Source organism: Phascolarctos cinereus, unplaced genomic scaffold (genome assembly GCF_003287225.1).
Source record: "Phascolarctos cinereus isolate Bilbo 61053 unplaced genomic scaffold, phaCin_HiC Scaffold_1;HRSCAF=81, whole genome shotgun sequence".
Classification (NCBI taxonomy): Eukaryota; Metazoa; Chordata; class Mammalia; order Diprotodontia; family Phascolarctidae; genus Phascolarctos; species Phascolarctos cinereus.
Genome location: NW_027555514.1, coordinates 34,634,113 through 34,778,291, shown reverse-complemented (window position 1 = coordinate 34,778,291; position 144,179 = coordinate 34,634,113).

Genomic DNA, 144,179 nt, shown 5'->3' with positions numbered 1-144,179 from the left:
TAATTAAGTAAGTTGTAGAAGTCCTGACTATTGTTTTCTAAGAACACAAATAGTATGCTTTTTACTGCTGATCATCTTTAAATTCATTGGTGAATTTATTCTGAATAACTCATTTATTATTATTCTAGAGTGATTACTCTGGTCATATGTTTTTTTCCCCCATATATTTATGTAGACTAGTTGCTTTAAGAAAGAAAAAATTCTGGGGAATGCATCAGGATGCTGAATGTCCAACATGTTCTCACTCATGAGTCTTTCTTGGAAGCCAATGTGAGTTTCCTTAATCTGATAATTTTCATAGAAGATCTGGGAGAAATTGAAGATGGTGGACTGGAAAAGAAGAGGTTAGTAGTAGCCGGTCTTTTGGGGGGGAAAAATAACTACTTGGAGAAGCTGGGAGGAAAGTAACAATGATTAACAGACATTAGCTTTGAGTTTTCTCCCGGAACATGTATACTGGACTAATGGATCAGAGAGATGGGTTATATGGGCCAAGTGTACTTTCCAATGGGCACATACACTCATTGTATTGTAGAACAATATGGTGAAACTTGCTCTTCATCATTATAGAAACTTAAGAAGACTTGGAAAGATGAAAGTAAGAGAAAAAACAAAACAAAACAAAACAAAACAAAAAAACAAACAACCCTTCCAAGATAGGCCATATCAGAGGTAAAATCCAGTACAGTATTTTCAGATAGCTATATATGATAATTAGGGACAAGCATACCTCCAGGTTACCCACAAGAATTTGTGTACATTCGGCATGAATATGTATTTATGACTGAACCAAAATAAATGACTTTGAATAGGTTGTAAATGGAAATGCAGATGGAAATGTATAGATCTAAAGATCAGGTAAATTTAACATATCTTAAGAGAAATTCAGATAAAAAGTCAATATTCCAACCCTCTGGTTATAATTGTTGGAAAGAAAATATGATCTTTGAGAATAAGAAATTCTGTGGTTCTAGCAAAAGGTAGGAAGACTTATCACCCCAAATGGATTAAGTTGAAATTATCCATTTTAGACAACAAAACTTTGCATACCATAAATTCTGGGAATCCTGGTAGAATGTTTTATGCTCTAAGGCATTTTTTAAACCTATTTCACAGATAAGATTAATCAGATCCATGGTAACAGAGTGTGTGTAGGAGTGGAAAAAACCATGTTTATTGGCTGAATTCCATTCAGCTCCAGTGACCCATTTCTGCATCAGAGTAAGTTACCTTAAGTGGATGGTGCTGCAGGGGATGGAGGAATAGGGGTGGCTCATGCCTCATACACGACATTCTATTGGAAAATAAATGAGGGAAAAATGAATGGTGCCTCATCCAAATTCAAGTGTTTCAAGACATAGTGAGCAAAGACAAGGAAACCCCCAAATTTTACAGTCAGCATTTACCAAAATAATCCCAGGCAAGATGCTTCTGTTTGTATTTGCTTTTGATAATGTCTTTGGTGGTGTTCTGTTATTTAAAAGGATTTGACCTTGGCTAACATCCTCCTTCAATGGCTCTTTATGGCATGGAGGAAACCTTAATTATTCAAAGGCTACACCAGTAAGAAGTGCAGGGCCTTGCTGGGTCTGCCAAGATGGATAGCATTGAAATAGAATAGGCTATTTATCAGCTGTCTGTATACCAGCCTAGCTCAGTTTGGCGCCATGTTGGCCACAAGGGGACAGATTTTTTTTTCATCCTCAGCAACATTTAATGGCTGTCTTCTAAATCAAAAAGAGACGGAAATCTGTGTTAGTGGAGTAAATACCCACACCAAAATAAAGAAATAAATTACTAACCTTTGAAGTTTTAAAGCTAACGTGTAAAGTGTCTCTAGTATTTGTCAGGTGAATGAAGGAACTCTTTAACTTTCCCTGTTGGTGAACTGGGTATTCTTCCCATATTCCTTCCTGAATAAATATCTGATTTGACTGATTGCTTTTCTCAAGTTAAATCTTGGCTGGATATGAATCACAGCTCTAGCACTTACTGAAACTTGGTCAAACCCCTTAATCTCTATAGACCTCCATTTCCTCATCTGTAAAATGAGTAGAGGGACAGACTAGGTAGTATCTAAGGTTTCTTCTAGTTCTAAAACCTTTGATCCTTTGATCCCATGAATGGTTGATTTAAACCTTTTAATGTAGCAAAACCACCACTGGGGGCTTTACGAAGTCAGCTCTTTCATGGATCAGCTTGGAATAACCCATGTAGCCATCTGCCAATGTTCAAGCTCTTGTTCTTTCATGGACAGTGGTCATATCAGCATGTTTCTACTGTGTAAGCTATAGATTTTAATTTGGGTACAGGCATCTATAAATGCCACTGGTATTCAGTCTTTGCTCTCAGACAGCACAATATCCTTCAGTTGAACATCTTTTCTGGATCACCCAAAGCAACATGACCCAGTGACCATGACTTTAGCCCTTTCGCTTGCCTCCATTGCAGCGTATGACCACTCCATCGCTTTCCATCATCTTAGCCTTTGTAATAGTGCTGACACTTCACATTTTCCTCTTCTACTTTTTGAGTATTAAGGTTTTTTTTTTACAGTAGCCTATAAACCACCTCATTAATCAGATAGTGTAAAACCCAATTAGAGACATTAGAATCCAGAAATACAAGTGTTAAGGAATGTATTTCTTGATTGACAAGAAAGCCAAATAGACTCATCTATTTAAAATCTTAGCAACAATTAGCTGCCTTAGTTTCATTTATTGTGACATAAAAAATCTGGTTTATTGAGAGTGCTATTGAAGAAGATTTCTATGATATGCACCAGGAGAAAAGATCTTCAAACTAAAATGATTGTTTTGCTGTAATAAATTGAACCATATGTACACTACGTTATTCAATCTTTTTTTCTTCAAGGCATAAATTGATATTAAAGAACATTTAAGTCATAACACATGGTTATCCAGGCATGAACGAGGCAATAACCCATATAAGTTGTCAAGGTGAAGCCAAAGCATTTATTAGAGGTTTGTGTTGTTTTTGAAAAGTGCACGGTTGGATAAACATGGATTAGCGCTATTATGCCGCCACGATGACTCAAGTGTGTTTTTACGGTGTCAGTAATTTTTATGTTTAAAAATCACTGGTGCAGTATATTAGCTATAATTTATGTTTATCATCTTGTGTACTCTAATAGGTTTCAACAAACCATTTAACACTTCAGCTTGTGCATATACATTACTTAATAGGTATTTATCTTAAAAAAGAGATACTTAACGGGACTTTCCAAGCTTGCAACTGCATAGTAAGAGAAAATGCTGCAGTGGGTCACATTAACTTTTTTTTCCCACTGCCCCCTCCACCCCTCTCCATGGTTGGTTGTTAACTTTGAACAGCCTGACCACCCCAATTCGTTGTGCCATTGGTCCCTGGGTGGTGCAAGAAGAGACTCGGCCCTTCAGAATCCTCACCCACCTAGAAGGACAGAGACATCCCCTAAGCAGGCCTAGAGTGTCCGTCACACTGACTAAATAGGGTGGCCTCCTGATAAAACCAACACAGCTGAAACTGCCAATGGAAGGTGTTATGAACAGTGGATGTATTGGGGGTGCCCTTTCTGGAGAGTTGAGAACTGGGTATTCTGTAGAAAGCCCTACCCTATCTCTGCCTATAGTTTTATTCCTGGACATTTTCATTGCTCCAGTGACTTGGTATATTCCTTTTCACAGAATGGCTGAAAATACTCTTAGGTGGGTGGGGATCCTAAAGAGAGATATAGGTTGAGAGGGGATCAAAGGGGATCAGATGAGACACTGTCATTGTTTTAGGCTTTCTGCAGCAATATTTGAGCAGGACTCATTTATCAAGACACTATTGATTCTCCCAAATGGTGTTTTGCTTATTGTTTTTGCTGCATTGATGACCTATTTCTCTTTTCGATGGGCTTGGTAGATGAATTACCAGTGTTTAGTACTTTCATAAAGGAGATTGATGCTCATTTAGAATTCCCTGTGTTGGTCTTGCAGTGGGGTTTTCTTTGATTTTTTTTTTTAAGTTTACATCTCTGAGTTGCTGAAAGGTCTATAGGAACCGTGGAAGCAAATATTCACGTAATTCCATTTAGTAATCAAATAAGGTAGAATGTTCATTTGCCTCGGAAGTCAGTTCAGTGAAGGGAGGGATATTTTCTTTGGAATCTTGAAATTATGGACATACTGATCCACTTGGTAATAGATTTTTAGAAAGAGACTATAAATCCTCTTGACTCGATCAAGCATATCAGTTGGCTGAGTTAGCAAATAGGCAGGATTTATTACTCACTGGAAACAAATCGACCAAGATGGACTGTTTAGTATTGCAAACTACTGGGCATTTTTTTTTCTTGTAAATCCAATTTATAAGTGTTATTAGAAACTGCCACCTATAGAGATGATTATTTCTTTGTCCATTGACTAGTCTTAAACTGCTCCCTAGATTTTTCTCAAACTTTACTGTTTGTATGAAATAGCTGAAATCAGATTAAAAAAAAACCACAATTTTATAGGGGGAATATACTTTCTTTTCGACAGGTGAATGGGATGTCTAGTTTCTTCTACATAGGGAGAATTAGATGATAAATGCTCATTAAAATACTAAATAGAAGAAATCTTTTTTTTTTCTCACTGGTCAAATTTCTCATGGCACTTTGCCTAATCTCTGTTTTGCACTTAGAATAATAACTCTAGGACTTCCAGGGATCTCAGAGACAATATATCTAGTTTATCCCTTTTACTTTCCAGAAGAGGAAACTGAGAAAAGTTAAGTGATATGCTCAATGAGAGATAGGTAGTTAAAATCAGAGGGAAGCCTTATTTCACTGTCCCTTTTATCATAGTTATTTGTGTACCTGTCCTTCCATCTCTTTGATTGATTAAGCCCCTTAGAGTTCCACAATTTTTTATCTTTAGTCTTTGTGTTTCTATCCCTTAGCCCCAAAATAAAAGTTTATTGAGTTGAATTGTAAGCTCATTTAAAGCAGCATCTGTAGGTTACCTATCTTTCAGCCAGAGAAGGGGCTTTGGATTTAATAAACATTTCTTGAAATGATTGTTTGGAGCCCCAATAGAAATCTTAGTATTATTATCATTCCACTCTCCTCATGTCTTAAGAAATCCACAAGACATTATTGATTCTTAAGATTTAGAGCTAGAAGAAACCTTAGAAATGATGGAGATAAAACCCCTCTTCCCTTCCACACTCATTTTACAGATTAAAACATGGAGTTTTCAAGAGGGTGATTGATTTAGCCAATATCATATGGTAACTAAGTGGCAGAAATGGTATTTGAACACGTTTATGTCCTATAGTTTCAAATCTGTTGCACTTTTCTACCAGTCAATGCTATCTGTTTTCACCTACAAGTTCCTGATAGTTCCCAGAAGAATATGGAGAGAATGAGCATTGGGTCAAACAAGTGCTGCTGTTTTGATGTTGTATCTCAGTTTCTTCTCCAAATGAATTTACAGGCTATATACTGATGTTTTCAGTAATAGCCCAAGTGTTGGTATCTGGAGATCAACCCTTATTAATTCTTATATTCATTGATTATGGAGCTTGTTCAAGCCTCTAACTTCACACATGAGGAAATAACTTGCACAGGGTCACTCTGGGAAAAAAAAATTACAGGTAGGATTTGAATTCAGATCCTTTGACTCCTAAGTCAGTGTTTTTCCCATGAGCTACACTGACTGACTTGTGTTACTGACCAATTGAACCCTATGAGTGGGCTTCTTAGCTGGACCCAGATTGAGGCTCAAGACTACAAGGCCATCTTCAAGTCTCCATGGGAGAAACTTCAGTTCAAATTCAGTCCCTCATACTGGCTAGGTAAGTGACTATGGGCAAGACCCTTGACTTCTCTGAGCTATAGTTCACTTATGTGGAAGAGATACTGATTCAGGCAGGGTTACTATGGGGTTCTAGTGAGATCATGCTTTTGAAGTACTTCAGTAATCATAAACAACTACCTAAATGTTGTTGGGTTTAGTTTGATTGGTTTTATTTGGATGGAGAGCCTTTATGGTGACTAACTGCCTTAAAAGAGAAATGAACTTTTGACAGAGAGGTCTGTAATCCCAAACACATTACTTTGAAAAGAAAAGGGATAATGTTATTGAATCACCTGGTATGGTCCTCCTTTTTGAGAAATTACATTTATATTAAATTTTTTTCAATCACAATATTTGTGAAGAGTTCTCTTTAGCTCTTTAAATTATGTTTACACAGTGATTTTGCCTTCATTCCCTTTCAAAAAAAGTCGGATCTCCCTCAATGAATAAAAAAAAGAAAAAAAGAGATCTTTTATGAAAGCCAGAGCAAGATGAAGCTCATATGTCCTGAAAGGATGAGGTAGACTGACTTGTCCAGGCAACAGTCAGGCAAAAAGGCATTTTTCCATGCTGATTCTGCTCCATAGACACCTTCAACTCTGGTTTCCCATGATTCCTAAAACCTAGTCAGTTAACAACAGCCCAAGCCTGGTTCTGGTTCTCTCTCTCTCTCTCTCTCTCTCTCTCTCTCTCTCTCTCTCTCTCTCTCTCTCTCTCTCTCTCTCTCTCTCTCTCTCTCTCTCTCTCCCCCTCTCTCTCTCTCTCTCTGTCTCTGTCTCTTTCTCTCTCTCTCTGTCTCTCTCTGTCTATCTGTCTCTTGTAAATTCAGTTTGCCAGTATTCTCCTGGCTATACTATTGTCTAAATCCTAACAAAATATCTTGGTAATACTTTGGCTCTGCTCTCTTCTAGGTATTTCTCACCTTTAAAAAAAATCCTATCTCCTTCGCCTTGTTGATAGATTTCATGGCAGGACAGAGACTTGGAACTGATAACTATTCCTTAGCTTAGAATCACAACTAGTCTGTGCTTAGAGCTCTAGAAGATAACTAGGAGAATTTAAGTTTGGGGAAACTGAGTTTTAGATTACTTAATACCTGATATGAGTAGGAAAGTTGCATTGAAGAGTAATTAACATATAATCGTCTCCCAGCTGCACTCCTAACTCTTCCTGGTCTTTGTTTATAAGGTCCCATAAGCCTCCTTACCTTCGAAGTTCATTGTACCTTTACACTTGCCATATTGAAATACCCTGTGCCCCTACATCCTCTCCCAATGGTTCCTTCCAGAACCATCATTTTTAAGGAAGAGGCCCAGGTCACTCATGTGAATATATTTCTCCAGATTATGCTTCTTATTATCCTGGACTTTCTCTACAACTCCTGTCCATCACCCCTATTCAGCTCCTTCTTTATGTGTTATCTTCCTTTATTAGAATGTTAGCTCCTTGAAGGCAGGGACTGTCTTTTTGCTTGTATTTGTATACCTACAGCTTAGCCCAATGTGTGGTACATAGTAAGTGCTTAATAAATGCTTGTCATCCCTAGGGGGTAAGAAAAAAGAGGAAAGTAGCAATAACTTTATTGTATATTTAAAGGAAATGTCAAGTTGTACATAGTGGATTTGTAGTTTTCATGTGCCATCATATTTGTTTTATATTCTACTGTGTTATGGAAGTGTTGTTTCATTTCTTGAGTTCATAATAAAATAAATATTTTTTTTAAATACATGCTTGTTGATTTTATTTGATTGACTTGAAATAAGAGCTGAGATAGGTAGGGGCAGAGGCTATGACGATGAAGTGCAGTCATCATGTAAGAGAATTATAAGCCAATATTTAGAGGGTAGAGTATAAACAGCTGTTAGCAACAAAATGTTTAATTGCACTTAAGACATTTTTTCCCTTTGAAACCTGTCTACCTGCCCTTATGTGGTTAGAAGTGGTCCAAATTAACTACAATGATTTATGTCCTATTGCCAAGATATGAACTTTTAAAAAACACTCTTAAGAATACACACACACACACACGCACACACACACACACACACACACACACACACAAATCCAACTGTTTTGGACCATATTCATGTAATATTAATGACCTAACGTCAGCTACCTAATGTGAAGATCTTACAAGAATTGAATTTAATATAGTACTTTCTCAGTCACCTCAAATGTTATATTAAATAGAAGTTGAGCAAGAGAGGGAGAGAGAGGGGGAGAATAAGGAGAAAGAGGAGGAGGAGGAGGAAGAAGAAGAGGTGGAGAAAGAGGAGGGGAGAAGAGGGATGGAATGAACTTGAGACATAATTTAACCTCTACTTTTGATAATAGAAATAAAAACATGCATCTTGAACACGAATCTTATTAACAATCATCCTTTGGTTGTTTAACTATATTACAGAGAGAAATAAAAAAGGTTAGAAAATAGTATCTTTTTAACATCTATGAAATTCTTGGAGTGTGTGGCCTTGTTTCAAGGACTATTATATTGATGCTGAGCAAATTGTCATAGAAATAACTATTAGAAACAAAGAAAAGAAATAAACATTTCAGTGTCTGGGCCTGAAGGTGTCCTGGGGTAACAAAAACTAGAAACAATTAAACTAGTGAAGAGGTACTCAATTGCACTTGAAGTACAGATGTCACGTCCTAAGCCTTTGTTGTAAAGGCTCAGCCCTTTCTCTTGACCTCTATGCTTCATAGAATCAAGGATCTTCTCCAGGTACACAGCTCACTGGTGTAGCTCACATCCCATCCGTGTCTTCTTGGCCTATGCCATTCATGTCCTTGTCCTCCCCTAAACAAAGAACATCCACTTTCCAGGCTGTAGACCTTGTTCTAGGTCCTGTAACATTCTTTAGACACCAGGGCTGGGATTCCAAGTTGTCTGTCTGTTATCCCTTACCCTCCCTATTTTACTGGACACCTCTTTTTGTGATTATTAATTTCTGGGATGATATCCTTTATACCATTTCAAGCCATTGTGGATAATATGTTATAGATCCCAAACTTTAAGCATATGTTTATCCTTTTCCTTTTTAATTTCTTATGCTTTTGAATCTTTGGAAATTGTATTTTCCGCAATTTGTAAGCCATAATATCAAAATAATAAAAATTGCATTTATTTTTTTCTGATAATCATTTTCTCTAACTTTTTCATTTTTTTCTAGTAATAATTTTTCTAGTAATAACCATAACTCCAAACTCTACCTTTTTTTAATGGACCTTAAATATACCTGAATTTGAGAAAATTTAAGGCATGTCGAAGATCAGTGAAAAATGTGGGATTTACCAATTTTGTCATCTCTTTATGTCATATAGTACATGTTTTCCCTGCCTGGCAGCCAATGAATGACAGACAAGAAAAAATAAGTTGCTATAAAAACAACATACTTTACTATGGCAATATCGTCTGTATTCCTGTCTTCACTTAGTGATGATAAGGTATTAATGGGTCTGAAGCAGGGGTGGGGAACCTGAGGCCTCAAGGCCATATGTGGCCATCTAGATCCTCAAGTAAGGCTCTTTGACTGAACCCAAATTTCACAGAACTTAGTTTGAAGTAATAGGTTTGGTCCCCCATACCTGGAACACTCACCCCCTTCATCTCTACCTTCCGGCTTCCCGGACTTCTTTCAGGTCTCACACAAAGTCCCACATTGTGTAAGAAGACTTTCCAGTCCTTCTCAACCTTAGTGCCTTCCCTCTGAGATCATCTTCAACTCCATCCTGTATATATCTTGTTCACACATCATTGTTCGCATATTGTTTCCCACATTAGACTGAGCTCCCCCAGAGTGGGGATTGTTTTTGTTGTTGTTGTAGTCATCGAGATCTTTGTGTGTGTGTGTGTGTGTGTGTGTGTGTGTGTGTGTGTCTGCCATTTACACTCTGCCTGTAGGTAACCTAACATAAAATCACAGAATTTGTGGTGTAATCATAGGTGGTTGACTTGGAATGGACACCCGGGTTTTGTCAGCTAGTCAGTCAATAAACATTTATTAAAAGCATGTGGGGCAGGCACCATACTAAACACTGAGGATTAAAAAAAACAGAGGCAAAAGACAGTTATGCTTCCCTCAAGGAGATCACACTCTAATAGAGGAGACAAGAAGCCAACAGATATATAGAAAAAAAATGCTATCTACAGGATAATAAGGAATAATTAACAGAGGGAAGGCATTAAAATCAAGAGAGGGTGTGGAAAGCTTCCTGCAGAAGGTTGAATTTTATTTTGAACTTGAAGGTTTCCAGGGAAGGCAATGGGTAGAGATCAGGAGGAAGAGCTTTCCAGGCATGGGAGGCAGCCTGAGAAAATTCCTGAAGCAGAGAGATGGACTGTCATGTTTATGGAACAGCAAGGAGGCCAGTGTTGCTGGATGGAAGGGTATGTGAGGTGGAGTATGAGGTGTAAGTAAACTGGAAAGATGGGGGGGGCTGGGCTATAAAGGGCTTTGAGTGCCAAACAGAGGATTTGGGATTCAATCTTGAAGGTGATAGGGAGCCACTGGAGTTTGTTCAGTAGGGGACAAGTGGTAAGGGCATGAATAGACCTTTAGGAAGATAACTTTGGTGGCTGAGCAGAGCATGGAGTGTGGAGTGACTTGTAGCAGGCAGACTCCCCTACAGGCTATTAGTGCAAGATGAGGTAATGAGGGCTTGCACAAGAGTGGTGCTGGTATAAGAGGAGAGAAGGGGTCTATTTGAGAGATATGCAAAGGTAAGACCAATAGGTCTTGGCCACAGATTGGACATGAAGGGGTTGTGGGTTGAACAGTAAGAAGATGAGTATGACCCCTAGGTTGTGAGCCTGGGGAAATGGGGGGGATGAGGGTGTTCTTTACAGCAATAGGGACATTGAGGTTATAGGGCAAAGATGATGAGTTCAGTTTAAATACTGCATCAGATTTTAATTCCCTGCCTTCTCAAGGTGAACTCACTTAAAATTTCAGAACTTCAGTTAGCTTATCTGTAAAAAGCAAATAATACACTTCATGAGTAGATGGCCTTCACACTTCATTCATTTTTCGCAGTGCAGGTAGAATCCAGTCAGACTAACACAAGTGAAGTAAATTTCTGCCTATGAGGTACAACTTTGGGGGTATCAAGAAGGCTCAAAACTCAAAACAAAGAAAATAAAACAAAACAAAATAGCCAACCCTGAAAATCCCAAAATACTCCCCCACCTGAGAGGGAGTACACTCAATTTCATAATTTTTACCCCTTTGATTTAAGGCTCTATATGGGTCTTTCACATTGTAAACACCCTTGGCAGAAGTAACACTAAGAGTGTTAGATCCTTTTGAAAGAATAAGTTTGAATAAAGGGGAGAATAGATCCATCAGTGCAGTCATTGATTGAATGAGGTGGGAAAGAGGCATTATTGATGTGGGGAGAAAGTGCAAAAGAGGGACAGTTAAACAGTCATCCCATATTTGTGGTCTCCAAACTTAAGTCCTCCATCCCATCAAAAATAGTGGAGCATGCACCCTTGATACAAGCTTGTTGATTTATAGATTATTTAAATGTATTGCTGTATTAATATATTGCATAATTTTTGAAAATACAAAATGCAATTTTAAAAGAATTAGATGAGGTTGAAATATTTTAAAACTGTATTGATTAATGGCAAAAATGTTTTTTTTTTGCTTAAACCAAGATGTAATTAATAACACTTTTTTACTGAGAACAATGTGATTGAATATGCCTCGTTATCTTAAAAAAAAACAACCTGTGTGTACTCTTGGGGGTAGGGCAGATTTGTAAAGAATACTTGTTAGTTAGAAATTAACGCAACAAGGTATATTTCTTTTTTAGATATCTCAAAAAATAGATGAATACAGCACACAACAATCAGATAGTCCTAATGGACAGTTAATAATTATAAGCTAACAATAATAATAATAAATCAGATGATAATAAACCCTAAGAGCTTTTGAACAGCATTTTCTCTGTGTAGAGATATTCTCTGTACACAAAGTAAAACCTTTACAACCTGGCTCCAAGCTGTCTTTTCATGTTCAGTGGATGTTATTCTGTGCCCCCCCCATCCACTCTTTGACTCAGCCAAACTTGGTCTTCTCTCTCTGCTTCTCATGTATGACAACCCACCCACCATTTCTGTGCCTTTGCACTGGCCGTAATCCATACCTGGAAAAAGAGAATTGTCTCAGATTTCAACTCAACAAAAAAACTCTGGTATAAATAACTTTCCCTTTCCTTACATAATTCCTTTGAATGGATAGTACCTTATTTCCTCTTCATGTTTGAATATTTTCATTGTGTTTTTGCATGAGTGTGAAGAACATTTAGAAAGCCAGTTTGGCTGGGTTGTAGAAATGTAAGAAGGGGAATGATTTATATTAAGGTTAGAAAGGTAGTTTTGGGCCAGATTGTGAAGGGCCTTAAGTATCAGAAATGTTTCTACTTGCTCCTATGGTCAAGAGTGAGCCATTGGGGCTTACTGAGTAGAGAAGAGACACAGTGAGATGTGTACTTTGGTGATTTGTCATCATAAGGTGGATGGATATGTTAAGAGGGACAAAACAAGGACACCAGTTAGGAGCACAATATAATAGTTTATCCAGGCCAGTAGTCATGAAGACATGAACACTATGATGGTGGTTCTATGAGGAAAAAGAAATGAGTGGATGCCAAGAGATGTGGAAATAAAAAATAATAAAAACAACATCTAGTAACCGCTTATACAAGTAGGGTAAGTGTGATCAGTGAGTCAGGCTCAGTTAGCAGTCAACAAACATTTATTAAATTTAGAGGTACTTTTCTGGGTACTAGGGATACAAATACAATGAATAAAACAGTCCCTACTCATAGGACTTAGACATCAGCTGCAGTTCAGAAACTCTAACTCCAACTTGATACCAATAACCTAATACCTCTTGACTCCAAATCACATCTCAGACACAACTCCTCAAGCCTAACATTTGATGGGTGAATCATAAATATAGAGATTAAGTTTCCTCTGTAAACTTGGTTGGAAAATCAAAGATGAAAGCATTTGTCAAAATGCTGATGTGAACAATCCTTTAAATAAGACGTCTGCTATTTTGCTGAATTCAAGGCGTCTCCAGGCTTTGCCAACCTGTGTTATTATCTACAGAAGGGTGTGGAACATAGATGTTGCTGGAAGATTTCAGAGAGAGCACCTTTGGTTGATTACATTCCATGGTATGTCCAATTTAGGAGCAGTATGTTATAGGCAAAAGTGCACTGACTGTGGAGTATAAGGATCTGGGTTCAAATCTCACCTATGTGTGACTTTGGGAAAGTCACTGAACCTCCTTAGGCCTCACTTTTCCCACTTGCTAAATGAAGGGGGTTGAACTAGATGCCCATTTCTATATCTAGGTCTTTGTCCCGATCAACTAATGACTCAACCAGCAAACATTTATTAAGTACCTTCTTGGTGCCAAGCACTGACCAATACCTGGGAATACAAAAACAAAAAGTAAGACAGGCTCGGTCCTTAAAGGACTTATTATCTTCTTGGAGGAGACAATGTGGATATAGGCATGTAAGAAATATATATGACAGTTTTGGGAAGGGAAAAGGTCCTAGCAACAGAGGTTTCTAGGAAAGACTTTATGTAGAAGGTTGTACTTGATTTGAACTTTGGCTGAAACTAGGAATTCTGAGGCAAATATAAGGAACTAGTGCATTCCAGGCCTGGCATACAAAGACATAGAAATGGGAGATAGATTGTCACAGGTGACCAAGAAGGCCAGAGAGGCCAGAGTAAACATATAAAGGTATAAAGGGAAATGTGTGTGTGTGTATACACACACACACATACATATATATGTATGTATATGTATATTATGTATGTGTGTGTGTGTGTGTGTGTATGTAGGTGTATATATACAAACTTCCCTTTCTGCATATATACTATACATATATACAATATAAACTTCCTTTTATACATATATACATGTATACACACACACGTGTGTGTGTGTGTGTGTGTGTGTAAAACCCAAAAGGTAGACTGGAGCTAGGTAGGTCATAAAGACCAATGCCAAGCAGAATTTCATATTTGACCCCCCAAAGGTGGGGTTTGCAGGGTAGTGGCATGGTCAGACTTTTGTTTTAGGAGAATCTCTTTGTCACCAGAGGACAGGATAGATTGAAGAGAACATAGGTTCGAGGCAGGGAGATCAATTAGGAGGCCATTGCAATCATCTAGGTGAAAGGTGAGAAGGACCCAAGCTAAGCGCACTGGGTACTGGCAATTGTAATGGTGTACTTTCCAGAGGAAGACGGCTTAGCTGGAAGGCCTTTCAGTTTCAATTCTTAGTTATTTAACTGCGAGCTTCCATGATGTACCAATACTTCCATTCAATTCATTTTAAGTGAATAATTCTCTTTAATTTAACAAACCTTGATTAAGGCAGGACTATAGAAGATGAAATAGTCAGAGAAGCCACAGTCCCTGCCTTAACAGAGTTCACAGCCTTGTTCAGGGGAACCCAAACTTTTTGAAAATTAGAACACTTTTTCATGTAATTTTTTTGATACCTCTAACCTCACATGATAATAGTTATTGACCGACTAAATGCTTGAAAGATATTTGATGTAGTTACCACCGAGCTCTATTCAAAACAAAGCTGAACCCTTCTATGATTCAGGAGACAAATTTTAGAAAGTTGTCTGAGCTACACATTGAATTAATGACTTGCTAGTGTTATGCATTGAATGTCAGAGGGGGATTTGGACACAGGTTATCCTGACCCCCAAGCCAGCAATCTATCCACTATACTCACCTACCACAATGATCAAGCCAATACATTATGAGAAAATACAGGCTGACCAAAAACTGCTAAGAATTCAGTAATGCTTTTAAATTAGTTCTGTTGTATTAATCACCACATCTTCTTTTTTGGTTGTTTTTTTTCCACATTTTCTTGCATTTGAAAAATAATAATGCATCTAAATTCAAAATATTTCCTCTGTCTCTGAAAGGTATATTTACTTGCTTTATTATATTGAGTCATGTTTTCTTATTTAACTTGTGTTAAGGTGAATGTGGAAATCCTTTTTGCATGAATGGATTCATTGAACCTTTTAAAATAATTTGTCAAATTTTCAAAGGTCCATGGGTCAATATTCAGCATCCACTGGGCTACTCATGAGTCCATCTATAGAGTCTGACTTCCAGAAAGACAAGTTTGGCAGGAATTCTTCTGCTTTCTTCCTGACTCAAACCAAAGTTAGTGTCATTACTCTTCTATCTTACCCCACCCTTCTCTGCCATGTCCATACTCTTAACTTTGTAGAGGACCTTAAAGCTATATTTCTGTTCTTCCTTGGAATAATGGAAGTTTGGCAAAAATCAAGCTGGGGGGCTAGATGAGAAAGAAAGCATCGTTGAGGGAATACTGTCTTGAATATCTGAATTGAAGATGGACAAAGAAAAGCGGGTTCATTCTTAAAGATACTAAAATAATTCTTGGGTCAGGAAAGATGTACTACAAATGAGACAGAGACATCTTTCAACCCAAGACAGTTATTGAAGAAAATTCATTCAAATGAAACTGTTAAAAGAGTGGAAACAAATGAATATAATATAAATATAGAATAACATCTTGGGAAAATTTAAAATCTCTCCATTTAACATCTGTCTTATATAACTGTAGATGCTAGATTGATCATTTAAAGAAAGCTGGAGATTTCAAATTGAAGCAGCTGAGTTTATTTACATCCACTGCAAAGGGACTACTTTCTCTGGCAGATTGATATTTCACAAATGTGTTGTATTTGATATTTCATTGAAAACAATGGAACCGTAGGAATTCTTGGGTAATGCCCTATGCCATTCCTTGTTATTGGCCTTCCAAAGGCATCACATTATCATAGTAAGGCATCACCACTTACTTAAATGACACTTTTTATAAGAAGGCTCTATATAAAATTTGTGGGATGCCTGGAGCAACCACATATTTAGGGCAGCTAATTCGTGAAGTGGATAGAGTGCAGGTCCTGGAATACAAAATCCTGAGTTCAAATGCAACCTCAGACACTTGCTGTGTGATCCCGGGTAAGTCACTTAACCTGTTTGCCTTGATTTCTTCATCTATAAAATGAGGATAATAGCACCCACCTCCCAGGATTTGTGGTAAGGATCAAATGAGATAATAATTGTAAAGTGTGTGGCACATAATAAGTGCTATATGAATGTTTACTATTGTTATTATTTTAAAATGGTGTGCAGGTTCCTTTGAATGGTAGAGGTTGTTCATGGTACAAAGTAGTTTGATAGTTTTCTTCCAAAAGTTAAAATTCTGTTTTGAATTTCTCAAAAGACTCTTGTTCAGTAAAGCCTTGATCTGGGAAGCAGAAGAATAAAGTAATGTAAATGCTGCCAAATTATAATCAAATTCAAAAGTAACAGATTTCAAGGAAACATACAAGCCATTCTTTCTTCTGTGGTCTCAAGACTCCTCAATGAAACAAAACCAAACGAAAATCAAGTCAGCTTAAAAAGAGTTAAACAGTTGAATGAGGTTGGCAGGTTTTATTTTTTTAATTAGTTTTGTGTTCTCTTAATAATTGTTTCATTATATTTTGTATATCCACGTAGAAGTCTGATGATCACACTTGGTAAATTTCCAAAACAGCAATAAAGGGGGGGAATACCAGTTAAACAATAGTCCTGCATAGAAACACCTGTGGGTTAAAAGAAGCTGAATCCAATAGCTCTGAGGGGGAGAAATTCCTTAGACAAAGAGTTGATTCTGCCCTGCTGGGGAATGGTAAGCCTTCAAGTGAGTATGACATAAAATTGGGGACACAGCATTTAAAAAAAGAAGATAGATTGAAAGCAGCTCAGAGGAGAGTAACAAAAATGATAGAAGGTTTGGAAAATAAGGCCTATGAGGAAAGGTTAAGAGAATAGGGAATATTCAGTCAAGTGAAAGGAGACGGAGGGGAGTTATAACTGTCTACCAGTAAGTCAAATGATGTTATAAGGAGGCCAAGGATAAATGATCACTTGTAGTCAGTGAGGACAACTAGAAGTAATGGATTTCAGCAAGAGTAGAGAGAACTTAGCTTAAATATTAGGGACAATGATGCAAAACTAAAAATACATGAAATGGAAGCATCCAGCACAGGGGATCTTGGAGATAGCATTCTAGGAATCCAGACTAAATTTGGTGCTTATCTCCCAGAGATGATCTGAAGGACAGAGCAATCAGTCTTACCACCTAAAGAGATGGGCATAGTCACTAAGTCAAAAAATCATAGAATATAAAAAAACAACCCTTGGTGGCCACCTTGTCCAAGGCACTCTTGAGAAAAAAATGTCCTCTACAACATACCTGTTAAACAGTCAGCTATCTACTTTTGGTTGGTAACCTTCCAATGAGGAAGAACTCTCTCCTCCTAAGGCAGCCCATTCCAATTTCAAACAGCTCAAATTATTGGGAAAGTTTTCCTTATATCTGGCCTACATTTTCCCCTTGTCAACACTTTTCCACAACTCCCCTATCTATCTTTGGGGTGAAAGAGAACAAGTCTGTACATATTTTGAGTTATTCTTCTTTGTAGAGGGTGCTTTCTTTTCACTGAAATGTATGCTCCTAGAGAGTGGGGGCTTTCATTTTTGTCTTTGTATGTGCAATGCTGAGCACAGTATACAAGCTTATACTAGGCACTCAGTGAATGCTGGTTGGATAAATGAAGTCAAGTCCCCTCTTAGGGGATAGCTTTTCATGTACTCACAGAAATCTAACATGCTCCTTTCCTCACCTCCCAATCAACTCTTTTTCAGATCGAACAACCACAGTTCTTTGGAATAACCATCATATGGCATGAATTGATGGCCTTGACCATCCTGTATGCTCTTCTTTGGGCATTCCCCACTTTATCAGTCCCTTTTAAAATGCAGGGTTCAAAACTGAGAGCTGTGGCACTCCCATATGGTCTGATAAGTGTAAGCCTAGTGGAGTCTCACTTAACACAACCTAAGATTTCCTAGAATTACCAGGCCCTTTGCTAAGTGCTGAGGATATATTGTTGTATGTGATTTTGATGGAATACCATTGTGTTCTAAGAAATTATGAGCTCAATGATCTTAGAAAAATATAGGTATACTTGAATAAAATAATGAAGAGCAAAGTGAGTAGAACCAAGAGAACATTGTATACAGTAACAGCAATATTTTTTTAAGAAGACTGAGTGAATAAGTCATTTTGACTATTATAAATACCCAAATTAACTACAAAGAACATACTAAGGAAGATGCTATCTGCAGCCAGGGAAAGAACTGATAAACAGAAGTATGTATGGAATGATTTTACACATACATACATATTCGTGTCTAATGGTAGACATCTGTGTGTGTGTGTGAGGGGGGAATTTGCATGATAACTTTATTACATATTTAAAAGGAATAGCAAGTTGCACATAATAGATTTATAATTTCATGTGCAATCATCTTTTTTCTTTAAATTATACTATGTTATAGAAATGCTTGTTTTATTCCATGAATTAAAAATAAAATAAGTAAAACTAAAAAAATGTCACGAAAATACATACACACCCCAGTCCTGGTTTCCAAGGAACTTACTTTCTAATGGTGCAGGGGGCAGCAAACACAAATCAGTAAATGAAAGATCACTGAAGAATAGATGGAGGGTAGCTTTAGAGCCTGGTATGCTGAAGCCAGCTCAGATTTGCTCATTAGAGCCAATTCTTGAATTTTCAGGGACAACATTAATGTCAATAACACTGTATACATTCCCCCTCAACCCCCACAGAGCCAGTGGTTAACCTTTCACCAGTGTTCTTCTCCTTAAAGAGGAAAGTAGGAGCTGTGTGGATTAGGAAAGATCTCAAGGAGGTGGCAGTTAAATCGCATAAAAAAAAAAGCCAGGGGATCTAAGGATCTGAGGGGTTGGTGGGCTGGGTAGAACATTCCAGGCACAGGGACTTGGGAATAACCAGGGCAAAAGTTCAGAGACAGGAGATGGTAAATTGTGTTCCAGCAACGGTGAGTAGGTCAGTATAGTGAGATCAGAGTTCATGAAGTAGTGGGGTTTTTTTCCTACGATACTATTCTTAGCCAGTAAAATATGTTATAATGGAGAAATGAAAGAAAAGGATAAAAGAAACCTTTCCCCTTTCTAGAAGGAAGGTTCTGACTAGACAACAAAATGATGCTAAAAACTAAAGGTTAAAAGATAAATATTGCAAAAAAAAATCCTTCTAGAATTATAGGTTAAAGAATTAGAAGATACCTTAAAGGTTGTCCATTCTAGGAATTCTAATCTGGGGCCTATGAATGTGAGGTTATTTTTAATACAAATGATTGGTTTCCTTTGTAATATTCTCTATTTTATGTTTTGGATTAAAAAAACCACATTATTCTGAATAGGAATACATACATTTCACCAGACTGCCAAAATGGTATAACATACAAAAAAGTTGGACATCATGATTCCAATCCTCTCATTTTACAGATGACAAAGGACCAGGGAGGGGAAATGATTTGCCCAACATTGTACAGGGAATAAAAGTCAAAGCCAGGAGTCAAGCTCAAGCCTGCAGACAAAAAGACTCCAGATCTATCATTTTCCCCATTGTACCACATTGTCTTTCATAAATGTAGTCTTCCTTTACAATGTGTGCTGATGAAGACTGTACTTAGAATTTTTTGATTTTGAAAAGTAGCAAGAAAAGTGTCTTGGGGGAGAAGGGAAAGTTTTCTTTACTAAACAATTGTTAAGTTTAGTTCTGTCTCTTTTGCTAAAGGAGGATAAGGGCCATAAAGGAGATTCTAAATCTCAGCCCCTTGGGCAAAGCCCTTTTCATCTCACCCTCCCATTATGGCTTGGACGAAGGGGAAGGGAATTGCCTTTATGGCAAAAAGTCAGTTTATGTGTTAGTTTCCTTTCCTCCTAAACCACATAGAAATTAATCATGAGCTTTATGAGCTCTGGGCTTCAGGATATTTGGCCCTAACATCCTGAGTAAGTATAGCATTTTGCTTTTTAAGTAATAAAATTATTTTTCTATTTCTTTCCATGATAATTACTTTAATAATGTTTGACTAGATGATATTATACAGTGCAAATCAAGAGAGAATGTGTAAACTTTACAGCACTCGCCTTTGCCTATTAAGACTGTCATTTTTTACAAGTGTTGATTAACCCTTTCTTGATGCTGCCATGGTATGGAGAGTTTGTAAATATGCAGTGACAACTTTAATAGCTGGCTAAATTCTACTGCTAAGGGCCCTTGACTTGTCTAATAAACACCACAGATCAGGTAAATATTTATGTAATCAGTTATCTCCACACGAAACAGACATGATGGTATATATGCCTGGAGAAGCCATGAAAAGAATGCACACTGCATCTGCAGTCAGAGCACCAAGGTGTGAATTCCCACCCTGACTTTGGAAAAGTCATTTAAATTACCATGCCTCAGTTTCCTCAGCTGTAAAGTAAGATGGTTGGACTATGAGATACTTTCCAATTCCAGCTTTATGATCCTATGAAAGAGTGTTTCAGTGGAGAGAGCTTCCAATACCGAGCCAGGAGAGAAGACCTGCCTTTAAATCCTGCCTATAATTAGGGGTAAGTCCCTAAACATTTCTGAGCCTCCATTTCCCTCATCTGTATGATGAAGAGTTAGTACTAGATAACCTCTGATATCCCCTTCTATCTCTAGATTTATTATCTATGGAGAAATCTTATGTACGGTGCCTGTTTCACTGAGTTATCAAATGAGGGAATGTGTCAATGCATTGCAAACTTTAAAACTAAATAAATGGTAGCTATTCTTGTTACAAGCACCAATTAGATTACCCATGTAAAGTTCTTCATAAACCTTAAAGTAAATAATGGCAGCTAATTTTTTATAAAAGAAGGTTTGATGAACTCACACTATAGTTCTGTGCACTATAATAATTGAAGTAGAATAAAGTGCTTTTTTGTCTCTGTTTTTCTTTCCTTGACCAAAATCAGACGGACTCGTAATTAACTGCCTTAAGGCAATATTCAAGACACAGTTTTCTGATAAGGAACAGAAATTGAGACTTTTTGAGAACTCTAGGAAATTCTGCTTGGCATTCAGAGTCCTTTATGATCTAGCACCATGCCCCCATCCTACATGTCCAACAGAACAGTAAGTTCCTTATTCTTTCTAGAACAAAACAATCCATCTCTGAGCTCTGCACATTTTCATTGTCTGTAGCCTGTGCCTGAAATTCTCTTTCTCCTCATCTCTGCCTACTGTCTTCCTTGGTTTCATTTAAGATCCAGCTAAAATCCCACCCTCTACAAGGAAGCCTGTCCCACACTTCTTAATGTTAGTGATTTCCCTCTGTTGGTTACTTCCTCCTTATTCAGTATATAGCTGAATGTATGTATGTATGCAGTGTTTAGGGAAGACTAGCCCTTCTGGCGTGAGGGGTTGCTGAGCCTTTTTCAGGGCTGCTCATGCACCTTTCACCCAACGCTTACCTATGACTCCAAGAAGCTATAGCATGTGCAGTGACCACACCATAGTAAAACCATGTTGGTAGACAGGTTAAACCAGATGGAGGGTAACCAACAGGCCTCGAACCCATTGGTGAGGTAGGAGGATATCTAATCCAAACATGTGAAGACTTCCTCTGGTAGAATGGGTAGATGAAAACAAGTTGTTCCAACAGACATGAAGGAGACCAAATCAGGCACTGTGGAGTGCTTAGAGCTTGGTCAGACATTGAAGAAACCAAGATCATCCAGTGTGCCCTAGGTCACTGCAGCCATCTTAATTTTTGTCTTGCCAATCTATTTTGAGGACTCTGGAAGAGAGAGCGAGGCTGATGGCTTTGTGCAGCTCTGCCTCACAAATCCAATTCATGCACAAGTCAAGACATCACTCCACGATGTTACCGGGCCTCTTAAAAAATGAATGATGAATAACAATTGCTTGTTTGTACATTTGCATGTTGTTTTCCTGGTTAGATTGCTAGCTCCTTGAGGGGCAATGATTGTCATTTTCCCTTTCTTTTTCTTCCTAGCTCTGAGCACAGTGCCTGGCATATATAGGAGATACTTCATAAATGATTATTGACTGGAATGATAGCTAAGCTAGAACCTGCTCAGGAGACTTGATTATTAAATTTTCCTTGTGAGCATTTACACCTTGAAAAATGCCAAATACAACAAATCAGGGCTTGGTTTATTGTGTTATTGATTATCTAGATTTAAGAAAGTAAAGGAGATTAAACTTAAAAGTGTGTTGCAGATACATTTTTTTTCACGGAGAGCTTGTTGTTAAACATTTACCAGCACTTTGCTGGTTTTAGGCATTCCAGAGTCATGATGACTGCAATCTTACACAATTTATTTTTAAACTCTTAATAACGACACCTGCTTAGGCATAAAGAGTTAGGAAAGGTGAAACTTTCCCTGTAGTTTACTTTGGAATTTTTTTGCCTATGTACAATGATTCCACAATCAGAGTTTAGAATATTTTCCAAACAAACACTTAGAACAAGCTATCCTAAGTAAAGAACTATCATCTTTAACAGAAGCAATTCTAACAAACAAGTATTTTCATTTCAGCACTGACAATTATGTAAATGTGTTTGGAACAGCAATGGGCACCTAATTATGACACCTAATTATATCAATTTATTTATACACCTCTTGAACAACATTTTATTTATAACTCTCCACTTATTCCAAGAGAAGACAAAGGAAGGAAGCACTTCCGGGGTGATTACCTCATCATCTAAGCATTAGTCTTGTCACAGAATCATTTGAACCCCAGCATTCAATGTATCCCACAATCCCCCTGAATTCCCATCCTGATTTGTGATCTCAGGTCAGTAAGGAATATGAATGAGTGCCTGTATCAGCAGCTTGTTAGCCTTGGATGAGTGGAGTGATGGAGTGAGTTCTACTTTATCCACCTCCAAGAACAAATCATCAGTTTCTTCCCCACAGTGTAAAAAACACAAAAATGTCTATCATGAAAATAATGCAACAATTTCCTCATAGGCATGTTTTTGTTTGTTTGTGAAATATAAACATTTGAGAACAGAGACCTTTTAATGTTGGTCTTTTATGAATGTTTGGCATAGTGCCTGGCACCTACAAGGTCTTTAATAAGTGAGTGTTGATACAGTTGTTTGATTGACTGACTGACTGACTGACTGATTGCATCATTTATTTGGGGATGAGTTTATAAAACCCAGATTACATAATTCACATGGGATTTTATTTTGAGAGGATTTTTTTGTTTGCTAGACTATATATATCTATATATCTATAGATATATGCATGCACATATATATGCACATATATCATATATGTACATATTATACAATGCATACCTGCATATATATTTGCATGTGTGTGTATGTATGTATGGATGTATGTGTGGATGTTTATAACCGGGCTATATCAGAGGTGGTAGAGAATAACATGACATGGGACCTTAGTGAATAGATTTAGATTTACAATGTGGTGACATTGGCATTAACCTTTTTTTTTTAAAGGTTCGATATTTCTGCAACATTCTTCAGATGGGAATCAGATTGGTAAATATGAGCTTAGAGTCTTAGAAAAGATTTCCTAACAAATTATTAAAAAAAAACCCACTGACACAATGTGGGGGTAAGCTTTTTTATATTAATTTTTTTGAAATTCTGCTCACTTTTCATTATGCCAAATTGTTGAATTTAATTTGCAAATCTCAAAGTTGACAGAATTTTGATTGACGGTTAAAGATACCTATTTGAAATCAGCCAGATGTCCATGAGCTTTCAGGTTTCACTGAATAGGAAAGAAAAGAATAAATCACATTTTAGCCTTTATGCATGCCTTCTTATAGTATTATGAATGATAACTATTTCTCTTCTGCCTGCACAAATTTTGACAAATAAGTATAATAGGGGTTCAAGTACTGATTTTCATGGTGATGCTTGTAGTTCACAGGGACAAGAATTCCTGCTCAGTCCTGAGAGTGATTTGGGATTATTGATATCTTTGGGTCAAATCACATTTGTATTATACCCAGGAGTTCTTAAAGGGACATAGCACACAAGACATGGACTGAGAGAAAAGAATGGAGGAGTTAAGTTGTGCTTTGGTGGCAGAGGGAAAGGCAGAATTCCCAGCCCCACCTTGGACCTAAGTAAAGGAACTGGGAAGAAAGAGAAGCAAAGAGATGGGGTCAAGAGCAGAGACTGAAAGGAAAGTTGGAAGGAGGACAAAGCTATTGCAGAGAAAAGAGTGGGATCAAGTGAGGCACATTGAGCCTCAACAGATATCTCAGAACAAAAGATTTGGGTTCAAGCTACCAGTTGTGCACACTTCCAAGGACTGAGTCAAGTTCCAAAAAAAGATCTGCTCCTTCACCAACTTTCCCTCCCCAGCCCTGTCCAGTAAGGGACATTGTGATGAATGCTTTTTTACCTAAATATTTCCTTTATCCAGACTTTTGCCCCAAACATAAAGAAATCAAGAGAAAGCTGTGCAGGAAGAAAAGGGAGGTAAATAGAGAAGGGATCCCAACTGAAACCATTCCTAAAAAAGGAAATAGGAAAGTACTGAGAAGGATATAGCTCTGCTTTTATAGAGAAGAGTGGGGAGTAAAAAAATCCAATAATAGCCACCGATTTTATAATCCATAGTGACACGTGAACATTATATAAGCAATAATTGAAATGGTTTAATCATGTAGATTTTGGTGGACAAATGAGATTGAAGCATAATAGGAAGTGGTGCTGATTTCCTTTTTCTGTGCATGAATTGAAATCTTGAAACAAGAAACTGAGTATCATGTTAGAAACAGAGGAGGGCCAAGGAAATCATATAGTTTAACTGCATCATTTTACAGCTGAGCAAAATGAAGATGAGAGAGGTTATCTCATTGCAAACTGAAGATGAAGATTATGTTTCTTGCTCAAGGAATTGCCCACAATGAATGAGGGCCAGCAATACAGTACCCAAACCTCTTAGCCTGTAGCCTGGTCCATTTTCCACTAGGAACACCGGTTCTCTTAATTCCTTTGTCATTCTGTTTTCAAATTCTCTTTTAAGTATTATTTGTTATATTCCCTTTTCCTTCTTTTTGGTCCTTCCTCAAAGTCTGAGACTCCTTAGATCCCAATCTACTTCTTAAATTCTTCTCGCCAAGATGAATCACCTCCTTCATCTACTTAAAGAATAATTTTTTTCAAAGAATGCTTTTGTAATAGTCATTTTTTGTTCTCTTGCAAGACTGGTATAGGAAAGCCTTCCTGCAAATGTATAACAACAGCAACAACATAACAAGAAACATCACCAAATAGGCAACATACTCTAACCCAATCAATATATGTTGAAAAAGGAAAGTCAAAAGATAGTTTTAAGGTTCATTTCTAGAGATATAACACACCATGACAGTGATACAGGATAAAGTCACTATAACCAGAAAATGCAAAAAGTTCATTTTAAGGAGCCCAGACTTTTTTTCTTTCTTTCCTTCCTTCCTTCCTTCCTTCCTTCCTTCCTTCCTTGGAAATTGGGGTTAAGTGGCTTGCCCAGGGTCACACAGCTAGTAAGTGTCAAGTGTTTGGTCTGAGGCCAGATTTGAACTCAGGTCCTCCTGACCTTAGGGCCGATGCTTTATCCATGGTGCCACCTAGTTGCCCCTTAAAGGGTACAAATTTAGGAACTAGATTTCTGTTTACATTTTTTTTAAACAATTTTTTTTTCTTTCTGTCTTTTTTTTGGGGGGGGCAATGGGGGTTAAGTGACTTGCCCAGGGTCACACAGCTAGTAAATATTATGTGTCTGAGGTCAGATTTGAACTCAGGTACTCCTGAATCCAGGGCTGGTGCTGTATCTACTGCGCCACCTAGCTGCCCCCTAGGAGCCCAGATTTTTTCATATGTGAGGATGGAAGTGTCCACCTTCCACTCCAATTAATGTAATTATAGAAGGCACAGACACCTTAACTGACTCAATCAGTTGAATTATTGAATAATTGGCATATAATGTCATCACAATGTGTAGACAATCTAATTTAAAGTGAAAGATTCATGGGATTTTTGACCTTTGGATGAAAGGTATATAACAAGGCTCTTGTAATTGATTGAGAAGATGGAATCATATTACAAAATGGCCGAGTGAAGTAGTGACCCAAGTGGGGATGTACTCCAGGTTAAGGGTTTTGGCAAACATAGTCAGGTGAGGGAATCAGAAGGAAGGAGAGAGAGGATGTTGATTCCCATTTCTTTCTCCTCTCCACTTCGCTACCCCCATTGACCATGTCACTAGAGATAAAGAATTAGTTGGAAACAAGATGCCCTGTGTTGAATACATTTGTCAAAGTGTAAACTCAGAAGCCCTATTACTGGAACTGTTCTACCTTCTTAGTATCCTCTTGAAGTTCCCTTTAGGTAGAGCTCTCTGCTAGATTCTGAGGACTGGAGCTTTTCTGTAGTTCACAGCCAGCATTATTCTCCAGTATAAAGGATCACACTCTTTGAAGTTGCTTCGACCTCAGGCAGCTATCCTTCATTTGTGTCTGTGTTTGTCTAGGTTTGACCTCTTTTTGTTCCCAATTATAGATTCTCCTTTCTTAGGTGACCACTGATTAGCCTTCTGTATACCTTTTTGCTCTAATTCAGATGCCTTGTCTCTGCACCTTCTTTCCATTGACACATTAAACAGAGGGCAAGAGAAGGGAGAGAGTAATTCTTCCTCCCCACATGTTGAAAAGCAACCCCTTCGCAGGCTTTTGAACCCAGAGTCCTGCCCCTCTTACTGGACTATTTTTACATGCAGCCCAAGAGATGTGACATGATCTCAATTGCAAGATAGCTCCTGTGTGGTGTTCCCTAGTTTATCCAACAACCAAAGTCCTATGAGCTTTAAACTTTATTAAAAGCTTGTACACAATATGTGATGAGGATATAGGAAAATTCTTTAATATCTAGTTTACACTGGTGATTGACTTACTTAAAATATTCATGCTTTCTATAAGTACATTATTTCTGGAAGATGCTTTCTAGAAGAACATTGTTTCTAGAAGCAAGAAAATATAAGCTATGTAATATATGGAGGAAGGCTGCAAAAAATAAGCACCTACTGAATACTTAGAAAAAACATGATCAAGTAACCAGGAGTATAGACTAGAAGCTTCTTCATAAACTAATAGATGATGCCATGAATTTTTACTCTCTACCATGAATTTTTACTCTCACTGAACATTCAACATAAAAGACAAATAGAATAGCAATGTGTACCAGTTCTACCTCTGCCTAAAATTCATCAAAAATGAGAACAATAACAATAATTAAAGCAATAACAATAAAAAAAGATGAACAAGAATTGATCTAGAAAGTGTCCAAATAAGTAGTTATACAATGTTCATAAAACATAGGGTTCATCATCCTAATCTGGAAAGAATATATTGATTAAGAGGCAACTTACCCCTTCATGGAATGGAATGTCCATGGATATTATATGTTGCCCAAGTTTTTGAACTTTTTCATGAATCAATTGTTTTGCTGATTTTTTTTTCTCTCTAAAAAATATGATTTATCATATGGAATAGCTTTCTGGGAGGCGGTAGGGAAAGGTATAGTTAGGATAACTGTCATGATCTAAAAAACAGAACAATATCAATAAAAAAATTAAAGACCTCTCAGAGCACATGATATGAGGCTAACATTTTACAGAAATATTTTTGAAACAAATATACTTGATTTAATAAAGGAATAATAAAGACAGTGGGTACATGCCACTGAAGATGTCATATGTTTCTGAAAGTTTCTGGATGGAGCCTATGAAACAGCTAAGATACAAGAGTGGAATCAAAAGTTCCTCAAAAGGTGACTTCCATATGCACTCAACCAATGATAGGGTGACGAAGAAGCATTAAACAAATGACTGACTCACGTGGAGTTATTTACAGAAATAGACGGGTTTGTGATAGTGATTCCCAATAAGGCAATGGTTGCTAGAAATTACAGAAAGGCTAAGATTGTCCTTAAAGAGCCTAGATCTATTATTTGATATAATAAAATAATGAAAACTGTATTACGTACCATTTCCAGTTGACAAAGTTGAGAATCTGAAAGACATGATCAAGTGGCCAATGCTATAAACCAGAAGCTTGTTATCTTATACAAACTAACAAGATGATGAATTCCCATTCTACAAATACAAACCCCCAAATATCCTTGAGAATTCAACAAATGAATTATTCTACAATTAGAGCATTTTTCACAGACAACACCATTGCCCACAGCTGCTCAGATATAACATTGATTCATAAAAAATTAAGAACAATATTTTAAATAAATTTCATCATACCAAATAATCATAATCTCAAAACTACATGGAATTAAAAGCTTTAAAAATGCAGAGACCTGGTAGGAGAAATTAAAACTATGTGGGAACAGATTGAGGTATAAAATCTATGTGTCAAAGTTGAATGGAGGAAAATCATTTATTGCATGCTTACTATCTGCCAGGAGCCATGTTAAGCAGAAGGAATATAAATACGAAATAGTGACAGTCCCTATCACCAAAGAACTTACATTCTGATAGGGACAGATGACTCATACAGCAAAGTGACAGGGATGGTGAGTGGAGTAGCAGGGCAATCAATTGTCACACCCTTTCTAAAAGCAATTGATTAGATTACTGATCCCAGAGAAAGAGGTCTGTCTGTCTGTTCTCGTTCTCTCTCTCTCGCTCTCTCTCTCTGTCTCTCTGTCTCTCTGTCTCTCTGTCTCTCTCTCTCTCTGTCTCTGTCTCTGTCTCTCTCTGTCTCTCTCTCTCTGTCTCTGTCTCTGTCTCTCCCTCCCTCTCTCTCTCTCTCTCCCTCCCTCTCTCTCTCTCTCTCTCTCTCCCTCCCTCTCTCTCTCTCTCTCCCTCCCTCTCTCTCTCTCTCTCCCTCCCTCTCTCTCTCTCTCTCTCTCTCTCTCTCCCTCCCTCTCTCTCTCTCTCTCTCTCTCTCTCTCCCTCCCTCTCTCTCTCTCTTTCTCTCTATCTCTCTCATTGTAGGTGGGGGAGGGGAACAGGGGCAAGTAGTACATGAAGTGACATGGAAGGAAGATCTTCAAGTAAAATAAAGTATGGTGTGTCTGGAAATGGCCAGATATAGTCAGTTTTCACCAATTGTTGTGCCCTGAAGACAAGAGCTGCAGGTACAATAGCAGCATTGGAAGAATGACTTGGCAGGAAGATGAGGAGGGTACAAGGTCTGGTGGATGGATATGGCTAGATGTAACAGACTCTGAGATATGAATGCAAATTCCTTGTATGGTTTTTTCCTTTTGTATGACAAATATATACATACATATACGTATATGTGTGCATGGATATGTATATACGTGTAACTGCATGAACAAAATTTTATATGAATGAATACATATGTATACATATTTATGTGTATGTATGTGTATATGACTGTGTTACATAGGAATTTGGGGGCTTTCCATCACCCACTCTCAGGTTGTTTCCAGACTTTGCAGAGTTCCTGGGGCCATACCATGGTTATAGATTGGAGGAAGATAATTCAGAGCGGGGGATGGTTTATTTCAAAGCTTCCTTGAAGCATTCATGTTGATCTCTGATTGGTTGCTAAAATAAAAAGATAGTTGTGAGGCACTTCAAAATTTAGATAATATTGTTGAGGAAATAGGGAAGGATTTTGAGTCTGCAATGGATTTAATTTAAACTTTCTTTTTTAAATTGCTCAGTGTTTTCTTTTTTAAAATTTTAAGTGTTTATTTTCAGCACTAAATTTTCTCCCTCTGTCCACCCCTCCACCCACTAAGAAGGCAAGAAATAGGATCTCCATTATACATATGAATTCATGCAACACATATTTCCATGTTAGCCATGTTGAAAAAAATAAGAAAAATAAAGTGAAAAATACACTTCAATCTGTACTCAGAGTTCATCAGTTCTTTATCTGGAAGTGGATAGCATTTTTCATCATGAGTCCTTTAAAATTTCCATACATCATTGTATTGATCAGAGTAGTGTCTTTTACAGTTGATTCATGTTACAATATTACTGTTACAATGTGCTGCTAGTTCTATACACTTCACTTTGCATCAATTCATATGAGTCTTCCCGGGTTTTTCTGAAACCATTACCTTCATCATTTCTTAAAGCACAATAGCATTCTATCACAATCTTAAACTACAAATTATTCAACCATTTCCCAATTAATGGACATCCCCTCAGTTTTCAACTCTTTGCCACCACAAAAAAAGCTATTATAAATATTTTTACAACTATGGGTCCTTCTCTTTTTTTCTCGATCTTTTTTGAGTACAGACCTAGTAGAAGTATTGCTGAGTTAAAGGGAATGCAGAGATTTATAGCCTTTTGGGCAGAGTTCCAAATTGTGCTCCAAAACGGTTGAAGCAGTTCACAGCTCTATGTGCATCGGTGCATCTATTTTCCCACATCTTCTCCATCATTTGTCGTTTTCTAGTTCTGTCGTTTTTGCCAATCTGATAGGTATGAGGTTGTACCTCAGAGTTGTTTAGATTTGTGCTTCTCTAATTATTAGTGAGTTAGAGCATTTTTTCATATGTTTCTTGACAGCTTTGATTTGTTCATCTGAAAACTGCCTGTTGATATCTTTTGACCATTTATCAACTTCAGAATAAATTCAAACTTTTAAAGGTCTCTTAAGCTGATGTTTTTACTTTGACAGTTCTTTAAGAAACAAGTGATGACATGAAGTGAGAGGGAAGGGAAGAGAAGGGAAGGGTATAAACATTTATATAGTACCTACTATGTGCTAGGCACTGTACAAAGGATTTTTTTTACACATATTTCATTTGGTCTTTACAATAACCCTGCAGTAAATGCTATTATTGTCCCAACTTTGCAGTTGAGGAAACTGAAGCAGAGTTTAAGTGACTTGCCCAAGTCTTTACCTGGTAGAGGTGGCCAGTACTGAGCAACCAATTTCTTCTTGCCTTAGAGAGGAAGCTAGGGAGCACAGTGGATAGAGTATTGGCCTTGGAATCAGGAAGATCCCTGTGTCCAAATCTTGCCTCAGACATTTACCAACTGGACAAGTTTCTTAATCTCTGCTGTTTTGGTTTCTTTATATTAAATGGGGATAATAATAACATCTAACTTCTGGGGTTTTGTGAAGATAGAGATATTTGTAAAATACTTTGCAAACCTTAAAGTGCCATACAAATACTAGTCATTATTACTGGTTGAAACTTGGGAGATGATTTTGTCTGAAGTATCAGACCTGGATTTATTTCTGGCCAGGTCATCTGGAGATTTTCATTCTAACATTCACTGGGACTTTTGGTGTGGATGCTTAACTTATTAGCCACCCTGGGTTTTACTCTTCCCCTTCTTACAAATCCAGGCTAGTTTGTGAAGGGGGACAAAAGAATAAAGTCCCCCAGTGTAAACCCTTGGAGACATTTACCTTGGTGGGCTGCTGGAAGCAGGATCCCAAACTTAGTCTTAACTGCCAAGGAAGAAAGGAATGAGTCATCCCCATTTGGAGGCTGCCAAATCATCAATCACTTTAAATTAATTCCCATTCTCTCTGACACTGGGGAAGTACCAAGACACTTGAGAAAATGTCCTGGAGACAGTTTAGGATACAAGAGTTGTTATTTGAATCTCTGATGGGCAGCACCTTAAGAAATGAAAAGTCCACACCCAATTCACTGAGGTTAGGATTGCTTCTCAAGTTGAAGATCGGTACACTCTGTGATATTTGGCAAGATTCGTTGGGACTCTATGGCCCTAGGGGCTCTGAGAAATCTCACACAATCCCTTTCAAAAATCTTATCACAGTTCTTTCCCCCCCCCAAGATGCAAATAGTATGCGAGAGCTATAAATTCTTCCATTTTAAATATCATTCTGTCCCTTTGGGAGAATCTCATGGGCATAGATAATTACTTCTATATGGGGAATAATGAATCACAAAAGTTTTTGATTCATATCGACACTCTTCTGGCAGATCTCTGGCATGAATCACATACAAATGAATGAATTTTATCCTCATAGATTCACTATATCTCCAGATCCAGAGGAATATGTGAAGTCAAAGGACTCTGTTTCCCTATTCCATCCCCCTCCACTGAATGAGAGACTACAAGAGCACAAATCAACTCAACGTAGCAAAATGGCTTTGGAAGGACATAGGTTTTCTACTGGACAGAAATCATTTCTAGGTAAAAATTATTGCCATTTAATTCAATTCTCTGAACCTCCTTATATTTATTAGTTACAGAGGAAACCACCAATTACTTTCTCCAAGTTCTCTTGGTTTCCCAAAGCTATGTGGCATGTGAAATGATCCCATGAGCTTCCACCTGAATCATGTCACAGTGAAAGATCAATTCTCCTTTTTCAAAAGAGTCAGATGAGGTACTGTGATCCAGGTGGGCCCAACTCCTCCTTTATCACAGCTCTTCATGGCATTCCCAAGGAAAAATGATGACTGTCCTCTACCCTCCTTCCTTGGAAATCCAACATCCGTAAAAAGGCAGAGTGTACTATTCATTTTTTTCTCACACATTTTAATTTGCTGTATACTGTTTGCCAAGGTAAATGGAAAAAATTCATTTTCACTTGGTGGCTGAAATTAAGTGAATTCACAAGGGTTCATTAGTCAAATCTATAGCATGACTTAATTTGGTACATATCATGATCATGCTGCCTTTTTTTTTTTTGATGGAGAATCCATTTCACATGTATCATTTTCTTAGCATATCATGCATTTTCTTGAAGCCTTCATTTTAATGTTGCCCTTTTTAGAACAAAGGCAAATCTCTCCTGATCCCCAAATAAAGTCCAAAGTGTTTACCCATAGTTAAATTTGTCATGTTTGTTTCCTCCACTGGTATCCTTCTCGAGGGGAATGGAGGCCACTTCATGGAATAGACATGACTTCGGGCTATGCTTTTTGAGCATAAGCTCTAGCACATTCTACCAAGATGGGAGGGTTCTAAGAATGGGCCAATGTTCAACCTCATGATCATCTATGGAGGACTAGCCTAGCAAAGTTCGCAGATGCAAATAATCAAATGCTCAGCCAATAGGGGACATAATCTTCTGGTTATCACAATTTATCAAGCCTGAATACTAAGAAATGATGGGATTGTGATCCAAAATCAGTAGAAAACGTGCTTGATATTGATGAAATCGTGAATTTTTGAAGGTGTTGTTTAGAAATAGAGGTGCATTACTCTAAAGCTGGCATGGCTCACTCCAACAGATGGTCATGCATTAACCAAGTATCTGGAGCTTCCTCCAGCATCTTCAATAGATTTTTTTTTTCTCCTCCTCCTTTGTCACAGGCTTGAAATCTGAACCAATACCTGCAGTGATTTCATTGGTCGAGATGCAGTGAGATGACGCAGTGGTTAGAGCACTCAACTCAAAGTCAGGAAGAATTGAGTTTAAATTCTAACCAACACACTTGCCAGCTGGATGACCCTGGGCAAATCATTTAACTTCTGCCAGCCTCCCTTTTCCTATCTCTAAAATGGGAACAATAACACCTATCTCACAGAGTTGTAAAGATTCAGTGAGGTGACATAGGTAAAATGCTTTGCAAATTTTAAAGCATTATACAGATGCTAGTTATCATAGGCATAGATATTATAGTATTACTATTCACTAAGTTCTGTTTTTGGCTTGTTGGGGGCATCTGTTTTTATTTCTTTAGGTTTTTATCTCAACTGTGATTATTATACTGATGATGGCAGGGGGAGCATGGTGCAAAACTGTGCAGCATTCTGCAATGGAAAGTATGCCAGATTTGGAATCAGAAGATCGAAGTGTGAATCCTAGCTCTTCTACTTACTGTGTGTGACCTCAGGCAAATTGCCTCTTTGGGCTCAAGTTTCCTCATCTGACAAATGAGGGTTGACCTAATTTGTCCTTAAAATCCCTTTAAGCTCTATATCTCTGATCCCAGAGTCTACAAAAGCCCTTTTCTGATGTTCATTTTGGTCAGTAGTCAGTCTTGGGTTCTTAAGAGCAGAGGGTCAAGCCAAGAGCAAACTCTGACAAGTCAGACCAAGCTAGAAAGGCTTTGAGCATCTGCCCACCAATGAATCCAGCCTGGCTAATTTTTGCATGACTCATCACCAGAAGGTTGGCCACAAGATAATGAGATTTTTCATTCTACAGTGCTTAACCTGTGGGTACTGTCTTCTAGGGTACAGAGAGGAAATGATTCACATCAATGGATCAAGCAGTCACATTGATAAAATCATGGGGATCATACATTTAGAACTGGCCAAGACTTTAAAGGCCATCTAATACCAAATATCTCATTTGTGTCCCAGGGAGGTCAAGTGACTTAAACTTCACACAGACAGTATCAGAGCCAAGATTCAAATCCAGATTTTCTCTCTCCTAATCCACTGCTCTTTCCACTGTGCCACACCTGAATCTAGGTCTTTTGAACAACTATTGATGATTTATCCACAAGTATTTATTAAGCACCTGTTATGTGTAAGGCACTGTGCCAGGCCCTGGATATACATACAAAGAATGAAACAATTCCTACTATTACAACACAGAGACTCAATACAAATAAATAAAAGATAGTGAAAAGAAAACAAAGATGGCCCATCAGTTATTATGAATATATAATATTGTTATGCCATTAATTATTGATGTGATATTGATACATTATCAATTATTAATATATTATTATATTATATGTAATGTTTTTCTATTGTATCACTCTTGCTAGATGACATGACTAGCTTCTTTTCAAATCACACATCTGTCTGATTGTCACCTTGTCCCATGGGCAGCTAGGCAGAACGGTGGATAGAATACAGGGCCTGAAGTCAAGAAGACTCATCTTCCTGAGTTCAAATCTGCTCTCAGACACCTCCTGGCTGTGTAACCCTGAGCAAGTCACTTAAGCCTTTTTGTCTCAGTTTCGTCATCAATAAAATGAACTGGAGAAGTGAATGGCAAGCCCCTCCAGTGTCTTTGCTAAGAAAACCCCAAATGGGATTATGAAGAGTTGGATGACACTGAAAAATGACTGAATAACAACAACACCTTGCCCCACTCCTTCAATGTGATTCTTCATTTGTAATGTGTCATGACTTATTCACACCCACCACACACACACCTCTCTGTTGCTCTTTGGCTGACCCTCAATTTTAGTTATTAAGGGACAGATATTTCATGAGTCATAGCTGTATAGCATTACCAGAAGAACACTGCTGCCAAATGGTTGGGTCTTTGTTTAAGGGTGAAGTTTATGGTCATTAAATGTGTCATATAGTTTCCCAAAGGCAATCCAACCTATTTTTGTCTTCCTATTTAATTCTGGGTGCAACTCATTGTCCATATGTAGCATATGTCCAATGTATATGTGGTAGTAGACTAGCCCTATAGACTATCTATTCAATTTCATATAATAATCTGGACAATGGGCATTCTTTATTCTCTTTTTTAAAATGTGTGAAATTGGGCTAAATTCTTTTGATTTACTGTAAATCTCATATAGAAGATTCTGCACTAGTTTGGGGTTTGGTGAAATCATCACAATATCTCTGACAAATAGGAACTTCTGGAAATAGGAGTCTATTTCTATTTGATAAAATAGAAGCTCCTTGAGGGAAGGGCCTAGTTAAATTTCTTCTTTGTATCCCCAGTGCTTAGCACATACTAGGCATTTTATAACTTCTTGCTGAATGATTCACTGACTGTCTCTAAGCTGGACAGTCTATATATCAGTGGCAAATGCCATTGGAGATGATGCGGCTCACTTTTATATGCCTCATTTGATAGTAACCATCAGAGAATCATTGAATATTCTTATCTCTGATATGAAAAAAAAATTTAAGATGATAGATTTGTGTACGGAAGGGATTTTCAAGGTCACCTAATCCAACCCTTTCATTTTGTAGTTCAGCAAATGGAGAGGACTTGCCCAAGGTCACACAACTAACACAGCTAGTATTGGAACCTGGCTTTTCTGATTCTAAATCCACCAATCTCTCTGTTCTGCCCTTCAAATTGTTTATGATTTAGAGGTCTACACAGTGCAATGTAAAGAATACTATATTTGAAATTCAAATACCACTACCTATGTAGCTCCCAAGTTTCTTAACATCACTGGGAGAATTCATAAAATAAAGTTGGTTCTACCAACCTTTTTACTGCTTCCCAGACCTCCTCCTCTACTTTATTGACTCCCCATCTCATTCCCCACAATGGGTGTTCCAAAGTGTATCTTTCTTTTCAATATCCCAATCATACCCCCAACTCCCACATTTATAGCATGACTTAGATTCTAACTTTACTGAGATCATCTGATGTGTGTTTTCTCATTCCCCTTTCTGTACTCCTCAAGACTCCTCCATCATTCCCTATTCTATGTATTAACTGAACGCAAAGAAAGAGGGCATTTCAGAATGAATGCTTTATCTTTCTGTCTTTCCCCCCCTCTCAGGAAATCATCTTAGCTATGGCCAAATGGTAGGAAATCTGAAAATAATTAGAGTAAAGGAACAAGTAAGAGTAGAAAGATTCTAGGAGAGCAATTGCAACAGCAGTTTTAGAAGGGAAATCAACAAATGGTGTTTCAATCAAAGCCAAAAATCTTGCCTTAATCCTCCTCTAAGCACCTTTCAGAAAAATCTTAAGTCACCTAAATTTTGACAGAAGAACATAGATGTTATTAAGTGTTATCTGTAAATATAATGGTATCATAAGGTCTCCAGACATCATGTTACATGCCTGTTGTTTTTGTTGCTCTTGTTGTCATGGGCCAGCTAGCTACAAGGGAAGCTGAAGTTGGTAGATCTTTTGAGTTCAAGAGTACTAAACTGTAATGAGTTAAGCTCCTTGGCTGTCCGTACTAAATTAGACTTTAATATGATGAGCCCCCAGAAATAAGGGGGTACCAGCCCATCTAAGGAAGGATAAACCAGTCCACACTGGAACTGCAGCAGGTCCAGTGCCAGTTGGAATGAAGCTGATGTGAATAGCCTCTGTATTTCCAGCCTGATAGAGACAAAAAGATCCAGTCTTACACACACACACACACACACACACACACACACACACACACACACACCAAAATACAAAACTTACAAACAAAACAACAACAACATTTGTTCATAGATTTAGTAAAAGGAAAGGACCTTAAAGACCATTTTGTAGATGAAAAAACTGAGGTTAGAAGAAGTTCGATGTCTTTCCCAGAGTGACCCAGCTGTTAAGTTTCTTAGGTGGAATTTGAATGTAGGCTTTCCTGGATTTAAGTCCAAAACTCTGTCCCCAACTACATGCCATCTCAGAATTCAACAAAAATATGGAAAAATTACAGAGAAAGAAAAGGATCTATTCAGGTGATTAAAGAAGTGTTTCTATTATTCTTTTCAGGAAAATAATATTAAACTTTGTTCAGGTAGAAAAAAATTTTGATTTTATACAACATCCATGTTTCACTGCTTCCAGACCATATTTTAACATTAGGCAATTTGCATTAAATCAAGGACTTGGTATCTTATCAGCATCTGTGAGAGGCTCATTTGGTATGGATTTCCATCTTGAGCTCTGCCAAATCCTTGTTGTCTAAGGTAATGGGCAACTCCTCTCCTGGGATTCTCCAACGAGGTATTATCTGAAGATTCCATGGGATTCTTCACTGACTGGCATGTCACCCCTTGGTCTCCAAACCTGGGATGTTTACCTAAAGAATGTCCTTTGATGGGCAGTTCATTGTAGCTTATGGCAGCCTATACTGGGAATTCTGCCAGGGGCAATTGTACAGGAAAGGAAAAGCATATGGGAGGCATCGCCTTCTTCTCTAGCTTTGTTTCAGGTAATCTGCCCAGAATCTGTTGGCCCAGCTTGGAAATTGATGAAGCCAGGCCATTCTCTGAATCTCTGGCAGCACGGCTCTTTCCTCACAGAGTTGAGGAATTTAGTAGGAAAAAGTCACTTTCCCATCCAAGCCACAGTCGCGGTGGGTGTGGTTGCAAGGTAGCATGTTGGGTCTGGGCAGTCCATCTTTCTTAAATGGAGGTTAAATGACTGTAACCCTACTTGACTTGAGCTACAGAAGCCTCCATTATGCCCTTCATTGATCCAGAGAGGCAGACACAAATAAGAGCCAGAAGATCTTCCTCCAACAACAAGGAATCTTTAAATGTGCGCTCATTTGGCAGTGGCATTATCTTAAGACGATTATCCAGTGTGGGAATGTTTATTGCCTTGTTTCGAGATGCACAATGAAAAATTAACAATCATAGTGTTTTTTCGTATAAATGCAATATTTCTGCTATTGTGTTTGTGGAATTCAGCTAGATAATAATTGATTCTGTGACAGGGATTGGCTAATTTGCCAACAGTATAGCATAAAACACATTTATACAGTCAATTACACCCAAGTGCATGGCCTATTTGCTTTATAATTTCATAAACTTGCCAGCAATTTAAATAAAAAAGTTCCATTAAATTATCATATCATGTGATGGAATGATATTGCCAAGTATATTAAACCATGTGTGTTCAGCCAGAATTAATTAAATATTATTACTTTTTTCTTATTAACACATTGAACTTACCCTTCCTACTCTCTACTCGAAATAGAAGCCTATTAGTGAACAAAGTAAACTTAAGGGCAAAGTTTAAACATTTTCCTGAGGGTGTTTCATTAAGAACCCTGGTTCCTTTGTTTAAACATTTGCTCTTGGTAAATGTACTTGTATTGTGAAAATATTTTATGTTCTTAGATATGAATACTGGAAAAGTTTAAGAAATGCCTTTACTGGAATTATTCTGGTTTTCTAAGTGGGACTAACTGTTGTTTTCAGATTTAAAAAAAGTCACAAGGAAAGAAACTTCAACATTGTTTTTCATTCCAGCTTTATTAGTGCCCCATCTATCCTCCTAAGCTCCCTAAGAAAGGAGAAATCTAAGATTTGAATAGTTTCAGAATGGGAAAACCAATAACACGCACCAGACCCTGAATGCAGTATAGATTCCTGGTTAATCTGAAGCAAATTAACAAGCCATCTCCAAGGAGTTGCTTACTCCAATAAATCTGCCCCACACAATAAGAATTAATCCCTTAATATGACAATTGCTTCATTTTCTGAAAGGCAGGACATAAAGAGGTCAATTTTTACTTGACACTAGCCTACCTGAGTGAATTATAACCCAGGCAGCGACTGACACATAAATACTCCCAGCTTTCTCTCTTACTGTCTCTTTCTTACATGGAAATACTCCCCACATTGTCTGGATTCTCCCTGTCTGGAATCACAAGCATTCACTTCAAGAAAAGTTTTATCATCATTCTCATTATCATACCATCATCACATTCTTTATTCTCCTCCTCCTCCTCCTTCATCTCCTTCTTCTACTTCACTAAAGAGACTTTATGAAAGCCCACATTTTAAACATACAGATTTATAATTACCAGCATTTACTTGAACAAGATAGTGTTTAACAGTGGATAAGCATATCTTTAACAGAAGTCTGCCCAGACTCAGCAGAAAAAAAAAAATTACCATTGAGATTTAATTATGACAGACAGAAGTCTCTCCTGGATAACAGTGTAGACAGTTGGAATTGGCGCGGCTGTGTCTTCTTCCAGCTTCCTCCCTATGTACTTCTGTTAAACACAGTTTTTGCTGCTCTGTGACTACTGTAAATGGATATAATTGAGCACTTCAAAGTTCTGTCTGATTTGGGTAAGGAGAAAATAGACAGACCAGACCTTGGCAAAGGAGACATGGATCAGGACGGTCATCTTGCTCATTCTTCAAGGCAGAAGAGTATAGTAAAAAGAGAGCTAGGCCAGGAGTTGGGAAAGATCTGGGCTCAAATCCCTTTTCTGATACTCACTAGTTGTGTGACCTTGGGAAAGTCACTTAAGCTCTCTCAGTCTGAGCTTCATGTCTAAATGAGTAAATGAGTGATAATTATACCCATCATACCTAATGCTTCAGGGTTGTTGTGAGACCCATGAAATATAAGTGTGGAAAGTGTTTTGCAAATATTGTATATACAGACATAGATTTTATATATACACATAAATCTCTATATAGTATGTGTGTATATGAAATATGTAATATTATATATATATGTATATATATGTACATATTGAACTTACTTTCCTCCTCTCTATTCAAAATAGAAACCTGTTAAGTGAACAAAGTAAATTTAAAGGTCAATTTCTCTTTGCTGCAAACCTTAAACATGGATGGATAGATAGATAGATGGATGGATGGATGGAAAGGTAGATAGAAAAATAGCTAGAGATGCTAGATGGGTGGGTAGATAGATAGAAGATAGAAAAAAAATAGACAGATAGGTAGATACATAGATGATAGAAGATCGGTGATAGACAATAGTTGGATAAACAGATGGATGGATGGGATAGATGTGGATATCTCCACTACTTCATATAAGTGAATATAAAAGGGATTATGACCTAATGAATAGAGAAGAACTGACCTTTTAGTCAGGAAGTTATGTTCAACTCTCACCTCTGACACACACAGGTTGTGCGACCCTGAGAAAGCCACTTAACCTTTCCGAGGCCAAGGCAAGTCTAAGATTATAAATTGCAAAGTGATCAGCTTTTAGAGAGGGAGTTTTCTCATCCTGAATGCCTCATTTTAATAAGCCTTGAGTCTAATATGATACCCCAAATCACTCTGTAATTGAGATAATATTATTTATTTTCCCTAAAAACATGAATTATTTCTAACATTCTTCAGAAAAATATTTGTGCTCAGACCATCCTCAGCCCAAAAGCTTTGCTGCTGCTGATCTCTACAATTTTCAGGCATGTCTAAAGCATCTCTGGACTCAGGCAGACACTCTAGGACAACAGGAGATTGTGTTAATGCCAAGCCTAAAAATGTGGAGATTTTGATGATTCAAATGAATGGTGTTTTTGAATAAGGCAAAATCTATAATCTTTGTAAATATTACACACTATTATTAAAGAAGCAAAAACGAATTGTGCTAGAGTTAATTAAGGCTTTAAGAAATGCCTGCTTTTATTGGCAAAAAAATTTTTTTTGTTGCAACAAGAAAACTAAAAATTAAGAGGATGGTTGGCAGCAATATTGATATGCTAATGGATAAACATGCTAATTTAGAAAAAACTAATCAGCAAAGACATTACTAATGGAAATGTACTGGAAAATGACTAATGCTGTATGCAAACCTGGTATGTACAAAATTAAGAAGAAACTCATTTTTTTTGGATAATTGGAAATTGAGAGGAGAATCTTGATGCTCTTGAAACTTTCCTTACCTAAAGTGTGGACAACCTGGACTGTTGTTAGAGAAACCTATTGATCCCTTCATCCTAGACTTAATAAGTATTTGTTCAATGAAAGAATGAATTCAACAGGCATTTGTTAAATGCCTACTATGTGCCAGGCACTATGCTAAGCACTTCTTATAAATATTATCTCATTTGGTCCTCATAACAGTTCTGAGAGGTAGGAGCCATTGTTTATTCTTACTTTACATATGAGGAAACTGAGGCAGGCAGCAGTTCAGTGACTTATCCAAGGTCACACAGCTAATAAGTGGCTGAGATTTGATTTGAATGCAATTCTTCCTGACCATAGGTTAAGAGCTCTATCCTCTGTGTCGCCATCTGCTTCTGAAAAAGTCCCTGTCCTCAAAGAGCTTACATTCTTCCGGGGTTGGGGTTGGAGGAGATAATATATACATGTACAGGAAAATATGATTTAAAAAAAATACAAAGTAATTAGGGACGAAGGATGGGGGGACACTTATGATTGGAGGAATCAGGAAAGACCTCTTGAGGAAGATGGGGGCATTGAAAGAAGTGGTGATTTCAAGAGGAGGAATTCCAAGAAGGAGGAACTTCCAGCTATAGATAAGCTGAGCACATGGCAAGGATGATGCAATGTCCTATGGGGGAATGGTAAGAAAGATGATAGTGTCTTATAAAGACAGTAAAACACTCAGCTCTTGCCCTCAAAGTTCTTAGAGTCTGGTAGAGACAGGATGCATACACATATTTATAAGAACCAATAGAAATCAGAGAAACATGCTGGCTCTGGAATCAGAGGATCTGGGTTTGAATCCTTCCTTTGACTCTACATGTGTGACTTTTGACTGTGCTTGGCACAATGCCTGGTTACAGTGACTTCACCTTCCTTGGACTCCTCAATTTACTCATCTTTAAAATGAAGGACATTGGCTTGGATGGCCTTTGAGATCTCTTTAACTCTGGATCTATGAACTCTTTGAAAGAATATATGCACATACTGGCAGCATCACCCTGTCTCTTCTTTCTTCTAGTCGTAGTAGAGATATTTCTACTCCTCATTAGAGTTGAGATCCCTGTCTCTGCCTTTAATCTCATTCCCTCCAACTTTCTCCAAGACCCTACTCCCAGCAGTCACCAGTTCTCTCTCTTGCATGTTGAAGTTGCCCTTCCTCCCTGCTCCTTTTTGCATATCCAATCTTTTTCTTAAAGCCTCTTCCCTTCTTTTCTGAGAAGTCACACACTCGTGGTTCTCTTCTTCCCTATCTGACTATTCTTCAGTCTATTTTTTTGATCCAATATCCATCCTTCTCCTCTTTTCACTTTCTCTTTTAGACTTCACTTTCCTCCTATTCCCTCCCTTCCTTCCCCTTCCCTTCCTCTCTAGGTCCTCCCTTCCACTTTCCATTAGTAATCAATAATTAGTAAATTCAATAATCTCAAAATTATGTTTTTTTGTTAAGTTGTTTTTCAGGCGTGCCTGATTCTTTGTGACCCCATTTGGGGTTTTCTTGACAGAGATACAGTAGTTTGCCATTTCCTTCTCCAGTTCATTTTTACTGAGCTGAGGATATGAGGCAAAGAGGGTTAAGTGACCTGCCCAGGGTCACACAGCTGGTACATTTCTAAAGCCAGATTTGAGTCAGGAAGATGAGGTCCAGCATTATCCACTGTGCCACCTAGCTGCCATGAATTTCCTCTCAGAATTTCAACCTCAGATCTCTAACTACTAGGGATCAAAACCTCAAATTCAACATGTCCAAAATTCAACTCTCCCCTCCTTTAAACTGAGACACATACATACATACATACACACATATATACATATATATACATACATATGTATATACATATGTACATACATACAAACATATATATACGTACACACATGCACACACACATATATATGTACATATATGTGTGTGTATGTGTGTGTGTGTGTGTGAGTGTGTGTGTATATATATATATAGTCTAGGCAAAGGGGTTAAGTGACTTTGCCCAGGGTCACACAGCTAGTAAGTGTTGTGTGTCTGAGGCCAGATTTGAACTCAGGTCCTCCTGAATCCAGGGCTGGTGCTCTATCCACTGTGCCACCTAGCTGCCCTCAAAGTGATGCATTTTTGCTGAAGGCTTTACTATTCTTCTGATCAGCCAGCTTCATAACCTTGGAGTCATCCTTGACTTGGCTCTTGGCCTCATCCCTCTTATCCAATCAGCTGCTAAATCCTGTCAGTTCTTCTTCCAAAGTCTATCATATATGTACCCTTCTCTCCCCTCACAGAGCCACCATCTTCATCCAGGCCCTTGTCTCCTCTCACCTGGACTATTGCAATTGCCTCCTATCTGATCTGCCTCTTGATACTGCCCTTCTATAACCCACACTTCATTCAGATACCACATTAATCCTCCTGAGGTAGAGGTTTGACCATGTTACTCCTCCCCTCAAAAACCTTCAGTGGCTCCCAATTGTCTATCAAAATAAACACATCCTCCTCAACTGGCATTTAAGACTCTATCAAAGTTGTCTCCCATTAATTTTTATATCCTTATTTCAAATCACCTTCCCTTTATGCTTGATGCATTCTAGTGAAACTAGATTATGAGCAGTTTCACAAACCTGATATTCTAGTTCTGTTTCAACGTATTCATATAAGCTGTTTTCCATGACTGGAACGAACTCCATCTCCTTTCAGAAGCTTTATTTTCCGTCAAGACTCAGCTCAGTTACCACTGCCATGAAACTTCCCTTGATTCCCCACTCCAATTGTTACTGTTTTTTCTCCACTCAAATTACCTGCTTTGTACTCATCTATGCAGTTTTAAATGCTCCCTGAGGTCAATCAGTCTTTCTCATTTCTGTCTTTGCATCCACAGTGTCTGGGAGAGTATTTTATATATAACAGGTGCATAATAAATGCTCACTGAGCTGAATTTCCCCCTTAAATTATTCTCTTCCTGACTTCACTCTTTCTGGAGCACTACTATTCAACCTCTCTCTCTTGTCTGGTATCTGATCCCCTAGACTAGTGACACCCAGATACTTTTAACTGTGTATATCTATCACTAAAAGAGCACATATTTCCAAAATACATGTATTCATTTGTAAATTATATATACTCATTATATTATATTATATATTATATATAAATTATATATACTTACTACTGCAATAATATATCAAACATTATAAAACACAATAGAAATAAAAATATGAGATAAAGGTAAAATAAGTCATTTTTTTTTACATTTTCTCTTTTAATGGTAGAAAAATAACTTTTTACTCTCACTAAAATGAAAGCAAATATATTTCAAAATCATCATTAATTTCAAAAGCCCCCTCTGTCTGTGCTGGGGGAGAGGGTTGACTTACAAATAAGAATTGTTTTTAATGGATTAATTAATTCTTCAGGTAATTTGATCAATATAACTGGCCAAGTAGATGAATTTTTAGATACATTTTATTGAAATGCATAAAATCCAACAATGAAATAGGAAGTTATGTCAGTGAATATAACAGTTTTTCAGCAGAAATAATGTTCTCCTGTTATGTATTCACCAAACTCAATGCAAAATCAACATACAAAAATGTATTGTTTCCAATTTCAACTAAGCAGAGAATTTCCTTTATAATTTGTCCCTCTTTTTTAAAGTTCTGCTTAATGTATGATCTCATGCCTTAATTGCCTATTTGTGCTTGGATAGTTGAGTTTTTGCATGAGTGTGAAGAACAGCAGGAGGGCCAATTTGGCTGGGTGTGGAGTGCATGAAGGGGAGAAATGTACAATAAGCTGCAAAGGTAGAGAGAGCCCCGTCTGTGAAGGACATTAGATGTCAAACATAGGAGGTTATATCTGATCCTGGAGCCAGTGGTCAGCCACTGGAGGTTACTGAGTGGGGGGGGGCGAAATAGAGAAACATCGATTTTAGGGAAATCACTTCAGCCAGGTGTGGTGGCTCACACTTGAAACCGCAACTACTGGGAATGTTGAGGTTGTTAGATCTCGAGCTCAGGAGTTCTGAACTACAGGAACATATGCCAATAGAGCATCTGCACTAAGTTTGGCATTACTATGGTAGACTCCCAGGAGTGGTGGGATTGGGCCAAGAGTAGTTCCTGAATTACTGACCTAAGCAAAATAGGAAGACACAGTCTTTAAAAGACAGGAAGAGAAGGAAGAAAGGAAAGAAAGAGAGGTAGACAAAGACAGAGACAGAGAGACAGAGAGAGAGAAGGAAGGAAGGAAGGAAGGAAGGAAGGAAGGAAGGAAGGAAGGAAGGAAGGAAGGAAGGAAGAAAGAAAAGGAAAAGGAGAAGAAAATCACTTTACTGGATGGATGGACATTGGTTTTGGAGTGGGGAAAGACTTGAAGCAAGGAAACCAGCTAGAAGGTTATTCTAAGGGTCCATATGAGAGGTGATATAAGATACATAGAAATGTTAAGATTTTGAAACAGGTTAGTTGCGTGGGATGAATGAGAATGAGTAAGCCAGGATGGCACCGAGCTGGTGAACCATAGTGGATAATCAGAAGAATCATGGTATCCTCAATAGAAAAAAAAAGAACATTTGGGAAAGAGTAGTTTGGGGGAATGGGTAGAAGGGAGGATGATGTAATGAGATCTGCAAAGCTGATAGCAATCCATCCATGAGTTATCCCATGTAAATATTGCACCAAAAGGGGGTGGGGACAAACTGACCTAGAGTGTACTTTCTTTGGCCAGAATGTCATCTAAAGTACAGGGGACAGGCATAGAATGTATACTGGGGAGGTGTGGGGAGGGTGGTAGAATGGCAAGAGATTGGGGAGTTTCCCAGAGATAACTAGGTAGCTGCTGCTTAGGTATCTGGGTCATGGTTAGATTATAACTGCTCTGAGAGGTTGAATCCCAGGGCAGAAAGGGAGACCAGAGGAGATTTGGAGCTTGCACAATAGGGAGCAGGGCCAGAGGGGAGCAAAACCCACAATTCAATATGGCAAGGTTGTGGTCCATTGTCTTATCCTCTGGTTGACCACATACCCCTTGGGTCATACCACAGTGGTCCTCCACACCATCCCTCCTTCCCCCGAGCCAGTACCCCATTTTGGAGACTACTGTCCAAGACCATGCCTTGGGGGACTAAATTCACTCGGCTTTAGAATCTCCCCCCACTAAGTTTGTGAACATAAACTCACATAGTTCACTCTATCTAGCAGGCTTAGACCACTGTCTTTTACTGTTGTTCAGTCATTTTTCAGTAATGTCCAACTCTTTATGATCCCATTTGAGGTTTTCCTGACAAAGATAATAGAGTGGTTTACCCTTTCTTTCTCCAATTCATTTTACAGATGAAGAAACTGAGGTAAACAGGGTTAAGTGACTTTCCCAGGGTCACACAGCTAATACACATCTGAGGTCAGATTTGAACTCACGAAGATGAGTCTTTCTGACTCCAGGTCCACCACTCTATCCACTGTACCACCTTATTGCCCATACCACTATCCCACTTTGGTCATATTCTTATCTAGCCTGCCACCACGAGCACCATCCCTGTCAAATCTCTTGCTCTCGAAACTGTAATCTGTAAATCTTAACATTGCTTCTGGAAAGGGTATGCCAATCTCCTCCCTTATGGAGTACTCCACTAACCATGACTTCGATTTCCTGGTACAAAACTCTTTTCCCTGGACACCATTGCCTAAGAAGTATTGTCTCCTCTTCTTTCAAAGGTCTGCACCTTGGGGACAGGGATTGCCTTGCTTTTGTATTTGTGTTCCCAGCCCTTAGCACCACGTTTGGTGCAAAGGAAAGGCTAAACAAATGCTTTTCGTTCATTGATTCCCTGCATTATCTTTCAGTCTGCTTTCATCACTTCTCGTATCTAATTAGTTCTGTTCCTTCCACTTCTGCAGTGTTTCTCATGTTCTTTACTCCCTTCTACATCCTCTGCCATCTGGCTATGCTGGGTTCTTTGAGATTCCTCTCCCACAACACTTTGTCTCCAGGCTCATGCCTTTCCCTGGCCTGCATGCCTGGAAGTCCCTCCTTCATTGCCTTTTCCTCCAGGCTTCCTTAGCTTCCCCTTTCCTTCAAGGTTTACCTCATATCCCAGCCACAGGAGACCTTTCCCATGTCCCCCTCCCACGACTTCCTTCTGAGATTGCCTTCAATTTACACTGTCCATGTCATGTCTGTGCTTACTTATTTGCATATTGTCTTCTCTATTAGAATGTGAGACCCTTGAGGACAGGAACTATTTCTGCTGGGACTTATCCCAGTCCCTGGCACATAGTAAATGATTAATACATGCTTGGTGATTGACTGAATCATCTCCTTTCCTTTATTCCACTGCCACAAACATAAAGAGGGCCCTCAAAACCACTGCTTGCACAATTGTTAAAGCCTCCTTATAGGTCTTCCCTTCTCTACTCTCTCCTTCCAAATGATCCTTGAGAGAGCTGACAGTATAATCTCTTTTTTTATGAATAAATCTGGCTTTCTTTCTACTCTGGACAAAAAATACTTTCAGTTTCCTTATTTTGCCAAGTAAATAAAATAAAATCTCCCTTGGTTGGCATTTAATGTACTTAAAATTTGGTGCCATCCTTCCTCCCTAGCCTTATATTATACACTATCCCTTTCACATTGTGACTTTCTCCATTTCTGTTTCAATATATCACAGGTTGGCATAAGAAATTAAATGGGAATTTGGGGGGAGTTTTGTGGAAGTCACAGATGATACACAAAGGTCAGCAGAAAAACACAGAAAGAGTTTGGAAACTCATAGATGCATAAAATATATGTATGGCATATAATATCAATGTATTTTATCTTTTAATTATTTAATTAAATATTATATTATGCTGTATTAATATATTGTATTAATTATTAATTAATTATCTTTTAATACCATAATAATTCAGACATCTTCTCTGATAGGAAAGGAGGGTCAAAAAACTTATGCAGATTTTCCATCTGAACATGCCCTGAATTTTCTGAACTCCATGACCTTGCTCTTACAGTCCCTGTACCCCTAACCCACTGAATTCTCCCTAACCTGCTGAATCCCCGCTTATCCTTTCGAATACTTTGCTCAGATGATACTTCCTACATGATTCCTTCCTTGATCTTCCTTAAGTTTCATATAACATTTTAGACTTTGAATTCAATGCCTTTTCCTTGTTTGATTTTATTTTCTACTTTTTACATCATACATCTGCCATGTAATGCCACATATCACAGTGAGCTGTGCTTGGATTTTTCCCTGTACTAGATTGTAAGGTCCATGGTGGTGGGGAGCTATGTCCTAGGTAACCTCTTCCCAGCATAGTACTCTGAACACAGCAGATGCTTAATAATTGTTTACTGAGTGAATAAATAAAAATATTGGCACCAAGCTGAAGACTTGGTAGACAATAATGTGCAAACTTTGAGGTGTATGATTTCATCGGTGTAGGTTCTACTTTCTTATGTACACATCTCAAACTCTTTATATTAATTAAGTTTAAGTATTATTTCATACTATTTATCATAATATTTATATATTATATAAATAGTATTTATTATTATATTATTCATTATTAATTTTATTATATATTATTTATTTATTCTGTTTATTTAATAATTATTGCATTATATAATTATATGTACTTATTTATATATAATAGTATTTATATTATATTATGCTATATTATATCATATTAATAGCATTTATAATACTAAGGATTATATTTATACTATTTTAAGCATTACCTATATTTAGGGGGCCATCATCAGTCATCCTGATCTGTGTCTTGCCATTGGATTCCAGATAAGAGAGTGAGGCTGGTGACTTTGCAAAGCTCTGCCTCACAAAAGTCCGATCCACATGCAAGTCAAGACAGCGCCTTCCTGAGGTCATTGTTCCTCTTTAAGAATGGAGGGTGAATGACAACAACACTATCTCTATTTATATCACTATCATTGTATGTTAATGAAGTAGCAATATTTAAAAGGATAGCATTTGAAGTTTGAAAAGGCCTTCACATATGACATCCCATTTGATCTTCATGACAATCTTCTGAGGAGGTAGGTGATTATCCTAAGGAAACTTGAAACTCAGAGATATAAAATGACTTGCACAGAATCATGCTGCTTGTGTCAGAGACAGGATTTGAACTCTGGGCCTCCTGACTCCAAGTGCAGTGTTCCACGCCACTGAGTTACAGGGTAAGTGGTTTTCTACTGTTGTTGTGCTGGACAAATTCATTACCATCTTGCCAAAATATGATGAACCTCTCTTCCAGTCCTTGGGTATACAGACCATTACCAGCTCCGTATTTGAAGGCTACAGAGCCTTCTTGTAATTCCTTGGCATAACCTGCAAAAACCCAGGATCCCACCCACTCCGCAGGCAGGCAGCAGAGTATATGACTTTGGTAGTGGTAACCAAGAATGCTATTCAGTAATGAGTCAGTTAACCAGCATTTAGTACTGAGTGCTGGGGTTGCAAAGAAAGGGGTGGGAGGGAGAGGTGCTTGCTGCCTTTAAGAGGCTTACATTTTAATTAGGAAACTCTTTGCCATTCTACTGTAAATGATAATCACTTGTGAGTTTCATTAAATTCTTCTACCATGACTTTATGTTCCAATGTGTGAAAACATGGCTAAGGCTGGGTCATAGGTCCTTCCATATCACCACTCCTTGGAATATAGCAAGCATTTCATAAATGATTTTAATTCATTCATACATCCCATGTGCCCGCCCCATCCAGCCAGCTATCAAAGATATATTTAAGAATTGTAGACTGTCACAACTTAAAGGGACTTCAGAGATCATCCATCTAATCTGTGCCTGCCCCTTTGCCTCTGCTATGATCCATCTAGGGTCAATTGTTAAATCAATGCCTCTTTCGAGGGATCTGCAGATTCTCTCTAACAAATTGGAAGAATCAGTTCTGTTTTACATTCTAAATTCCTGAAGGGCAAGACTCCTGGATGTTTGCTTCTTTTTGTCTAATGCCACATGTTCTATTTGCCAGCATGCCCATCAGTCACTGAAGGCAGGTACAAGGATTAATACCACCACTGGAAGAACTCTGGTTTTACTGACAAAACTGAAGACAAGGATTGGGATTTTGTTTTACTTCCGTTTTTACTTACTTTGAGTAAATGGGACAATCTACTCTCCGTTTTCCTTAACATCCTGTACCCAAAGACCCACAGAACAATGATAATAATAATGCTGGTGCTAACTGTAATGTTTTGTGGTTTGCAAAGAGCTTTATACTGGTTTTATTGAGAAGCAGCTTGGTATAGAATCAGAGGATATGGGTTCAGATTCTGTCTCTGATACTTACTGCCTGGATGATCTTGGGCAAGTCACTGCATGGGCCTCAGATCTCTCATCTTTACAAAGAGGACCTTGAACTAGATGGCCTGTGAAGTCCTTTCTAGCTGTATAGCTAAGATCCCATGATGACTTTAGGGAAGCAATTTCTATAGAACCATGGCAGTACAGGATAAATTATGAAGGATTGAGGATAAGGGATAGATACATATTCTAATTTCATCCTGTGAGGATTTTCATATCTGTGGAATAGGTGCTATATTTAATCCCCATTTTATGGTTGGAAAAACTGAGTCTCAGAAAGAATAAAAGACTGGGCATTCCCCCATTGAAAAATGGTCAAAGGATATGAGTAGGCAATTTTCAGATGAAGAAATTAAAGCCATCTATAGTCACATGAAAAAAAATGCTTTACAGCACTATTGATTAGAGAAATGCAAATCAAAACAGCTCTGAGGTACCACATCACCCCTATCAGATTGGCCAACATGACAAAACAGGAAAATGATAAATGTTGGAGAAGATGTGGGAAAATTGGAACACTAATGCATTGCTGCTTGGAGTTGTGAACTAATCCAACCATTGTGTAGAGCAATATGGAACTATGTCCAAAGGGCTATAAAACTGTGCATACCTTTGACCCAGCAATAGCATTTCTAGGGCTATATCCCAAAGAGATCATAAAAAATGTGAAAAGGACCCACAAGTACAAAAATATTTATAGCAGCTCTTTTTGTGGTGGCAAAGAATTGGAAATTGAGGGAATGCCCATCAATTGGGAAATGGCTGAACAAGTTGTGGTATATGAATGTAATGGAATACTATTTTGCTATAAGAAATGATGAGCAGGTGGACTTCAGAAAAACCTGGAAAGACTTGTATGAACTGATGCTCAGTGAAGTGAGAAGAACCAGGAGAATTTTGTACACAGTAACAGCCACATTGTGTGATGAGTGACTTTGATAAACATAGCCCTTCTCAGCAATGCAAGGATCTAGTACATCTCCAAAAGTCTCATGATGGAAAATGTTGTCCACATACAGAAGAAAAAAAACTACAGAGTTTGAATGCAGATTGAAGCACGCTACATGATCTTTTTTTTCTGTTTTGTTTTGTTTTCTCTTTCTTGTGATTCCTCTTATTAGTTCTAATTCTTCTTTACAATATGACTAATGTGAAAATATTTAGTAGGAATGTATATGTAGAGCCTGTATCAGATTGCATGCTGTCTTGGGGAGGGAGGCGGGGAGGGAAGGGGAGAAAATTTAAAACTCAAAAGCTTATGGAAGTGATTGTTGAAAACTAAAAATAAATAAATTAATTTAAAAGGAAGAAGAAAAACAAAAGAGCAAAAGACTCAGGTCACATGGCTAATAAATATTTAAGGCAAAATTTAAACCCAGGTTTTCCTGACTCCAAATCCAGGACTCTTTTCTAGAACACTACCAGGAACTCATTCATTGTGGAAAAGAAGAATATTGAACTATGGCAAATGTGGGATAGGGATGTGGATAAATGCTCATTTGTCTTCAAGACTGGAAATTAATTCTCAGTAGGTGGAATGACCTGGTACACTGACCAATGCCAAGTGAGTGAGCCCTGTATGCAATTCCCCTAAATGTTCAAACTGCTTAAAATAAACTATTGGGGCATGTGACCCATGCCTGCAGTCTTTACTTCTAGGGTCTGAAGCTGGTGGATGACTTGAATTCAGGAGTTTCGAGCTTCAGTAGGGCTAAAGTTGATGTTGTGCCCATAGCAAGTACAGTGCTAGCATGATGAGCACTAGGAAGGGACGGCCACCAGTGGGGCTGTGCTGGTGAAGGTTTAACAACTGGCTCTCTACAAAACACAATTTTAAATTTCATCTGCACTATTAGCCTTTTCTCCATCACTTTCTTAAGTCTAAACAATCAGCAAAACAGTAAATCAAGCATTTGTTGATTTCCAAAGTATAATGTGAGCATTTACACTGAAACTTTAACAATTGAAATTAAAAAAAAAAAGAAAATTTAACAATTGGCTTTAGCAACCTTGATCAAGATAGCCACATCATACACTTAGACCAGGCTGTCTCAGGAAGGGCAAACTGGCCCAGATCAGAGGACATCACAGCTTCTGCACTGATCAATATCCTGATCCGTCCCTGGACTAGCTGTTGTTGTACCAGCCTGGAAACAACAGGTAGAGCCATTCTCAAAACAAAACTAAGCTAACCAAATAAAACAAAGCCCTTCAACGAGGAACGTACAGTTGACAGGCTGAAACTTTGGGTGGATTTTCAGATGACTGTTTCTTAGCACCCAGCTTTACTTGTTAAAACTGCAGACTCAAAAGAGCAGAGGTCGATAGAACTCCCACCCAAGAGCCTGTCAGCTAATTGAATCCAGGCAGGCGTCCTGCACTTGGTTCTTTCTGATGATCCCCTGAGGGAGGTTCAGGCTTGTTGAGAATGCAGCAGCTTAAGGGGAGGTCCCAGAGGGAGGACGTGCTCACGATCTATTTGCTCTAAGTGAAATTCCAGGTGTTGATTTTTCATTTATCAATTCCTGACTGGGTTGGGATTGTGTGGCCTTAGAGACTTTCACTTCTCACAAAGTCACCTGCTGGAGAGATCAGCCAGAGTTCACCTCCCAATTACCCCAGCGTGGATCACACAGAGGAGAAGCCATTGGCCATTTTCTCCAGGCAGTCTTGGCTTTGAACCTCTCTGTCTTCGCTTTCTCCCTTAAGATACATCTTTAAGGCTCAGAACAAAGCATATTCATTTGGGAAATGAGCTTTGCATGAATTAAAAGCCACACAGAGAGCTCTCACTGGTCAAGAGGAGAGTAGCAACATCTTTGGGATTCTCTCAGTAGATAGATAGAAAAGGCAATGAATGGACTTAGAACTGGCAGACCTGGATTTGAATCCTGACTCTGCTCCTTACCCCTTATGTGACCCTGGGCTTCAATATCTTCATCTGTAAAATGAAGGGGTGGGAGTAGATGATCCCTGGGGTCTCTTTTAGCTATAAAGGTATGGTTGTCTCTCCTTGAAGGCAGAAATTGTCTTTTTTTTTTTTTTGTCTATGCAGCCCCAGCACTTAGTATGACTTGTACTTTCTAGAGGTTTAATAAATGTTTGATAAATTAAATTGGATTCTCTCTCTCCTCCTTTCTCTTCTCCTCTCCTGCCTCTCTGTCTCTTTATGTGTGTCTATCTCTCTGTCTCTCCCTGTTTCTCTCTTTTCCTTCCCTCTCCAATCTCCCCACCCCCTACACATAAACATATTTCGTGCTTTCATCAGACTTCTCAGAGCAATCCTGATGGAGATGCCCAAGGCTAACCCATAAATGAAGAATTTTTTTTTTTTACCAAGAACTTTGAAGTTTAATATTTTTCAAGAACATTAAGGGCTATACAGGCAGACCTATCTATACATGTGTGTGCATGTGTAGATATATACATGGGCCAAAAGAAAGAAACAACAACCCCCACAACCTTCTGCTTTGCCTATGAGATTAGAGGTTCTAACTTCTTGATTATTCCTCAACAAGAACATTTTAGAGAAATCAGTATCTTTTGTCCTCATTCCATATAGATTACTGCAGTTTGCAGACAGCACTTTTTGCATATTATGTAAATAGAAAGTTATATTAAAAACACTGTAGGTAAAGCAGGAGCATTTTTTTTTTAATTTCCCTCTTCTTCTTTTAGAAAAGACTCCTGATTAAAAGCAGTCAATGCTGTTCATCTCCAATTCCTCGCTGACTCCACCGGCGCAGTCTGAGCTGCCTCCGGTCCCTTGTGTAAAGGTAATTGGGTGTCACCATTTGCATTCTCGGTCTGGTAATACTCCATTTGCCAAAATGAGAGCTTGGCCAGATGGACACAGAGGTTCCTCCTGTCTGTGTGGTGCCCTGAATGACTGCAGGGAGGTCAGGGAGGAGAAAGGAAAAGGGGAGCTCAAATAAGAGATAGTCCTTATAACAAAATATCTATATGCAGTACAAAATGGGCAAATTTAGACTCGTTTTTTAAGTGTATTGGGAATCAGGGAGCTGGTGGGAGGCAGCAGTCTGTATCAGGGAGCTTATGAGCTAGAAGAACAGGCTTAAGCTTGAGCAGAGAACAGGAGGGAGTGGGAGAAGGAAAAGATGCCCTGTTCTTTATGGGACATGTCAAGTTATATATGTGTTTATGTATGTGTGTGTGTGTGTGTGTCTGTGTGTGTGTATATATATATACGTATATATATATACGTATATATATACACACACACAGACACACACACATGTATGTATAGATATACATATATATATGTATATCATATGTATATATATAATATACATACATATATAATATACACATATATAGTTATACACATATATGTGCATATACATGCATACACATATGCATATATACATGCATATATATACACATACGTATACACAACCATATATGTATATACATACACACACACACATTGATGACATGTGTTTCAAGCTTTCTGAGGACTTTCCAGTATGAGAATGATGGGAAGATCTGAAACATTTCTTGATAGCAAATGGTAAAGCTTATCTTGCACGCACATAAAGGGTCTAAAAGGAAAGGAGATATGAACCACAATTATAAAATGCTCTTCTTTACAGTGACCTCCATTTGCAGATGGAAAATTAAGGCAGACTGAGAGCCTGGATCCTCTAGTCTCCTGTTGCCCCTTGGAAAATGTCCAATGAGTATCATCATGCTTTTGTATTTGGTTCTTTGCGTTTTTCAGCACATTAGAAATCTGTGACTTACTTCATTGGTGAATGTCACAATCCCTTTGCACCTTAGAGATGATTTCATATGTTTCTATGTCAAGGAAAAGAAAATTCATCAGCTAGGGTCAAATGTTCTGGAAATGAGTCTCTTGTCAATAGGTTGGACTGATCTGTGGACAACAATGCCCCAAATCCCATGCCTGGCTTATGCACCCAACCCTGCCAGGTCTTGTGTTTTACTGTCCAAGGTCTTGAAAATCCAGGACCAATCCATGCCATGACTGGGCATTAGGGGAGGGTTTGACTGAAGGTTAGTTCTTTATGACCATCATGGAAATATGAAGAGGTGATCTACTGCCTCTCTTTTTTTTTTTTGTTATGGCTTTCTCAAGCTCAGAACTACAATCTTAATATATACTAATACGAATTAACCTACAGAAGGTGTTTTAAAGGAATAACATTCAAATAGCTGCATGGCATAGATGCTCAGTAACTCTTGATAAATTCATCTTAACCTTTTTAGGAAGTAGATACAATTGATCTCTTCTGGGTGAGAGTGCTTAAAATCAGACAGTCAATAAACATTTATTAAGTACCTACTATGTGCCAGGAACTCTGCTAAGTGTTGAGGGTACAAAAAGAGACAAAAGATAGCACTTGCTCTCAAAGAGCTCACAATCTAATGGAAATAAAAGGCTTTGGGAAAGTCTTCCTGTAGAAGATGGGATTTTAATTGGGCACTAAAGGACAGATGTCTTCATTGCATCAAGATTCAGTGTATTCCTCCATTACCTTGGAGCTCTCAGTGATGATGATGTTTTGAGATACAATGAGAGAGAGAGAGAGAGAGAGAGAGAGAGAGAGAGAGAGAGAGAGAGAGAGAGAGAGAGAGAGGGAAAATTATGGCAGTAAAATTGGAATGCATTTGGAAGTCTTCATAAGACATAGCCTGTGATATCAAGTATGGCATTGGGTGAACATTTTTATGCTTGTTAGCTTTTTTTTTCCTTCTTAGACACACGGAAATATATCCACATTTTTATTTATTCATTTATTTATTCATTTATTTATTTGGCTAGGCAATGGGGTTAAGTGACTTGCCCAGGGTCACACAGCTAGTAAGTGTTACGTGTCTGAGGCCGGATTTGAACTCAGGTCCTCCTGAATCCAGGGCTGGTGCTCTATCCACTATGCCACCTAGCTGCCCCAATATATCCACATTTTCAATTTCCACTAAGCGACACTGTCTAATTGTCATTCTTCTCTTTAGGTCAAGATATCTGAATATTTGGAAGGCTATCTACAAAAATTGTTTAAATCCTTGTCAGTTTCCACTAGGTAGGTTGGGATTTGGAGTTGGGACAGAAATCAAATGTTTCATAGCCATAACTCACATCTATAAAGCACTTTAAGATTTGAAAAGTGCTTTACGTATGTTATATCATTCAATCCTTACAAGGATCATGGAGATAGGGATAGTTTTGGTGCTCATTTTAATATTCTAAAGATGAGGAAACTGAGGCTCAGATAGGTTAAGTGATTTTTTTCAGGTAATAATGATGATAATAAAGCTACCATTTGTGTAACATTTTAAGGTTTTCAAAGTACTTTACACATATAATGTCTCATCTGTTCCCTACAGCAACACTGTAAGTGCTTTTATTATTCCTATTTTACTTATGAGGACACTGGCTGAGAGAGTTTAAGAAGCTTCCTCAAAGTTGTACAGCTAGTAAGTGTCAGGATTTGAATTCCAGTCTTCCTATTCCAAGTCCAGTACTCTTTCCACCATGCCACAAAAGTTACACTATGAGTATGAGTCTATCGCTCAAATCAAAGCTGTTTCTTCACAGCGGATAGGATCTTTGACTTGGAGTCAACAAAAACAAGTTCCAAATCCATAACTGGGCGTTTAGTAGGAAGGAAGGAAGGGAAAGGAGGAAAGCAGGAAGGAAGGAAGGAAGGAAGGAAGGAAGGAAGGAAGGAAGGAAGGAAGGAAGGAAGGAAGGAAGGGAGGGAGGGAGGGAGAGGAGAGGAGAAAGGGAGGGAAGGAGCAGAAGAGAGAGAGGGAGGAAGGAAGAAAGGGAAGAAGGAAGGAAGGAAGGAAGGAAGGAAGGAAGGAAGGAAGGAAGGAAGGAAGGAAGGAAGGAAGGAGATAAGCATTTCTCAAATGCCTATTACGTGCCAGACAGTGCATTAAGCACTTTTACAAACATTATCTCATTTGATAATACTAGCTGTGTGACCATGAACTAGATATTTAAACTTTTAAGTTCCCTTTTTTTTTTAACTTGCAAAACAGAGATAATATTTGCAACATTTTCTTACAGGGATGTTTATACAAGAATGAAATGAAATAATGTGTATGAACTGTTTCTCAAACCATTAAATACTATATAGAATCCTGGATTAAAGCTGTAATGTACCTCAAAGTCCATCTAGTCCAACTTCTCATTCTACAAATGAAGGAACCAAGGCCCAGACTGGTTAAATGATTTGCCTCTGGCCATCCAGGCAGTGAGAGGCAGAATCCGAACCCTGGTGCTCTGGTTCCAAAATCAGTGTTCTTTCTATCAATCCTCCCAGCTCCCCAATTGTCCACTGTTGTCGCTGATATAATTCTTATTTTTCACTCTGCCTTTCCTAAAAATAGCCTGCATTCATACGATGGTAACATTTAACCAAATATTTCATCTATTCCCTTTTTTATCACTTAACTCTTTTCACCACTCCCTTTTTTTCTATCCCATTAGTCTCTAACTAAACAGAATGTCTCCTATGTGTCTAAGAAAGATTTTTATTTAGAAAGAAGAGGGCTGTGCATTCTCAATCTATTCCCATGCTGCTTAAATTAAAGTTCAACCTGAATTCTAACATTTGGACTCTGTGAGGAGGAGGTAGTAGTTTTTCTGTTTTTCTTTTTTTTTTTTTAACTTCTTAAGGTTGTTTTAGCTAGGTAATTTTTTTTAAAGAAGGAAAATGAACATAGACACGTGCAGGCAGCATTTTAAAATGTGTTCTTTATCTGATAAGATCTTTGCCTCTCCTGTCACAGCAAAGAGAGCTGTAAGGCAATGTGCAAATGAGCATGAGCACACACAAACACACACATACATACAGTTTGGGGGATTTACTACTTTCAACTTGACCTCCTGCAGCCCCAAACTCAGAAACAGCCTGGTGATTTACCCAGATGGGTGATGAAATTATCTCCAACAGCATTATGGGCTATTCCCCACAATGAAACATCAAGCTGGAATCTCTAGAAATAGAACAACTTCTCTTTGCATGGTGGTGACATTTTGAGAATTAAATCATGACTACTCTGGACAAATAAAGCATGCTATTTACAGACAGGTTGGCATCTACACAACCATTCTACTCTTTAAAACAAACAAACTTGCAGTCTTTTTTGCATATATGTAGCCACTATTTGTCTACTATGCAGTAGGTTTTTGGTTTTTTTGTTGTTTTCCCCCAAAAGTGCAATGAAAATGGTGCCAAATAACGGAATAGTCCAGAACTAGGTTGGGGCAACTAGGGTCTTACCCCAAAGAACTGATTTCCAGATGGTGCTGACAGCCCTTATCACCTTTCAACAGAACAGAAACAACTGAGAGGAGAACTTAGCAAGAATAATTCATTAAAATAGATGACAATGGTTTTCTTCTCTGAAACTGCCCCAGCCCATGTGAGCCTTCTGAGTGCCACCCAGGTGGAACAGTCTCATTGTGTTCCAGGGGCTATTGTTCTGGCTTCACTATCTTCCTTCAAACTTGTCATTAAAAGTTGCTTTGCCAATATTTCTCATGCTACTTGCACTGGTCATATGATGGGGAACTTGACTTAGGCGTGAAGAATATAAGTTACAGATACATGACCTGATAAAAGGTTATATAGGAAACACTCCCTGCAGTTATTCCCATATGGGTGTAAGTATGAGTGTGCGTGCCACTTGAAAATAATGAATTGCAGTAAAATTAGCTAGATTTTTGCAGACACTACCTTATTTGGCATGCTGGCTTCTATTTGGAGCACCTGTGGTAGTATTTTTCCTAATCAATTCAATATTTTTTTTTCAAATTTGGAAAAGAAATGAAATTAGCATGCCAGGAAAATGTCAAAGTGAATCTTATTTTTAAAGTCATCTTTTAATGAATTGCACATTATTCTTTTCCCTTTGCAAAAATCCAATGTCTCTTTCCTTGGTAAATAGCTAAAATGTAGGAGACAACTGAGTTCACAGCCTAGCTCATCCGTAAAGATTATGAAGACCTCAAAAGAGCACAGAGGTTACTGGGGTCTGAGTTGGGTGAATCATGGAGACAGAGACAAGCTGTCCTGCCACTGTGTCATCAACATTAACGCTATTGCATGACCAGTGGCGGGTCACACAGAACTCATTTCTGAGGGGGTTGACTATACTTTCATCTCACTCTTCATTCTTTTAATGTGGCATTGGTATGAAAAATCAGTAAGACTTTTGGCCAGGCTTCCTATTGCCTACCGAACAAAATCTCTAGTCAGCTTGTATTCAAGATCTTCCATAACTTTGTTCCAATGAGCCTTTCTATCCATAATTCACACTACTTCCTGTGGATTCTAACCAAACTGGATTACTTCCCCCGCCCCTCACCCCAAACTCCACTTGTTGAAATGCTACCTATTCCATAAGATGTAGCCCAAATGTAACCCCTTCTATGAAATTCTACACAGTTCTTTTTCTTCTTTCCAAGGTTGGGAATGATCTTATCTTCTTCTGACCTCACATAGCCGTTCATATTTCTTTATTCCTTATTATGATTTTTCTTATATATTCCAGTTTCCTTCAGTAGGAAAGGCTCTCAAAAGAAGAGGCTGTTTCTAATTTCTCTATAACACCAACTTTGGTATAGCATTTTGCTTGCAGTAGACACTCAATAAATGTTTTGCTGGGGAGAAGCAGAACAGTGATCTAATGGATAGTTGTGGAAGAAAATAGAATGAACCTGGATTCCAGGTTCAAACACCAGTGGAATGGAAAATCCTGATGCAATTCTGACCCTAATTGCACTCTGATTTCTGCCATGAGGAGCGCAGTATTCCAGGACTATAGAGTGAATCTAAAAGAGGACTTTTGTGAGAAACAAAGCTCCACAAGATGATATGAGAAACAAAGCCTTGAGATGAGGCAAAAAAAACATTCACTTGCTTCAGAAATATCGTGAGAACTTCTTTCTGGTCACTGAAAGCAATAATCAGTGACCTATACACCCATACTTGGAGGAGAGTTGAAGTTTGCCTTCCCCTATGTATCCTGGAATCTAACTTTTTTTTTTTCTCCAGACTCCAAGAGGAATAAGATGATGATGATGACAATGATGATAAGGATGAGGATGATAAAAACAAGTTATGTGCTATTTAGCTTATAAATACCATTGGGCCGCTTTTGAGTAAAGAAAAACAAAATTCTTTCTGCATATCTTTGCCACAGAAAGAAAACAGGCTGGGAAGACAAAAACATCATTTTGTGTCTGGTTTTTTTTTGGGGGGGCGGGGGAAGATGAGGTGACGGGGTAGTGGAAAGTTGGTGCATGCTGCAGCAGCCCCCGCAAGCCACAAAGCTTTTGTATTGGATTACCCCATTCCTCATTCTGCGCCAACCCCATAATCCTTCCGGATGTGCCCCGTTCTGCTGAAGTTGGCATGGCTGCCTGCCTTAGGCCCTATCTCCCATCTGCGGCAGCACACGCATCTATGCCATGCTTTCTATGTGGTAACCCAAATTTTACCCAGAACATATAAGAAGCTTGCTGAGATTACAGATCTCTCTCTCTCTCTGCGGAAGACCAGGTCACACTGAGACCGTGCCTGGGTTGGAATCCTACCTGGGGCCTTTCATAGACTGAACCTACGCATCCCTCCTGCTTACCCATTCTTCCCCAGATCACAGAAACCCTGAATAGCAAACATGGCATCCCAAATAACACTACCACCTGTTTTGTACAAGTCTGCTTGGGCTCTTGCAACTGTGCTGCTTGACAGTTGGGGGGTGGGGAGTGGGGTGTACTTCGCAGGTTGGCTGACCAACACAGACATAAAACTAACTGCTAGACATATGCTTATAGTTTGTACCCAGGCCAATACTTCCCACGCACACCTACATACCAACAGTGACCTACATAAATTCTTGCACACATGTTGCTTTGAGCCTTTTACATAAGCTTGCAGGTGCTGGGGTCCTAGGCAATAAAGATCGGTTGCTTGACAAGCCTCTTTGTTTTACATGTTTGGGATTGTTTTGCTTGTTTGTTGTCAAAAGACAAAAACGAACTTTTGGGGAGTTTGTGTGTTCAAAAGCTTAGAAATATTTCATGGACAGGCACACTTCTACTTGTCATGGCTGCAAATACAGCTAGTCCTGCTGGTTTATGGGCCCTCCCCTAATTACCTGTAAAAATATATAAATAAATGGGACAGGTGTTCACTCTTCCAGTTGATTAATTGATAATGATTTTACTGCAATCGAGGGCAGAAAGCTAAAAACCCAAAGGCAGCAGTTAAGCAAGAAATAGAGGCTGTCTAGGCAGGGCTGGGAAACAGCTTGAGAGAGATAGTTACAAAGGCTTGCGTGGCAGGAGAACTGTATGTTTTCCATATAGGTTGAAAGAGCTCACAGTTCCAGACTACATTAATGCCATGTATAAAGTTCTCAGTTTTATAAGCCTGAAGCCCTAGAGATTTTAAAATGAGTTAGGAAACATTTTTTCCCCCTGGACGAAAACCAAAATTGCTAAGATGCATCAATGATGTGTGCAGAAAAAGGTGCATTAGAACACTGTCTATTAAGCCCGATGTAAATCGGGCCACTTTTTCTTCCTGTGTCTGTGTAGCTTTTGTCACATTTGCAGCAGAAGAAGTAGTAACTGACATTTGCATAGGACTTCACAGTTTGCAAAGTGCTTTCCCTGCATGATCTTATTTGAGCTTCACAACCACCTAGGAGGGGCATCCTGCTTTTCCCCCATTTCATCAATGAGGAAACCAGAAGTCCAGACAGTGGTCCCACAGCTAGTAAGGATCAGAAAAGTCACATTTTTTTTTCTCCCAAGGGCCAATACTCTCACTACTACACTGAGCTGCCTCATCCACGCAGTCTAAGAAATACAGTATGGGCCATTCTATGAATCAATTGCAATTATTTTAAATATCTATTGTGTGTTAGCTCTATGCTAGGGACTGGAATATCAATTTAAAAAAAAATTACCCTTAAAGATCTTACAGTCTAGGGCAGGAATTCTTAACCTTTTTTATGTGTATCATGGTTTACCTTTAGCAGCCTGGTGACATCTATGGAGTCCTCATAATAGTGTTTTTAAATGTATAAAATAAAATACATAGAAATATAAAGAAAGGTAAAAGTTAGTGAAACTAGAGATGTCTTTTTCTTCTTCCTGATCCAATTTCACAGATCCTATGAAATTTATTCATGCACTGCAGACCCCGGGTTAAGAACCCCTCATCTGCCAGGAAATGTCATGCACACAGAGTATATTTAAAAACATATGCAAAGCATGGAGGGCGATTGTCACTGGCACCTCAAGATAAAGAAAGGCCTCATGTAGGAGGCAGACCTTGAGGCCAGCTTTCAAAAGGGCTGGTCTAAGTTTCTAAGATGCAGAGGTGAGGAGAGGCTACCCTGAAGGCAAGGAGAAAAACATTAGCAAAAGCAGAGAGAAGGACTTGGATTGGGTATGAGGCACAAGTTGACCCATTGGGCTGGGCTGCAGAGTGTGTGAATAACGTGAAATAAATCCAGGAAGTTATGGAACCTGATTGTGAAGAGTTTGAAAGATCAAAAAGGAGTTTATAGCAAAATCCTCCAGGTAACACGAAGGCCCTGCAATTTTTGGGTTGGGAGTGACCTGGCTAGACCTATCCTTTAGGAAAATCACTTTGGCAGCTGGATAGAGGAGAGAGTAGAGAGAGAGCTGAGGCAGGGAAACCAACCAGGAGATTGTTAAAGTAATCCAAACAGGAGATGGTAAGGCTCAGAACTAGGGTAGTGACCACGTGAGTGGAGGAAAGGGAACAGATACAAGTCAACAGATTTCACCTAAAATTTCCAGGTAGCAAATTTCGGCAGTATTTGCTGCAACTCAATCTGTTTCATGAGATCAATGAAATGTTACTAGCATGAGCCCTGACTATGGCTCTGTGCTGAAAGCTTTACTGAGGACAATCGAGATGGTGGATTACTGGTAGGTAGATCGGTTAGCTGATGATTTATACATGAAACAAGGAAAGGGAAAACGACACCAAATAAGTGAGTATTGAGGTTTGCTTGGAGCTCAGGCCATCTTTTTATGCGGATCCTTAGAACAGTTTCATTCACTCTATTTCTATTTTATAGCTTAGCTTATAAGCATGAATAATGCAGGCCCACAAATAGCATTGAAAGCAACTCTAGCCAGGAGGTAGAATGAGGGAAGAGTCCATATTTTATGAAAACAACCCCAAACAGAACAGACATTTTCACGTCTTCTAAGAAACAATACCAAATAAAGAAATAACATGTACAAACTGAAATAAGATCTGGAAAGATTTTTTTTTTCCCTCACTGAACATGGATGAGATGAGGCCGTACTTGAATACTCCAATAGGTCTGTGATCTCATGAACATCTATCTTTCCTCCAGTCTTGCATATTACAAATCATTCAGGCCTACCCATCCTATGCAACTGTTGTTCATATCTGCAGAGGTCCACCCTAAATTCAAGGGACTTTCCTTGCTTTCCCTTAACATTGTGAGGATACCATGGGCTGTCTATTATCCTACCCTTTTCATGTGTCCAGTTCATCTCTTTTTCAATCAAAAATTTCTCCAATGAAATCCTTTGCTTTTGTTTGTCTTTGAAATTTCTTTTTTTTTCTGTTATATTCTGCCCACACTCATCACACACCTCCTTATTACCCTCATTTTTAGTTTCTCTGAAGTAAACATGGGGGTGTTTCATGACTTGAAGCCATTCAGTAACACCACTATAATACTGACACCAAAAAGTGGGCTATTATTGTGAGCTCATATTGTAAGGAAAATACCATTTCAGTTTCATTGAATTTTAAAAATTAAATTAATTTAAATATAGTACCTAACCCTCCAGACGTTGACAAATACTACAAATTACCGGACATAAGAAAGTGATGAAGAAAGCATCAATAATATGGATTAAATTTAAAAGTGTGTCATGTATACTTTTTTTGAGAACAGATTTTAAACATTTATCAACACATAGGATGCATCAGAGCTTGAAATCTGCTAGAACAGGGTTATTTCTGTCATGGAGTGTCAGGATTCTATACTGTTGTGTCATCTTCTTATCTTCCCAACCTTGCACTGAAGGGAGCAAACAAGTTTTCAGAGAGGATGAACTGGTAGTAATATTGCCACAAGAATTCTTTCTAAAAATCTCCATACGGAAAAACAAGAACTACCGAAAGAATGATACCATTGGGAATCTTTTGCCTGCAAACCCTTGGAATGATGAGGCAAAGGGGAAAGGATATTCAAGTACAAAAGGACAGTCTTTTGAGAGTTGGAGGCCCCAAATCCTGTCTCTTCCAGCCCTTTCCACAGAAAGCTTCCCTTTGCTCTTTCAGAATTCTAATTTGTCAATGGAATAAGACCTCTCCCTTCTCACCCAGCCAAAATGGTATTCTTGTGTTTTTCAAATGAAACATTTCACCTCACCTCACCAGGCCTTGGTAGAGGCAGCTCCCCATGCCTAGAATGTGCCCCCTTCTCCCCTCTGCCAGTTCAAATCCTTATTTTTTTCAAAACTATGTTGAAATGCCACCCTCCTATGTAAAGCTCGTTCTGAAGTCCCCCTCGCTGAGATAGTTCCCCCCAAGCACCAAAATTGCTTTGTATGTATTTGGCATGTGCTTGGAATATACTGGCACATGTTCAGCTTGGTTCTTGTCCTCTGATAGAATGTAATCTCCTTGAAGATAGACATTGTTCCATTTCTGTCTTTTTATCTCCAGCATGGAGCATAGTGCCTGACACAGAGTTAGATACTTTATAAATACTTGGTGATTTGATTCCTCAAACACTATCTTCCTCTTCACTCTAAACTGCCAGCCCCCACCAAAAAAGTAAGAAGTACACCAAAGAGAAGATTTTCATTAGGATGTTGCTTTTTATTCTACTGTGCGTATTGGATTTAATAGGATAAAGCAAGAATTTATCCATCTTTCCATCCATTCCTCCATTTATCCATCCTTCTATCCATCCATCTCTCCATCCTTTCATTTATCTATCTATCCATTTATCCAATGTGATGTTGTGAAAAGACTCCTGGGTTTGGAATCAGAAGACTTGGGTTCAAATCTTACCTTTGCTACTTCCTAGTCATATGACCTTGGGCAGCTTACTTCCTTTCTCAGGAGTCCAAGCCCTGCTTTTTAATATATAGTAGCTGTGCAAACCATGACAATGCATTTAACTTGTTAGTGCCACAAGCAACCACTTAACACAGAAGCTCAAGCAGAGGCTCGTGAATAGATTACCAGGGCTCTGTGGTCTTAAATGGGGAAAAATACATCTTTATTTTCTGAATTGAACTGAAATTTAGCATTTTCTTTAATAATGAATGTAGGCAATAAACCAAAGAGTCAATAGACTTCACCAGGCTGCCAACAGGATCCATGGCATTAAAAAAAAAAGATTTTAAGAGCACTTGGCCTAAAATGTAAAGTTGCTGAGCAGGTACTGATTTGCATTGGTAGAGGGAATTTTCATGCCAAGAGTTCTCTGCACTGATGAAATTTTAAGTTCTGTGCCTTCCTCTGCAATCCTTTGACCATTATCACTATTGTTGTAAGAGAAAAAGTAAGACCATAGTTGCTCAGCGACTCAGACTCATTGCGTTTTTGTCCAAATGTCAACCTAAGCAAACGCTTTCTCCAGGAGCCTCCTTTGAGAGCCTCCTTTGCCAGCCTGGGCCTCCTTGTGAAAGTGCTCCAGTTTCCAAGTTCAACCTAAGCACCTCAGTTGTTTTACAGCTTAAACTGTGTACGTGCAGAGCTCTCTCCTGATCGGCTCTAAGCGTGGCAAAAGCCAGAACGTGTGCTTACATCCCAGCTGTAAAATTGCACATTCCACTGTAAGTGAGCAATCTAAACTACCTACTTCATCTCCTTCTACCCAAATATTGCATTTTCTCTTACCATAAAGATGCTTTATAACGGCCACAAGGAGCCATAACTCACGGAGGGGCTGCTACTGAGCTGCTCCTCATGGCCTGCAACTCCCACTCTATTATGAGAGCATATGTTGCCTCTCTATCATGAGTTATGATTGGACCGGGGTGCCTTCAAGTCTATATTTAGAAAGCAGGAGCTCACCTCCCCACCCCCTCTGCAGAGATTCACAAACAATCAGAGACTGTCCAAATTGCCAAATGGTTTCCATGTTGCAAAGCAATTCCTTAGGTGTTTCTGCCTGGGATTCGGCTGTCTAAATTCTCAATTAGTGCAAATGTTCTTTTACCTGGATGGGTATCATGCTTGACTGCATGGAAACAACTGTTCAAGTAAGCACCTTCCAAACATGGACGAGAGAAGGCCCTTTGGGAAGCTGAAACTCATTTACAAAGTGTTTGGGGGGCAATTGGAGAAAGGTTACCACCATCCATCAATGAGGCAGCTTGCTGAGTGGTAGAGTAGATAGAATGTTAAGATTGGGAGAAGGGAAGACCTGAATTCAAATCTTGCTTTAGGCTCTAGCTGTGAGACCTTGCGCAAATTATTTAAACTTTCTCAGCTTCACTTTCCTCATTTATAAAATGGGGATTGGGAGAGTACTACCTCACTGAGTTGTTAGAAGGATCAAAAGAGATAAAGTATGTCAACCTTTGAAAATTTTAAAGTGCTGTATAAATGCTAGCTATTATCTTTTTATTAAAAATCAATTAGTCATCAAGCAATTATTAAGAACCTATTATGTGCCAGGCAACATGCTAAGTGCTAGAGACACAAAGTCTCTGTCTTCAAAAAACCTACATTTTATCAGAGATGACAATTTATACAAAACAGTGAGGGGCTTATTTTCTCAGGCATCAGTATGAATAGCATTTAAAACTTTTGAATATCTCATGGAAGTCATGGGTATTTTTTAGTAACAGAATCTCACCCTATTCTGCCATAGTGGGTTTTGTCTTTCAAATCAAACCAAATCCACAGATATCTGTGGAAGGTCTCTAATAAGCAAGTCATACTTTGGCCATGATCAAGGTATCATGAGACACAGAGCAAATAATATGTAAATCTTGTCCTCTAGGAGTTTAGAGGACTTAATTTTGTATATATTTCCCATCTGCCTACCTTTGTCCATGTTGTCTCTCCCAAGAGAATATAAGGTCTTTGGGGACAAAGACTGCTTCATTTGTGTTTTTGTGTTCCAAGCATTTAGAGCAATACCTGGCATATATATATTAGGTGCTGAATAAATGCTTGTTGCTTGGCTGATTGCCTGTTAAACAATAAAGCAATACTACAACTATGTTGGAGACCTGATCTAAGTGGTTTGGACCTCCTTATTCTTCATTGACTTGTTTGTACTCTTAGACACAGCAGTTCTTTCTCCAATCTTCTGAACAATTGGTGTAGTAGGGTAGTATATAGATTACCCATCTGTTTCCACATGTACTTTTCAATAACATATGACACAATTTTATACCACATCTTGTGCAAAATTCATAATTGGTTATATACCATGCCCTACTTACTTAAAGCTACCATTTTGATTCTTTGAAAGGAATTAGGGATTATTCTAAAAGGTTATGCCAAACTCTAAGAAATGCCACCATGTTAGAAAAGCTTCAAGTCTAGGTCTGATGGAAAGGTTGGAAGAGAAGGTTGGAACCAGATGGTAGAGTAGGTTAAATGCCATAATAATCAATTTTTTTTTGGTTTAATACTCATCTTTAAAAAATAAGGCTTTACAGAATTATTTGCCAAATGGCTTTTGGTTCTTTCATTGTAGAATAGAAGATCCTTAAGGGTGGGATTGTTTTTTTTTTTTGTCTTTGTCTCTTTCTCTTATAGTTGTCCTAGGGTTGCAAATTGTACTGAGGACTTTCCTCTTGACTGTCTATAAATGTGATTAGGAGAAGAGATATTCACCTAAACTGAGTAAAAAACCTGTATGATCCCATCTTTACTATCCATCTAAATCAAGCATTATTTTTGTTAATAAAATAGAAACATTTATGTATCCACAGGAGGTGAAGAAGTTCATTAACTCTCTGGATAAATAACAGAATGAGTAGTGGAAAATCTATTGACAGATTTCATCAGGGAATTGTGAAAACAACCAGATATAACTGATTTTACATGACGTTCAAAGATTAGATTCAGAAGGACTTGATTGGGTGAATTGAGAAGATTTTCCCCCTTCCCAACATCGTGCTAAAGATTTATTTATCCCTATGATCTTAACTTACTGATTGGAAATAAAAAAGCAGAATTTAAATTTGGAATTATTAACTGTAGTGATTATTGTAATTTTGGATGGGAGGAAAGGTATAATGTGGTCTAAAGTTCTTGGTATGCGATGGTTTCCATAGACTTTTGATCAGGGGCATGAGGGAGGGGTCTTTTCCATCCCTCCTCCTCCATCCCAGACATTTTAGTCTCAGAAGCATGTGAGGTAGCTGCTAGAAGAAGGTTGGGGAACTGGATACCAATAAATTGCCTCTGAGAAAGGGGGTTAGAAAAATAATACCTAGTTATGAAATATCATTTGACAGCTTTTGGTGATATAACAGTGAACTGAGTATTTGTTGATGGGCAGATCAAGCTGATCAGAGAAGGCTTTGCAAGCTTACTCCAATATCCTCACTCAGAAAGCAAAGGAATTTAGCTAATGGGGGTGGGTGGGTATTGCTACACATGACAATAGTACAGTGGGATTAGGGGTAGCATTATTGAGGGGAAAAATGAGTTTGGAGACTGGATGTGTATTTCCTGACAAGATTTTTTTTCTTAATTGTAAGAAGGAAGATGACTGTGAGGTATATTGAAGTGATTTCCTTTATCTTGTGACAGAATTAAATGTTCAAAGTCGATCTTTTTTTTTTTGTAATGAGTTAAGATAACGGGGATAGTTTGGCGCCCACATAATATAGGACGGTGATTTTGGAGCAAGAGATGGATAAAACATCTGTTAAAACTAGCAAAAAGCTTCAGACAGATATTTGAATTTCATACAGAAAACATAAATACCAATCAGTTCTTTTTGACACTTTAATACAGAATACAAATAAGAAAAGACTAGAAGTAACCTAGTTTCAGTGGCAAAAGGTTGACTTCAAAAGTTACTCCGACAATCATACTAATTTGGCATACAATATTCATTTACTTTTCTGGCTTCCCAATTCCAACTGGACATGAGCTCTCTGGACCATCTGTGACTGCATGTTCAACTTCAGAGATGAAGTTTGGAATCTTTGGAAGGATTTGCCCTGGTTTTCACTGACAAATGTTCCCCAATAGTTTTACATAACTTTGACATAGCTGACACTTATACAGCACTTTAAAGCACATTTGTAACATGCATTACATATATTATCTCATTTTATCCTCACTACAACCTTATTAGAGAAGTCCTATTATTTTATGGATAAGGAAACTAAGGCAGGAAAAGGTTAAGTGATTTGCTGAAGGTCACACAGCTAGTCGAGGTAAGATTCAAACTCAGCACTCTATCAATAATGCTATTTAACTTTCTGTCATAGCCATTCTTCTTTTTATCTTTCCTTCAAATATAAAAGTAATCATATGCTGTTACCTTTTAAATTATATTTTAATATTCAAAATACCTGCCTTGATATGCAGAGAAAGAAGTTTTGACTCAAAAAGAATTTGGTGACTAATCACTCCACATTATTAGTGAGCAACTGCTGTGGGGCATTTGTCTTGGGTGATGTTTCAAGCCTGGCTCAAGATACACCTCCTGAGTGATGTTGGACGTTAAAATCACTGTGACCGAATGATGCTTAGTAAAAACCCAAGGGCCAAAGAATCTCTCTTAAGCTGTGATCACTACATTAGGTGAAAGATCGAGTAGTAAAATTCAAAGGAGAGTTCATAGGTGAAGCATCTTGGTTCCCAAGAAAATGATTGGACCATTGAGTGGTAGCCTCAATTCAAATAAGTTATCAAAGCTGTTAGTCAATAAACATTATTAACTGCTTATTATGTGCCATAATAATATATCTCTGGGTGCTGTGGATACAAAGAAAGGCAAAGTACAGCCTGTGTCCTCAAGGAGCTCACAGTCTAATGGGAGAACCCAACACACAAAATGAAGCTAAAAACTAAGAAATAGAAAGATGGCTGCCCTGAGTATCTTGCTTAAATGGAGGATCTAGGAGGAGTTCTCCATCCTCCACCCTCTTCAATCAGAGGCACACAGGGGCCTCTGGGGCAGGGGATACTGATGAGGAGGGTTGATGTGATCTTACAGGATGAGCTGTGACCACCCCCACCCCTCAAAAAAAGGTTGATGGATGTTTCTATCCCCCCAAATATTGATAGAAATAGAGCATTTTACAGTTAAAAGGATTTTAATATGCATTATTTTATTTGACCCTTACAACAACCTTTTACACAAGCAATGTAAATATTGCTCCTTTTTTTCAAATACCAACAGTGAAGCTTAATGGAAATAAAGTGACATTTCCTAGGTGAGATAGCTAGTAAGTAGTAGAGGTGGACTTTACTTGCCAATTACAGTGCTTTTCCCTTCTTATATAACCACATTCAGGGTAGCTCCTAAATACAATGAGAACAGCTTTTGGTCTAATTTTTCCGCTATAGGAAGGCCTCCGAATCTTCTCATCTCTTTAAATGGCCCTTCCTGGTACCTAGTTGCAAATGCTTTACTTTGAGTATTGTATCTTAGTAAAAATAAACAAATGAAAAAATAAAAAAGCAAATCAAAACAAAACAAAAAAGCCTACAGGTAGAAATACAAGGAAACCAAATTAACTCTTGCCCTAAGGAGTTAATATTCTTATGAAGAAAAATAGCACTAAATTGAGTTTGAAAGGGGGATCAGTTGGAATAGCTTGGTTGTTTAGGAAGTGCCCTTGAGTCCTGGATCCCTGGACAATATGGCAAAAGCTTTTAGATCAGAGCTGAGGACCTCTGGAATAGACTCTATGTTAACAGTGACACAAAAATAGAATTGTCATAGTAGGAAAGGCTAATTTTACAGGTGTGGAAACTGAGGCCCAGAGAGGAAAAAATAATTTACTCAAGGTAAAAGAGAGTGTAAGGAACAGAGTCAGGATTTTCAATATATGCCTTCTGACTCTAAATTCAGGACTCTTTCCACTCTGGTACATGGGTGCCATAGTTATTGACAAAATAACTTTCCTGGGATATATTCATTCTGCATATATCTGTGTGTGTGTGTGTGTGTGTGTATATATATATATATATATATATATATATATATATATATATATATATATATATATATATATATATATATATATATATATATGTATATATATATATATATATATGTATATATGTATATATGTATATATATATATGTATATATGTATATATATATACAATGCGTGTGTGTATAATATATAGATACATATGCACATGATTTACATGTATACATGTGTATATATGTATATATGTATATACATAACGCATATATGTAGCCATGGGTCATCCACCACTGGCATAGTTACCCAATGGGACTGTGTTGAACACCATATTCTACTCTTCTAGGAAGGTATCTTGCTTCAAAACTCTTTTGTGTTCAGTGTGTTCTTCAAACTCAAACTCTTACTAAATGACATGTATACATACATACATACATACATACATAACATACATGCATGTCTATCTCTAGATATTATTATATTCAGATCTAGCTATTTCATCTCCCAAATTACAATATTATCTTCTTGTGGGTATAAATTATTTCATTCTCTGCATCCCCAGCACCTAGCACATAGTAGGTATTTAATAAATGTTTTTGGTTGATTAATAAAACTTATTGAAGAATAGATTAAGACAAAATATTCTCTAGTTTGTCATATTCATTTGAATCATAGCTTTCCTTAATGAAACTGAGACACCAATACTTGTAATGCCTCCCTGAAACTTCTAAAAGAAAATTACTTTGCAAGCTTTCAAATCTGATATGATTATGCATTTTTAGACTACATATAGATATTCACTTAAGTGCTGGTACTATAAATATGAGTCCAATGACCAATGAATCATCATAGTGCTGAAGGAACAGAGTCATATAAACATTGACATTGTTGCTATAAATGAAGTCAGATGACATAATGAAGATGCAACTAAGCAGAAAGATGACTTACAAATTATCTTAAGAAAAACAAAAAAGTTTGCAATTCACTTTATGTCATTTCCAAAGATAAAAGGAAAAATCATTTCATGAGACACTTGATCATCTTGTATTTCTTCATGAAAAACATAAGCTAAAACATGGCAATGATGACAATTATGGCTTATATGGCAATACCTGTTGTGGAGACAGAGATGATACTAAGAACTTGTTAAGATTCTCCAAATTAAATTTGAGTCAAAACAAAATATGATGGAGGGCAGGTGCAAAGAGCTCTTTTCAATGCCTCCATTTAAGAAGGGGTCCCAGGTCAGCCATCTCTTCATTTCCCATGTGGCTGCAGCACTTTGGGCATCTCTCCATCATGCCTTCAAGTTGGATACCTTCCCTCCCAATTTTCAGATACCCTTTGTGTGTTTTCTCCTTAGATTGGAAGCTCTTTAATTATAGAGAATGTCTTTCCTTTTGATATTTGTAGCCCCAGAACTTAGCACAGAGCCTTTTACATGCAATGTACTTGCTAAATGTTTATTGACGAATTGACCTTGGTGGATTCTCATCACTTCTAAATGGCCCAGGAATCTCTTAAGACTGTAAGTTGAAGAAAAATTGGAAATTTGCCTTGGTAAAGGAAGTTCTTCCTCACCCAACTCCATACACCAATAAAATTATGTCTGTGTAAAAATAAAAAAAACCAACTTGAATGTTTAATTAGATATCAATACAAAGTTGCTCATAGAAGATTTTTTTTTTTAGAAACTATGGCTTAACATGAAGACACAAAAGTGGTTAAAGCCATATAGGTTACACAGTAGCCCTGCATCTATGTGACATAAATATTTTCTTTAGAAAGAGTCAGGAGGAGACACTGGAGATACACACATGCATACATACATACATACATACATACATACATACATACATACACTACATACATGCATGCATACATGCATATGTATGTATATGTGGCAAACACTGACATTGATAAAACTGACTAAATCTTTAATGATATGAAATGATTAGATAATGATGTGGTAGTCCTTTCTGAACCAACTACCTGCCTATGCACAATCACACTATTGATCTTTGTACAGCAAAGATAAAAGTCCCATAAAATTAGAAGAAAAAATAAAAATAAGATGACATGATGTTCAATTAAATAAGTTACAACCATCACTATCTAAATAAGATATAAGTATCAACAAATAGGAAATAGATAATGAAACAGATCATCATAATTCCGTGCAATTATTTAAGAAGAGAAAAATAATTGCTGCAACTCCTGACCCAAGTGACCCTAGAAACTGCATCATTCAGAAACCATGTGAATCTTTGTCAAGTGGAGAAGGGAAAAATTAGTTTATGAAAAGCCTGGCATATGAAAAGCTTGGCATGAGACTGAAAGAAATCACGTCACTTAGCATGTTAGGCTAAAATTGAAAGAAGAGTATCAAACAGAAACCAAATGGGGAAAAAAAAAACATAGCCAGATTTCTGCATTAACTATAGTGGAAGCACTACATGTGTATTCTAGCATGATAAATCCATGTGTATCTCATGAAGAAGCTGAAATGGCACCAGACACAGAAGAGGCCCAAGCTATAGGCAACATATCTTCAAAACAATTTAATTGAGAAAGTAATTCTCAAAATAACTTAAAGAGAGGAAAATATCAAATGATTAGGAAAAATCATGGATATTATGAACATTGAAAAAGGCAATGGAGAAGATATAAGTAACTGTCCATTCTTAATACCATTTTCAAATTTCTATGAAAATAATTTGTATATGTATCTAAAAGACACTTGATGAGAATATGGTGGGGGAAGAGAGAAGATCTTTCACAAATAATAATCTGGAGTGAAGCAGATCTCAATTAACTGGGAGGTATAGAGAAGGCAGCATCTCACCATGTTCATGCTTTGTTGATTGATTCAAAAGAGCAAAATCCAACTTTAAATATATACCTCAAACAAGGTGGCTTCCATACATATCTTAAGATGGTAAAAGATTCTTTGAAGACAAAGAGTGAAATAAGTTTCTCCAAAGATCCTCTGATTATTAATATCAAATGAGGTATACAACAAGACGCAAGAGTGCTTGCCAAGAGTGTTTGCTACTGTCATATTCTCTGTCCAGCACCAACTTCAAAGGAAAAAAGATTCTGTATAGATGATGAAATAATTAAAATAGTTCCACTTGCAGAAGACTTTGTCTTGATTGGATCAAGCCTTAGAACATTGGAGAGCTTCCCAAATGAGGTCCAGAACTACTCATAAGAGCTTAACCTAACTATGTACACTGGAAACACCAAGTGGAAGAAGAATTCCTATTGTTTCAAACACTAGTTTCCAAAGTAAGGACTGTAGTCCCCTCAGGGTGTGGCGTTACTACCAGTACTGTATTGCCAACCAATTGGAGGGTTGGAAGATGGGTGCCATCACTATGATAGCAAATCATGGGAGTTGTCTCCAACACAACCTCCCATTATCATTCAATGCTATTCCTCTCTGTCTTTTCTTGCTGTTTTAAAGCTCCCCAGCAGATTAATGTTCTGGGGCAGTGAGTAAGAAGCCCATGAACAATTTTTTTTTCTTTTAGATGGGAGAGAGTGAATTGCACTGTGTAAATGAGCATGGTTGGGTTTCATTCTGCATAGCAGTTTTCATTATATTATCTTTATGAACTTTTCTGAACTTACCAATTTTTATTAAGACATAATCCTTCCAGGGATCTATGTACATAACCTCCATGTCATCCTTTGCTCTTCAAATTTACTCACCCCACATATTCAAGCAATTGACAAATCATATAATTTCTATTTCCATATTTCTGACTACGGTATACTTTTCTCTGCTCATGTAGCCACCACCCCTAGTTCAGACTCTCATGACTGCTTTCCTGGACTGTTGCAATAGTCCCATTAGTCTCCTTTTTTTTTTTAAAGATTCTCTTCACAATGATCCATCTTTCATATGCCTGCCAAAGGGATTTTCTTAAAACATAGGTCTGACTATATCACCCGTGTATTCAGTAAGCTACAGTTATTCCCTAAAAAGCGAAGGCTCAGATATGAACTCCTTTGTTGGGCATTAAAAACCCTTCCTGACCCCAAGCAATCTTTTCAACCTAATTATACATTACTTCTATTCCCATACTCTACAATGCAGCCAACTGGCTTTCTTACCGTTCCTCACACTCACACAAAACCAACTAAAATATCCAAATATGAATAGGAAATTAAGGTGTGAAGCCATCCATTAAACAGAGCTGCTGAAGAAGAGGAATTGATTTATATTGAAAGCATTCTGTGGAATTGAAATCAGAGACAATGCACTTTGCTTTGGTTTTGCATTGGGCATTGGGAATATCAACAACGAGAGAAACGAGAGTCCTGCTGAAAAGCTGCTCTGTTCTCTGACTGCACTGACCTGGGGTTTGATAGTTGTATTTTGTGTCTTTCAGTACAAAGTAGCTTAAAAAGGAGAAATTCACCTGCAGGCAAGCTACATTGACCAAATTGACTAGATGATTAATTATTATTTACATAAGGTGTCCCAAGTAGTCTTAGTGTAGTTTTAAGGTATTTTGGGCAATCGAATATAATGAGTATTATTTACATTTTATTATTATTTATAAGTTTGCTTTTTACCTAAAACATGCACAAAAACATTTTTCTAAAAATATAGCATATCTAATAACAGTACTAAAAATTTATAATAAAATGTTTTCAATGGTGAAGCTAAATGTATTTTAAACTGTTAATAAATAAAATACATTAAAATATTATTCATCCTATCTTTATCTTAACCTTGAATTTTTTCAGGTTTTGTTCACATTTTATTATTAAAATGCTATACATGTATATAAATTATAAATATGGATATGTGTGTGTGTGTATGTGTGTGTGTGCTCTTTCAACAACAAAAAAAATTACTGACAAGGAATGGGAAGAAAAGAAGCTATAGGTCACTGTCCTGGAACATGCCATCAATTGGATCTGCAGCCCATTGAGCTGGTATGAGAGGACATCTGTCTTTCACTAATGTTGCAGATGAACAATGAACAGGCAACAAAATTGATGAAGAGTAGGAGAGTGGGTTAAATATCCTTTGGGAAATGATACAGTATGTTTATTTTTAATAATCACCCAAATAAAATGAACATTTTTATACGCAGAGTACAACAGAAAAAGGAAATTGTGCATGAAACTATGAATCTTTATTATGTATAACTTGATTTGCTTTTTAAATGTAATGTAGGTAATAATTTTGGTTAACTTTCAAAGCTGTCCTACTTGTTTGTGATTCTTTCTGGCTTTCCTTCTATTTTCTTTTCTGTATTAAAAAAAAAAAGCTTCAATTTTCCTTATCCATAAAATGAGAATAACAATATTTATGACACTTACCTTACAGGAGTCTTATGAATTTGTAAATTTTAAAGTTTTTCAGATGTAAGCCATTTTAATTGTAGTATTTATAATAGTAGTATTCTCATTTTTATCTTCTTGTGTTTAATGGATGGCAGATAGAATAGATGCTGGGAAAAATGGTGGGCCTACTAACTTTCTAATGCTCAGAAGACTAAAATGATTGGTTTTTTTGTTTGTTTTTGTTTTGTTTTGTTTTGTAATTGAATAACAGTGTTGTGCTGTAAGCCTACCTTCCAGAGACTCACTAAAGACACCTCTGAGAGGACTCCAATAGCAGACAGCTTACAGAGATGATATGTACTTCATCCTGATCTCACATGATTTTTATAGGTCTCTATATTTTGAGAATTTTTCATTCCATGTAGTTTGGTATTTATGTGTATTCTGTGTGATGTCTATTACAAATACTTTAAAATTTTTATGAATTAATGTTGCATTCAATCTCTTGCTAACAGCAGTTTTACCTGCCATGGTTCTCTGGTTCCAGAGTAATTTATTTGCTGATTTCTCAAGGATATTTTGGGTTTTTATTTGAACTGGTATAGAGATTTGTCCTGTTTTAACTTGTAAAAGACAACTTCTGGTCTACAATTCTGTCCACTTGATCCTGTCTTCTAAGTATTCAATGAGTATAGTGATATGCTGCATAGTTTCTATTATTTCCTTGAAGAATCAGCATTGATCAATAAGTCTGGCCTCTTCAAAGAGTTTCTTTGTTAGCAAAGACTTGGTTTTGTTTTCACATCATAAATGCCTTGACTTTTATAAATAAATTGATATTACACAGTTATTTATTTTTATCATCATCACTTTATTCACTTATAAATGTCCTTATCATTTCCCCCCATTGGAACATTCCATTCTCTTTTTTAGATCCCTAGCACCCAGCACAGTATCTAAACTAGAGCAGGAGCTTAATAATTGCTTGTGGAATTGGACATTGAGGGGATGCCCATCAATTGGGAAATGACTGAACAAACTGTGTTATATGAATGTAAGGGAATACTATTGTGCTATAAGAAATGATGAGCAGGCAGACTTCAGAAAAACCTAGAAAGATTTGCATGAATTGATGCTGAGTGAAGTGAGCAGAACCAGGAGAATGTTGTACACTGTAATAGCAACATTGTGTGATGATTAGCATTGATAGACTTCGCTCTTCTCAGCGCAATGAACTAAGACCTCCAAAAGTCTCACGATGGAAAATGCTATCCACATCCAGAGAAAGAACTATGGAGTCTGAAAGCAGATCAAAGCATACCATTTTTTCTCTCTTTTTTCTTTGGTTTTTATTTTCTTTCTCATGGTTTTCCCCCACGGTTCTAATTCTTCTTTACAACATGACTAATGTGGAAATATGCTTAATGTGAATGTATGCCCTATATCAGATTGCACACTGTCCTGTGTGGAGGGAAAGGGGAAGACGGGGGAAAAAAATTAAAACTCATAATCTTATACAAATGAATATTGGCAACTAAAGCTAACAAACTACATAAATATTTAAAAAAAAAAGAATTGCTTGTGAATGGAGGGAAGTATGGATACATTAACAATGCCTCCATTGTTGTGGTTGTTTGTCCTTCATTCTTGAAAAGAACCAATCACGTCACAAGGGCAATGTCTTGACTTGCATGTGAATTGGAGTGAAGTGAGGCAGAGTCGTACAAAATGATCAGCCTCATTTTCTCCTCCAGGGTCAGCAGGGTCCAGTAGCAAAACATAAAGAAGACACAAAACTTAAGCTGTGTCAATTGACGTGGTGCCTTTGCATATGTTAGAGATACTAGGATGAACATTTTTATTTCAAAGTAAAATTATAGTGTTGTTCAGTCATTTCAGTTGTTCCTAACTGTTCATGAATCCATTTGAGTGGGGTTTTCTTGGTAAAGATACTGGAGTAGTCTGCCATTTTCTTGTCCAGCTCATTTTACAGATGAGGAAACTGAGGCAAGCAGGGTTAAGTTAATTGCCCAGAGTCACACAGCTAGTAAGTGTCTGAGGCCAGATTTGAACTCAGGAAGATGAGTTTTTCTGACTCTAGGCCCAGCACTCCATCCACCGTGCTACCTAGCAGTCCTAAAATTATAGTATCTGCTTGCAATTATACATATTTAAAGTACATTTGCCCAGACAGAGAAATTATGACAACTATTAGGAAAATTATTTTTAAAATATTGCATCAATGGACAAAGTGTTTTAATGACAGACCAGTGGCCGCTAAGTGATAATGCTTTCCAACCACAGAAGCTCATGAAACCATCTGCTGAAGGACATAGGTGATTGATTATTATTTGCAGCATGGTATACAAACTAGAGAGAGCTGGCCTTGGAGGTTGAAAGACCTGGGTTTGAGTCTTGACTTTGCCATATACTGATTGTGTGCCCCAGGCCAAGTCAATTAACTTTTTAGTGCTTTCCCAACTTTCTAAGACTACAAATTGCAGAGACATCACTAATCTGCATAGTTAGACAGGGAGCCTCACCAGGAGGTGCTTACATTGATGAAGTCATGGGTTCTGTTTTAAAAAAAAATAGCCATTGATGATGACCAATCATAACCTGTCATTTTATTCAGCTGAAAACACATCAATCAGATCACCAAATCCTGCAAGTATCAAAACAGCACAGCATAAATTAGAAAGAAGGTAAGACCTGGTGACTGAAGATCTAGGTTCAAATCTTACTTCTGATATTTACTGCTTCAGCAGGTTACTTAACTTCCCTGGGCTTCAGTTTTCTGGTCAAATAAAATGGGTAAGTTAGCCTAGACGGCCTCTGAGGTCCCTTCCAGACATAATACCCATACACATTTGTATTCTCCTTCATTTGTACTTTTTACCTCATCTTTGCAACTCTACTTTTCCCACTGGCATAATTGATATAGCCACTAGGTATGGACAACTGGCCTAAGGGTTGATTTTGTTACATTTAGAAACTTTATTCACTGTCATTCATTCTTAACCTGTGCCATTCTGGCTATATTGTTGATGGAAGAATATTTGAAAGGAAAGCAAATCCAAGTCCCTCCCCTCCTTCACAATAAGAACCAGCAAGTTCTTCATTAATCTTGAGCCAAACCCCTAGGGACCCATTCCCAAGATAAGATGCTCCATTGTATTGAGATGTTTTCTACACAGAGCCCTGGTGGCAGCATCTAAGCATCCTGGGGGCCTGGCTTATTTGAAAATATTTATAACTGTAGGATGTAATATGAGTGTACCTAGGGCTAAAAGGCCTGGTGATTGGAATTGCCCACCCCACCCACCCCCAATCCATAACAGGGTAAGGAGGGAGGCAGGCACCTCTTGGAGGCACCCTGGACACAAGACCAATCTCAAGTCTCAATGCTACCTCCACACTTTTCTTCCTGCTTTTCCTACTATCTGATCAACTCATGGGCTTCGAAAGTCAATGGAACATACAAACATTTCCATCTTTTCATTATTTTCTGCCTTACAATGAAAGGTATGTTTCCTTTTCAGGTGGGTTGTTATAATGACTCAATGCAAATGGAATGCTACCTCTAGTAAGTTCCTAATTCCTGAGAAAACCTCTGCTGTTAATAACTTTCTATGATCAGGTGATTCTAATGTTCAAATGACTTGGATGTTTTTCTGACCCAAAGCCTCTTTCTTCAGAGAATGTAGTGTGCCTTCCTTAGGATAAAGAGTTTAAATTTCTCCATCAAGAGATTATAAGGCATCTCCACCACATAGCTAGCTTCCAGCTTTGTGGACTAAGTGATCAGCACACTCTTAAATAGTATGTGGTGACTTCCAAAACGTATGATGATATCTTCACCCATTATTAATAACATATATGGAGCCAATCCCTCTTACCCATTAAAGCAATGTGACAAGTGTTATATTGAGTCATGTTGCTCCAGCTCCTCTGAGTAGATCACATATCCTGGGCTTCCTCGGAAGGTAGAGGAAACACAATCACCTGGCAGCAAGTGATGAAAATTGTGGTACCAGTTCTACAGATTCTTTCTGATGGATTTTGAACCATACCATCTCAAGAGGCCTCTTTTTCTAGCAGAATCCACATTCCCTAGCTATGGCTACTAAAACAAAATATCATGGTACCTTGTAGTTACCTGTGCAGAGGTTTCTAAAGCTGTACTGATCTTCAGAACTTGCATTTTCTATGCTCTCCTGATTATTGATGAGGATTTTTTTTTAGCATCCAGATGGTATTCAATTTAATTCAGTTCAAACCATTACTGAGTACCTGTTTTTTTGCTGGGTGCTATGAATACAAAGACAAGAAGAAAGGAGGCTTAGCCCTCATGAAGCTTATATTTTCTCTTATGGAGATATAGGAGGAGACAATATACATAAGTGAATACAGCCTTTGTATGAGGTAAATACAGAGCAATTTCAGGGATGTGGTAAAAACTAGGACATATTAGGAAAGTTCTGACATACAGATGAGTTGTTCCTAATTGCAAGACTGAAGGTAGAGGGATCAAAAGAAAAGCTGTTATAATAGTCCAGTGGGGAGACATAGATGATCCAAAGTGAACTGATAAGTGGTAAGTAGAGAGAAGAGCATGGAGTTTAGTGATGTTGCTGAGGCAGAATTGAGGAGACTTGTCAACTGATTGGAAATAAGGATAGGGAAATGATGGAGAGAGCAGAGATGATGATGACTCCATGATTGTAAACCTGGGAGACTGAAAGGATGATGGTAGTCTCCATAGAAATGGGGAAATGAATATAAAACTACTTGCGATGACTTCTGGCTATTCATTGGGAAAGGTGTAGGTTTCTGTGGAAAGACTGTGAGCTGAGTGCTCTTTCAGACATGTTGAATTTGAAAAGCGATGCAGATCTTTTGTTGAGAGCTTTGACTTAGGCCATCATAAATGTCAAATTTAGTTAATTAAAAAGACACTGTTGGAGGTTTTAATGTGAACTCCACATTCAAGATGATACTGTAAACCAGGCCTGCACAACCTTCAGTCTGCCAAAGGACTTTAGGTGGCCTGTGAAAAAATGTAGAGGAAAACATATTCTACATTTTTCTCGGGCTGCCTAAAATCTTTTGGTGTGCCTGCAGACTGTAAGCAGTTCACAGGCCACAGGTTATACAGTCTGCTGGAAACTCTGAGGTAGATGGTAATGTTCTGCTATATATCAACAATGCCCCCACCAGGCTGTTGTTTACGTTTGTAGAATTGAATCTCTAAATCATTAATGACAAGAAATATTTTTTAATAATTCTAGAAGTTCACTTTAAATATGTCTTAGTTTAAGGAGGGATAATGAGGAATTTTATAGTACTATAACAGGCATCCAACTCAACTCACATATTACTTGGGTTCAATGTCAGAGAATTATATAACTTCAATCTTCTATAACTACATGAAACAGGAACCATAGTTATCAAAGTATTTAATCGAGATAGAGTACAAGGTAAAAACAAATAGAACAACTGGTAAAATCTTGTAGTCAGATTGTTGAGATTAGTGGGAAAAGAGACAAATCCCTAGAAAACTCATGCTTTGGAGTAAGAAAGATTATAGCATTAGAACAATCTACTTCACAGTGCATCTGGGAAAACACCTCTTGAGTACTCCTTAGCTCCACTTGGCAACTGACTGTATATCACTACTGCTATGAGCTCTGTCTCTTATAGTACCTTGAGATGATCCTAAAATGTCATTGTTGCTACCTATTTCTTCAATGGCTCTGCCCTCTGCCCCAACTCTCTGGGGTTTCATCCATTGCATCTCCACTTTGATACTACTTCCTTCATGTTTTTAAGTCATCATTTCCTGAGGTTCTTCCCTTCTGCTACCACTGGTGCTTTGGAGAAATGTCTCTATTCTCTTAGAGTGATCCTACCCAGTTTGTATACCTCAGGCACAGTCATTATTAGCTCTCTCTTTAATCTGCCTCAAGTTCTGCCTTACAGGTATACAAAATTACTGCTTAGGAAGCAATCTTTTTTTTCTAATTAATTTGTCCCTTTCACTGGAAGGCCTCCAGCCCTTACATCTAGCTGAGTTAGGAAACATGAACTCCTTTCACATCTTCCTTGCCTAAAAGGTGCAAACAGTGTGTCCTCCCTCTACTCTTTGTGTCTTTTTGAGTCTAAAGATTACCGCATATGTACTGTTTTATTTGCCATTTCAATTCTCATGATGCCTTCTAGTAACTAATGTCTGGGCATACAAAACATTTTGAAGCTCTTGAAAAGCCTCAAGATGACATTAGAAACACTGGAGTGGAGATAAAGCCTGTGCTGACATTTCAGCTGTTACAGCATAGATCATGTCCCCTTTCATTATCATGACAGATATTTGGATCCCCTAGATGGTCAAAGGCATGACATCTTACCATTCTGGCTTCTCTGTTTTGCTTGTTTAAGACAGAAGGATAGTTTCGCAGCTTATCCAACCAGAGTTAAGCATAACCTAATACCCCTTTAAGACATAATACTCCTTTAAGATGCTTAAAAGTCATCATTTATCTTAAACACAGAGTCTGATCAGATTGCACGGTGGAAGTCATGGGGATTTTAAGGGCTTCAGGAAAGTTTTTGATAGCAGATTTCTACCATCTGCAATACTGTTCAGCTTTATTAGAATCTACTCATGTTGCAGGAAAGGTGGCATTTTTTTATATAAGTTCAAAACAGGAAGAGGACAAACAGACTTTCAACAGAATTGTATGACTGAAAAAAAATATCTCTGGCCTAACCTTACACTGAATTCTAATAAAGAAACTAAAAGATAACAAAAACACTAACAGGAAAGTAGCAAACTAACAAACTAACATAAAAAATGTGGCAAACAGGATACTAGGGTTGGCATTGAAGGTCTGTGATAAAAGGTAAGCATGCTAATATGTAGTGATACTGTATTAATTCATTATTGTTCATTAACAGCTTATGAATTATTTTATAAGGCCAGCTAGACAACTCTTAACTCTGAACCTCAAATTCCTCACATATAAAATGAGGAGCAGCTAGGTGGTGAGTAGATATGTGTTGAGTGTGGAGTCAGGAAGATTCATTTTCCTAAGTTCAAACCCAACCTCAGACACTTTCTAGCTGGGGGACCCCGGGCAAGGTACTTCACCCCATTTGCCTCATTTCCTCATCTGTAAAATGAGCTGGAGAAGGAAATGGTAAAACACTTCAGCATCTTTGCCAAGAAAACTCCAAATGGAGTCACAAAGAGATAACTAAACAGCAACCTAAAATGAGGATGTTGCACTAATGCAGGAATGGGGAACCTGTGGCCTTGAGGCCACATGTGCCCTTCTAGATCCTTAAGTGTGGACTTCTGATTGAATCCAAATTTTACTCTTTTGGATTCAGTCAAAAGGTTGCACTTACAGATCTGGAAGGCCACATGTGGCCTCAAGGCTGCAGGTTCCCCACCCCTAAAGGTCCCTTCAACTTCTTGATCCTTTAATCTTACCTTTAAAGATCCTGAGGGAATGGGGGGGGGAACGTGGGAAAGATAAATTTTGAAGGGGAAGGCTAAGCAAGAAACACACTGGGTCCCTGGAGGGCTTTGAATGTAAATGACCCTGAAAGGGAGGAGGAAAGAGAACAGTTTAAAAGGGGGTGGGAACCAATAAACCACCTCATCCACTTCAAAATTTGGTAGAGCTTTTCTTGTTTTTTTGCTCTCAAAAAAATAAGTAAAACCTCAAGAGCACAAAACTATCTCTCTAGAGAGAGCTTTACACCTCCAGGAAAACTTTTACACACATACTAGTCTTTATAACACCTCCAGGTAGAAAGATGAGTTGTTAGGCAGTTGCTAAATAAGAATGTGATGGAGACTGGACTTGTGTCAGTCAATTTGTAAACACACATCAAGCACCTAGTGTGCACCAGGCACTGTCCCAAGTACTGAGGATACAAAGAAAGGCAAAAGACAGGTTCTGCTCTCAAAAAGTAGCTGCATGGTGCAGGGGAAAGAACACTGGGCTTGGGGTCAGGCTGACTCATCACGCTGAGTTCAAGTCCAGTCTTAGACACTTACCAACTTGTGTGATGCTGAGCAAGTCACTTAACCCTCTTTACCTCAGTTTCCTCCTCTGTAAAATGAGCTGGAGAAGGAAATGGCAAATCACGCCAGTATCTTTGCCAAGAAAAGCCCAAACAGGCTCACAAAGAGTTGAGTATGACTGAAAACAACCAAAGAACAACACTGTTCTCAAGAAGTTCGTAGTCTAACGGGGAAGATGCCATGCAAAAGGCTAGTTATATAACAGATAAATTGGAAGTGTTTAGCTCTAAAATTAAAGGAAATTGGAAAAATCTTTTAGAAGGAAGCTCACAATGTAAGTTTCCCCCTCTGAAACTTCAAGTCTTTAGACAGTGGTAGACTAGAGCACTGAAATGACGAGTCATTTGTTCAAGGTCATGTAGGCAATGTGTTAGAGGTTGGATTTGAACCTAGTTCTTCCTAATTCTGAGACATGATCTCTATCTACTATCCGACATTGCTTCTCATTTACTACCTATGAGGAAAAATGTTAAGTTATTGACCACACAATATCATGTCAGCAGCCATTCTAATTTCCTTTAAAGAAGATGAGAGAGCTAAGAGGGGAGAACAATCTCTAAAGCATCCACCACATCCCTGGCAGAATGATCTTTCTAAAGGGCAAGTATGTGCTGGTATGGAGGGTGAAATAGCAAATCATTTCAGTATCTTTACAGATAAAACCCCATGAACATAGCCTGTGGGGTCATGAAGAGTCAGATATGACTGAATGACCAAAGAACAAATGTGGTGGTCACCCTCTAATATCTTTATTGGCTCCCTATGTCTTCTAGAATAAAAGACAAAGTCTTGGGCCATGCATTTAATGGCATTTACTCTCTAGCTCCTATCAACCTTTCTAGACTGATCACATACCACTCCTTTTCACATAGTCTACATCCCAGAGAAACTACGCCCTCTCCTGGTCACCTCTCATTCCCATTCTAGTATTACTGAATGTGAGGTTTAAAGATAACTTTGGTATCCCATTCTACGTAATGGCTACTTCCAAGCTTAATGACAAAGAATCATTTTTTTTCCCCATTGCATTTGCCAAGGCTTGACCAATTGATAGAAAAGATTTTAACTTATTGGGAATTCCTAGGTGCATGCAAATATTTCTCCTTCTAAATTCCCAAGCAATTTCTACCAGGCCAGTTGTTTATAAAAATCCAAAATCCCTCAGTGGAGGAGGTGAAGAACTTTTTAATTTGCAAAGGAAATCTCCCAACCAGAAACAGACTCTCCTTTTGTCCTGTTTGTCCAGATAATGGCCATTTGAATTATCTTTGAGTCTGGAGGTTGCCTGTTAGCAATTGGAATTGCACTGCTGCGGGGCTAGTTAACATTCAAATTAGACTTCCAACACAGTTTGGCACCAACAGTCAGCTCTTTGATGGGATTTATGACAGAGACAAGATTGGGCTAATGGAGACAATATGTTAAACCCTGAACAATGATGTTTTAGGGACTTGAGTCAGCTGTTTGGGGCTGATGGGGCTGATGCCATCTTTGGAGACAACATTCCAAATTGGGGTTAACCCCACAGGAATAGGCTGAGCTCAGCAAAGGGAAAGGAGGGAAGTTTTTGAGCCAGATGAAGAAGGCTGGGAGGAGAAAAACTAAAAGGAAATCGTGACATACAGAAAATTGAAGCGATGGAATGGAATGAGAGATTTGGACCTATAGATAATTTCCAGAGAACTCCTGAGGGCATTAAGTCCTTATAATTTAGAAGACTCCAGCCACCGCTTCCTCCCTACCCCATCATACAGACTAGTAATTATCATAAAGCTCTTTGCAAATACAAACTGTCACATAAGCACCAAATAATGCAGCAAGAACCAGAGCCTGAGGCTGACTTTTCCTTATCTTGTACTATCTTAACTGCATCAAGCCTGCATCTGTAGGTCTTCTACCAGTATCTGCATTCCAATCTGCTCAAAACCATCTATTTTTATTCCAGCTTTAATTGGGTATTGGGGAGATGCAGGAATTATTTGCTTTCAACAAACACCTACTCTGGGCCAGACACAGTGCTGAATGCTGAAGATACAAAGACAGAAAAAGGCAGTCCCCGCCTCCCAGGGGTTTATATTCTACTGGGTTCTCTGAGCATGCCCCAGTCCCTCATAATGACTGTCGTGATAAGATGATGCCATATCGGTTGGACATACACGTGGCTCTAAGATGACCCTCAGAGAATGACTCCTAAGGCACGGTCTCAAGAGAGCAACAAACATGGCCTCCTGGTATTGGTATATCTGGCCTTAGGCCAGACTTTTTAAAACTGCTATGCCAAAACCAGGAAACAAAGTATGAGCTCATAGATAGGGGAAAGGCTTAAAAAGTTGTGATACATGAGGAATATTACTGTGCTTTTAGAAATGATGAATATGAGCATAAAGAGGGCCCAGTCAATAAGCCCAGCCCTTATGAGCCTCTACAGAGTGTTTGGCTGATGCAAACCCATGTAGATTTTGGAGAATGAGCCAATATTCTTTAATGAGTTGTTGTCCATTGATCACATGGTGAAGAAGAGCAGAGCCTGTTTGATCTGCAATGCAACTAAGGTGCATTCAAAAAGATGCTCAGATCTGCTTCTTTTTTGGCTTGACTCCTTTTCTGGTGAAATTTTGATGAGAGAAGAAAGACAAAACTGTAAGAAACCTCAGGTCCCCATCAGCTGAAGCTAGCATGTTCTTTGAATATGGACATCCTTAATTTTTTACCTATTATGGGGTCCAAAATTGTCCAATCTGCAAGAAAAGCCACTGAGGCACAGCTCCAAACCAATAGCACCTTATTAAAGGGTCCACAGCCCCCTTTGATGAAGTGGACCTCAGATCTTCCACATAATCTGAGATACCTCTGGTCCCCAGGACCTTGTTTTTAATAGGGTTTGATATCAGGTTCAATACCTGGACACTCTGGAGAGGCTACACAAAATACAAAATCCCATTGTTTGACAGACCTAATTTTGAAAGCCAAAAATGATGCATCAGCTAAAACATGTTATATCAGCAGGGGCTCACAGATTGGGCAAAGCAGGGGACATCCCCGCTGGCTAAGTAATCATAAAATGGGCAAGGCGAGAGTCATCTCCAATGACTAAATGGTCAGAACATGGTCACCTGCTCATGTTGGACAAGAGAGAGTGGTACAGAGGTACAAAAGAAGTTAAGAGATTTGCCAAAGAATCAAGGTACCCCACCCATGCTGGCTTTGCACATGGAATTTGAGCAAAACAAGGATGGAAACATCTTTGTCAGCATTCTTGCGGTTGCGCAAGTGAGCTTCGTAACTGGCAAATAGGTGGTAAACAGCAAATTAAAGTTTGACGCCTACTATAAAGGCCTATTATGAGAACCTATCTTATCTAATTATCCCTATATGGTCTATGTGAAATATTAAGCTGATTGATATTGATTGGAATAGAGTTGGGGTCCAAATGCATCATTACTCACACTGTTTAATATGAAGAATGGAAATGCCCTTGACCTTGTGAGCTTCCACAGTCAAGAGATGTAGTTATCAGGTTTGAGAACAGAGTGAGTGTTGGGTTTTCCAAGCAGCCAGTCGAGCACTGAGGACCTGGGAGTCAAGGAGTGACCTTTGGGAGCTAACCCAGTGGTAACTGAGATACGGGTTCACCTGAAGTCATTTACACATGAACATTATATAGAAACTGAATTAAATCTAAGCCCATTCTCTGTAGGGACTGAGGTCATTCAGAGGAAAGTGTGCCCCCAAGTGTAAAGACAGAGTACTTTTCTTTCTGTTCTTGCTATATATTTTTAAAGTAGACAACCCTTTGTAAAAACTAATCAGTGTTAATTGGTTGAACGGAACAAGGGTGTTACTCACTGACAGCTTCAGCTGATAGCATTAGAGAAAGGTCATAACCTTTGCCACATGAAGAGTACAGTGAAGTGTGGGAAGACTTATACTAACTGATATAGAATGAAGTAAAGAGATGAAGTTAATATATACAATAACTACAATAATGCAAAGAGAGGAGGAAGAAGAAAAGTATGGGAGAAGAAGTAGGTAAAGGAGAAAGAAGGGATGGACAGGTAACTAAACTATGTATTTATTATGAATAGAGAAGAAATAAGAAAACACATCCCCTTCCTTTCTTTGCAGAGGTATAAGGACTATGGCTTTGAAATACTGCACACAGGCTTTAAAATACTATGTACACTATTAGACTTGATTGATGTATTGATTAATTTTAAAGAACTTCTCTCCCCACTCCCACCTTCTGCCCTCTCCCCTTTCTTTTCAAATCTTCATTGCAAAGGATGGCTTTCTGGATACAGTAGAGGGAAGAGTCAAGAATTTGTTGGGGTTGTCTTTGCAGTGCTGTCCTACTCTCTATGGTGGTGATCCCATTTGGGGGTTTTCTTGGCAAAGACACTGGAATGGTTTGCCATCTTCTTCTCTAGCTTATTTTACAGGTGAAAAAACTGAGGCCAACAAGGTTAAATGATGTGCCCAGGGTTACACAGATAGGAAGTGTCTGAAGTCTGATTTGAACCAGGATGATGACTCTTCCTGATTTCAAGCCCAGGGTTCATGAACTGTGCCACCTCACTGCCCCACATTCAGCAAGTGAGGTGACCTAAAATCTAATGATGTGAAGGAGAAAAAAAAATTGAATAAAACTCTGCTATGACCATTTCCCTGGTGTTCGCTTTCTATAATTTCTAGCATTTATAATGCTAGTTTTAAGGTATACAAAGTACTTCGCAACTATTATCTCATTTGATCCTGGCAAACACCTGTGGAGGTAAGTATCATTATTCCCATTTTACAGATGAGAAAACTGAGGCTGAGAGCATTTAAGTGATATGCCCAGGATCATAGAACTAATGAGTGTCTGAGGCTGGATTTGAACTCAATTCTTCCAGATTCCAGCTACAGCACTCCATCTACTTAGCCCCCAAACACTAAACCAAAGAATTAGGTTCTTTTGTCTTCCTGCCACAAAGGAAATAAAATTATTTTTACAAAAATCCTGTTAGAAAGTAGCAGAACCCACAAAAACACAGAGTGCAACAAATTTCCAGCCCAAGACAACCTCGATGGTTGATCAGAAACATGTATCACTCCAGGAGCGCAGTTTGGCGTGGGCACACAGGCAAGGCAGGCCTCAGTGAACCTGGAGCAGGCCTCAGAGGACTGAATCTCAACCCACAAACACCAAAGACAACTTAGAAAGTCAGTGACAAAGGTCTGTGTCTACGGTGAGAGAGAGAAGTGATGGTTTCAGCTCCAGTCCCCAAGCCTGGCCCTGGGGCGGCAGCTGGCTCCTGGGCTTCCAGGCCCACAGACTGAGGGAGAATCCAGTGGCTGATCAGAGGGGGATTGCAGAGATCTCTTTGCTGGTGCAGGATTCTCTTTGCTTTGCCCGTGCTTGAGTCTGGGTCAGTCAGAACCCACAGTTCTGGGTGATGGGCCTGGGGCAAAGAGGAGTGCTGGCCTGGTGGGGCTTGTAGTGGTGGTACAGAGTGAATCCTCCTCACAGTTTCAAGAGAGAAAAGAGTGCTTGTGGGCACTCATAGACCAGAGCACAGGCCAGGAATGGAGTAAACACCTCTCCCTTGATCATAGCATCTTGGAAGAATTGAAAATTTATGGGTTCCTAGAAATATCTCTGAAAGCAGCTGCTCAAAACCGTGGAAGCTTTGGACAGTACATTCTCCACACTAAAAACAGACCTTAACAAAGAGTTTACAACTCAAGTAATTGGCTGGGATCATGAGCAAGTAGCATAAAAAGAGTCAGACCATAGAATCTTTCTTTGGTGACAAAGAAGATCAAAAGATGCAACCAAAAGAAAACAATAAAGTCAAAGCTCCTACATCCGAAGCCTCCAAGAAATATATGAATTGGTCCCAGGCCATGGAAGAGCTCAAAAAGGATTTTGAGAAGCAAGTAAGAGAAATAGAGTAAAAACTGAGAGTGAAGCAAGAAAATCATGAAAAACAAGTCAACAGCTTGTTAAAGGAGACCCCAAAAATACTGAAGAAAATAACACCTTAAAAAATAGTCTAACCCAAATGGCAAAAGAGGTCCAAAAAGCCAATGAAGAGAAGAATGTTGTAAAAAGCAAAATTGGCCAAATGGAAAAGGAAGTCCAAAAGATTACTGAAGAAAATACTCCCTTCAAAATTAGAATAGAGCAATTGGAAGCTAGTGACTTTACGAGAAATCAAAACACTATAAAACAAATTCAAAAGAATGAAAAAAAATAGAAGAGAATGTGAAGTATCTCATTGGAAGAACAACTGACCTGGAAAATAGATCCAGGAGAGAGAATTTAAAAATTACTGGACTATCTGAAAGCCATGATCAAGAAAAGAGCCTACACATCATCCTTCAAGAAATTATCAAGGAAAACTGCCCTGATATTCTAGAACCAGAGGGCAAAATAGAATTTGAAAGAATCCACCAATCTCCTCCTGAAAGAGATCCCCAAAGGAAAACTCCTAAAAATATTGTAGCCAAATTCCAGAGTTCCAGGTCAAGGAGAAAATATTGCAAGCAGCCAGAAAGAAACAATTCAAGTATTGTGGAAACACAATCAGGATAACACAAGATCTAGCAGCTTCCACATTAAGAGACCAGAGGCCATGGAATATAATATTCCAGAGGGCAAAGGAGATAGGATTACAACCAAGAATCACCTACCCAGCAAAACTGAGTATAATCCTTCAGGGGAAAAAATGGTCGTTCAGTGAAATAGGGAATTTTCAAGCATTCTTAATGAAGAGACCAGAGCTGAATAGAAAATTTGACTTTCAAATACAAGATTTAAGTGAAACATGAAGAGGTAAACAGGAAAGAGAAATCATAAGAGACTTGTTAAGATTGAACTGTTTACATTCCTCCATGGAAAGATGATATTTGTAACTCATGAGTCTTTGTCAGTATTAGGGTAGTGGGAGGGAAAAAAAATTATGTATGTATGTATAGATAGATAGATAGATAGATAGATAGATAGATAGATAGAGGGCACAGGATGAGTTGAAGATGAAGGGGTGATATCTGGAAAATAAAATTGATGGGTGAGAGAGGATTACACTGGGAGAAGGAGAAAGGGAGAGGTAGAATGGGGTAAATTATCTCACATGAAACAGACAAGAAAAGGCTTTTACAGTGGAGGGGAAATGGGGGAGTGTGAGAGGGAATGAGTGAATCTTATTCTCATAGGATTCGGCTTAAGGATGGAATAACATATACAATTGGGTATGGAAATCTATCTTACCCTACAGGAAAATAAGGGAGGAAGGGGACAAGAGAGCAGGGGGATAATAGAGGGAGGGCAGATTGGGGGAGGGGATAATCAGAAGCAAATACTTGTGAGGAGGGACAGGGTCAAAAGAGAGAACAGAATAAATGGAGGGTAGGATAGAATGAAGGGAAATATACTTAGTTTTTCCAACATGAAAAAATATTTAAAAGAGAAATGAAAGGGTAAATCTTGTCAACTAAAAAAACCAAAAAGACTAACAGAGATCAATAATAATGATAATAATTTAAAAAAATCCTTTTAGAAGAAAGATGAATGCACTTGGCTTGGGATCTTCTCAGTCCCACAAAGACTTCCAAAGGTTTCCAGCTCCTAAGCCAAACTGCATTGGCACAATGGAGCACTAAGCTATTTTCCACAGGGACGGGAGAAGGAACATTGAGGTAATAGATGTTTAATTGTTAACCAACTATTCTTGGTAAATTCCCTTGGAATTAAGCCCACCAAGACTACAAGAGACCATTTAATGTAAATAATAAGGATTATAGAGTCACAGATATAGTTCTGTTCAGGATTTTAAACGCCAACCAGTCTAACCCTTTCTTTTTGCTGATGAGGAAGTGATGTGACTTGCCCAACATACACAGGTAATAAACATTGGAGATGGGATTTGAACCCAGGTCCTATTACTGCAAACCCTTTTCTTTCCACTGTGATTTCTTCATTATGAAGTACTTACTTAGGTAGCTGCAGTTAGATGTTTTATGATGGCTATAATGTAGTTGGTGTCAAGAAGGCCTGAGTTCAAATCCTGCCTCAAACACTCACTAGCTGTGTATCCTTGGGCAAGTCACTTAATAACCTCACTCTTTTGGCATGATTCCAGATTGCTCTCCAAAATTATTGGATCATTTCACAATTCTACCAACAATGAATTAGTGTCCCAACTTTTCCACATCCCCTCCAACATTTGTCACTTTCCCCTTCTAGCAGTGTGCTACAAGAAATGATGAGCTCAATGATTTTAGAAAAACTTGGAAAGACTTGCATGAAATAATGAAGAGAAAAATAAGCAGAATCAAGAGAACATTACATAATAACAGCAATATTGTTTCAAGAACAACTTTGAGTTAATAAGTATTTTGAACATTACAAATACCCAAATTAACTGTGAAGGACATATGAAGAAAGATGCTATCTGCATCCAGAGAAAGAAGTGATAAATAGAAGTATGTATAGGATAATTTTACACATATACCTCTTTGGGTCTAATGGTATCCATCTCTAGGGCAGGGGTGGGGGAGGGAAGAGAAAAAAAGAAATTTACTTTAAAATTTTATTGTATATTTGAAAAGAATAGGAAGTTGTGAATAATAGATTTTCAATTTCATGTGCAATCATTTTTGTTACACTTGTTTTATTATATTTATTCCATAAATTAGAAATAAAATTTAAAAATCTGAAAAAGAAATTAACCTCACTCATCTTCAGTTTCTTCATCTGCAACTTGAATATAATAACAAGCCTTAACCTCAAGGACTGGTTGAGGGTCAAGTGAGATAACATATTTAAAAGGCTCTGGTTTGAAACCAGTAGAGAAATTGTAACTATCATCAATATAGGGCCATCATCACCATCATCTTTTACCAGATGAAGAAAACTCAAGGTATGAGAGGTTAAACGATTTAAGTTACAGAGCTAGCAAGCTTTCTAGCTTGCTGACCCCAAGTCCGTCTAAGTCTCCCCAGTCAAATTCTTATTCCAAGCATGTGGAGAAATCACTGATGAATGTGTAGTATATGTAGGCATGCTTAGGATCAGAAGGAAATCAGGAAAGGTACCAAGGGCTGGGGTCAGCTGGTCCCTATCTGTGTTGATTGGCCCCTGAGAGAGCTACACTCTGAGCTACTATGTGGCATACTTCCCTAGGTCTGACCTGCTCCTTTTACTCATTAGAAACCTGTCTCTCAACTCTGATGGGACCTTGAACCAGCCTGCTTCTGACCTTGCCTTGCCATCACCCACTGCCCAAAGCGTCACCCTTATAGATCAACTTGATGGGTCTTGGCAGCTCTCTTCAGCTTCCTATTTCCACTGGTAAGCTCCACCAGCTTCACTGTTACCCACTAATCTCCTTCTTATCTCTGACATTGCCTTGAGGTTATAGCACAACCCGCATTCCTGTGTTTGAGCTTTCTGTACCCAAGGGAAAATGATGCAAGTAAATGTTTTCTTTTTCCTATTTGTCCCTGTAGCCTGGGATACATATGTAAGAGTAAGATCATAATATCCACGAGGATCTGAAGTCTAGCCCTCTTATTTCACAGAGGAGGAAACTTACCCAGTTAGTATCAAAGGGAAGATTTCCACTCAGATTTTCCTGGTTCTGAGTCTAGTTTTTTTTGCCACTGTGACACCTTCAAACTTTCAGTACAGTGATGGTCCTCTCTAGAGGCCTGAGACTTGCAGATTTCTCCCTCTTTGATTGCAAAAAATAATAAATAAATAAATAAAAATAGAGGCTAATAAAGCTCTCTTTTAAAGGAAAAAACAAAAATAAAAACAAAGACAAAAATATCTTCCAAGCAAAAACTTTAGGCCCATTGTCCTCACCTTTCTGTGAATTCTTTCAAAGAGATTGTGAGATCTCCACTGGATTACGGGGAAAGGAATTTGTTTGGGGAAGATGTGAGATGTAGTAGAAAGGAGGCTGAGGCAATTTAGAGGGTAGGGCAAGTCTAGCTTCGGAGACCATTAAGTGAGGTGACTTTGGTCAACCAGATGTCAACCAGAGGGTCTTGGGGGACTAAAGAGAGGTTGGAGGAGATATTCTGGGAGGTATGAGGTGAACTTGGGAATCAGGAAGACCCAAGTACAAATCCTTCCTCAGGCATTTACCAACTGTGGGAATCTGGAAGTTATGTTACCTCTCTCAGACTCAGTTTCCTTAGCTATAAAATGAGTATAATGATTGAACCTACCTCCCAGAATTTTGTGAGAATCAAATGAAATAATATATGTAAAGCCCTATAGAAATGCTCCACCTATTATACATAAAGAAAAATGTGAGATTCTTTAAAAGAAAGTTCACTAAATTATCATTAAAGGGGTTGAGGGACAAGAGACTGCAGAGGGAGGGTTCCTATTAACTAATTGTATGTATATCTACTCCAGGACTTTCTTATCACCCACTAGTGGAATGAACCCCATCTTAAGGGATGCCCTTTGAGTCACTGTCCAACACCCTTGACTTACTACCCAGCATTCCATGGGTCCCACATAACTCTGATCTAAATGCCTCTGTTGGCAGTATTTATGGGGATTTTGTCTGCCACTCATGTCACCCCTGCCCAGTTGCCCAGTGCCTAGCTCCACAAGTTCTTTGATTGATGAAATGGTGGATGGTTAGCTAGGCTAAGAAATAACAAGATTCTAAGATCTTATGAGTAGTGATTAGAAATCGAGTTTGAAAATGAACTTTCCCTTATTACTTAGGCTTCAGGTTATGCCAAATGGAGGTGGAGAAAGCTTGGAGACAAATGCCTCAGGTGGGAAGAGAGACAGCTATTACAATGGGGTTAGTCTCTATCATCTTTGGGGTTAAATAAGAAGAAAGTTGTTTCTTCATATTGAAATTGTGCTATCACACAAATTGTACTATCAATATCTGATTGGGATGATCTCTATTCCCCCTGGATTTAATGTTTTCCATCTGCAATATAAAAGGGGGATAATGCACAATTATGCTAGAAAGACCTTCTCTTCCAATAATGTTTGCACTTCTCAGCACCACATTTAAAAAGGAAATCATAGCACTTGAAAAGTTAAGTAAGAAGAGGAGAAAAACTGAATGCAGAAAAAACCCCCAACAATTGTCTGAGGACATGCTGAAAATACATTTAAAGCCTTGCCTGTCTGAGAAGGGGAGCTAATCAAACAGGGCTTCAAAAAGAAAAATACACACACACACACACACACACACACACACACACACACACACACACACACACAAATAAAACCAACCTTAGCCTTCTCAGAATATCTAACATAATGGGGGTGGGGGAAGGACATAGGGCAAAGAAAATATGAGGTGAAGAGGTTAGTGTTCCTAGCAAGTTGTTTAGTTCTAGATTCAGGTAACTAAGAACCAGTCTTACTATTTGCCTTGTTAAATGAGCTGGAGGTATAATAGGTGGGAACTATTTAAAAGCAGTGATAATAGGTGGTATAGGGCAGCTAGTTGGCACAGTGGATAAAATATGTGGTAGAAAGGAGGCTGAGGAAATTTAGAGGGTAGGGCAAGTCTAGCTTAGGAGACCATTAAGTGAGGTGACTTTGGTCAACCAGATGTCAACCAGAGGGTCAGGAAGACCTGAGTTCAAATCTGGCCTCAGAAAATTACTAGGTGCATAACCCCAGGCAAGTAATTTAACTTGTTTGCCTCAGTTTCCTCATCTATAAAATGAGCTCAAGAGGGAAATGGTAAACTGCTATAGTATCTTGCCAAGAAAACCACAAATGGACTCATAAAGCATTGGACATGACTAAAAATGAAATAGTGGGTGGTACAATAAGGTGGTAAATAGAGTCTCGTACTTGTAGTTAGGAAAGACTGGGTTCAAATCCATACTAGCAGTTTGACTCGGAACATATTACAACCTCTCTGAGTCTTTTTCCTCCAATGGTAATTGATAGAATTAGATTCAATGATCTCTAAGGTCCCTTCTAACTCTAAATCTATGATTCTATGAGGACATGAGTCTGTCTCTGTTCATTAAGCAAGAGTTGGCCACAGCCAATCTAAAGTCATAAACCAGAAGGGATTGTGGGGATCAGTCAGTAACAATAACAGCAACAAATGAGAGGGATCCATAGGCAGTCTGACAACAACATCCCTAAGTGATCCCATCAATACAACTCTTTGATTAATGGTACCAACCATGACTTGGTGTTAACTTCTTGCCTCTATTGAAATTTTATTGACTTTAATTGGTTTGGAACTCTATCTTGTCTGCTCGTATATGTACTGACACTTTGCTGGCTTATCTGCCCTGGACCAACTTTGAACTGCAGCCTTGTCAAATGAGTATGTTCATAGGAGAACCTCTGATGTTTCTTCTGATCTTTAAAAGCTCACAAGGTCATAACCTTGCCCATTCTCTCTCTGAACACTTATTCACCAAAACATTGGGAAAAAATAAACACTAAAAATAGACACCAGGGGCACACAGTAATTTATTGTTCCTTTCCCCATATGGAGGCTCACAACAGTTCTTCCTCCTTCAAAAGCCATAAGGGAAGACTTCATAAGACCCTCTGATGATTCCTTATAATACATTCTTTGATCTGGTACCTCAGCCAGTTAGACGATGATCACTATAGTGTGATGCATAGAGTGTTAGATTTGGAGTAAGGAAGATCTAAGTTAGAATTCTGGTTCAGAAATATACTAGCCATGTGACCTTGGGTAAATCACCTAATTTCTGTCTCCCTCATTTTCCTCATCAATAATATGAAAACAATAAGATAATAATACTGCCTACCTGCTAGAATTATTGTGAAGATCAAATGAGATAATAAATGTAAAGTACTTTGCAAACCTTAGCATGCTATATACATTTGAGCTATTAAATATTGAATGGCCACATTGGATTGAAACTTAGAAGGAGTGAAACCATTGCATATATTTTGTCTAACTCACCAGGAGAGGCAAATCTATGCATACTTTAAGGACTGGTCCATCTCTAGCTGGTTCTAGCATTATATATGAATATGTAAGACTGATGAGGGGCTGGTAGGAAAAGATAGAAGAATAGGCTATGGTCATGGTACACAGAGAAATTCACTGGCTCAAATGGGGATCAAGGCAGTGCACCAAGAAGCAAAAGACTAAGCAGTTACTCAAAAAGCAGTTATTAAGCACCTACTATTACTCAGACTACATTTCTCATAGCACTTTATCAGTTGTTAGTCCATCAGCGTTTGCTGGAGTCCAGAGTTCACTGGTTCTTGAGCTAGAAGACCTGTGTTCAAATCCCACTTCTTTTTTTAAAAAAATATTTTATTTTCTCCCTAATTACATGTTAAAACTTTTTTTAACTTTTTTTAAAAAAAGTTTTGGGTTCTAAATTCTATCCCTCACTCCCTCCTTCCCCTCCCCGAGATGATAAGCAATCAGATATTAGTTATACATGTGCAATCATGTAAAACATTTCCATATTAGTCATTTCATATAAAAAGACTCAAATAAAAGACAAAAAAGAATGTAAGAAAGTGAAAAATAGCATACTTCAATCTGTATCCAAACAATAGCAGTGCTTTCTCTAGAAGTGCACGGTATGCTTCATCGTTAGCCCTTTGGGATATTCTTGGCTCATTGTGTTGCTGAGGATAGCTAAGTCATTAACAATTCTTCATCAGACAATGTTGCTGTTATTGTGTACATTCTCCTGGTTCTGTTCACTTCGCTTTGCATCAGTTCATGTAAGTTTTCTAAGTTTTTCTGAGATCCTCCTACTTGTCACTTCTTATGGCACAATAATATTCCATTACAATCATATGCTACAGCTTGTTTAGCCACTCCCCAATTGATAAGCATCCCTTCAATTTCCAATTCTTAGCCACTATAAAAAAAGCTACTATAAGTATTTTTGTACGAGTAGATTCTTTCCTCTTTTTTTTTTGATGTCTTTAGGATATAGACCTATCAATGGTATTGATGGCTCAAAGGGCATGTGCAGTTTTATAGCTCTTTGGGCATAGTTCCAAAATGCTCTCCAGAATGCTTAGATCAGTTCACAATTCCATCAACAGAGCATTAGTGTTCCAGTTTTCCTACATCTCCTCCAACATCCAATATTTTACTTTTTTGTCACAGCCAATCTAATAGATGTGAGGTGGCCACTTCTGACACTTGATACCTCTGGGATTTTGAGCAAGTCACTTGAGTTCCCTGACCCTCATGTTGTCCTCATCTATAAAATGAAGGGATTGAAATTTGGGGTGCTTTCTAGCTTTAAATTTATTCTCCCATAGTCCACTTCTAATTAGATATATCTAACAAGAACAGAAAAGCATGAAGTAGATTGCAGGCTGGCTGATGGGGAAGACTTAGGTTCAAATTTCACATCTCATATATACTGGCTATATGACCCAAGACAGGTCATTTATTCTCTCAGAGCCTCAAACAACTCTCAAAAAACAAAAGGCTCACAGCAAGAGCTAATTTGCCTTAGCTGAAGGGGTTTTCTCACTACCAACTGCCTACACCAATCACAGGTCTGGTCCTAAAGGGAAAAACAGTTCATTTTTTTCAAGATCTGTGTTCCTCTTCATTATTGGATGAGTTCCAGAACAGGCTATGTTGAAGTTTGGATTAGCTGACGGATAACGTCTATTCCACTTCTAAAATTCTATGACTATAATCCAGCTAATTCTCTCACCTCTCACCTCTTCTGGCAATGGTTCATGGTCTTGAACAATTTTAGTTTTTGATAATGTTCATTAACAACACTGCAGCTAAGAATAATGATAAAGTAAAGAACCCACCTTTGGCTCCCTAGTCTCCACTCCAGTGTACATCAGGAAGCTGGCAACACGATTGAAATAACTTTAATGTCTGTTTGTTCTTTCAACTACACAATTGTGTACCCAGGCCAATCATCTCTTTCTTCCCCATCCAGATGATCTCCTTAGGACTTCATCATGCCTTCTAGGCAGGTCTAGCACTTCTCCTTCCCTTCTGCTTCCCCTTCTTTTCCCTTCCTTTTCTGTATTGTCTTCTTCCTCCATTAGACATTAAGTTCCTCAAGGGTGAGGACTGTCTCTTATTTGTATTCTCGGTAAAGGAAAGAGGAGAAGAGAAGACAGGAGAGGAGAGGAGAGGACAGGAGAGGAGAGGAGATGGCATGACTTAGATCTTAGCTTAAGAAGGCCAAGTTCTCCCACTGCATCCTGGGCCTTCTCCAATTGCCCTGATAGATATCTGGCCACTGGACCCAGATGGCTCTGGAGGAGAAAGTGAGGCTAGTGACTTTGCACAGCCCTCCCTCACTCAAAACAAAGTCAATTGCAAGTCATGTCATCCTCTCCCTTATGTCTCTTTGAGAATGAAGGACAAATCACAACCACACAATCCTCAGTACTTGGCATATAGTAGTTGCTTAATAAATGTTTATTGACTAATGAATTGATAAATGGTCCTGTGAAATAAATACTGTAGCTTTTTATATTCCCATTTTACAAAGAAGTCTGACTCAGAAAAATTAAATGACCTGCCCATGGTCACGCAGGTTATTATTGGAAGATTCCCCTGATTTCAATTTTAGCACACTGGATTACAGTGAAAATTACCCAAATTATTACCCATTGAGAGATCTAACAAACACTTCCTCAGTTTCCAAAATATTGAAGGGTGGATGTCAATGTATAAGCTACATCTTCAAGAGAGACACTTCCTTTGTAAATAGGAAGACCACTGTCCTTAAAACTATGGCATCTTCCCATCTTCTATGCACTAGACCGCTCAAAGACACCATGATTACTAAATATGGCAAACATATTATAAAGTCTTAGGAATGAGATGATTTTGATTCAACAAGTCTGAATATCAGATCTCATCTGGAGGTCATTGGATGGCCTTTGTTACAAGAAACATTTGGAAATGAGGTCTGCTGGGCTAAATATTCTCTGCATCTTAACAAAAAGAGGGGAAAAAACCTAGTAACCGAAGAAAACTAAATCCACTTTACTTAATGCGGACCTCTGTCTCTGGTGTGCAAGTCCTCTGTGTCCAAAGATAATTAGCACTTTATAATGCTAATTATTATAATTATGTCTGAGAAAAAATCATTAGGGGGTAGGTCCGTTCACTGATTTTCAATTGCCCCCTCTATTTAAAAATAAGGTCATTTTTCGATGAAATACCTTTAGGAACTCAAAGCAGAAAGAGTTATGGAAAATTCTTTGTAGGTATACTTCTGTGGCTTCTTTTTTTTAATAGTCTTGTGATGTGTCTGGCAGCTGAATAAGGAGAAAAGAAGGGGGAAACTGTGAGATGTACATATGAGGAGCTTCCATGGGCAAATTTCCTAATAACACCTTTCATTGAAACTAGTTTTCCCTACACTAGGCTAAGCTCTGTATAAAGCTTGTTAATCGGATCTATTCCTTGTACTCTAGAAGTTTACATTTTCAACAGATGGTCCTGATGTGAACTAATATATAAAGCAAAGAGAGAACAATAACTAAGCATCGATGGTCCTTTGCAATTTCCCATTTTTATCGATGACTTGGATAAAGGCCCAGGGTATCACTAACTTCTGGGTGGCAGTCAGATTCAAAAAGATCTTAACAGACCAGGACATCACATAAGAGCTAATCAGGTGAAATTTAATAGGAATAAGGGCCAATCCTTACACTTGGGTTCAGAAAAAAAAATGACTTTACTAGCGTAAAATGAGAAAGACATGATTAGACAGCAGTTTCTTTCAAATAGAAATAAGGATTTTTTTGTGTGTCAATAGTATGATGTGTTAGTCAAGAGAGTAAATGCCATCTTTGGCTACATTGAGAGGCTGTGGTGTCTAGACCTAGGAAGGTGATAGTTCCACTGCATGCTGTCCTGCTCCAACCACATTTGGAGTATTACATTGCTTAGTCCCAATGGCCACATTTTAGGAAAGATATTGGTATAATGGGGAGAGTCCTGAATAGGGAAATCAGCCTGAGGAAAGCCTTGACTTCTTAGCATGTCAGGATTGGATAAAGAAAATGGGATTCTTTAGGTTGGAGAAGAGACTTAGTGGGAACATGGTAGCTATCTTTAAATATTAAAAAGGTTGTCATGTGAAAGAGTTGTTATCATTATCCTATTTGTCCCAAGAAGGCAGAACTCCATGTTCTTAGCTATTATGAAAAGTGTAGCATAAAAAAAGGAGTAGGAATGTGGGTGTGTATACATACATACACATATATATGTACATATTTGTGAGGATAGAGAAAGAAATTTTTAATTTGACCCTTGATTTATACGTTTTATTGATAGCTTTATCTTTATATCATAGTCATTGGAGGTAGTTAAGGGTAGGAAAATAACTTTTCCTTGACCCTATAGACAAACTAAGCACCTGTTATGTGCCAGGCACTATACTAAGTGCTAGGGATCCAAAAAATATGTAAAAGATAGTCCCTGCCTTCAAGGAGTTTACAATCTAATGGAAGAAAGAAAAATAACTACTCAACACAGTCAACTCAGATGACACATGCAGCATTCTGAAGAAGTAATCCCTCATTTCTTTGCCACAGGGAGAAAGTTTTTCATTATCTCTTTTGCAGGTCTTTTGGTGGTTTTTCTATTGCATAGTGTTCATTTTTTAACTCTTCATTTATGTTGATGTTATGGGATGGCATCCTTTCTCTTCCCATTGTTATGTATATAACTTTAGACAAGTTATTTAGCCTCTCCAGGCTTCCGTTTCCCATTTGATAAAAGAAAGAGGCTGGATTCCATTTCCTCTGAGTACCATCCAGCTCTAAGATTTAGGAGTCAATGGTATTCTTCTTTTGGTTCAGCATATTTTATTCTGTATCTATTAATACAAATATTTCCATGTTTCTCTGAATGCTTCATATCTGTTCTTTTCTATGGCACAAGGATTATATTCATTTATCATATAAATCTTTTTTCTTTCTATCCTTCCCAAGTGATAGATTCTTTCTTTCCAGCTCTTTGCTGCCACAATGAATACCACATAAATGGGGGCAAGATGAGACCTGTGATTTTGTTGGTAGCGGCCACCCTTTGTAAGGACACTCTTCCTTCTTTTAAAGCTCAGCAATTCATCTACAGCTGGGAATCTTAGAGAATTTTCCATGGCACTGAGGAGTTAATTGGCCTCCCAGTCACCTAGGCAATGTGTATTAGAGAGAAGGTTTGAACCTAGGTCTTTCTGATTTCAAAGCTAGCTACCTGTCTACTACAACATGCTTGCCTGTCTGCCATGAATATTGTATTACACATTGGATCATTGTTGCCATTCTCACCTTCTTTGAGTATGTGCCCCATTTTGTAGTCATGGAGTTAAAAGGGGTTTGGACAGTCAATTCACTTTTATTACAGAATTCCAAGTTGATAGGCAATGAATCAGTCAATTAAACATTTATTAAGCACCTACTATGTGCCAGGCACTGTGCTAAGCACAGCTAAGGCATATCAATTCACAGCGTCCATCAAGAGTATATAAATGTTTCTCTGCTTCCAAGCACCATTCCAACATTGAACGTTCCCACTTTTTTGGTCATTTTTGTCAAATAATTGTATATAAGGAGAAATTGTAGAGTTCTTTTAATTTGGATTTCTCTCATTATTAGCAATTTAAGGCATGTGTTCCAATGGTCATTTAAAGTTTGTGACTATTTTTTAATTGCTTGTTTATATAATTTGACTACTTATCTTTTGGGAATGGATTTTACTGTTACCTTTGTGACAATTTTATTAAGAGTGGAGAATATGGGAGAAAATGATCCTAAAGGAGAAAAGGAGCTATTTCCATAGCTTGCTCCTATAGACCAATCCAGGGCAGTTCGGGCCCAGGGTGAACCCTAAAGCAGAGTAGATTAACTGTCCAGGAGTGGCAGGCCAGGCTTTCTGAAAATGGATGGCAGAGAGTTGCTGCCCTTGGTGGGAACATGTGTCCAGTAACAGGATAGATGGCAGTATGCTTCCACAAGCTAGGCCTTGGTGTCCTGATGTATCCAAATACATGAAAATATTTTAGAGGGAAGCATTTTGAATAAAAAGTACATTAAAAACTATATTCAAATTAGGAGCCTGTTCTGCCCCCCTCAGTAAGAAAGGGAAATAGGAGAAGGGAGGTATCTTCTACACAGACCAATCAATCTCAGGTGAGTAGAAGCCAAAAAACAACCTTAACACATCTACCCAAGCAATAATACAGATAACAGTGTTAGCTCATCAGATTTCAGTTTAAAGAGGAAGGGGTAGTGGGGAAGCATATGAAAAAGTAATTTGGGAGCTAAGGAAAAAATCAGAATGTTAAAAGCAATCTTAAGGAAAAAAATAGCACTGATTGAAGCAGGGTAACCTAACAGGACTGTAGTGGGGGCAGGATGCTCTTGAAGATTCTTGAGTGGCCGTGAAAATCATAATGCTCACAGTCGTTAAGGAGTGATTATTGCTTCTGAGTTGAAGGCAGGTTGGAAAGGCAAACAAGAGGTGTATTGCAATAACTGTCAAATCATAGACTTGTACTTCTACTCAAAGGACTCATTGTTACCTTCAGGCTTTTGTAGCCCATCATTTAGATAAGGCAAAAGAGTCAATGGGTTGAAGGCCAAACTATGAGCTGCCATTGTTGCTGCTATGGTAATTGGCATGCCTCCTCTTCCCCACTTCTGGAAATTCCATGAAGGGAAAGGACCAGAGCTCTGTCCTTTATTAACTGTGTGACTCCAGGCATGTCAACGAACCTCTCTGAGATTCAAGTTTTTATTTGGAAAAGAAGGATAATAGTTTGACCCCCTACCTATATCTTGGGGTAGTTGAAAAGAAGGCATTTTGGGAGCCTAAAAGAGAAATATAAACCTAGTTATTTTAAAGTATATTGAAGTCCCTAAACCACAATTAAACCCTAAAACCTCAATTTATTCATCTCATGGCACTGTGCTAGATTTCCAAATTTGTCACAGTAACCCTTAGGTAACAGGAAAGTTTCTATTTATTCCATTTACCAAAATCAAAATGGAGCAGCATACGTAGAGGGGAGAAACACCATGGGAGAAAAAACATAAATAGGATGATCATACAGAGTCCCTGATTATATTCTATTTCCTCTGCTCATTCCTGAATAGTAGAGTAGAACAGGTACAGGTTCATTCAGATCTCACCTCTGATGATTATAACCTGTGTTAGCTTGGGCAAGTTACTTAATCTCCCTCAGCCTCAGTTTCCTTATCTGTAAATTGAGGGTGTGAGAAGGCCTCAGAGGGTCTTTCTATCTCTGGGTCTCACGATGGCCTTTTGCCATCAGAGTTCTTTCATGATCCATCTCTAGTTCCTGAAATATTGTGGAAAATTGTGGATGCTTCAAGACCCAAACTCCAATGCCTTGCTGACAAAGACCTCTTCTTCAAGGGTTAGCTTAATTTAAGGTATGATCTCATTTGCATATGAGCAGTTAGACCTTTCAAATGCAGCAGAAAATAGATTGATGAGTCAGAGAATAGACTTTTCATTAAAAAAAGAATTTAAATCAACCTGTGAAGATTGCTCTTTTTATCTGTGAACAATTTGATTGTAAAAACCACAGAAGAAGGATGTTTGCTTATGAAAAACCAAAGTAATTAAAATATAAAGAAACACAATTTTCAAACAAACTATGAGAAGAGTCAGACTTCAAGCAAGAACTGCTAGAGAACTTTGAGGACCTGTTAGAGGACAGAGGAAATACTGAGATCATGAGGTATTGTGATCTCTCAGCCCAATTCTATGAAACTCTTTTTCTTTTTAGTGTTTGAAAGGTTAAAACCTCACAAAGCAGTAAATCAAATTACTAGATATTATCAGGTTAGTAAATAATGATTGTTTATTTCATGATGAACACAAAGGCAGGTTTCACATGTTTTATGTCATGGGGGAAACATGAGTCACATCATTATGAGGCTCTTATTTAAGCCATTGAGAGTGTTAAAGAAGCTAGCAGGAGAATAATGGAAGAATCAGCTGGAAGGGACTGAGTTCAGAAGACATGAGATGGCAGAAGGACAGCAAGAAAGTCAGCTAATAAGAAGGTGTTAACTGATGTGCTAGGGAATCCTGTTGCCTGGACAAAGGTTGACTATCAATAATAGAGATCTAAGAGCTGAAACCAACTTTTTGACCTCTAGCACAAATTATACTATAAATGAAAACTTCCAGAAGTGTTGGTTGATCTCTACTGCCATCTCTGGTTTGATAGGGAGAAACAGAAGAAAAAAGAAAAATAGGCTCTGCATCACCTTTGCTACTGGAAAAGTTTTGAATGTGATTGAACAGCACAGCATCCTATTTCATGAAGAGTTGGCTGTGTTTATCTGCATTTCCCAAAGAAACAAACTAAAGAGTTTGGCTCCCAAAGAGCTCAAACTAAAGAGCCCTGCTTTGATGAAGGGAGGAGCTGAAAATGGATTGGATCTTGTTGAATAAGAAACTATCTGGGCTTGTCTGCCTTGCCCAGAGAGCCAACACAAGGAGCTTTGCAGTAGGATATTGGGAGAGAAAACACTGAACTTGATGCTAAAGTAAATGCCCTCAAGGAGCTTTTAATCTAGTAGAGAAAATAAGACAGAAACAAATGTAGCACAAAACAGAATATTATGAAGTGACCTTAGTATAGTAAATAGAGAACTGGCATTGGCATCAGGAAGAACTAAGTTCAAATTTTGCTTCCGCTATAATGTTATATGCCAGTCATCAAATCTCAGTTTTCTCACTTATAAAATGGAACTAAGGGTATTTCCTTAAAGGATTGTTGGGGAGGATTTAAAAAAAAAATTACAGTCAACCCTCAACTTCAACAGTGGCAGCATTCCTAGAAAATGGTGCCAAAAAACCAACCCAGGAATGTTGTTACATTGAACCTATGGGAAATAGGAGGTTAGGTTTCTGTGACCACAAAAGAAAACAACAACTGATCTTTTCATTAGAGATTGTTCAGAATACATTTTCCACGTATAATTATTTATAACAAAATATTAATTTTGATCCTAATACAGTAACCATGAAATAACCCATAAAATGCAGTACACAAAATAAAATTAGTAACATGAAAAACATTTTTTCTTGCTAGTAATTCTCTAGAATCCTATGTCCTTTTGAGCTAGCATCTCAATTTTTGAAAAAATGATTTCAGGCAATATTCACTTCTCATTTAACACATAGAATCTAAATACCATAAATACTTTACAGCAAATAAAATTCTTAAAACTAAAACTTTTTTAACCTGGACCTTACCATCCACTATAAACCTTTCTCTGTTGGCCACCTCTAAAAATCAGGGGAGAGATTGCTGAAACTTTAGCTACTGCTGTCAGAAGATACTCAGACTGACAAGGTTTCAACATCACCTTAGGAGTCCAAAGGACTTGCAATATGCTTTGAGGACATAATTTCAACACAAAACTTGAGTTTTAAAGGCAAACATTGAAAATATGCAATGAATACACAGGGAGCTCTTTACAATGCCAGGGTAAATAAGACCAGTAAAGCATCTAGTAGGGTACCAGATACTTCCCAAACTCACATAATCTCTACTGAGCATAGCCCCGGACACATGTGCTTAAAAATGCAAAAATGAAAATAATGTTACTAATAAAATCACACAAATGCTTAAAGTCATGAAAGTTAAACTTCCACATATTGTAAATTGATTATAAAGTATGCCTATAAAGTGCAATGGAAACCTGAGAGCCTTATACAAATATCTTCTATTGTCTTAAGAAGGCAATATGATGTAATGGATTAAGGACTAAGGTGGAAGGAAGATCTAGTTTTAAATATTGGCCCTAGAAACTAGACCATGTGGCCTGGGCAAAGCATTTAATCTCTTAGAGGTACCTAGGCAATGTAGTATATAGAAAGCACTGGGCTTAAAGTCAGAAAGACTTCATTTCAAATCCTACCTTAGTATCTGTGTGAGCCCAGGCAAGCCACTTAACCTCTGTCTGGTTCAGTTTCCTCCTCCATAAAATGGGGATAATAATAGCATCTACCCCCCAGGGTTGTTGGGAAGATCAAATGAGATATAAAGTGCTAAAAACCATGCCTGGCACATAGGACTCAATTAATAAATGCTTTCTTCATTCTGTCCTTTCAGCGTGTTTCTTCATTTGCTTATTTACAGCACTTGGGTCATATTATTATCACTAAGATCCAAATAGATGATGTATATAAAAGTCTTGAAAACTTCTAAGTGGTAGATAAAATCAGCTATCATCATCATCATCATCATCATCATCTTCATCATCATCATCATCTACTAAAACTCCCTTCACTTTGCAGATCATAGACTCATATATTTAGAGTCAGAAAAGATGTACCTATTAATCAACTAATCAACAAATGTTTATTAAGAGCCTACTATGTGTTGGGGACAGCTAGGTGGCACAGTGGATAAAGTGCCAGGCCTAACGTCAGGAAGACTCATCTTCCTCAGTTCAAATCTGGCCTAGGACACTTAACTAGCTATGTGACCCTGGGTGAGTCACTTAACCTTGTTTGCCTCAGTTTCCTCATCTGTAAAATGAAGTGGAGAAGGAAATGGCAAACCACTCCATCATGTTTGTCAAGAGAACCCAAACTGGGGTCACCAAGAGCTGGAAATGATTGAAATGACTAAACAACAGTATCTGCTAGTCACTATGTCAATCTCTTGGATACAAAAAGAGGCAAAAGACAGTCTCTGCTCACAAGGAGCTTACAACCTAATGGAAGAAGGGTTCCCTAGCCAAGGGGTTCCTAACCTCAGGTCCATGAATAAATTTCAGGAGTCCATGAAAAAATACATCTCTGTTTTCAATCACTTCTCACAAAAATTTAGCATTTCCTCCCATTATAAGTGTAATTAACAAGACACAGGTCATATTACCAATACCTATGACTGTAATCAATAGAAATCACAGATTTTCATATCACCTTACAGTAGCTTCAGATATCTTCAAATATCATTTGCATTCATCACATCTTGGAAATTATTATCGTTATTAGACCTGCTGGTAGATATATTACTTCCTCACACTTTTTTAATTCTGATAACTGCTTTTCAATATAATTAGTTTCTTTTATTATCAGACATATTTATCTTAGAAATGTTTTATACATTAAAATTATGCTGAGAAAGGACCCATAGACTTCACCAGGCTGCTCAAGGGTCTGGTGATGGTTTTGGTCTTATGAAAAGGTTAAGCAAGCCCAAACTTCTCCTTATACAGATGAGGAAACTGGGGCCAGGAGAGGGTATGTGATTAAATCAAAGTCACGGAAGTTGTGAGTAGCAGAGCTGGGAATCAAATCACAGTTCTTTGACTCCAAATTCTAGTGGTCCATTGGACTATGAGTTAATACTCAGAGAAGTTAATTGACTTGTCCAAAGTCACTCAGGCAGGAATTAGCAGAGTTTGGATTTCAAAACTAGATTGTAGTGATGCTATATGTAATGTTTTTTTTTTTCCCTCACAATATAATACACTGCCATTTAAAATTAATCAGAATCACAGAGTGCTTGGAGATTTCATAGGAAGGAGGGTGGATTACTAGCAAGGGAGTTCAGGGTAAATTGACTAGCAGGTTAACTAACCTGCTCCACTGAGGTGTGGTAATCTTTGAGCTGGTCCTCAAAGGATAGGTATGACTTAGGTGGAAATGAAGGCTTGGGGAGCCCAGTGGCAAGTGCTTTCAAACAGACCTGATAAAGGGACTGTAATCCCAGAATATGTATGACCACCTCATTAACTGTCTCCTGTCTCAGACCTACCAGAAGATGAAGTAGCCCCCAGACCCAATCTATGATGTGAAAACCATATGCTGCTACACTCCTGTGAGCCCTAATCCTAGGTTGTGATAGAATTCTTGACATCTTGAATGGTGATTGGTGCTTCTCAAAAGATTTGGAAGATTGAGAGGAAGGGAGATAGCCCATAAGTCTCTTCCACTCATCTCACTTTAGATAAAAAATGGGAACATGGAAAGGGATATACAAGCAGAGCTAAAATGAGGCTGTAAATCAAATACTTTGTTGTTCTCACTCCTCTGAAAGGCCTGGTGATGGCTGAGAGGGGGAAAGATGGCAAGGGGAGGGGGGGACCACAGAGGGAGGGAGAATATGAATGAGACAAAGAGAAAAGTTGTATCCTTGTATTTCCGTTAATCTCTGGATGTTGGTGGGTGTAGAGCCCCAGATGTTAGAGCTAATGCAATATGCATTAGGCCATCACATTGGGAAATCTCTAGTCCCTGCATCAAGGAATTAATAAATCTGCTAATTGTGTCATGCCTGTAATATAGGCTGGGAAGAAAAAAAAATCTTGTGTAAATCATTTGATAAATGTGCATGCCTAGATACCATGTGTTTCAGAGGTTCTCCTCTGGGATTCACCCCAAAGGTTGGCCAGGCATTTTCCTCTTCCACAGTGGCCTCTGCAGGGGGATCTGGAATGAGACACAGCGGTCATTCGTATAGTAACATTGGCACCAATTTAATAGCATTGAGAATCGATTTTACATGCTTTGTCTCTTATCAACATCCCTCCCCAGAAACAGGAGTTCTCTACATAAATGAGAAAAGGTTACAGACCTGTCATAACTTTCTCTTTGAGCTTCATGTATCAAAACAGAGATTTGATATGATTTTAGCTTATAAGAGCTCTGTTTTATTGAGAAATGATAAAGTAATAATCCAAGCACGAGGACATCCTAATCAAACCCAACTGCCAAAATCACAGAAATCGGCAAGTGCCACAGACCAGGAGGTAATTTGTTGTTTTGTTAATGGTCTAGATTTAAGAGAGTGATGGAGAAACTGTTGACAATACAAATTAAACTGAAAAGTGTATCCTGTGTACACACACATATATAGATATATGTATGTATTTATTTATATATAAATGTATGCATGTATGTATATATAGATGTATGTATGCATGTGTATGTGTATGTGTATGTAAATGTATGTGTATGTATATACATGTTTATACATATGTATTTATATACCTGCATATGGCTAAATATACACACATACTATTATTTTCTATGAACCTTTACAGTATAACCCTGCCTTATATGCATTCAAAATATTTTTTCTATTAAGTTTTGGTAGAACATTTCTGACTTTTTACTTGATAACATGGTGCATGCATTGCAAGGCATGAAACTTTAAGTTGTGATGATAATAGGTATCTTGTGTGCTTGATTGAAATGCACAAGAGTCACATAGTCTGAGAAAGCATGGTTGTGTTGTGATTTGTACCATAATAAAGAAGGTAAATGAGAAGCTTGCTCATCCAGTGGATGAGGATGGATGTGTAAGGATGTGTGCTTAAGCCCACTTAAAGTGACCACCTTCACCAGGTAAGAGCAAATCTATTGAATCAATTAAGCAAAAGTATTAGACTAGTATTGTGAGGACTTTGAAAAACATGGGATAAAATGGAGTGATGGTACACAGGAAGGTGTTGTGGGTAGCCTAGGAAACCCAGTCATGCCCTATGAGTTTGATATTAAAGAGCAAACCTGCTCATTATAGTATCTGGCAGGTGAAAGAATGGAGGAGCTCTAACCAAGCCCTTGAGAGAGAATTACTTGGTGGGGGCCGGATCCAATCTCTGTCTCTTCCTCATCCTTAACCAGGGAACAACCTTGTGACCTTCAGAGTTTCAGAGGATTTGAACTTGTTGCTGTCCCAGCAGCATTCCTAGGGCAGCAGAGGTAGGACTAATTAGACACACTGAAGAAAGAGAGCTTTGGAAGTCTTCAATTAGCGAAGCAGAAAGTTTCCCCAGGACTAAGAGAAATTTCCTGATGGCTCCTTGACGGAGAGCAAAGGACTTCTAGCCAAAGGACTTCCAGTGCTGGCAGTTGCCTTCCTTGTCACGGAAACTCTAAGCTGAGATTCTTTTCTCCTAGATTCTATCCCAGACATTTTGAGAGTGATGTTTTGTACCAACTATTCTGCTGTGTATCATTTTATAAATGCTCCTTTCTAAAAGTTAATTAAGTTTAACTATTTGACATCAATGGTTATTTATGGAAGAAAGCAGACCAGTGAGGACTCATGAGCTATAGCATTAGTAAAATGCCCCACCCTGCAGCAAGACTCTGAGGGGTCCCTAGAATCCTAATGGGAAAAATAGCATATGCTCTATAGAGATCTAAGTTTCTGGTGGGGAGCAGGACTTAGTGGGGTAGTAGGTGGTGTAGTGGATAGAATATCTAACCTGGAGTCAGGCAGACTCATCTTCCTGAGTTCAAATCCAGCCTCAGACTCTTACTAGCCGTGTGACCTTGGGCAAGTCACTAAACCCTGTTTGCTTCAGTTTCCTTATCTGTAAAATGATCTAAATAAAGAAATGGCAAATCACTGCAGAATCTGCACCAAGAAAACCTCAAATGGAATCATGAAGACTCACACGTGGCTGAAATGACTGGACAGAAACAAACAAACAAACAAAAAAACCTAAGTGGAAGTTGGTGGGAGAGTACCAGAATATATGCTGCATCTGGATAGTGAACAATGTTCCATCAAGTAAGAAGGGAATGAAATAGTCGAGAAGGTATAGGATATTATTTTAACGGTAATTTTTAAGTCAAATTGAAGATGAGTGAAATTTCAAGAGTTTCTACTCACCTTCATATGAATGTGACAAAGTATAGTCAAGAATTAGTGTGAGAATGATGAAAAGTTCAGATATAAGACAAAGAAGCTGTAAGAGTAAACCACATAACAATAAGAACACTGGTTATGGAGTCTGAGGGGGAATGGTGCAGTGCTAACATTATTTGATTTGCAGACACAGAACCTAAGTTTTAATATAACCTTACTGTATGACCTTAAGGTATTTTTTTTCTTCTTCAGGGCTCAGTTTCCTCATCTGTAAAAGTGGGGCCACTAAGGTCCTTTCCAGCACTACATCTTGGGTTCCACTGGCTTAGGGGGTGTATTTAATAAAATGAGTGAAAGTGGGGAATAGTGAATTTCATGAGCAGCATGCATTCAAGTCACTCCACTCCATTTTTCTTGGCCCAGTTTCCTTATCTGCCAAATGAGTGGTTTAGATTCCATGATGTCTAAGTTCCCTTCCAGCTCTAGCATTCCACGATTCTTGATGATTGTGAAATTGAGTTTAGTCAGAAAGCTTCATTCCCCTTCTTCATTTCTCAAAATACTGTATAAATAAACATCAATATAGAAAGCTTTAAGTGCTTGATTACAAGGAAGAAGGCAAGATCAAAGCTCAGGCATTAGCCTCCAAGGATATTTGCAGATAGAAAAGACAGTTTAAAAAGTCTAATGAGATCCGTTCTCTAAATAGAGATCGTTATTCTTGCCAATTTAATTTAATTTGATTCAACAAACATTTATTGTGCACCTACTAGGTGCTAGGCATATGGGATACCATGACAAAAATGAAACAAGCCTTGAATTCTAAGAGCCTATATTTCAAGGGATTTGTTCCTCTTTCAACTATTAGAAGCCTTATTGAAAAGGAGCGTACATGTATGTATGTGTACACACATGTTTCTGCATGAAAAAAAAATTCCAAATTTTATTGTGTGGTTTCAGCATCTGTGAGGACACACAAGTTCAATGGGACACTCATTTAAAATGTAAACTCCTTGAAAGCAAAGGCTGCATTGCATTTATTTGTCTTGGAATGTCTAGAGAATAGTAGTGAGTCTTGTGCATGCAATAAATGCTTGTTGAATTTAAAGAGTAAAGGTTTATTAAGGAGAGGGTGAGGAGGAGCCGTTAAGAATGATTTGGGGTAGCTCAAAATTTTGGAGAGATTATATCCTGAAGTACTGCTTGTGTTCTCAGGAAGAAGTAATCATGAGATCTACAAGGACTTATGAAACATATGAAATTGGGCTAGGTGCTTGAGATAGAAGGACAAAATGACAAAAAAGACAAAATTTTTATCCCGGGGTTCAATGAGTTTACTTGGAAATAACTCAAAGAACCTCTGCTGAGCCCGTAGCGGACCAGGGCATTCACCTTTTCTTTGTCAAAGGGGATCCGAATTCTAAGTGTATATGCATACAGAAGTGATATTCATTCCTTAGGGCAAGCATGGCATCTAGAAAGAGATATCTAGCTCTTTTGCTATACCCTTGGGAGTACAAGAAAGTCCTGGAAAATAACCCAAATCTTGGGTTTGCCCAAGTCAGCATCTCCTCAAAAGCAGGGACTAGAAAGGTATTCCAAGTCTAATATAAATCAGGTACAGGGCTGCTATTTGTTTTCTCAAAACAAAATAAACACTTAAACCATAAAAAGACTCAGAAGTGCACATTGACTAAGACTTAAACATGTAACTAACTAATAAGTATTATTATGCTCTCCTAGGATGCTAATATTTTAAATATTAAAACGGAAGGCATATTGTAAGACTGCTTAATCAACTTTTCACCTTTGACTTGCCTCTTCCCAGTCTCTCTCAAAGTCCTTGTCTTCTGGGAAAGTGCATGTGGAGTTAGAATCCTCTTCCTATTGGTGGCCATCTCCTCCAACAAGAGCTATGAAGGCTGTAGCAGATTCCTTCTTAGGTACAGTCAGTAAATGGAAATTCCTGACCTCCTAAACTCATAAGATTTTCTCCAAGACTTGAGATATTTTTCTAAGGATTGCTATTTGATCACCTATGCTCAAGAAAGCAACAAAAAGCAGAAGGGGAAGAAGGTATAGCTTTGAGATCCAGTCTTGAGCTCATCTAGGCCAGCACATGTGCTAGCTGCCAACGTTGAGCAGTTTTCCATTTCTTTTGAACTGCAGAAGGGTGCTTCTCCTTTATCCCTTAGGAGTCCAAGGACAGGAAGACAGGAAAAGAGGAAAGGATAGAGAGTACAGTAACTCCTTTTCATGCCTACTGAATGGGCAGCTCTTCCTGTCTCATTGACCAATCGTCTGTAGCAGCTACCAATCTTTGCTTCAGGGAGAGGAAGTAAGGGATTCTGATTCATCCCAAAGCACCAAGTTGTTCCTTCAGCTCTGAACTAGTGCACATGGTTGTTTAAAAGCATCCAGAGCTTGGGCTCAGCACTCTATGGGTTTGAGGCAATTACATATTCAATCAAGATGTTCACATTATATTGCTATTGAAGTCTCCACTCTCACCCCTTTCTGCCTCCTGATTGAAATCGGAACTCAAGAGCTGGGTCCAAAAATTGTGACTAGGACTGGATTTCAGCAAGAGAGTTGGCTTTGCATTTGTGCTGTGGAACATTGGGCAAATGCTCAGTGAACCACAAAGTAGCTGATTTTATTTTATTTTATTTTTGGTAGAGAAGAAGGAAGAAGTACCTAGCAACAGGCTTACATGAAGCTCTGCCTCTACTAAATCCTTAACTTTATGGAACTGCAGAGTTGGAAGGGGTCTCAGAGGCAAGTTACTCCTACATTTACCTGAATAGGAGGATTTTTCTGCTGCTGAGCTACTCAAGTCATCTTATTCTACCTCCTGTATATCTAAATAGACAGAGAGATATAGTTATATAGCAGGTGGATATACATATATATATATGTATATATATATATATGTTTATATATATATATATGTAATATACATGCATACATCTATAAATATATATACATACACATACATAGTAGATAGATATGTGTATACATAAATACACAAGTATATATATATATATATATATATATGTGAATATATATACATATACATATATGTATAGGTCTTCTATGTCATTATGTTTATGTAGTTTTCTTCCATTGAATTGTTAGCTTCTTGTGAATAAGGATGGTTTGGGCTTTTTTATTTGTAACCTCAGCACTTAGCATAGTGTCTTCCACATATGTGATATTAAGTGGTTAAATATTTGTACAGGAATCTTCCCTACAGCATCCTCAACAAGTGATCAATTAGTCTCAACTTCAACATGTCCAGTGATATGGGAACCTACTATTTCCCAATCTATTTGAGGGTTGTTCTGTTAGGGAATTTTTCATTGCATCAGGTCAAATTCAAGCTCTCTAACTTCTTATTATTCATTTAATTCTGCCCTCTAGAGCAAGCAAAACAAATTAAATCCATAACTCCCTCATCCTGATTTACAGTTCCTAAAAAAATACGTTCTCCCACAATCGCCATTCCCTTAAAAATAAAGTTTTTTGTTCTTTTATCAACTTTTAATGTGGCCTTCCCCCATACCTCCCAGAGAGCCAGCTGTGTTATAGCATGACAGAGAAAGAGAGAGAGAGAGAGAGAGAGAGAGAGAGAGACAGAGAGAGAGACAGAGACAGAGAGAGAGACAGAGAGACAGAGAGAGAGAGAGAGGAGAGAGAGAGAGAGAGAGAGAGAGAGAGAGAGAGAGAGAGAGAGAAAGTAAAGAAGAATTCAGTGAAATAAATCCACACACTACCCAAGTCTGCCTTTATAGGCAGTATTCCAGACCCAGAGTCCATCACCTCTGGAAAGAAGGAAGAAGAACACATTTTCATGTCTCCTCTTTGAGCAACAGATCTTGGTCGTTATAATCATAGAGCAGTCACTTTTGAATTTTCTCCCTCTATTTACCATCCCCAAATTTGTAAGGACTCAGGCATATAGCAAGAGTGGCAACGTGCAAAGTCATTGTCAGAAGTGCTTTATCTCTCACCTTTCTTACTATTCTCTGTAATTTGGAAATGGGAATTTTTATCTAGCTTGACCTGGGTGGGAACAGCAAGTCACAATGACTCTTAGAAAGAACAATGGAGTTCCTGAACTCTTGATTTACCATGAAATATAGTCCATGAATGGTAGGTGAAAGATCTTCATGAAGGAATTCGTCTCTTCCTATCTATCATACCTTCAAGGCCTTTTTCTATTAACATGGCTTTTGTGATGTTTTGCTAGTATTTAAAAAAAATCCTCCTTGTAAAAAAATGCACCATCTGTGCTTTGGCTGATTAGATGGTCCAAATGGAATGTATGTCAAATTCTGAGCCCCTTTTATTTTTATGACAAGGAAAAGGGGGATTTACTTTGAGATTCTCTTTAAGAATGAATCAATGGGAAGTCATCTACTGCATAATCTTCCCTCTAGAAAGTGATAAATATTTACAGTATCTAATGAGATTTCACGTCAAAAATTGATGCTATTTATTGTGTTTTAATAAAAGCAGATTTGAAAACATTAGTTTTATTAAACAAAAAGCAGCATATTGTTTTTTAAAATTGCCATTTTCATATTTGCTTTTTCTATGGAGACCTCATATACAAAGGCAGATTTTAGCTAACTGTATTACTATGGAAATCAGTTCCAACAGAATAGAAATAGTACAAAATAATGAAAACACTAATACATCTTTACACATTGTATTATTCATCTATCAATTACCTTTCCTTTTGTGTTATTCACTCTTCCAGGTTCTGCTATTTTATAGTCATATTTTCCCCCAATATTGACTCTTTATTTCTTTCCTAGATCTTGATCCCAAGAATTAACTAAAAAAGAATATTTAAAAGGTCATGTTGTCCTTTTCAGCACAAATCCAGCAGATAAGGCTGTTACTAAAGCATTTTCTAATTTTTTAAGTAAATGTTAAGGGGAACATTTGGTTCTCACATGAAAAGCTCTTCACAAACAGGTCAGATGTGTTACAGGTGGCTGAACCAAGGTTCCTCTCCCCTTCTTGCTGGAGGCTTCAACTTCCTGGAAGGGGGGGAGGGGTTCCAAAGAAGGCCAAAGTTTCTGATGGTTAGGGAAAATGTCAGAGACAAAACTCTCCCTTGGGTGGAATAAATGGATGGAGGTTAGAGAGGGAGATGTAGATTTTATGGAAAAAAAGGAAATATAAAATAACTTCTTAACAATGAGAGGTGTCCCAAAGTCAAATGGGTAGTAGAGTCCTCATCACTGGAGGTCTTTAGGCAAAGGCTGGCTGACTACTGCCACTTGTAGGCTTTGTTGGGGAACATTTTTCAGGTATGGGTTGACTTTAGATGATCATAGAAGTCCTTTTCAACTCTGAGATTTTGTGACTCAGTGAATATGGTGCATTATCCCTAGGCCTTGAGATTTACAAACTCTGACACTCTCTGGTGGACCCAAGGGCTAGATAGAGGTTTAAGAAGACAGTCTAAAGGGAGAGAAGAGGGTGACTCCAATGACTGGTGCTAGATAAAAGAAAATAAAATACAAAGATATCTATGCATACATCAATAAATAAACAGCAAGGTACAGTGGAAAGAAGCCTGGGTTCAAGTTATACTTTCATCACTGTGGAAGCCTTAGAAAGTTCTTTAACCTCTTGGAATCTCAATCACCTCATCTGTAAAGTTTAGATAAATAGGCAGGTAGATAGATAGATAGATAGACAGATAGATAGAATATTTATTAATCTCTTACTATGTCCAAGACACATAGTAATGATATATGTACTACCTTTGCTGTTGTTGTGGAGTCATTTCAGCACTCTCCAACTCTTTGTGACCCATTTGGGGTTTTCTTGGCAGAGAGATTGGAGTGGTTTTGCCATTTCCTTCTCCAGCTCATTTTACGGATGAAGAAATTGAGGCAGACAGAAGATGAGTCTTCCTGACTCCAGATCTCACACTCTACTCACTGCTCCACTTAGCTGTCCCATGTACTACCTACATATGGATTATAATGAGGAAAGTGCATTATAAATAAAAGTCATTATTATTATTCATATGACTATAAGATAAACAGGTAAAAGGATTTTCTCTCATCCTCTTTATTCTTCATATGACCCTTTTGTGCTTCCTGTCCTTCTTATGTCCTCCTTAAGACCTCCCTTGATTCATTTGGAACTGTTTTCACTCGCATTAAGGGCGGAGTTTCCCACATCTCCTTTTCATCAGTGCTCTCTGAACTCCTTTGCTCCCTACCCTCCTATGAGCCTGCCATGGAGCCAATGGAACCTTAACCTCATGCCTTACTTCTATAGCATTCCTCTTTAAGCCATTATGAGTGTTCAACTTGTGTCAAAGAGAAAGGGTAACAGATATCTGTGCTTGAGGATTCTTGTGCTGTGTTTATTCTATTCTCTAGTTTGTAGCTAACAAATATTACTCAAAGGCATTCTGTGGTCAAGGCACTGGAGATGCAAAGACAAAAGGGAAATAGCCCAAGCTTTCGAGGAGTACTTTTCGCCAAGTTTGCCTTTTTAAGAGAGGTGAAAGGTATTCTATAATCATCTCTTCATAATTTTCAACCATATCTTTGTTTTGCTGGCCATATTTCTTTCAGTTATTAGCACATCTTCTTGCTGTTCTACCTCTTCCAAATATCTTCCTTGTATCATCTGCCCATGCATCATCCTCCGTATATGAAGAGTTCTAACTACACTCTCTGAATTTGCAGGGCATGCCTTTTGAATTTCATTTTAGTAGAAGTGAAGTAGTACTGAAAGTGTAAGGATACAACAATGCTTATTCATTTCCTCAAGGACAGGCATGTATAAGATGGTCTGTAGGAGTTGTCAGTGGCCATGTAACAAAACAATTCAATCCATTCTAAGGGACATTTACGAAACACCTGTTATGTACAAGACACTAATTTCTACTAAGAGAGGGTACAGCAGGCCAGGATTCATGGAAGAAGATGCAGCAATGACTACTGACCTCCTTGACTTTCTTTAATGAGTTCCATCTTTTGTTAGAAGCCTTCCACAACTCCTCTTAGTTCCAGAGCCTTCCCTCATTTAATCATTTCCTATTTGTGTTATATATAACTCACTTGTATATATTTATTTGTATGTTGTCTCCCCAACTAAATTGTAAGTGCCTCGAAGGCAAGGACTCTTTTAAATGTCCTCAATGCTTAGCACAATACTTGTCACATGTTAGATGCTTAATAAATGTTTATTGATTTGTTGATTCTGATTTCTAAATCACTTATAGCTCTATTTTTTTTTCTCATTTTTTTCCCTCCCTTCATATACCAAGGTTATTAATGTCCAAAGTTACCGTCACAGGGAGTTTGTGTCTTACCTTTAGTACTATTCTTTGTAACTTAGAAGTGAGAATTTCTGTGTGGGTTGACTTGGGTGGAAGCAATAATAACTATACAAGCACACTTGCACACTTCATGTTTTATACATACATAATTATCTTGGATAAATCCATTCTTCTATCTGGGCCTCAGTTTCCTCATCTGTAAATTGATTGTCTCAAATTTGGCTTCCTGCTTGAAATTCAGTAATCTTTTTGTGAGACAAACCATTGCTACTATCATTCTGATGTTTTTTTGGTACATTATCGAAATGAGGAATCATTATAATTTCTCTCCAACAGACAGGCAGCTACATAGGGCAGTGGTAAGAATACTGAGTCTGAGATCAGGAAGACGAGTTCAAATGTCAATTCAGACATAGTATTAGTTGTGTGACCCTGGGCAAGTCACTTAACCTGTCTGCCTCAGTTTCCTCATCTGAAAAATGGGGATAATAATAGCACCTACATCCCAGGGTTGCTATGATGATCAAATGAAATAAGTGCTTAGAACAGGTTCAGGCACATAGTAGGCACTTCACAAATACTTATTTCCTTACAAAACATTTCCAAATTTTTAACCAGATGGAGCCTTTCCCCAGCTTTCCTCTCCCTACAATGTACTGTAACATCCCCTGACATACCCACACACATGTGTATACATACAAACACATATATATGTGTATAATTAAAGAGGAATCCAATGATACATAATGATTCTCATTTATGTGTATCAACAAACAACATAGAAGTCCTTCCATTTATAAAAAAAAAAGTTCATTAGAGAGCACTGAAGGAGGAAGGTATTGCAGGTTCTACAGAGAGTCTATTTCCTTGAATGGGTAGAGACCACTGAAGGAGGAAGGTATTGCAAGTTCTACAGAGTCTATTTCCTTGAATGGCTAGAACTCTTGAGATCTTAAGATGATCAGAGGATGACCCAGCCCATGATTACAGGTCTATAATTGCTTTTGCACTGTTTCATCTGGGCAGAGAAAATATCATAGAACAAATACTGCATTGGACCATGCAGCTCAGGGAAATTAAGCTACCATCACTATCATTGACGCCCCAGCAATTAGGATGTTCATGGTTGTGTAGACATTTCACTTCACCAGAGCTTCAATTTTAATGCATTCCAGGAAGTTTCATTCCCCTACCTTCCAATGCTCCCTACCTATGCACTTAAGTTTGGCTTGAATGTGGGCCCAGCTAAGTGGAGGCAGAAGGGCTCAGAGACAAGTTTGGGCAACCAAATCACCATTCTCAGTGTATATTGAGGTATAGAGAATAAGTGAGTGAAATTTCAGTTCAATTCACCCCAAAAAGCATTGATTAAGTGCCTACTATATGTAAAGTACTATACTAAAGGATGGGGACTAAAAAGCCAAAAGATGAAGCTAGCTTGGCCCACTGGAAGCTTGCAATCTACTGCAAGAAACAGCATGCACACAGATCAGAAAATACAAAAAATATGCAAATTAATTTCATGACTATGCAACCTGTTGTTTCCTGTGACCAGGATTTTTCCTGAATTTTATAAACTTGGAGTGATTCACAAAACTCAACTGGCAGTTCCAACTCATTAGACTATGTGACTCAGGATGGTCTAATCAGGAAACAATATTTTTAAATCAGAAAGAAGAGAGATCTCAGAATTACAAGACAGAAGCAGAATTGCAAGGCCTTCCCATTGTCTGTTAGTGTTATTTTTCCCTTGCCTTTAGATCTTGATCTCAAATTTAATGATCTCTGATCCTTAGTTTCCCCTGCCAGCAGGTGGAAGGACACTGTGTAGAACACCCCTTTAACTGGCATCAAGCCAGCCTTGCTCATTTTCCACAGCTGGCATCACAGTAAACTCATTTTTAATGAATTGACCCCCATTACTTTCATTTTTACCAGCTCCCAACAACTGAGAAATACAATTCAATACAATAGAAATAGCATGCCCATATCTTTAAAGTTTCACAAAATGCTTCTAGGAAAAGTGCACACTTTGAGTGAAGGGATGGCTGAATTCTAACAAATGTAAGAAGAAATACTTCAGATATGATTTAGAGACTTTATGAGAGAAACAGAGACAAAGAAACATATACAGAGAACAGAGAAGTAGAAATGGCACTGGGACTCGAAGGGATTGGATATCTGAGAGAATAGATCAACATTCATTCATGAACCATTTGTTAAGGGCCTGCTACGAGCAAAGCACTGAATTAAAGCTTTGGGAAGGTATAAAGATTAATAAGGGATGGTCCCTGACTTCCTAAATGTTGCAGTCTAGTGGAGGACATAGATAAAACCTTCACATGAAATGGAATTTTTCATCTTTTTATAACCATTGGGTGGTAGAGAAAGAAAGAGAATCCAAACCAACTGGAAGAAGAAAAGTGACATAGTGAGAGGAGAGAGAGAGAGAGAGAGAGAGAGAGAGAGAGAGAGAGAGAGAGGGAGAGGAGGGAGGGAGGAGAGAGAGGAGAGAGTGTGAGAGAGAGAGAGAGAGAGAGAGAGAGAGAGAGGGAGAGAGAGAGAGGGAGAGAGAGAGAGAGAGAGGGAGAGAGAGGAGAGAGTGAGAGAGAGAGAGAGAGGAGAGAGAGGAGAGAGTGAGAGGGAGAGAGAGGAGAGAGAGAGAGAGGAGAGAGAGAGAGAGAGAGAGAGAGAGAGAGAGGAGAGAGAGAGGGAGAGAGAGAGGGAGAGAGAGAGAGAGAGGAGAGAGAGGAGAGAGTGAGAGAGAGAGAGAGAGAGAGAGAGAGAGAGAGAGAGAGGGAGGGAGAGGAGAGAGAGGGGGAGAGAGAGAGAGAGAGAGAGGGAGAGAGAGAGAGAGAGAGAGGAGAGAGAGAGAGGAGAGAGTGAGAGAGAGAGAGAGAGAGAGAGGAGAGAGAGAGAGAAGGCAAAGTGTCAATCTGGGTAGAAAGAAGCTCACTCTGTGCCTGGCTTGATTGACCATGTACCATCACACTGCTAATGAGGGCCCAAAATAATTGACCTGGAGTCCTGAACCATTGGATGATGCCTTCTGCTCTCTAAGCATTATACAGAGCTGGCCATTTCTCCAGGGTTCCCTCAGGTATTGGGTGGACCTTATCAATGTCTAAATGAGCCTATTGACTTCCCAGGACCTGGTTCTAATCAAGTTAGTGGCTAGCAATGCCATCTGGTAGTTAAAATGAGAAGACCCTAAGAGATGTATAGACAAAGGGCCATTAGAATTTGAAGGGGTCACAGATCCCTTTATGCTAGACTGTATCAGGGAAGGAGGAGCAGTTTTTGAACTAGGCCCTGAACGATAGTTAAGATGTCAATGGCTGATGATTGGGTTATGACTTGACAGAAGGCATCCCAGACATAAAGAGTGTATTTATGGTGAAGGCAGAAAAGCAGCAAAGGAATGCAGAAGGTGGTAGCGTGGCATAGGAGAAAGAGCAATGGATTTGGAGTTAAGAGACCTGGTTTCAAATCCCTGCATTGCCACGTACTATCTGTGAGACTTTGGGCAAATACTTAGCTTCTTCAGGCGTTGGTTTCTTCATCTGTAAAACATAGGTGTTAAATCACATGGCATCTGAAGTCCCTTCCAGCCCTGAATCAATGATCCTATGATCACTGGGCTAGTGCCCATTGAATTTGGGTGTGCATGTGAAGGGGGGAATCATGTCACATTTGAAAAAGATGGGAGAGCAGTTTGGAGCTTGATAGTGGAGGAGGCTCTTCCTTGCCTGCCTATTTTAAGAGTTTCAACTTCATTCAATAGCCAACAGAATACTTTTCAGCAACGGAGGGGGAGGGAGGAGTCTGTGATCAAAGCTGTGCTTCAGGGGGACTAAGCTAGCTGCCCTGCACAGGAAAGTTGGAGAGAGGAGAGGTGAGCTAAGGACACCAGTCATGTATATACTGGAATACTGTGTTCAAGAGATCATCAGATTTGAACCAAGAAGACACCCATGGAGATGGTAAGGAAGGAATAGATGGGAGGTTGCCTGATGGGTATGCTTCAAGGGAAGTTAGAGAACTCTATATATTGAAAGAGCAGAAAGAAGAATGAGTTGTATCAAAGCAGTAAAGGAAGGAGGCATTCACCCTGTTTGCTTATTCAGTCATTCAAAAATATTAAATACCTAATAAATACATTGCACTATTCTGGACCCCAGAGGAAGATATACAAGTCAGTAAGACACACATCCCTGACCTTCTGATAGGATCAACTTTATGACATTCTAGGACACCTTTTTTGTGTCATTGGCCCCTTTGGCAGTTAGTCTGGTGGAGACTAGGGATCTCTTTTTTTCAGAATGTTTTAAAATGTATAATATAAAATACACAGCATTATAAAGGGAATCATCTATATTAAAATGCAATTTTCAAAATATCTTTTAGAAGTTCATGGACCTGAGGTTAAGCCCCCTATAAATTGAGAGGTTAACAATTTGTGGGTGACTATAGATAAAGACAGCAGTTGTAGGAGAATGGTTAAGATATGCATGAGATATTGAGGACACTGAGCCTATTATATTCTGAAGGCTGAATAATGTGGCTTAGAAAGAGAAATCATCTTAGGGTCTGTAAAATTTGAGAGCAGGAATAAAACTAGTTGTATTCTTTTAGTAACTTTGAGGGTGGGAGAAGACCACTGTTCTTGGAAGTAGTAAATGGGCCCATCACGCATGGATTTTGAGCAGCAAAAATCTGAAGAAAACTTGCAAAAATCTACATCATGTAGGACTTCAAAAATTTAAAATATAAGGTGATCCAATTCAGTCTGTCCTAACATTCATATTTACACTGGTTTATGGGATTGTAGGGTCATAGATTTTGACCTGGACCTTAGAGGTCATCTTGTCCAATTCCCACATTTTACAGATGTGTATACTTAGGCCAAGGAAAACAAAGTGATTTGGCCAGGGTCATACAGAACTGATACAGCTGGGATTTGAACTCAGGCTCTCAGTCTCCAAATCCAGCTCTTTTGGAGTTTGCTGAACAAAATAGGGTGAATACAACTAGGAAATATTTGGAAAAGCAGAAACTATTTATCCATCTATAAGCGCAGTCTGGAACCATTTAGTTACAGAAAAAAAAACTGATATGCTGTTTTCAAAATATTCTTATAGATTAAATAAAGTTAGTTACCCAAGTCCACCTCCTCCCTTCCTGTCTTTGCACAGGCCTGAATGGAAAGGCTGAATGCACTCTCTCCTCACCTCTGCCTCTGATAGTCCCTAGCTTGCTTCAAGACTCTGGTCATGAGCAAGGGTATACAGGGAAATGTTCCCTGATTGCCATAAATGTTATGGTTCTCTTTTCTTCCTCAAACGATCTTGCATGAACTTCCCTGTTTACATGTTATATCCCCTCCAACATATACCTCCAATAGAATGTTATGTCTTGAATTCGAGGGACTGCTTCACTTTTGTCTGTGTCTCCAGGAATGAGCACAGTGCTCAGCACACAATAGATGCTTAGTGAACTTTTGCCATGTTGAAATGGTTTGGAGTGGTCAAGAAGTCCCATCATTGTCTCAGCACTTCAGTTTTCATATGTTTGTAAAAGAAACTAAGCTGCCTTCCTTTCACAAATTCCTTTGATTCAGACTCTTCACTAATTAAGATTAGTCAAAGCATATTTTCTACAGCAAAACCTTAAGTTCTTCAGATTTTGTGATTTGTCCAGGAAAAGTGGCCAAAACATAAGGTTTTAGATGGGAGAAAAAAAAATCTGTTAACCACGGCAGGGGGTTTTGAAGACTTTTAGGGCCTAAAAGACTGTGTGTGAACCTAATGATATTTGGAAAGTATTAGCAAAATCAAATTATTATCCCCCTTTTACCAATGAAGGTGCTATTTAGATTCAAATTACTAATGTGATCTGTTCTGGGAAATTGTACACCTTAAGATGCTTTTGTACAGAGTAGGGGAAAAGATAGCCCAAAACAAAACCAAACCTAGGGTGGAAATTCACACATTTTAACCAGATCCTTCTGTGATTCCTTGAGTTTTCTAGGTCTTAGGTTCCTTGTCTCCTGCTGTCAAATATCTGAATTAAATTGGATTCCTGTAACTAAGGTCACTTCCAACTCTAAAGTTCTCTTCTATTTTCAGAATCATATTCATAGAGCTAAAAAGGACATAAAAGGCCAAATAACCTAATGCTGTCATTTTATAAATAAGGAAACTGAGGTCCAGAGAGGTAAAATCACCTGTCCGAGGTCACACGTCATCAAGCTAGGGTTCAAACTCCAGACTTCTGTATATTTTTTTCCCCTATACTATGTTGTCTCTCCCTTTTATTCTATTCTAGATCATTTATTAAGCAACTACCATGTTTAAGGAACTGTCCTAGGACCTCAAGCACTGGGCTGGTATCTATTCCATCCCATTCTATTTTAGAGGATCAGATTAGACTCTGCCCTCTCCATTCCTTTCACTTCAAGAAAGCCTTTCTCACTTTCAATTGACTAAGGCAGGGGTGGGGAACTTCATATGGCCCTGTAGGTCGTCAAGTGCAGTCCTTTGACTGAATCTGAACTTCCCAGAACAAATACCCTTAATAAAAGTATTTGTTCTATAAAGCTTGGACTCATTCAAAAGGCCACACCCAAGGACCTACTGGGCCACAGACTAAGGAATGCATTCCTCTGGTTAGCTTCCAATAAACTAATAGAACGTGAGAGCCAGAAGAGGCCTTAGAGCTTTTTGAGTCCAAAGTCCTCATATTATAGATGAGATGAGACAAGTGAGGCCCAGAGAGTTCACCTAGTTTGCCTCAGGTCAGCCAAGATTAGAGATATTACATGATAAACAGATACCTCTCAATGACCCTGAGACAAGCAGGAGGCACCTGTCTGACAGAAAAAGAGAGAGGAATGAATGCAATATAAATCACCCAAGAGTTTGGCTTGAAATTTTTTTTATTAGCTAAAACTTTTATTAATAAAAGAAGATTTAAAAAGTATTAAGAGTTCAATATTTTAAAGCATTACCCTTAGGAAACAGGCATGTGGCGACCAATGTTGGCTATAATTATATACAGTGTTTAACACAAGCTGCCACACTTTCCTAAGCTCAAGGTAAAAGGGCTGTGAATGAAGTTTCTCAGGTGTAATGATATGGTAAGACCATTACAAATGGGATCCTCTGAGGTCCTCTACAATTGATGGAGTTGTCATCAGATCACACATTTGCAGCTGCAAGCAGCTTAAGAGGCCATGTCGTATACCCACTTTATTTTACAGATGAGGAAACTGAGGCCTAGGAAGATAAAGTGAATTCCCCAATGATAATATGCCACATGGCTAATATTTGAACTCAAATTTTCTGAAACCAAGTCTAGCCTAAGTAACCCATATTTCCAACTGCTCCATGCTGTCTAAGGGACAAAGATACTATATGCTAAGTTGGACCTAAAGGACCATGTAATAAGCTGCAGGAATGCAGACAAATTGTGCGAGAGAGAAGAGATGCTTGGGTTACACTATCTCACAGTGCCCCAAACTGAATCAAATGCCAAGCAGGGTCATCAGAACGAGAGTCATCAGCCTGGGCTTAGCTGTGCCATTGACAAGCTAAGCTCACAGGCGGCAATGATTAATTCCAAATTTGACAGAAGATGGTAGAAAGATGACATATGGATGTTGATCGCCAGGCTACACTCTGGACTACCTCTCTCGTTGTTATTGTTCAGTTGTTTCAGTAACATTTTCAATTTTGGGGTTTTCTTGGCAAAGATATGGGAGTAGCTTGTCATTTCCTTCTGCAGCTCATTGTACAATGAGGCAACTGAGGCAAACAAAGTTAAGTGACTTGCCCAGGGTCAGCTAGCAAGTGTCTAAGGCCAATGCTCTATTCACTGTGCCACTTAGCTGCCCCAGCTCTATCATTCCCCAGCTTTTAATCCTGGAAGCTCACTCCAGCCCTGAAACTCCTCTACTGGAAGTACCCTTGTCCCTGTGACCTGTTCTTATTCTGAAATGGCTTTTCCAAAAATCCCCCTTCAAGGAAGATGTGCCCAAGCCAGTCTGGTTTCTCATTCCTCTCTAAGCTGCTTTCTGCTTTTTTCTTTCATGCCCTAGCCCTACTCTTTCTGAACTTTTCCAGGGTTATGGACGGAGAAAGTGTAGCAATAAAGTATCCCACAGGACACTTCTTGAATTTCTCATCTCCTTTGGCGGGAACTTCTGTTAGCCTCCTGCAAAAGGACATTAGGAAAAAATATAATTGTTGCGTGTATGATCATATGATCACCATTCCTCTTTGATCAATGGGACCCTACTCTTGACATACAGCCTTATTCAAATGGATGAATGAATGAAAAGCATAATAGGGGAGGCACAGCTAATAGCTGGGAGAATCAAGAAAAGCATCTTGAAGAGGGTGGAATTTGGGCTGAGCCTGGAGAAGAATTAGGGACTCTAAGAGGTGAAGATGAGGAGAAAGGAGAGTGTACATATAGACTGTAGCCTGCATAAAGAAGTGTATATACAATATTATTGATATTATATTATTATATTATATTTTATTAATTGATATATAATGATATATTATATTATGTTACACCCTATTGTATCGTATCGTATCACATGGTATCGTATTGTAGTGTAGTGTATTAAATTGTGTTGTATTTTATTGTATTATATTGCATTGCATTGTATTACATTCTATTATATCATATATCATATCGTATGATATCATATGTCATATCATATCATATCATAACATCATATCACATCACATCACATCACATTATAATATTATATTATATTATATTATATTATATTATATTATATTATATTATATTATATTATATTATATTATATTATATTATATTATATTATATTATATTATATTATATTATTAATTGATATGTACTATTATGTATGCCAAACAACAATTAAGCCAGCATAGCTGGACCATTGAATTAGAGAGGGAGAAGTATATGTACTTTATTTTTTTGGCCTCAATTTTCTAGTTTTCTCATCTGTTAAAGAAGAGATTAGGCCAAATGAGCTCTGAAGTGGAGCCTGTCCAGCTCTGCCCTCCCCATCCTACCCTCCCTCAAGCAATAGGAGGGCACCCGCTCTGTGTTTGTGTGAGACTGTTGGGGTGGGTCAGCCATTCAGAATCTGACAGAATCTCCACTGCCAGCCACTGTTAGCTAAGCATTAGCAGGATCAACGATACCTAGATGTGCTCTCGATCCCATGGGACCTCTCTGGAAGCAGAGCATCTGTAAAAAGGAATGACTCCTGAACATCATCAAGGTGAGGAAGTTGCAGAGATGAGATGGCATCAATTAAACAAATGGGATAAATATAAGCAAAGACTTTTAATGAGTAATTCAAAATGAAAAAAAAAATTGAAACTGAAAATGATGTATAGACTGATAATCAATAAACATTTCTTAAGTATCAACTACACACTGGACACTGTCCTAACTACTAGGGATACAAAGAAAGGCCAAAGATAAGCCCTGCCCTCAAGGAGCTCCCAGTCTAGTGAGGGAGCCAACATACAACCAACTACATATCAATAAGCTGCATACGGGATAAATTGGAGATAAGCAGCACAGGGAAGGGACTAGAATTAAGGGAGATCTGGATAGGCTTCCTCTAGAAAGTTGAATTTTAACAGGAACTTGAAGGAAGCCAGGGAGGCCAGGATGAGGAGATTGTGACCATATATAAAAAAGGAAAAGAGAATGGGAATGAATGGACAAAGAAAGAAGCTCATGAAGATGCAGAGGTATTGAGTAGAAGGTTTTGACATTTTATGCTCTGAAATCCATTTATTTAAGAGTAATTAGTTGCAAAGAAAGTTTAATTGGCTGCTGTTCAGTGCTTCCTCGTATGTGTGAAGGACCTGTAATTTTATCCACATAGATATTCCTTCCAAGATTGTAGTCAATTCATTTATCAACAAGCATTTATTATATGCCTATGACATTTCCAGCAAAGTGATAGGGTCTGGGGATACAAAGATAGAAATCAAATAGTCCCTGCACTCAAGAAACTTACATTCTAAATTCACACAAATCACAACTCATCCATATTCTCTCATCCTGTGTGCGTTTTGCACATTTTCTCCAATGTACCATCCATGGGATGGTCCATCCAAAGTGCTGGGGACTTTCCTCTACATAATCTGATATTACATAAATTTGAGCACATCATGCTGACTGCCTGGTAATTGTGCCTCACTTTCACTACTTGATCCCTTTGTATATGTTTCTGGTCATATATTTACTTCTCTGACATTTTCTTTATCAACTTTTTGGTAATTATATTAGTTAGGATTTTCCTCAAACATTTGAGATACTCATCCTTTTTTCTAATGTCTCAAGAATCAGTCTCTCAATACTTTCAAAATAATTTTGTCACCTTTCTCATTGGCCTCTTCTAGGTATACTGGATCTGATCCAGCTGTTCTTTTTATCTCTTCTTTGTTTTTCTTAGTTGCATTCTGACATCCTGATACAGGACCTCAGAGAAGGTGGTATTGTTATATTCCAAATATGGGGATCTACTGTTACTGATAAAAAAAATATTTGTTATAGAAACCTTTAAGGATGTTTTTTTTTTTTGTAAAAAGAAAGCTTTCCCATTTGTTGTCCTCCTTCTAGTTTTATCCTTAAATATCCTCTGGATAATTTCCCTTGATTGGGTCTTTCACTAAACTTTCTACAAAGATTTTTTTCTTTTTCTCTACAGAGCTGCTTACTGTTTTATGAGATGGATACTGCTTATAATGTCTCACCAATCTCTTTTTTACACATAAGTTTATATTCTAATCTCATATTGTACTTCAATGTCATCAATTTCCACTTGACTGTCATGATTTCTAGGTTCTTTTGGCCTCCTTTTTTAGGGTGATTAATTTATGTTTTATTAGAAAATGGTCACCATACCTATTGATGTTTGTTCTTTGATCAATTTCCCATTTTTCCATATCAATACCTTATTTAAATAGATTATGTTGGAGCTGTTTTTTAATCAAATGCTATATCTTCTTATTTTTAGTATTTTATTTCAGTAATGAATTTGGTCTTTGTTGTAATAAATCAGTGGTCTGAATATACAAAGACAGCTTATTTAGAAATGAGTCATTCATGAGTAACCAGTTTTCTAATTTGTTAAAGAAATAATCCATTTATTTTTGTTTTTAAGTCATGTTATTTGTTGCTTTTCATAGCCTGAACTACCCACCCCTCTTCTTGAAGATTTATGGGTCTGTGGCTTCTGCAATATACAAGCCTTCAACCTAATATGTTTTTAAATACTGAGTCATGTTTTTCAACATATTTTATTGGTTTCAAATCATGTATTTATATAAAATCTATTTTTTAAAATAAGGGCATTGGTTATATTTCCTGTTCAGCTCAGGATCATAATGAAGAGTCTTAAGAGAGTAATTGAAACCCAAAGAATCAAATGTCCTCCCCTCTCCCTTCTCAAAGCTGGGTCAGACTTGTAAAGTTATATTCACAGAACTGTGAAGTCATGCCTAAGACTGAAATTGATTAGGAATAGAGATGAGGAAACCCTTGATATATTAAACTAGTCACCAAATCTCTATAGAACTCATTCATTAAAGTCTACCAGGGTTTTTCCGGGCTTATTGAGAAAAAAAATTAATAGAAATTGATATGTTTCCCTTTGTTACCATCAACCAGGGACCAAAAGTTAGGTAAAGATAGATACATAGTGCAACGATTGATAACTGGTATCTTTTTTGTAAAAGAGACTCAATGCATGACTACACAGGTATAATCAGTAAAAAGAAAAGAAAAGAAAAAGAAAAAGAAAAGAAAAGAAAAGAAAAGAAAAGAAAAGAAAAGAAAAGAAAAGAAAAGAAAAGAAAAGAAAAGAAAAGAAAAGAGAAAGAAAAGAAAAGAAAAGAAAAGAAAAGAAAAGAAAAGAAAAGAAAAGAAAAGAAAAGAAAAGAAAAGAAAAGAAAAGAAAAGAAAAGAGAAGAAAAGGAGGCTCAAGATGGTGGCTCTACTCATTTCATTGATATAAGGAGCGAATGTGGAAACTACCTTCAATAATGAAGGTGAGTAACTTGAATAAGTGATTTGTCCATAGTCTCAATCAAATATGTGCCAGAGGTAGAATTTGAACCCAAATCTTTCTGACTCTTTATTGGAGAGTATTAGGTTTTGGATTATTTTTGTTGTAGTTGTTCTTCCTTCATTCTCAAAGAGGACCAATGATATTAGGAGTGTGATGTCTTCACTTGCATGAGAATTGGATTTAAGTGAGGCAGAGCTGTGCAAAGTTATCAGACTTACTCTCTCCTCCAAAGTCATCAGAGTTCAGTGGCAAGACAAAAATCAAGATGACTGGCGATTGCCCACGATGCAGAAGGTGACCTTGGCCTTTTTAAACCAAAGTCTTTACCAGGTCTCAGTTTATCCAAGGCATTGTTGAAAAGACAAGACTGTAGATTCAACACTGAAAGACAAACGTGGGGACTGGGAAATAAATCTGACAAATTATAACCTGGCTTTGCCCAGAAAGTGGGCATCGAGTGCAAGTGGACAATGGTGGGAAAGAGAGTTACATGAGTTATAGATGTTAGGTACTGTTGTGGTTTTCAGCCTAGTTCTAGGGGAGGGTAGGTTAACTTAAGGGGGAGCCAGGACAGATGGGTTGAAAAAGCTGTGAGATTTCCCTGAAAAGTGGAATCATATGAAATACGAGCTTTGTATTTTGGCAAATAAACATGACCTGTTGATAAGATGAAAGAAGAGATAATGGGAAAATAGGAAAGACTAGATACCCATGAAAGATAAAATATGTCATATAGTACACACTGTGGATATTCTGATGGTCAAAAAGGTCAGAAAGCAAAACCCTGAGGACAATATTAGCTAGGGCAAGATGTCTGTCTATAATGATAGTCAGAGATCATAAATCATTTTGAAGTCTTAGTGACTTTCCTTTACTCTTTGTTCAGGTAGACAAGGCACTATAGGATACTTAAAAATCCCACCCCACCCCCCCAACTAAGAGAGATACACGATTGCCTGTGCCTCTTTGTTTATCATTGTCCATTAGGTTTCCTTCTCTTCCTAGCATTCCCTAGTCCCTTAAAAACATAGGAAATGGAGCAATAGGGCTATGGTCAGAGGGAGGCCAGTGAAACCAAAGGGCTACTCTTCTCTGTGTCTCCCTCCCCACCTCCCCCAATTACAAATGATTCTGAAAGCCGAGTCTGGTATTGTATATTTCATTTCCAATGATTGTGCAACAGCTGTATAATCGATGTTGTTGAAGGTATGAGTGTTGCTCAGAGTGTAGCATAAATGTCCACAGTGCGATGCAAACATGAATAAGAATGGCCCTGACTGCATAGTAATTGGTATTATTACTGGAGTGAATGGGAAAGCCACATATGGATGAATGGGTGGGGCTGTGAAAGGGTGCAGCATGAGAGACTAATGGTAGCTTTTATTTTCCGTTATAGATGCCTTTTCTTTCAAATAACCAGCCAGAGGCAGTAGAGGGAAAAAAAAAAAGATAAGAGGGAGTGCAGTGGGAAACAGTGAAGCTATTTACCCGCTCTACTAAATCATGCCATTTCCCCTCTGTCAATGCACACTCTTATTAATTACAATATGAAACCACATCTATCCTCCCCCCAAAAAATATGATTCCCAATTACAAGTAAGAAGAAGGGGGATGGGTTAGGAAGATAGAGAGGAGTGTGTGAGGAAGAGGAAGAGGAGGAGGAGGAGGAGGACAAGGAGGAGGAGGAAGAGGGCAGCAACCTGAGGTTCAAAGAAGCTAATCATATAAAATATAAGCCTTCGAGACTGTGCTTTAGCTATTAGGTGGAAATAGCACAGTTCATTCCGTTTTCCATGATTCAACCCAGCATGGGGTTAGCTTCAAAATGGGAGGCAAAGGTTTCCAAAGAGGAATTTTAGGCAGGACCGAGCTTTCAGGGTAAATGAATGGCAGCCTGGTTCTTTTCATTCTCTCAAGAGAAGTCATCTTCCTTATGTGTACCCTTCCCCATATCTTTTGCCCCACAATTCTGTGCGGTACACACCTATGGCTGAGTGTCAGAGAGCAAAGCGGGAGATTGGTGGTAAGGAGAATTTCAGGCTTTCAGATGCTCACGAATATCTACTGACAACATTCCCAGAACTGTGGAAAGTCAAGAGAAGAGAACTAAACCTTGGGGCCTAAAATTGCCTAGCCACTAACAAGACTGGGAGACAAATTAGACAACTTTCTAATTAGAAGAGAGCAAAATCATTGTAGCACTCAGCTGGCTGTACTCTTTCCTGAAGTATGGGTGAAAGCAAGAGCTTTATGATTATATCACAAATGTGCCCAATGCCCTATGCCCAGTATTTGACATGCTCTAATTCTGTGTGACATCTCAAGTGTAGCTGCATGGTATCTGAGTCTCTGTCCATCTCCTGATTATAGCAATTTTTCCCACTGGAAATAATTTCTCTAAAGTAATAAACAATGCACTGCATAATGCCAAGTTAAAAATTCTTAGAAATAAATGCAGGGAAATTAGTTACAATTATTCACAGAGTTCTTGAAAATGGTAGCACCCGAGAAGAAAGTAGGGTCACTTTCCCTTCCTTTTTTTGAAGACCATCTTTGTTTACTTCATCCCCAAGTATGAAGAGATTACATGAAACATTTGCATAGGATAACTAACATATACCACATCATTTGCACGTCTGCAAGTACACGTGAGTAACCGTAATTACACGTGACACCAATTACTCTATTACTTTGTATTAAATTATAATGGAAAATTCCACTAGAGAATTGAAGCCTAATTGCATCTTAATTTGCATAATTTTGCATATTAATTACATCTCAGATGAATAATAAATTTCAGCAGATTTTTAATTTATGCATAGACACAAAAACAAGTGGAGAAATAATTTAGAAAAAAAAATACCAGCAACTATTACTTAGGGCATTCAACTAATTTTGCTTAGTTTAGCAAAACAAAACTTGGTTTGTTTAATATAGCATCTTTAGGCTGATTGCTGTTTATTGCACAATATGTCAGTCTTGAAGCCAAGGCAGAGGCATGGCTCTTTTTAATAATAATAAAAAAAAAAAACTCTTCAGTTACAGCATTTCAAGTTTGGGGATTTTATATTTCGATAAAACTGTCTCGGGGATAACATCATTTAGTTGGGAACATCTTTAATTGTGATACATTTTTTATTGAGGCTTTATTTCTATTGTAGTTATTTTCAGTGCTGAGTATTAAAACCACACAAAACACACACACACACACACACACACACACACACACACACAAATAGAATGTGAATAATCCTTAAAAGTCTTCCTTTAAAGGTAATGGACTTCTGTCAAATAGCTTTCTCATTTTGAGCCTACCAATAACCTAAGATTGTTTCTTTGATTTTGAAGGGGAAAAAAAAATCAAACCAAAAAATTTCATGGTTTTTTTGTTGTTATACTTGTTGTTATATTTTTTTTATTGAGATAAAATAATTTTAAGTACCACCTTTGATTTCCTAATTATTTTCTTTGAATTTCTAATTTCTTGTCTGCAATGAATCCAAACTCCTTTTTAGCTGCATGTTCTAATGTTGTCCATGCTGTCTTTGATAATAGCCGTTCCCATAGCACAGCCTGTATTTCTATGGATTAATTAAAGCATTTTAGTCCCAATGCCGTGTCTAGGTTGACAGTCATAAAGAACCAAAGACTTAAGCACCTCACAGAAAACCCGCTCTCGTCCTCTGGCGTCCTGATCCAGAGGGTTCCCTGTTCACAGGTACCTGCTCCCTCTGTCCCAATACAAGCAGACTTGCTTCTACCAAGCTTAATGCTAAGATCATCTGCCAAATGATACAAAAGGAACGGATGACAACATTCTAATAAATCAGGAAACTGTCAAGATTAATAATCTTAGTCGTCATCTGTTTTCATTTAAGAGCCCTACCAGCCGTGCACATTTTCCAGCCGGTTTTGTCATTCTCTTGGTACAGAAAATGGACCTGAGCCAGCATGATGCTGTGTAACCTCCGAGAAGCCACTGTATATGTCTTTGATCACATTAACCAGCATTGCCCAGTTGTGCTGTTTCAGGAGACTGTAAACAAGGATTCTTCACAGTACATGTCCGTGGTACTCCTGTTACAGATCATCATTTGCCTGGTCCACAATAAATGGGGATCGTAGCTAGAGGCATGATGGTGTGTTGGCCATGTGGCGTGCCCTTCTAGCTTATTTCTGTTGACATGAGAGAAGTTTTCCTCCTCTAAAACATACCCTGAACCCTACAATGGGCAGTGCTTCCTTTATTATGAGAGTTTCTGCCATGGGCCTGATTCTAGTTGGGCTTTTCTCACTGGGTTCCTTCCTTACCCCTCAAAAAAATTCCATTCTGGGTATCCTTGCTGGAATCCCAGCATATTAGAAGCTGAAAAGCATTAGCACTCTGAAACAATTGTTACGAGCCTGAAACCTTGCCTACCTTTTACTTTCAGATCATCCCAGGTTCATCCCAACCAGAGAGAATTTACACAGGATGAATCTATCAAAGTACACAATCCTTCCAACATTTAAACAATGGTTCTCTCTTGTGGTCAGTGCCTAGTACTGCAGTTTGAAAGTGGTAGGAATGAAATCTCTTATATGGATGCTAAATTGGATTATCTCACCACTTCCTGTCTCCCTCTCCTTTCCAGATCCACTCCCAAGATCTTCTGGTCCCAGTTTACTCATCTGAGTTCTATCGATTGCTAGTTTTCCTTGAAAAGAAGGGTCAAGCAGCTCCAACCTGCAGGTAGCTAGAGGTCAAGTTCAATAAAGCTATCCCTTTAAACATGGTATCCAGATTTTTGGCAAATCACCTTTCTGAGGCGTATACAAGAAATTCAGAGAAGTAAGGTCAGAGCACTGTGGGCCATAGGAGGACTCGGGAGTACATAGGAAGGCATCTTGGCATAGTGCAAAAGGTGAGGGCTCCACAGTTATAGAACCTGACTGTAAATCCTGACTATATTGTTCCATTCTCTCTGTGACTTCAGCTTCTGGGACTACAATGCCCCTGGGCCTCAGCTTCTTCATCTATAAAAAAGAGGGAGATTGGACTACATGAGCTCTGAGCTCTCTAGTTCACAAAATATGATTGTTTGATCTCAATTTTTTTGTCTATTTTGGATTTCAGTATGCCTGGTATTCATGGAAAGACAGCAGAATATAATGGACAGATCTCAGATTTAGAAGAACTGAGTTCAACCCTAGCTCTTCCCCCTACCCCTCATTTTCACTAGCTTTGTGACTATGTACATAATAGCAATACTACCTACCTCCCAGGGTTATTGCCAGACTCAAATAAGTTAATGTAAGTAAAGAATTTTACAAACTTTCAAGTAATAAAGGATTATTATTATTATTATTATTATTATTATTATTATTATCATTATTATCATTATTTATTATGTCTCTTAGATAGATGGAGGCACAAGCACAGGACACTCACTAGTCCTCCTTCGCTGAACTATTTAGTCTTCAGAACCCATCTTGTTGAAAAAAGAATAAAATGGTACAAAATCAGTTGTTTGGAGCTGTCCTTCCTGAAGCCTTCTGTTTGAAAAGGTTTATTTTTTTAAATAAGATTTCTCTCAAGGGGAAGCATTTTACACTCTCCAAATTACCATTTGTGTGTGTGTGTGTGTTGTGTGTGTGTGTGTGTGTATGTATCTTTTCCTCCTGCCATTGCTCCTGTAAGCAACCTACAAAAGCTCTCTCCTTGTGCTAAGTTGCACTGTGGATGGTAAGAGCCAAGAGATGTCCCTGAAGTAGAATTTTTTTTCTTCCATCGTGTTTAATGTAGAGGTGGTGCCTGTTAGTAACAGAGACAAATAAGTTGTTTCCATGGTCATATGAGTACAAATATCTAAAAGTGGTGATGGACAAGCAATGGAAGATTGATGGGATTTTTGAACCTTATTTCCCAATTCTGAACAATAAAATCGTCAGCTTTAAATCCCACTCTAAGAATATTGTATTCTTTTTTTATGTAAAGAATGGAAGAATCTATATTCATCAAGTCATTTTTTTTAAATCAGAGATTCTTAATCTTTGAGTCATGGACTTGGCAGTCTGGTGAAGCCTTTGGTAGAGGTCTTTTTAGAATAATGCTTATTGCTTGCCTTAAACATTGAAGGAAACACAATTATTCTTAGGGGATAGTAAAATTAAAGCTTTTTTTTTTTCCTTTCAGGTTCACTGGCCCATTGAAATGTACTCACAGACTCTTTAATGGCCCATAGACTCCTTATGATCACCTGTTTTACACTATCATCCCGCTTGTTCAATGCTGACTTTATTTCTTTAAAAATTCTACCTGCAAATGAACTTCTGAGTGGTAATCAGACTCTAGTGAATGGTGGCACACGCAGAGGAGTACTTTCCTGATCTGAACCATTAGGCATGAGTGGAGCTAGGGTTGAGTAATGTCTCTGATGGTAACAATCCATGAAGTGATGATATATACACTCATGCCAGCATGTACAACTACAGAGAGGGAGCCATTTATTGGCCAAAATGAACAGAGATGGAGGTTGAGAAGTTATACATGGAATCCCTTCTCTTCATTCCTTGTGTGTCAGGAATCTTCCTCCCTATCTGGCTTAGGACTCTCACAAGCATGAACTGTTCTATGAATGGAGGCTAAAGTTCTAGATATCTCCCAACAATAGAACTGCCAAAACAACACAGATAAGAAATCCATGAACAATCCTTCATTTTCTTTGAAAAGGAAGACTCCCTAAGGCTTCTTCCTATAAGCCAGTGGAATCCCATTGGAATCTTAACTGAGATTACCACACTCAGCCAACCCAGAAGGATGCTACATGCAGGAGATACTAATATCTTCAACCTTTCCCCTTGTAGTATAAATACTGAAATTAAAAAAAAAACTATTGATGATATCTGGAAGACAGTAGAGGTTTAATAAATTTTTGTTGATGGATGGGTTGTAAATAGTGATTGATATATTCTGCTATTCCTTTGGGCTTTTCTGTCATGGAGGAAGAGAGATTAAGATTCTCCTTCTTGGTCACAAAGGAAAAATTTTGAGCAATGGGTAGATCTTTTTAAAAAGCAAATTCAAACTTGGTATGAGTAAAACATTGCACTCATATTTTGCATTTCCTTAGGTATATATATATATATATATATATATATATATATATATATATATATATGTATATGTATATATATATAGTGTGTGTGTGTGTGTGTGTGTGTGTGTGTGTTGTGTGTGTGTACGTATGTATATATATGTTGTATACTCTCCCCTCCTTAGAATATTGGCTCCTTGAGGGTGGACTGTTTTTAATTTTTACCTTTGGATCTGCAGGACAATAATTCATAAATAGCAGGTGTGTTATGTGGCGGTGTATTCTACTGTATTGTAATAAAAAATATGTAATAAGAAGAGGTAATAATACCTAAAACTGGAACAAGCTGCTTTTGGAGCAAGATTCTTGGCCCAGAGGGTCTTCAAGCAAAAGCTGGATGACCACATGCCAGGTGCAGCATAAACTGCAAGTTTGTTTAGTCACTGGTTAAAAATACGGCTCCAACTTGGAGATTCTTTGTCTCCATTGAAAATATGACTATCCTTATAATTGGCATTAATGTAGGTCACATATCAACATGATCTCATTGGGGATGAGGCATCACTGCCCCTGATTTCTGAGTTCCATTGCTCCTTTCCTTGAAACTCGCCACACTGTCTGGAATGAATGTTGACTAAATTGGTTCACCACTGAATTGGCCTCTGTCTAAGAATCCAAATCAACCCAAATCTTATTTACCCTTAGTTTTTAAAAATCTTACCTGAAAAGCAAGATTTCATCCATAAGACCAATCTCCTCTTCAAACTATTCATAACCCTTTGTACCTTCATCCTCATTATCATACTGGTATAATTTATATGTGTGTTATATTTGTACCATTCTTCTCTTAACATTCCCCCATGAGATTGTAAGCTCTTTGAGGATCAGGCCTGGATTGATGAAGTGAGGTGTATACCCAAGGTTACAATGCTCTTAAGAAGAAGAACCAGGGTTTCAACTCAGGTCTCTTGAAGCCAAATCCAGCACTTTCTGCTTTACCACGTTGCCTCAGCTAATAAATGCTTATTGAATTGAAAACTTTTAAAACATATTTACATCATACATTCTCTCTTTTGATTTTTCCCATGGCTAAATGAGGAAGGCAGGGTAGAAAGTCTTATCCCCATTTGACAGATGAGCTGACTGAGTCTAGCAGCTTCAATACCACCTCTTATAGGAAACCTTTCCTGATCACAGATGGTTAGTGTTTTGACACTAATAAAAACCTAGCAAAGGGCTAGCTAGGAGAAATTTGAAGTTCTTAATTCTTTGATGCTAATTTGCATTTACTTAGCTCGATAGATGTTGTACACTTCTCCCCTTTAGATTGCAGCTCCTTGAGGGCAAACATTGTTTCATTTTTGTCTTCACGCCTACAGAACATGATTAGAAAATAGCAGTGACTTAATAAGTATGTGTTGTGTTATCTTGTGTTGTTGTGTCATATTCTGTTGCCTTGAACTGTATTACATCTCCTTGAATTGAATGGAACCTGGATAGAGGAAATGAGATGGGCCAAAATAATGCTTAAACTATGTGCATATATTGTTTTACTTCCTATAGATGCTACAACTCTTATCAGGGAAAGGTGTGAGCAGAGCCTCAAACAATTATACACCAAAGGGTTAATTTTTCCTGCTATACTGGGGGGAGAAGTAGGAGCCTGAGAGAGGGATATTACCTCTTCTTCCCAATGAAGCTCCACATCAGGCTCCCCCCCAAAAAAAAGATCCAAAAATGTTAGCTCTGAAACTTCACAAAAAATTAAATACTGAACAGAAAGATAGGTAGAAGGAGATGGGGATGTGCTTTGATTCCCTATTAACAGCAAGACTGGGGAGCTAAATCTGTTTTAAGCATTGTCTTCCTGGGCATAGAGTGGGTCCCAAGGGCCCCTAGCACTGGGAAGAGGAGGCTAGGTTCAAAACTTGAGAGATGGCTCCTGTTTTGGGTGGTTAGGGTTTTCCAAGTCAAGCTTTGGACCTGAAACCATTTAATTTTGTCTCCATTTCTTTTAATTGTCAAGAATCGATTAGGTGAAAGCTGAGGAAGACCTTCCTTTTCATCAGGTTGGTATAGGAGCTGAACACAAGGGATGAACAAAAAGCCCGGCTGATTCATTCCTGGCAGCTCCGGTTTGGGGGTGAGTATGCTACATACCAGCCTGTTTTCCTCCCATCTTCTGGATAAAAAAGACTGTTTAAAAACTGGGCTAAAATTTTCAAAAACACCTTAAAAAGATTCCATTACTTAAAGTGATTTGGATAATTGTGTTCAATGGTAGCCATTATTTAAAAATATAATTAGTTGCTGAACTCAGAGAAGGAGGGAAATTTCTGCAGGTGTTTCTCATTATTTGCTATGCATGCAAAATATCTGCATAAATTACCATTATTATTCCAATGTATACTAAGAGACAATAAGGCATTAGCAAGCAAAGAAGAATGTTGTTGACCCACAATCTGCGATAGCAGCATGGATGTACGGTAATAGTATTTTGGCCTTCAATGCTATTGACGCACATGTGCGACTGCGTTCAGAATTGAAAGAAATAATTTTGCACCTGTAACAATATTACATATGTAACATAACTCCATCAGAAAGATATTGAAAATGGGGGAAAAAAACTCACAAAACAATGTGAGAAGGAATAGCCTCTGCCCATAATTGTTTCAGAAGGCTGACATCCAGAAAAGGTAGGGATACAGAACATGTCTTTGAGTTTGTTGTACCAATCAAAATTGCTCCAAGTTAAAAAAAAAAAAAAAGAAATAAACCTGTGGGATGCACTTTGATTCTTTTTGGGGTGGAGGAAACATCCGGATTTTCTGATGCTATGGTGCAGTTTTTAGTGAGCATGACTTTCTATACTAGTTCATGGGAGTAGCACAATTTTAGATTGCACATAAGTGAAGTTAATACTACTGTTCAGGCCACTGATGGCATGGTCAGCTCCCCTGAAGCATCAGGATTGTGGCCCTGGAAATAGGAAAACCTGGGTTCAAATCATACTTCTAACAGTTATTCTGAGACTTTGTAAAATAAGGCTAATTAGAATATTTATATGACTTACCTTATAGAATTTTCATGAAGTACAAATGAGGAATGTGTACAAAGGGTTTTGTAAATGTCAAAATGCTCATTAAGAGCAGCTTATTCTTCAAATTTCATAGCGTGAGTTCAAGCCTAACCCTCTTAAAGCCTGAAGTCTAGGACCAGATGTTTGGGGAATGTATCCATGGAAACTTAGAGCCAGATAAGGGGCATTTGGAAATCCTCTAGTTTGATCCTCATATTTTTTTGATGAAGATACTGAAGACCAAAGTTGTTCAGTGAATTATTGCTCAGTAGGAGATAAGCTGTGATTAGAAAATGACCCTTTGTGTATCACTTCATGGTCACATTGGTGAAGACCTAGCTCCAGAACCCACAAACGTTCCCTGGGATCCTCAGAGGACAACCTTTCATTTTCTGCTAGTCTGTAGAGAAGGTAACTAATCACCTTGGGATTTTTAGGGCTTCCAAACACAGTGATAGCATACTTGGTGATTTAAAAGAAATAATATGCTTCACTTTAGCTCTGAAGGGTAATAGACAACTTCCAAAGTCTCTTCTAGTTTAGCATTCTATGCCTTTATGAGGGCATAGCATGATCCTACTCAGCTAAGAACTATAGTTTTAAGTTTTTTGTGTTTTTTTTTCTTGGTACTGGTAATGGATTTGTATGGAATTAGTTATACTCTGGTACCTGGTCCTTCTTCCGGCAAATGAACACATCTTTCTGCGATAACTTGATTTTATTTGGGTACAAGTAGAGCTGCCCAAAGTAGAATATGCTACCTGCACAGGTAAATGGGTTTTCTCATCACTGAAGGTCTTGAATCACCTCCCTAGGAATCCTGAATGGTAATTTCAGCAACACTGATCTACAGTGGCCTCTCTTAGAAGTGGTAGGAATGGACAAAATCTAAAGATCTTCTAACCTTTCAGACTTCTGTAGCATGAACTGGTCAAGGGGGTTCAGTCACCTTCATCAGAAGGGTAGCTTCAAAATGTCAAAAGCAATCCACCCTTCCTGGGCCATGGATACAATTCTTAATTAAACGATTTATTCAGCACTAATTATGGCCAAATCAGGGCTAAACCAATTCACTCAAAAGTAGTGCTTTTCTGTCTTATTGACAAATATAATCTGTTGAACCAAGCCCAAACTGATATATTTGTTATTATGTCCTTATCTTATAAGTCCCCATAAACACACATATTGTCACTATTTCCAAAGTTAAACTCACAACATATTTGGTTGGAGAAATACTTGGAGAAATAAAATAATAATTAAATATAAAATTATCTCAGGACTGGAAAACTGAATCTGAGCAGTGTGGAGAAGAGAGGAGAAGCCCAACTCCACATAGAACCCATTATATTAGTCTGGTTCAAGTACTATTTTGGATTAGAGACAAACCTGGATTCAGGAAGATCTTGGTTCAAATCCCTCCTCAGACACTTACTAGTTGTAAAATCCTGAGATAGTCATTAATTTCTCTCTGTCTCATTTTCCTAACCTATAAATTGAGAGATTTGCACTTGACGGTTTCTAGGGTCTTATGAGGGACAGCTTCATGGATAAAGTTCAGGGCCTGGAGTTAGGAAAACTCTCGAGTTCAAATCTGGCCTCTGACACTTCCTAGCTGTGTGACACTGGGCAAGTCACTTAATCCGTTTTGCCTCAGTTTCCTCATCTGTAAATTGAGGTAGAGAAGGAAATGGCAAACCACTCCAGTATCTTTGCCAAGAAAATGTCAAATGGGGTCACAAAGAGTCAGACATGACTAAAATATGATTGCACAACCACAAAAAGGTCTCATCTGGCTCTAAATCTGTGATCCTATGACATGTTGCTTTCCTGAGTCCAAATTTCTTCACCTGTAGATCAAGGGAGTCAGATCACAGATGATCTCTAAAGGCCTTTTCAAGATTCAACAACAAATATTTATTAAATGCTTACTCTGTTTCAGGCATTGTGCTAAGTGTGGAAAAAATAAAGACCAATATAAGACAGTCCTGGCCTTC